The following is a 136,698-nucleotide window of genomic DNA, read 5'->3' as shown; positions in this document are numbered from 1 at the left end:
GTCATTTACTTTTTACGACAAATAATGGCTAATTTTCGAAGCGATTTTAACCAATACAGCATTAATCCTTAACCAATTAAATACCATGGATACATTGTTCATTTAATATAGATCTATATGGCCCTTTACACCGTATGATTTAAGTGAATATTTTCGAAGATATTACAGATTTAAAAATTGCGGGACGTAGCGTTTGCGGCCGCCCGGCTATGTTTTTTATACCCGTGCGATGCCGGAGCGGGCCGCTATATTTTTATATACCTATACATTATACAACGTTCACAATTTTTCTGTAGTGTATTTAGTATCAGCATTGCACCCGTGCGAAGCCGGGGCGGGTCGCTAGTTACAATATAAAATAGAATCAAAATTATTAAGTGAAAATTCAATAAAAACACGGCACCAAAACACTCAACTTAATCCTATATCACAGTTAAACTAATATCACACACTATTTCTTTGGTTAACTACGACTACAATATGCTTACAATATTGTAAGAACGCATCCCTACACTTATCCCCCAGGGCGGAAGGCAGATTCTCACCCGTCATCGCCATGCCCAATTTTTGCTCAATACTTAGCATATCTATTGCTTGCAAAAATTGGGCACTCGAGTAACAGGTGAGGAACCGTCTCCTCTACTCCGGGCTGACATAGACATGACGGATTCTCCTTCAGCTTGAATCTGTTCAAATAGAAGGCGAATCCGCCATGACCAGTCAGTACTTGTGTGGTGTGGTGAATAATATATTATATTAGAAACGCAGAGGACACAATCAAATCGATGTTATTTTTCTTTAATGGAAGGTAACTGTTGCAAATAAATGGTATGCCTGTAATAAAATAAAACGTTAGGTATTCCTCTACAGCTTTTTAAAGCTAACAGCATAGATATCATGAAATGTTCAAAACAATAGATTAGAAAACATTTCAATGGTGTTAGGTCTGAATCGAAAGACAAATCCTAGTTATTATAACAACTTATAACTTTACACTATTGATTGTAATTTGGTAAATAATCGTTACAGTTATCACAATATAGCGTCTTCTCAAAGGTATAGGTTCGTTTCCAGACATTTTGTTTACTTCTTAATTCAGTACCTACAGCCTTCGCAAAGGTATACCAACTATCATATTGGTAAAATGGTTATATAAAAACCTTATTTACCATGCAAAAGGCGCTACATGATTGTTAGATGTTATCTCGACCACGGTCTCATATAACGTTGCAATGTGCAACCACTGGGCTCACTTCCTACACAGCACTGCGATAAAAATGCTAATTACTATTATAATCATGTTTCTATTCTAGTACCTACTTTGTGCACGGATGTTGGATGAATAGATTTAAGTGAAATGATGGTGTCATCTGATCAAGTTATATAAAAAACTGTTGTCCTTAGGTATCTGTGTCTGTGAAAGTCGTCTTTGGTGTTGTTTACACGATTTACCTATAACTCAAGAAAATTTATTTTTCGCCGTTTGGATTAGGATAATATTTAATAAGATAATATTTTGAAAACTTTCAAAAAGACTACTGGAGCCGGTGCAAGCGCTTAGTTGTATATAAAAAAAAGATAAAGCATTCATTCCTTTAATGCACAATGCTGTTTCTATCTACCTTCAATTACGTTTGATATTACTATCTACTACGGTTTCGTTTATTATATCAATTTCCTAAGCAATATCTAAAAAATAAATCTCTAAATCTCTCTAAAATTAAAAATAAGAACTTATTTTATGAAGAATTCGGATAGTTAATGTTGCAAAGCAAAATTTTTAATTGTGTAATTCCCCAATACAATATTAAAATGTTGTTAAACCTTTCTTGACTACCTTTGAAACGAATTCTAAGTTATTATGTGCATTAAACAAACATTATTTTACAAATGTTTAAAATTACGATTTATATTATCATTGCTAGTAGAAATTATTCTTAGAACTTGATGATATAAGAAGAGAGGAATACACAAAGATAGAAGAAATAACTGCGAACCAATATCTCATTTATAAACTTGTGTAATTCTTCATTGAAATACAATTAATCTTACAGTAATTCTACGCTGCTAGATTTATGTGTAGATTTAAGGTAAACATCTCACTGGCGCCATCTATTTGATGGTAAGTGAAACTTAATGTTTCAACCACCCCATAGATGGCACTGTAGCTAGCATTTTTTCTAAAAAACAGTAGATGGCGCTTACATTGATTTTGAGAACTGAAAGTTGAAAAGGGAAGCTCATTTGTACTTCTGGGTGAAGACATTAGGTGGCGCTAGTATCAAATAAGTTTTCAAGCCACTAAAACAATGGCTGAAAATGAGCTTATTAAAAAGGAATATTTTTAAATCAAATTGTAATATTGCTTTATTATTTACTAGCGGTCCGCCCCGATTTCGCCCGTGGTATATATTTACGTTTTCTCTTCATAAGAACCATCCTCATACTTCAAGGAATATAATAAAAAAAGAATTATCGAAATCGGTCCACCCGTTCACGCGTGATGTGATGTGATGTGATAAAAATGAAACCCGTTTTCCTTGGTCACGGCATCACGCGTGAACAGGTGGACCGATTTCGATAATTCTTTTTTTTATACCTATTCCTTGAAGTACGAGGATGGTTCTTATGTAGAGAAAACGTAAATATGTACCTACCACGGGCGAAGCCGGGGCGGACCGCTAGTAAATTATAAATATTTGTATGCCAATTTGTTGGCGATTTGTGCGGACGTGAAATTTATTATAAAAACTTTGTAACCATTTTCATTTTCGTGTTCGTGTTACGAAAACGAACAAATCATTTTCATTTTCATTTAGGATGGTCTCTTTGGTTTGGCAATATTTTATTTTTAAATGAAATCGCTGGTAGCTCTTTAATAGCGCAGGTACCTACTTAAAGGCAGAATATTCTGTCTACTGTTATAGGCACCTATTTTACTAGGCCCAATTATACCCTTTTGTTAAACTAAAGATAACCTATTTGAAGTGTAAGGGACAGAAATATATCAAAATCTGTTAATAATTAATATAATCTCATGTTACTTCCTTTAATCAATGACCCATTAATATGATAAACATTAATAATTGTAGACGTTAGCAATAACATCAAGCATCTCATGCGTTATTTGCTGTTTGCTTTTGCAAAATCAATAAATTTATAAAATCAGAACATTTGAATTGGCTGATAAGCGAGTAGCCAGGCAATCTCTGAATCTACTAAACTGAAATTAACATTCTTTTACCACCAGAAGCTGCATCTTTATTGCTGCATGTACTATTTTTTTTTTATCTGGTCAGCCCGGACAAAACTGGGGCAAGCAGCTAGTCTAAGTTTCTTCCTTTAGTATTTTTCCGTTAAGATAAGATATATTCTATCTGATGGGCTAATGTAGTCATTTGTATACTTAATCAACGGGTAATACAATCATGTAAATAGTTTAATTAATTTGGACCCTGCTGAGAATATTTTACAAATTAGCAGTTAATTTCATTAAAATGTAGGTGTCCAAGGCTTATCTAATAGTATTTTATTAAAAACAGAAGGTCTCGTTTTTTTATTTTATTGACTACCTACTTTTCTCTTCGTGTTGCTGCCGGCTGTGACGTCATAAGCAGCTCTCTACTTGAATCATGGTTTGTTTATATCTTTCATCATCCAATATAATTTGAACATAATTTTCGTTTTATCTCTTGTGATATATTAATTATTATGATAGATACATTAATTATGTAGAGTCTATGCTATAAGTAAAAAAGAATCATTAGGAGGAAAAAGGTCGATTAGGAGAGAAAATAAGTTGTTTTGAATAGATGTAGTGAAAGGCAATGTCTATTAACTATTCAGTATTATATTATGTATTTATATAATTAGTCACCGAAATGGAAAATACATTTTTTACATTACACCTAGTTAAATTGTATTATCCTGCATCCTTATATAATATATTACGATTTACAAATCTTATTTCTTATTAAAATATTAGTTAGCTATATTAAAATTCATCAATAATTATAATAACTGCAGCGACAACATTCATTATTGACCTTAGGTATAATTTTCCCCGAAGGATTTTTAAAGCCGTAGACTGTTACAAAAACAATGGCCTTCAAACATACGTAATGTAAATTCTATTTCGAGTTGTAGATCTAAGTGTGATCTTAATATTGTCACGTAGCACACTCACTCACAATTTGTACTAAGTGTGGACGCTACATGCATTATTCATTCATTCATCTGAACAATCTGTTTCGTAAGTCGGTTAATGAGGATGTGTGTTTGGGGATAGGTTAAAAATTGTCTGGGGCGTTATACATTCTATATTATACGTATCTAAAATAAAGACTTTTTTGGTCTTTTAGCAAAATTCTGCCTGCATAAAACTAAAACTGCTTACGATTCTAATATAACAAAGTATGGAAGCTGTGATTAGTAGATATTATGGTGGTAGAACTGTTATATTAAGGAAGAAAAGTCTGTTTAGCTACCTATGTTGAGTCTATTTTCGATTTCACTTTTTATTTCAATTTGACGTTTCTAGCATACCTATCCTTCGTAACGTGTAATATTCGTCGAACGGTGTAGATTTTGTTTTTAGTTTTAATACTAAAGATCATATTTTTTTTGTTTGTTTCGGTGCATTTTATTCCAGACTTACTTACCCGCTACATCTTTCGCATGTTGTTCAAATAACTTATGTGCATGTATTATAACCCTAAGTATGCTAGAATTAGACTATAAGCTATTAGCTATCTACCTCTGTGAAAATTTCAGTAAAAGCTGTTCAGCTATTCTTGCGATGTACCATTAATGTCAAACATTCCCCATAATAACCCATTGACCACCGAGCGGCCCGATCGGGCCGAGACACAATAGATTTTCTATTGTGTCTGTGATCCGAGGACTGACGGAATAAGCAACATTAGGATTGTTTAGTTGATAGGTTATACGAATTTTGTGTGTAATTTTTTATAGGTATTAACATTTGGTTTAGTTTTTAATTACTGTGTAACGAAGACATAGTTTTGGTCTGGTCTGAATTTTTTTATCTAAATTTAAAAACTAAGAATAAATTGTCGTTACTTTGAAAAGCATTTTGCAAGAACACTACCTACTGCAAGCTTTCGCGATTTCGCATAAGAAAAGCACTACTATGTTGAATAGGTGAATAACTATTATAAAGGCGAAAGTTTGTATGGATGTATGGATGTATGGATGTATGGATGTATGGATGTATGGATGTTTGTTACTCTTTCACGTAAAAACTACTGAACCGATTACAATGAAATTTAGCACACATATAGAGGGTAACTTGGATTAACACATAGGATAGATTTTATCCCGGAAATCCCACGGGAACGGGAACTATGCGGGTTTTCCTTTGAAAACGCGGGCGAAGCCGCGGGCGGAAATCTAGTAGGTGAATAATTAAGTATTTCATACATACTTATTATTAATATCATAAATATATTTCACATCAAAAACAATGAAAGTAGCCTAACAAACTTTTTACTGATTACCAAATTTGTTTGAAAGCTTCGAAAATGCATGCAAATCACATTAATGTCCCGTCTAATTAAAAGCAACCCTTTTGTATTAAATAAGTTAGTATATTTGTATTCAATGTATTTAGAACTTTGAGATACATATTTCGTTTCATAAATACTTTGTTGTAAGTACTTAAAATAATTTTGAAATTAGTTCAATGTGACACTATCGTACGCACATAGATAAGTTTATTAGTGTGAAGTTTTTATAAAATTAATAGTTTTCAAAGTAATGACTTTGTTATTTATATTCATAACTAATGTCATATTTATTATGTAATATAATATATGGTTCTTATAATAATTAACAAACAGAAAACTTGCAAAATGTTTTTACTTTCTTGCAACTTGCAAAACGTATATATATATATATTTCCCAAAAAACGTTTAATAGATTATAAAAGCTAAAGAGGTCTTCAAATTAAATTAATACTAATAATAATTCAATAATATGATGTTAATACGAGAGGTAAGTTGGTGAAAGACCCTCATATCACAGGTATTCCCATGACATAACAAAGCTTTAAATTAATCTGATTTAGTAATTATAATGTTTGAAATGTATTTCTACAAAATTTACATATTATTTGTTTTATAATCTTAAAAATAAGCCTGCCTAATAAATTGTCTTTGATCATAGTTTATTTGTATCGTATTAATTATACCTTAATTCAAAACAATATTATAGAGACAATGAAGAACCTTAGAGCAAGGTAATTCCCGTTCTCACGAGTAAGTATATTACCGACAGTTAATAACAATACAACACTCTAAATAGCATCAGGGGTAACATTTAAAATAAGTAATAATGTAAAAAACGAATAAAAATAATCATTATAACACCCAAATAACAAAATCTAAAATAAAGTGATTATTAATTCAATCAAACAATCAACTGATACTCAACATCAACAACATGTATTAAAAACTACGTCACAAAACAAATGAACAGTGACGTAGAACAAAATATGACATTTGTACAGCTAATAATGTCGTTGATACAAGTAAATCCTCACTGAAAATAGTAAGAATCCCGCGGTCGTGAAAATGAATTACCTCAAACGCTGCGGACGTGATGCCCGGACCCGGGGGACAGGGGTTCTCAAAGTGTAGCTTAATCACCCCCTGAGAATAGAGTATTTTGCATAATACGGTTGTGGATATGTTCAGTGTGGTGCTTTGTAACGATACCTTTTTGGAATAGAATTTAAGTCACTTTTGACGTGACAACGTCTTAAATTAGGTTGCGACTGGGAGTCACTTATGAAAAAGTGTAACGCTCGGTAACGTTACGATGAGTCACCGAACGAGAGAGAGGCCCGCCGAATGCCTTGCGTCTCTCTCCCACTCAACTATGATCGAGAAAAAGACGTTGTCACGTAAAATCTTCGCCCGTAAAACCGACTTTACAGGCAACCATTTTTTAATTATATTGTGCACTTCTAAAATTTAACAGCTACAATAGACATAGAGCCTAGAGATATCTTGCGACTTTAGACGAAGTACCAACTGCAACATAATTTATGTCAATTGAATTGAAAAAGAGTTTCAGTTTACTTTTCTGTTTAGATATTATAGTTTCTTCGATCACTGAAAAATATGAAAAAATACATCTTCAATGAATTATAGGACATTGAATTTATACCAGTTTTGGAACCCTTTCTTTACTATTTAATTTCAATTTCATATAGGTATAAGTGAACCATTACTTTTCGTATAAAAACTACATAAACCTATTAAAAAATCAAATTAGGTATTTAACTATTTATATAGCTTACTATCATAATTTCCGCAATTTTCACATCTTCCATTCCAAATATTTTAAACAGTCGTCGAGTCTTCCAACCACGCAATCCTCACAAAGGGGGATAATTTGCATCTCAACAGTTTGAGAAGCGCTGTATCGCGGACGAAGCGTCCTATATAAGTGTGCTTCAGGCGCAAACACAGCATTCAGTGGCAACAGGTGGCATACAACGGTAAGTTGGATGTGTCGTGGATGTTAGGGATTTAGTGCTGATATTTTCTTAGATTTTATAAAATAATAAATTCGAAGGTTTTGAAATACTAATAGCTAGCCAGGGTGCATTTTAAATGATTATCAAATTTTTAAAGTTACAATTTTTAATATATTTTATAAAATACATACTACTACTAGTACCTCGGATGACGGATCCGCCCGTGTATTTTAATGTTTGTCAAATTTTAAGTCATTATCGTAAGCCTATAAATCTAATAAATCAGAAAGCATTTAAATCTGTTCAACCATTCTTGAGTGGTGTTACGATTTTCTTTTACACATATACATTTTCACTAGAACTTGTACGTCGCGTCTGGAAAAAATATTTTGTGTCAATATTAAACTAAATTGATAATTATTACTCAATAAATACATGGCTACAATTTAAATTTAAAATTAATGATTGTGCATAATTGGATAAAAATATTATTTTTCATTCTAAATATGTAGAATGTAGATACTCATCAGATTTTTTTTTGGAAAATTGGGTTAAATATTGATGACCTTTGCTATGTAGTAGACTAGTAGGTATATGCTCTATGTATAATATTATGTAAATATATGAATATTTTCTTCCATTCAAACTGCAAGTTTGCATTGCGGACATTTTCGTAGATATGACGCGACAGTTTTTTTTTCTATCGACGCGACGCGATATAGCCATTTATTCCAGTTATCCCTACGATTGGGTATATTTTATTTAAATTACTTTATCAATGCACACAATTTACCCCAAGCACTTATTTTTGGTGTCTTAAAGTTTCATAATACTTCTGAAGATCTAACATGTTTAATAATGATTTTCGAAGGACGAAGGTACCTACTTAGTTTAAACATAACTGTGAAAAATAACCAAAGGGTATAAAAGTAAACTCTATCTAGGAGCACGTCCGATAAAACGAAAGGGGAGTCTCAAGGGGTTTGTAAAAACAATGTTGAAAATTTTTAAATATTATTCATTCTATTTATTATAGGTAATATGTGCGAACTTTCTAAAACTTATAGTAACTCTGTACAAAATGTACACGTGATATTGAACTGGGTGAAGTCTAAAATCTCACCAAGTACTAGTTTTCTCAGAGGAATTAGGAGGGTTACAAATTACTAAAACATCTCTTGAGCGTTTTCAAAAAAAAGTGTACCCCTCACTTTCGGCCTGTCCCCTGTGTTTCAAGTCGAATAACAAGTAAAATTTATACTTGGCTAATTATTGTAATGCTTGAAAAGTATTAAATACATCATAATTTGATAAATGCAAACAATTAATTCACGGAAACATTGCGTACTATTTTTGAAATAATCATTTTTAAAACTAAAGTGTCAGTTTTTGGCGTGTCCCCATCCAAGTTCTTCGATGTTAGAGAAGCGATACTAAAAAGTTTTATACCAGGGTACCATAAGTTTTAGTGTCGTTTAAAAGTACATTTATTTGCGAATCGTCGCATGTAGTTCATAATTACGACCTTATAATCGTTTAAAAACAATTTGATTTCCAAAAATATCTTATAAAGTGGTACCGACCGGACATGTCGGGTTTACCATGGCTAATAATGCCACTTAGAAATTTTAGATTACTATTTGAATTTTTTTAATGGCAAAATTATCATTTACTTTCACCGTCCGCCAATTTAAAAAAGCTTATTTTCAAATACAGTTCGAGTAAAACAGATGTGTTTTGTGAGTGCAACGGCCGTTGAAATTTCTACTGTCTGGTTTGAGACATATTATTACTTGATACAGGTAAGTAAACATCGTTTAAATACTTTCAGAAGATGAGCAATATATTCATTAACCGTTATTTACATTTGATAATGAGTGTAGGCACATTTTTTCGTCAGAATATAATTTTGACTAAAAACTGAGAAGAAAACGTCACGTCAGTTTTGCAACATTTTGCTTCGTGACCTATAGGCTGACAAGAAAAGTCGCAAAACTGACAGCATAAAGCTAAGTCTAGATTGTCATTGTAATATTCTACATAATTTTTATAATTTTTTCATATTTTTAGGTTTCACTAATCTCGGGACCAAAAAGGACATGTATAATTTGCAAAAAATGGTATTGCAATGAATGCGTTGGTCAGCAGGTATACCCTGAATACATAATATGTGATGCATGTATGGAAAGTTAAAAGGTGTAGTGTATTTATTTCTTCTGAGTTTTACCCTAAAATTGATATGTACTGTGTCAAACTGTGTGTTGGTGTATTTTTTTATGAGACTAAAATAAAATTTTTGTAAACGTTTTCTCGGTTTTATTTTAACCATGTAAATTGGATTCAATATAAACCTAGCCTTATAAAAAATGGTCTATCGGTTTTGCGACAGTCCCCCGTTTTGCGACAAGAAAAATTGTAGTTTTTACATTTTTTTATTATAAGGGACACAAATAATTTGATTTCAATATTTAAAATGGTTTTGCTGTTCCGAAATAAAATAATCACTTTGCCGATTTTAATCAAAATGTATTAAGTATCGTAAAAGTAACGGCTACTTTGGCATCAGCTGTGGCAAAACAGAACTTAAAGCTAGTTTAATAGGAATTTTATTAATTTGTCGACTTCAATTTTCTATTTTTTAAATAATGTATGTTATAATCTTCGTAACACAATCAAAATATTTTGCGTCTTCCTTCGTAGTTAATAGTTACATGAGCATTGATGACTGTCGCAAAACTGACACTTTTTTTCACAGTCCCAATTTATTTTGATGATTTCTCTTAAAACAAATTAATCTGCAAGCAATTAAATACAATTTCACTTACTATGATGTATATTTAAAATTTTTAAATCAAAATTTCATTAAAAATGCAACATTTAAAATTTATCCATAAATTCAGTCATGGTACACTTTTTTTTGAAAACGCTCTCTTAACAAATGCACGAAGATATAGCAAATCATACGTTTTCTAAGATAGGACCCTAAATATGCCGAAAGCACTTTCATGCCTATAATATAATAAAACTACTATAACAAAGAGTAATTTCAAGTAGTAATAACATTTGGCAGTTCTAAAATTGCATCAAATCAATTGTTGAACAAATCTCAAACTCCCGTCCTAATAAAATTATCAAGTGATCTAGTTTCTATCCATTAGCAATCCCGAAATGTAAATTTCAATTTATTGGATATTTTAAGTGATCCTAATTCTACTAGACACTGTTGAATAGTTAAATTCGTGGGACAGTATTGCCATTAAAAATTTCAGGGTTGCCATATAATATTCTATTAAATTATAGCAATGATTGTATGCTTTTAGGATAGTGTTGTCTATTTTGACTGTCGTATTAACTACCTACTTATAGATAACATTGCTTTTCATTTAAACCATTTATGTAGAGTGCTATTGGCTAAATTTGCTGATTTTTCTTCGCTTCAATATTAAATTACTATTCCTATACAAGACTTATAACAGAAACGACATATACTGTAATCGACATATCCTTACTTAACTCGGGCTTTTGCCACAAATTCAATAACAGATTTATGTATTGCATATACTTAATGGATATAATCTAAGAAAAAATTATGATTTTTCGTTAGTAGTATATTCTTGTTTTTTTTTTTTCAAATAAAGCCATAGTAACAATTCGGTTAAAGGGACATACCGACCATTTTGTCTTCTAATTGTAGCAACCCTGGTCCTTAATTCTGCGATCTCCCCGCGGCAAAAGATTACCATTTCGGCGTCGTTCTAAGTAAGTAATTCATAACGCAAATAAAGCTACTAGCAACGTTTCATTATGTTTCTTTGCTTGTCTCATTCACTATTCCTTTCAAAATAGTTTTTGAAGCATAGAACACAATGCATGTTTTATCCTTAAATCTTAATAAAGTTTAAATTTTTGAAGTGAAATTTCTTAGAATTTCGAAGATTAAAATTTCAACCGTCACGTCATGGAGTAAGGCAACAATGTTGGTATCCATGAATCTTGCCAAAGAAGTTTCACTTCTGACACGTGTGCTCGGCACACACGCTCTTTTTTAAACCAACTGTCTAGTAACATGTCTATAGGTTTTTCAAAAATCTATAGTCGGACACTTGTATTACTTATTTGAACAGAGAGAAATAATCTTCAATAATTGATATCGTCTTCGTATTATTATTTTTGTGCAGAAAATGCAGGCCGCAGCTCGAATCACCCTCTCCATTTTCCTGCTGGTAACAGTCGTGAGTGCAGCTCGTGAGTATGACTCAAACATATATTATGTATAAATTATTTTTTTTCACATACTTGATCTACTTATTTACCTAAGCGTGGTCTGCAAAAACGTTTGAACCAATCATAATTAATCGTAATATTGTTAAAAAAAATGTTATTGCAATTATTATTTTTTCATTAAAACATTTTACACTGTTATTATTACTTAAGAACGAAAAGTGAAGTCACTTAAAACTAAATCAAATCTGTATTTTTTAAAATTAACGTAAAACATCAAAACAGAAAAGAACTTCATAGAAAAACGAACGTAATTGCAAAATGTGGGTGGGTATACGAAAAAATAACAAAATTTTTGGACAACAATAACACAGCTATCCACAATAATGTCCCACGTCATTTAATTAACTTTAAGGGATAATTCTGATTGAATAAAAACAAATGTAACAAGGTGTTGCTAAGTAGGAATTTTATTTTGAGGAAAATCTTTTTTAGATCCGTTTAGAAAAACCTGTTCACGTACCTGTAGTTAAATAATATTTATTTTTTTCACTGACAGATAACTGTTGTTATAAGGAGAAACTTAGGCTATTTTTTATACCGATATTCCCATAGGATCATTAGGATTAAAATGAAAAACTCATTCATGCGTGCAAGTGAATCCGCGTGTCGCAGCTAGTTTACAATACAATGCAAACACTATGTCGATACAGTATTGAGTATATACTTATTTATTTATTTATCATAAGATAGAGTATTTTGGCTCACTTCCCGAATGTCAATCAACCGAGAAATTATCACGAATAGAAAGAAAATAGAAAGAAAAAAATAGAAAGCACGTAGCCCCATAAATAAATTCCATATCTTGTAAGAGATCGATAGAAACAGTAGGAGGTAATAAGATCGGGGAACAGTGTAGCTTCCACGTGGGTTAAACTATTGATAATTAACTAATATCAGCTGAGTGCATCCAACACCTAACAAAGTTATCTACGTCCGCCGGAAATTATTTTATGGCTTCTCACTGTATGTAAGATATTATATGTACCTATGATTTTACCTTAGTCTGATATTATAGTAAGAGTTAAAGATTGTTTTGGTTCAATTCAAAGTTTTTCATTACATTTTCCTATTCTTTCGTCTTTCAATCGACTTTGAAAAAGGAGGACGTTCTCAGTTCACTTGCATTTTTATGGTTTCCTACCTCAGAGCTTTCGACTGGGTGAACCGATTTTGATAAACAAATTTCTATTTGATAGCTGGCGCCTTCTGGTTTTTTTTTTAATAAGTAGACTAAATTGTATCGATTAGTACCTACGCTTATAAATTTAGCCTTTACCTACAATTAACTAAATAGTAATATTAAAATACTAACAAAAGCTCAGTTTTACAAAGCTACATTTCACCTCCATTCATTGATATTCCTTAAACTCCCATGAGCGTATCGACTTACAAAACTTATACAGATAATTCTCAAATGTGTAAAGTTCACAAAACTCGAAACACCTACGTCTTTGAAACCAACCGATTGTTTCAAAAAGTTTGTTCATTAAATAGTTTGAACATTATTACCTTCGTATTTAAAGGAGTTAAGTAGGTTTTTAGAACGCAATTTGGGGCTTGGAATTGTTTTTTATTAAGCTTTGTGCTTGTCGAATGATAAGAGTTTTATATACATCAATAATTATTATTAATTCCATTGGATTTTTTGACAAAAGTTTATTTACAAAAGTCAAATGTAATGGATTTTTACTAAGCGTGAATTAAATAAAGTTTAATTAAATCTACCGCCTTTTAAATACAGGCCTTCTCTTAATTGAAAATAAATACACTTTAACTAAAATAATCAAAAACAGCATAAACACCTACAACATAAAAATGTTTAGAGTGTCGGAATAGAATAATAATAAACAATAATTAAACACTTAGCCTGAAGGCTGTTTGTGGTAATTTCTCAGATCCTTATTTAATTTAAAACGAGCAACGATAGAAATAAAACGTAGCTGTAGCAATAAGGTTGAAATAAACGAATATTTTTTAAAGGAATCCCTTATTCCCTTATCCCCTTATACTGGAACACCGTTGACATTTCATAATATGTTAAATACATTCACATGATTGATTTAGGCGTAATAAAAAAAATATATAAAAAAAAAGACGGGTTGCACTCCGGGAGTGCCGGCAGAAGTGAAAACGTGAAGTTGAAACTTGAGTTGAGCATGTTTGATATTTTGGAATGGTATGCGTCTTACGCTTTTTCGATCAGGTCACGTGTCCTGACGCGAGTTTAAGATTTTATACTCATTACAGAAAAAGTGCTCAACGCCGCTAAAGAAGTTTTCACTTCAATAGTTACCAAGGCTACTAAGTAAAATATTCATTGAATGCGCATTTTATTGTAAATATATTGATTGTAGAGTTAAATATTATCTAACCTCGTAGGTATCTATATTTAATGCAGCTGTGTTGTCAGTTTTGTAGACACGGAGTTTATGTAGACCACGCTTTAGGAGCTTCGAAGTTCAGATGAAAGTTGTGATGAGTAAATATATCATTTATTTTACGAAAAAACCAACGGTATAAAATAGCCGTATCATACAGAATTATATTAGATAGAGCAATTATGGCAAATCGACTTAAAAAGAGTTAAATATCCATAGAACGTAAACAATTTAAAACAAAACATTCAAGCATTTTCCAGGGAGCTTTCGTAATTTGTAATCCACTTTTAAATATCAACAGACAATGGAGAATAAAAAAACAAGTTTTTAAAGAGCATTACGACCGGAGAACGGGAGAAGTTCCCAAATCGAGTTATAGAGTCCATCAGTGGATTCAAACAATGAAAAGGGCTCGTCTATTAGTATCAATGAAGAACTGACGTTTTTGTCTTTTTTATTGATTTTGAATTTTCTAGACGAGACCTAGTGAATTATTTAAAGCAGTCTTTTAAATAATTTGATAAGTGTATATTTCAGAATGGATTATAGTAAGCCGACAAATTGCAAGAGACAGTATTTTTAGTTTTTCGATGTTAATTTTAGTTTCCAAGAATATTTACCTAGTTATAACTTACTGTATTTTTAATCTAAATGAATAACTTTTAGTAACTCAAATAAAATGGTTTATCTCTATATTTCCATTCCCTTGCTCTTGTGCGAGAGTGTATCGAGATTTTATAGTAGGTACTATTTTCTACCGATCAATCTAATCCAGTTTTTTTGCAATAAATAACAACCAAATAAATTATTACTGGTTCGTAATTATTACATCTTTATCTTTTAACAATTATTATCCCCATAATTACTCATCATTTTACAGATACATTTAAATATTAGCTAAAAACTACAAAATATAAGTATTCACAATAAAATAAAAATAAAAATCTTTGTTCATAGACAGCGGGACAAAACTGCGCCGCGATGGGGTCCTCAATCTGTATCCCTTCCCGAGGGTCGGCCGCTCCTCACATCAGACTTGGCAGATACCTATTAATGATCTGCTAGGTAAGATTGGACTTTAACATGCTTAATATTACCCATTTTTTTGTAAATTTGAATATTCAATTATCTAAATTGTATGTTTAATTTCATTAGATATGTATATGATTGCTGATAATAGCGATTGCTCTTTTTTTTAATATTACATAATATAATATCTATCATCATCATCAGCCCATACTATATGTTCCCACTGCTGGGACACGGGCCTCCTATCCTAATATCTATGTTATGATCTAAATCCAAACTATCAGATTTTTTAATTCTAAACTTACAAACTAAGCTCTAAGGTAATACTTATAAATAATAATACTTAAATAGGAGCACCGTAAAAAATTAATAATAAAAACTTTTGATAAATCTCCTACTTGCACTGAACGTCAACGATAAACGTAAGCAAAATACAAAAAGGCTGCTAAATATATTTGACACGTTTTCAAGACGATAATTTTTACATATTATTTTGACTATTGAGTACGCCCAACATATTGTGTCAATCTATTAGCAATTAATTTCCATTCCAGACCAAGAAATCGACAAACGCCAGCTTTACGCGTTCCCGCGCGTCGGCCGTTCCTATCCCATGCAGATGTCTCCAAGATTGGAAGACCTGATTTTTGGAAGGAACCGCTTCGTCAAACGGGAAAGCGAGGGCACGAGTGACAGCACCGGGATGTGGTTCGGACCACGACTCGGACGAGGGTTTAGGAGTGAAGATGATGGTACAATTTAGACTTTATGGAAATTTGTTTAGTGTTTCAATTAGCTTAATTAGCTAGGAACATAGGCTTATTAAACGGGTTTGGCTACTGTTGTTAAAATAATAAAGAAGAAAGGTGTCTTTATGCCAAATAATGCAATGAGGAAAATAAACTTGTATTTCTCTGTAGATAAATAGACACTAGGTTAAACATTAAAACCACTAGTAGGTACCTAATAGCTTTTAGATTTGAACCAGGAACTTAACCGTTTATTCTTTGATATTTTGGTGATACAATATTACTAGATACAATACATAATATGTTACAGAAATGCCAAACCAAGAGGAACGCAGCGAGCCTGAACAAACGGACCCCGAGCAGACCGGTCGAGAGAAACGGCAGATTAAAGAAACGTAATCGTTATCATTGGATGTTTACTAGTTATTTCTTAATTTAGTTAGGAAATTCGCTATTGATTGTGAACAATGAAAAATAACGCTTAAATCTAGTCCATTACGGTTCCAATTATCTTAATTAGGAAGCGTGAAAACTCATCGAATCAAATTCGAATTAAGGGCTCATGTTTCTTTTATCTAATCCTTTTTTTTGACTTTTAAATACGTTCAGTTATTGTCAATTTTACCGCCAATGTATTAAGTCGATCTAGAAGTAAGATTTATGTAATTTTCTTATAAATATTTTATAAGTACTTAAGAGTTAGTTTTGTAACGGAATTGTTTCTCTGGCTGGGTGGATTGTAATTTATTTCTAATCCAAGAAATGATTCTGCTACAATTAATGTTTTAAAATGTTTATAACGCACTATGTTATTGAAATAAAATTATGCAAAATTAATAAGTGTTTTATTTTAAAATGTCACAATTAAAGAGGACTGTTGTTATTTTACAACAAAAAATAATTTATGTTTCCTCATAATATAGTGTCGATGTCAACTATCACACAAATTTGTTTATTGAAACTGGCTGCAAACCAACAAAAAGTACTTAGTTAAATATAAAAATTATTGAAAAAAATATTCACTTTTGGACATAACCTAGTAACATCAATTAAGGAAGTATAGGTACTCACACTATGATAATATATCGAATTTGTTAAAATATACAATGAAATATTTACCTACATAGTTATTTATTCCAAAACACTGAGATTCCTTTAATACTTTAGTAAAACAAAACGTACAAATAACAATATTTTTATAATGTGGTAAAGTAAAAGTCAAAGAAATGGTTTCTAAAATTCGTACTCACCCTCAAAATTATAAAGCCTTACCTGTAATTACTCCTACTTCTACATAATATAATATAGTCAATGATCCGTATCAATTATATGATTTAAAATTCAAACGACTTCAAATAAACTCAACGAAGCAAAGCCTATCTTAGCTTCACTATCATTTCTTTGAAAAGGAATAAGTCAACTATATCATAATTTATTAAATGCAAACTTAATACCTCCTTGAGGGCTAAACGTGGCTAAACTCACAAATTAATTTCTCGGAACTTCACACTGTATTCTAGCAGATAATTTTATTATTATGTAACGGGAGATATTTATAAATCTAATCATCCTTTGCTATTTTAAATGAAAAAGAATAGATACCTAAGTGGGTGAAGATGCGATAACCTTTAACCTTATTTCCGCTAATTTTGTAATGAAATATTATTATAGCAACGCAATGTACTAAGAATTAAATGTCTATGAAAAATAGAGGTACCTACTGTTACTAAGAAATATCATGTTTTTTGCAACGAAAAAAAACAACATATTGCCGACTTTAGCTCTCATTTTGGGGAGAGCCCATAGATTGTTCTAATGGCACTCTTTGACCGAATTTGGTATTCGTTTAATTTTTATTTTTTTGTTTACTTTAAACATAGGTATAATAGGAAGCATATTTTTTTTAGCGTCATTGTCATGATTTTTTTTTATTAGCATACACAAGTTTTCTTGTTCAATATATATTTTGGCGCCTCTTACTCGCCTGTTAATTAATCGTCTCTAACTCTCCTCAACTTCAACTCTCCTCAACACAATGCAATGAATACTAATTGAAAAAGAAAATTATATATTATGTTACAGTCAAAACCCTAAACCAGTCAATAACCTTATTGACCGGTAAAATTAGTCAATAAGGTTATTGACTGGAATTCTCGTTTACGCTAAATTTACCAACAATTTCGAAATCCAAAACGCGTGACACAACAAACAAACAATTCATAAAACGGATTGTAAGATATATCAAACATAGCGCTCGGAGGGTAAACTAAATCTCTTAACCCCAGTGATCCATATTGCATAAAAACAAATACTGGTAGGTATATCCCGGTCAACAGTGCGGTGGGGAAAAGCCCTAACGGTGGTTCGTTCACACGGCGCAGTGTTGACACACCTTTATTTATAGAATTTTCTCGAATTCAAATGAATTGATGTTTCATTTAAAAATCGTGAACGTTAAATATACGTTAAAATGGGTAGTGCCATTTCGAGGAAATAATGCCGTACGTGCAGTTTTTATTATTTCAGTAATTGAACTTTATTCGGGATTATGGACTTATAATTAATAAACATTATCGTGCTTTATATTATATACTCACCGTTTTCTATCTATGGTCAATAAAAAACGAAAGGTATATTTTTATAGGACTTCAAATGGTCCTAATTTCAATTCAAAATTAAAAAGCGCTAAAAATACAGATTGTCATTGCACATGTCATGGACGCACTGACACATAGTCCCGAGGTGGTCAACATTATTATCCTAGAAGCAGTCGAACTAAAGAAAAACCACCACACTTTAAAAATCATTTATTAGCGCCAAAAGTACAAAATGGCAGAAAGACACAAGAACAGAACAGATATGCCAGTAGGGTCAACAGGTTCGCTACTATTGCACATATCATGGAAGCATTGACAGACGGTTCCGAGATGGTCACTATTGTCGTCCTTATAGCAGTCCTTCTCGTGAAGCCTCCAGCCGCAGCTACGGGTCACTCGGACTTCGGAGTCACGGTGGGAATGGAAGACTAAAAAATAAGTCAAATTTTATTAGCAAGAATATGGATTGATGGAAAAGGAATAGAGGTAAACCTCGAAAACATGATGATTTAATAAAATCGATGGGCAAAAACTGTATGGAAATTTCTCAGGATAGGGATTATTTTGAGGAGATAGGAATAAGGAGTCCGTGGAAATAAAAAGAAAAGCAAAACTAACATTACTTACTAAACATAGAATTCAGTTTTACTAACAAAACATTTGCAATGTAAATCAAATAGTGCGTCGAATTTTAGATTGTTATACCTACAATTTGTCTATGTACTTATTTGACATAGACATAGACACACATTTATTTACAATCAATAACACACACAACAACTGACAAAAATAATAACAAAACACAGAACATTACAAATAAAGCAATATTTGGTCTACTTTAAATAAATTGATAAAGACGAAAAATCACATAATAAAATGCCATGATTGTGCTTTAAGACTTAAGACCAATTTATGACTATGACATTAAGAATGGAATAGCAACAATATTGTATATCTACTCAGAATTTCTCCCATAATCCGATCACGTGTCCAAGAGGTTAATTAATGAGGAAAATCTTTAGAACTTTTAGAAAAATAAATTTTATTTTGTTGTTAAATTATTCTGATCTGAGCTGTATCAGAGTGTTTATTAAAAACAATGCAATGTAATATTGTTCAGTAACTATTACCGATTACTACCACGTCAGAGATAAATTAACAGAAGTGAGGTAAATTACAACTGCAACTTACTTAGAATTTCTAACCACCACTTTTTAAGTAGGTAGCACCCAAGAATATAAAGTTACCAAAATGCTTCTGAAACATCCTACTAATATTATAAATACGAAAGTTTATGTTTGTTTGTTTGTTAATCCTCCACTTAAAAACTGATAAATCGTTTTCATTAAATTTGGCAAATTGGCACACACATAGAGAATAGCTTTTATCCCTAAAATCCCACGAGAACGGGAACTATGCCGGTTTTCCTAACTACGCGGGCGAAGTTGCGGGCGAAAATATAAAACAAACTTACTGGTTTGCACAATTTTCCTGCAGAAGAACTGCATCTGGTTGGAATTAGGGATGGACATCTCGCAGTCGATGATTGGCACGATGTAGGGATGTTCCCCGCTTTCATACTTCTTAACGTCGAGACAGGCGGAATTGTTTGCGCTATTGCAGTCGTAACAACGTATGCTTGTGGCTGAAATATACATTTGGAAACTTAAATTAAGTAATTTATGAATTTAAGATGTTTACTATTTGAAAGAGGAAGCAACAAAATGTGATGAGTTACACTCCATGATAATCCTGCATCGAAACACTGGCTCTATTCCTCAATTTAGATAAGTTTATTATAGCAACTACGACTACGAATAAACATAATAGATGCATTTTGTAAATACAACAAAAAATGTAACACATAATTGAACAGCCAGTCGTTAGAAAACACGTTAGGGCGCAGGTATGGCTATACCAAATTTTTTTTCGTCCCTTTGGTAAAGGCTAATAAAAAGTACAATAAATAGTAGTATTTTTACATATTCCTTAACATGACCATACATAACATTGTGTAATAGTTTCGTAGTCTAGCAATAGATAGAGCATTATCACTGAAGCCATAGTTCAAGTAAATTAGATAAGGGGTGAAACAAACTGATACTCACACTCATATACTAAAGAGAGGAACACCAACGCACAGAATGATTCCTTTATCAACGACATCCTAATCTGAAAATAGTTAATAATAATAAATAAATGAAATATCTTTACACCATATAGTTGGAAGTCAGAAACTAAACAGAGAGCGGTGTTTTATCTTTAGTTCGGATTATGCGCGTCCCACCCACGGATAAAACTACGCGCAAAGCTATTTCCTATTCCTACCCTTTAGGGTTGGTTTTTAAAAAAAGTAGCCTATGTTTGTTTCTTGGTGCCAATATAGTTGAAGTTTTTCATTCCAAGTTTCCCAAACCCAAAAAAATGGACAGACTTTTATAATGTTACTGTGGCCTAGCATGGCTTTGCGTGCTCTTCAGATTATCTCGTGGTACCTATTTTCCTCATCTATTACAATCACATATTTTTTTCTGAATAAAAGAAGTTTTCCCTAGAGATAGATCTTTCTCAATTCCAAACTTTATCTAACTCAGTTCAATGGTTTAGTTGGGTACTACAGTAGCGTTTTTTTAGGTACTATTCGCTGTTCCTACGGAAGGTTCCACTGAAATATAATCTATTGACATATATTATACTTTATGGTGTAAATAAATTGAGAAATAATTCACAATTTCAATTCATAATAATATGCCCGGATTCACAGCTTCGATCAATTTTTATAAACTTATTCATTTAACCCGCCAGCACTCGCGCCTCAAGAAATTACATCAGCACTCGCGTGTAGAGCATTTTGCTCACGTTTATGAATGTCAATAAATGCAAGTTTCATCAAAAAATATTAATAAAAAAATATTTTATTCAATAAAATACACATTATTTATTCTACAAAATATATATTCAAAGAGTTAACAATATTAATCTTTTTTATTTTAATTAACAATCATAGACACTAATTTGCCAGTCTTGTAAGGCAGTCTTCCGGAAAAAATTGGACAAAAAAAAACTTTTCAAAAAATAACTTAACTAAATATAAATAACTAATCTTCGTCGTATACGCGAGCTTTACACATATCACATACTGTACGACTATGCTCGGTACATAAAAATTTTTGGCAGTAAATGCAGCTCTTTTTGGTCTTGCGATTTTTGCGTCTTGGGCAAACCGCGCAGATACCAGTTGGTTTTTCGTCTTCTGGTAACTCAGATTCTGCTAAAAAACGTTTCAACACTTGCTGAAGAGGATATGAAATATTTTGGAAGGTGCTTCTTCTTTGGATATGTGGCTGTGTTAGTTGAAAAGCTAGTTGCTTCAAGTAGTCTCTGCGCTTGATGATTATACCCGTATTTTCTTTGTAAATGGTTTGACTGTTGATTCCGATTTCCGGCTATGTTTAGGATCGTGAAAAATAATCTCAGCGACCATCTACATGCCACTCTTGCCACAGAATACTCTTCTTTTGGTCGATTCACAACATCAACACCTCCTTTCGTTTTATTATAAAAGGTGATAATTTCTGGTTTCACGGTAGTTCCAGTTGTTGGATCGATTCTGTCGTCGTTATGAAGTGTACTTATCATAAGAACATTTTTTTTTATTCTTTTTGTTTGGTACGTAAGACACCAGAACCTTGCTCTTATGAAAACCAAAGATACTACTAAGTTTTGGTCTAAAATAAAATAAAATTTGTTCATCCCTTCGATCATGATCCATCTATAATAGAAATACATAATAGATTACATTTCAGTAATATAAAATCATAATATTACATAAAAGTAGCAGTAAAACTGTCCCTAAGATGAAAAAAAAATAAAGTCATGAGTAAAAAAAGTACTTGCGTCGATACCCGCGCGATGAGCAATACGCCGCCTGATGGTACACGGCGCAACAAACCACCTCGTCCAAGTAACTGGCGCACACTGTCGAGAAGTGAACTGCATACAGGGGTAGGAGACGGAACAAAACTCAGCTACCAAATGAACGATGTACGTACGAATAATTTTGACAAAATGGCGCGTGTTTTAAATTTACTGTGAGCAAAATGCTCATAGCGCGAGTGCTCGCGGGTTAAGTTAACTACCTATATCTACCTACTCTTCGTCACACTTTTTCCACGGCACTAAATTTTCAGGCTTTACACAGCTACCGCACCACACATTTTATAGACACATTTAATCGAATATCAAAACAAATTAATTATTTATTTTGTTCATACATAGCAACAAAATAACTCATCTACACTTCTAATGTTTTTATCATCAACAAGATAAAAAAACACATTCCTAAATAGTTACTTGGATACAAGAAACACGCGCATATCATTTATGTGATTAAAAAAAACCTGTTACATATTACCTGAATTAATTATTCACTATTCTAAAAACAATTAACTTCGCAATCGATATAAATAAATAAACCACACTTGTGATAATTACAAGTTGACTATCGCACTGGGAATATTTTATGTTACTGAGTTTATGACCATTCACGATATCTTTTCTATAAGTTAGAGTAGTATAGTGTGACATAATAATGTTGATACTTGAATTAAAAAAAAGCTTGGTTGCATTATTTTTATGTATCCATACAAAACTAGCTGCGATTTCGTTTGTTTACAAGATGTTTACCTACGAGACAAAGCTATTCTAATAAGAATCCAGTCATAATTTTAACTTCTTCAAAGTTTTTTTCCACGGTGAGAAGACTCCTCTGTCTTCATGTCTAATGCACATAGTATTGTTTTACCAACACATTATATATGAAATAAACACAGTAGAGTGAATGTGGAGTATTTTAGTAAAAATTCGATATTATTTTTAATATGGCCTTACTACAAGTTCCTACAGTTGGTCCTTAAAGAAAATTGATCAGTGAAACAGATGTATGAGTAATGCATCTGCTCCATACCCCACTAGGGGACACGGGACTTCACTTTTTTTACTACAAGTTCTCAATCAAGTTCAGTTGGTTAGGTTTTTTTATACAAATACTACCTACATAGATATTAAATTTATTCGTAGATAAATAGTATCAAGTCTCTGTGATCCCTAACTCGCTATCGCATTGACCCATGTCCCGTTTGTAAAATATTCATTGATATTGAAACTTTATATAATTATTAAGTTAATAATGTAAACAATAATTTAGTCTATTGTGATAGGTTTTTAATGAGGTTAATATTAGATATTTTACTATTATAGCTATTCATTTTTACACAATAAGTTTAGTAATAAAATTTATAAAAGTAGTTTTTCTTCTTGAAACAGAGTAAGAACTCTCTGAATTTTCTTCAAAGAACTATTTACTTTACAGTAACTATTTAATGTTAAAAATATTTGTACCTAATTTTAGATATTATGATTATACAGGAAGCCTCGTATGTGGTATATTATGCTCGATAGAACTTATTATTTAGGGAAAAACAGAATAATTAACAAAAAAAACTTTACCGAGGAAGGAATGGTAGAATTTTTTTTTTCATTTTTCCAAAACTTCTGATGGCTACTAGTTAAAAATCTGCTCCACATATGTATAAAAAGTATCTTGCCCATTAGATCGTCCTACAAGGCTCACAACTAAGAGGTTATTTACTCTAACGCATATAACTTCATTCTTGTAAGTTGAAACATGACGCTACTTTGTAAGGCTTCCGAACTATTATGCCTCACATCCGAAGTTTCGAGAATCAACATTTAACTCCAAGTATAATGGAGTTTGAGACTGTTGTAAGTTACTGTATTCATTTCAATTACATATCCATAGGTAGGTATACACACTTTTTTGTTTAAAGTTAATTTTCATCTGCTTCGTTATCCAAACTTGGTGGTTTGTTTGTTTTTCAGTTTACTTTCTAGAATTTAACTGAAAGTCGACTTTAAAAATAATTCTACTAGTACAAATCTATGTATGGTTACCCGTATTAGCTTAGGTTGGTTTTATTTTATATTCTTTCCAGCCCCCCTAGTCAAGTGGCTTTCTGTTAGCGTAGCGTTCAATAGAATATACTACGAATGTATGAAATTGACGTAAGCTGTAGATAAACGTATCTACAGCTTACGTCAATCTCATACATTCGTAGTCTATTCTATTGAACGCTACGCTAACAGAAAGCCAATTGACTAGGGGGGCAGGTCCAACCCAGTATAACAGGCTAGTCATTATATACTGTTATACATACTATAATGGGTAGGTACCTATATCATAATCATCTAAATTCTAAACAAGCATGTAGCCTTCCATCTATTATAAAAATATCAATGAAATAAATTAAAACATGTGCACGTTCATTATTAGATACTTATCTCTATTCTAAATACGCACTTCCGGACATTACGTTTGAGATAAAATGATACTTTTAATATTTCTGATCACATTATTTTGTTTCCATAATAACTACGACAAAAAAATATGATGTGCAAAACTAAACAGCCAACGGCATTTTGAAAGTAGCCGAAGTTGTTTTATACTAGTTACTTATTGAAATTCAGGTGTGTAGAATATATTTCGTAGAACCATCTTATTGGCAAACTTTTCCACTCAAAAATAAATTGCTTTCATATGGAAGTAATAGACGGTATATTGGTATATGATTCTTTTCAAGAAGCACATAAATTATATTTTTTAGGTTTGAGTGCGAAATCTTAAACAAGTCGATATTTTTTTAGAACTATCGAATGATGTCTTGCAATGCAAACTATATTTTGACGGAATTAGAAGTTTACTGAAGGAAGAAGGAAGTTACGGAAGGTTACAAATAACTAAAAATAAGAAATAGATACCACTTCTAAAGTCTAAAGAGACATACTTAAAAATAGACATAGAACACGACATTATATTGAACCTTTTACAGTAATTGCTACAGTTAATGAAATGCATTTGCATTCAAGTAACACCACTTCTAACTCCAAAGCGGACACAGCAGCACCATATTCTAATCACAATGAAAAAGATCCGTAACAAAAACAAAGTGAACATCAAAAAGATACCGACAGACGAAATAATAGACATGCAATACGAGATTTCTATTTAAAGGACTTCAAATATATCAGCCCCCAAGTGACCATTAAAAAGGACGAGCCAAAGAGTTTGAGATTGTTCGCAAAACTGTGGTTTAGGGAAGTGATAAAGGGCCTCAAACAATTCCTTTATGAAGGCTCTTTGCATGGAGTCAAGTGAGTTAAATTGATTAGGAGGAATCGACGCGTAATGAACTTACGCTCTACAGATTTTATCATTCGATTAGATGTGGGCGATTTGGTAGTTCGACTATTTAAATTTGTTATTAGTTTTGAACTGTTGTAATGGGATTGTAGTAAGTTTTGTTTCAAATAATAAGCAGACGGTTAAATGGATCGCGGTATATAAATAAGTGCAGATCTATTTAAACTTTTAGGTGTAATTTAAAAATACTATATCTACTGATTAATAACTATAGGTACTACCTACTATATAATATATAGGTACGACTTGATAGATTCTCGAAGTTTCCAGTTAGACTTACCAGTTACCAGGCAGACTTTTGCCATGAAGAAAACGTTTTAACAAAAAGCACGTGCTGAGAAGCGTATTTATGTTTTAGCTTTAGGTTTTTAATTTCAGATATATTTTCGAGCCGTCCTTCAGCCACAAGGAACGCATAGTCTGGATCATCATAGTCGTGATCAGCATCATCATCTGTGCCATGAACATTATCCAGCTGGTCAGCAAATGGACCTCCACACCGTTTGTTAATGTTATCGACTCTCTACCAACACCAATATGGGCGATACCCTTTCCAACTGTGGTTTTGTGTCCCCATATTCACTTGAAGCTGTCCTATAAAAATGTATCGGAATTGGACGAGTAAGATTTTTCCCTAGAATGCTATTGTTTATTGATAATTCAAGAACCATCTCCATTGTTATACAGGTTTACCCACGGCTAAGTTCTAAGCTCAGATAGAATTGTAACCTGTACATTTGTAATAATTAAAACGTTGTTTTCAGATTAGAGAAGTCTTTCGCTTCATTAGTGTGCCCACACATGGTATCTAATCGTTCTAAAAATCAAAGATTAACAACGGACCAGAACATAAAGCTTCAGGAATTTATTGTGCAGGTTAGTAATGTAAAATTGATTTAATAAAAAGCAAATATTCTCTGTTCCATGTGTGTTTAATGTGAAATCATAGATACTTATTAATTATCCTCATTTTTCCTCTCTTTTTGCTACTTTTAATTATTGTTAATTTAATAATGGTGTCAAGAATAAAATTAATAATGCAACTAATTTATACTTCTAATATTCCATTTAGGGGTCTCCAAAATGTGAAGAAATTGTAAAATTCTGCCATTGGCGCCCAGAAAACAATACAGAGTGGCATTCATCAGATTGCTGTGAAAAATTCTTCAAACCTGTTTTTACAGAATACGGTCTGTGCTATACTTTCAACGATCTTCCTTTAGGCGGAATGTAAGTTACTTGATTCTTGTAAAATTATGACCTGATTAAGCTTAAATAATGCACAAACTTCTTCATAATGTAGCAATCAGACAAAAGACAACGCAAGGTAAACTATTATGAATTCCTACTTACGTGTTAGTAGTAAGGTAGGGTCAGGTATGCCGTGTGATCATTCAAATTACACACATCGAATTATACTTACTGCTATATAAAATCACAAAACAAAATTACAGGACAAACAGCACATTAAAATGGCAGCAAACATTTAACGAAAATGTATCAGCTACTCCTCTAGAGTGGGGTCTAGACATCGGCTATCCCACTATTTTCCCACCTGCAGCCGACATAGTGCCTTATAGGGTGATGGCGTCAGGAGAAGCAAATGGAGTAGATATCGAATTGTACCTAAACATAAGTGAACACCAGTACATTTGTGATGGACATTACAGAGGATTTAATGTAAGTAAAATTAAAGTGCCTTTATTGTATGAAATCTTAGAATTAGGTACATTGATGAAGGTATTTGAATATGAAGGGAATACGATAAGTAACTTATCTTTTAGCCTAGAAGTAGTTAGGAAAAGTAGAAGTTTAGGAAAAGGTAAATTAGGATTTCTAATAAGAGCAAGTGTGAAGAGATTTGAAAATTTACAGGTCTTATTTATTTATTTATTTATTTATTTATTTATTTCTAAAAGGTACCTTACAGCTAAACATAAATTAAATAGAACATTATACAATACTATACGCCAATTACAAGGTACACCAATAACAATACGATACAGTGTGTGAGCAAAAAAGAAAACATAAAAGATACAGTACTAATAATAAACAAATCCTATATTACAATTAAGTATAAAGGTAACATTATGTATGTGTGAGTGAAAGTGAAGTGTATGTGTATGTGTGTGTGTGTGTGTGTGTGTGTGCATGTGTGTGTGTTATTAGTGATTTTCATTACAATTTTGGTCAATAAGCTGTAGTATTACTTTTTTAAACTTCGTGCGAGATAATTGAAAGGGATCAGCCGAGGAGAATTTATTATTATAATTATTCGGAAGTCTCAGAAAGGTTGAATGTTTGAGATAATTAGTAGAGGCTGCTGGCACACTAAAGAGAGGCGTATGACGAGTACGTTGTGATGGCACGCGATACTGTAAGTATTCTAAAGCAACAGGAAAATCAAAGTTATTATTGACAATATCATACAATAGCATAAGGTCGATTACGTCTCTACGATCCTCTAAGGTATTTATTTTATAGTGAGAACAAGCTTGTGAATAGGTCAAGTCATATTGTTTATTTTTATAGTTCATTTTATTTACAAATACCTTTTGAATCTTTTCCAATTTTATTATATGGCATTTATAGCTAGGTCGCCAGATGACGCTAGCGAACTCAAGAATACTGCGTACATAAGCATAGTACAGAACTTTCAAACATGCCAAATCATTAAAGGGTTCAGCTTGTCTCAAAACAAATCCTAAATTTTTATAGGCTTTTTGAGAAATAAATTCAATGTGCATGCGGTAACTAAGTTTGTCGTCGAGGATCACACCTAGGTCCCTTACTGACGTAACGGATGGAATAATTTCGTTGCTAATTTTATAGTCAAAACGTATAATTTTAGTAGCCTTATTTCGAGAAAAAGTTATTTTTTGGCATTTATTTATGTTTACTGATATTTTATTTAATTTATAATAATCGGTAAGCCTATTGAGATCGTCCTGAAGTAAGAGGCAATCCTGAGGGGTCGTGATTTTTCTAAAAATTTTCTTGTCATCAGCATAAAGCAGAAATTTTGAATTTTTAAAACAAGTATCAATATCAAATAAATAAATATTATACAATAAGGGACCGAGGTGCGATCCCTGGGGGACTCCGGAAGTAACATCAACAAAGTCAGATCTATAGCCTCCCAGGATAACAGACTGACTACGATTTCGAATATACGACTCCAACCACCTGAGGAGATTCCCTCTGATGCCAACCGCGTAAAGCTTGCGAATTAATATATTGTAACTGACTCTGTCGAAAGCCTTCTCAAAATCTGTATAAAGCACGTCGACCTGCGCTCTTTCATTCATGCTACTATTCACAAATTGTGTTAATTCTAATAAATTCGTAGTGACATTACGCGACTTAACAAAGCCATGTTGGTTGGAAGGGATGCAATTAATCGTTGAGCTATATAAGTGTTTATGTACAACTTTCTCTAACATTTTCGCGAATATATTAAGTAAAGATATACCTCTATAATTCGTTATTTCATTTTTAGATCCTTTTTTGTGTATGGGTATGATTAAAGCTTCCTTCCAGCACTTAGGGAAGACTCCTTCGTTTAAAGAACGCTGGAAGAGTAATCGTAAGGGTATTACTAAACCAGACTGACAGTTTTTGACAAAGATTGCAGGTAAACCATCGGACCCAGCACCCTTCCGACTATCAAGCTCTCTGAATAATGCTTTTAGATCCTTATCGGTAAGAAAGATTGAACATAAACAGTCGGCTACATTTGACTCCTTAATAGGATTTACAAGATCAGCAGAATCGTCTGATCGAAAAACAGATTGAAAGAAATCGCTAAATGCCGAGCACATATCTTTACCCTTGCTTAACATATGTCCACGATAAGACATACAACATGGATAGCTAGAATTCCTACGTTTATTATTGATATACGTCCAAAATTCCTTAGGAGAAGATTTAATAGAATTTTGACATCGTAAAAGATAATTTGAGTGAACTTCTACTTTTAATTCTTTTATTCTAGCTCTGAGTAGTGAAAAGGTTGAATAATCGCTAGGATTCTTATATTTTTTCCATTTACAGTGAAATTTATATTTTTCTTTTATGATATTAATCAAAGCCGGAGTGTACCATTTTGGATAACGCCGACGCGAAGAAATACGAACAGAAGGCACATATTTATCTATTAATGACCTTATAATACCATAAAAATTATTGGTAGCATCATCAACTGATCCAGAGTTTAAAATTTCATCCCACTTAAATTTACTTAATTCTAAGTTGATAGCATCGTAATCCGCTTTAAAAAACTTTTTTACTTTACCAAACTGTGGTCGTAATGGCTTATTATTAATGTCGTAAATTGTAATTAATAGAGGTGTATGAAATCTATCCATATTGACTAAGAAATTAGAAGTAATGTCCTGACAGTTGATACTTAAATTAGAGAAAACTAGATCCAAAATATTTCCACAAAAGTTTGGTGTATGGTTAAACTGACCCATACCCATTAAATTAGTTATATTTAAAAAACCCAAACTGGCTTCTAAAAGATCCGAATTGCAATAATTGTTAATGCTGTAGTTAAATTTATCCACCCAAGAAATAAAGGGTAAATTAAAATCACCAATGATTAAATAATTATTATTGGGATAATTGTCATGAATCGAAAGCAACGCAGAACTGAAAGACCTTAAGAGATTAGGCAGATCTGAAGAAGGAGGCAGGTAAGCGGCAATAATGTGGAAATCCACCTTATCTTCGAACATATCACCCGACATTGACAGCCAAACACTTTCTACATTACCACATTGAACATTTTGAGTGATGAGAGCATTGTAAATTTTTTTAATGCAGATTAATACGCCACCGCCTTTCCTATTGTGTTTCCTATCGCATCTAAAAACCTCGTAACGCGAATCGCAAATCTCCGAGTCTAAAATTCCATCGCATAACCAACTTTCTGTGATAATAATTAAATCATAATTGTTCGACAAAATGTTTCTATGCAACTCCGGTAATTTCGTACGTAAGCCGCGAGTGTTTTGATAATAAATACTTATATCCTTACTTCTGGAAGCCATTGAAAAAGAATGAAATTAACAAAAGCTATGCAATAAAAAACAAAAAACAATATTAATGAAACTATAAGAATAAGTTGATAAACTATAATTTCCATTACAATAGAAGCATATAACTCGGTAATCCAAAACATATTGTTAACAAACACGGTTTTTAATGTACTAAACGAATAATAACTATTTAAATATTCACGACAAAGAAATACAAGGTCGTTACAAAAAATATCAAAAAACCCGCGGGCAGTTCTAAAAAATGTCGTCAAGTTCAATGTCCATTGCAAACGAACAGTGTAAATCGGGGGAGATAAACCTTTTAAAGATCGGAAGTAAATATGGTTATGCAAAATTATGGAATTATTAGTAATTATTAATAGATCGAACAGCACTTTAATATTAATAACTGGAGTAAAATTAGGACGAAAAAATAAATATGTATGAGATTTATGACTAGTTATTATGTGTAAAAATGAGTGTGGATTTGTATAAAACTGTGAATACGTGTAATATGGGGTAAGTTTTAACGTGTAAATTTCAAACAATAACAAATAAAAAATTTCTATAATTTGGAATATAAAATTATTTTTAAATCTATTAGGTATATAAATATATGCATGATTAATTTTTATGTGTAAATTTGAGTGTAGATTTGTGTTACGCTGTGAATATGTGTTATATAGGATAAGTTTTAAAGAGAAAAATTTAAACATAAACAAACAGAAATTTACTACAATTTGGAATCTAAAAAATTTTTTAAATCATCTTCGGAAGATATAGCTTTGGCTGGAGCCTTCTCGTTTGCGCGTATGTATATGGTACAGTTTTTAATCCATACAAACTTAATATTCATCTCCTTGGCACGTTTCTTACAAGTATTTAATAACATTTTATTTGCCACGGTGAGGTGTTCGTTAATAAAGATCTTCGTTGCGGTACCGGTAAAACCAAGGTCATGCGACATAATGCTCTTAGTTTTATTACACTTCTTGAAATTGCTTATCAAAGTATCTTTAGTGAGTTTATCCCTTAATTTGGCGACAATTTTACGTGGGGAGTCCCTCTTCTCTCTGAATGACTGAACGCGAGTAATGAATTCAATGTCCTCCTTATTAAGATCACAATTAATAGCTGATGCCAAACGAAAAAAGACTTGAAGTAGATTCTCGCTTGATTCTTCCGGTATTCCAACTATTTCCACATTCAAAAATCTACTTTTTTGTTCAGTACGCTTGGATTCACGTTCGAGGGATGTAACAGTCGTTTGAAGGTTTTTTATCATATCATGACTCTTAACTAAATCCACCTCATACTTATGCAACCGTCCCTCGAATCCCTTAACTTGCGATTTCAACCTCTGGATATCTTCGTTCAATCTGTCTACTAAGGATAACTTAATGTCAATATCTTCGATTCTTTTATACATATCCTCAATGACATTGGGATTAATTTTGCTCGTTAAGTCATTAAGATCATTTCTTAATTTTTCGACCTTATCAGGCAACGAAGAAAGAGTCGAGAGCATTTCCTCAATTCGATTTAAAGATAACTGATATGAAGAAGGTTCTTCGCAGGACTTGGCGACTTCACCAGATGCAGCTAAATTTCTACACTCCGGACAACACCACGCACTCTGTCTTTCGTAGCCGAGCCTACGCCAGCCGATTTCTGTTAAACTAGCACAATGAAAGTGATATGTGGAACGGCAGCTCGAACAAAATGCTCCATCAGACACTAAGTCGCTACAACGTTTGCAATTCATGCCGAAGGTTGTAAGCACAGGCGACAATAGAACGTCGTACAGAGCTAAATACGTTCACTTGTTTCGCGCAAAGTCTCTTAGCATAGATAGCTCGAAGTCGCAACCGTCGGGCCTTCGATCCGCGAAACCAGAGTTCAAATCCAAGGCGGGCAAAAAAAAAAAAAAAAAAAAAAAATTTTTAATTTTAAGCACAATCTTAGAAACACAGACGGAATGTCCTGCCACACACAAATCGAAATTCGAACTGAACTTAATCAGATCACCAACAGACCACGTCTACAGTACCACAATTTTACGTCTTCCTATGGATAAGATGACCACCATAGAAGTGACTCCAACAACTTATAAAACGGATACATCCCTTCGAGCTCTGTCTCCAGATTTAAGACAATGTTTCTTCCAAAACGAAAGGAAGTTAGAATACTTTGAATTCTATACAGATAGCAATTGCCAGCAGGATTTATTGATGCGCGAAACAATGAAGAGATGTAAATGCGTTATGTTTAATTGGCCAAGTAAGTTAAAAAAATATTTTCAATTAATAACGTTAAAATATATAGTATAAGGAGATAGGCACGCTTCCGGCTTGTATAGTATTATCACATACTAGAAATAATATACTATATAGGTATTATAATGTTGCAGGAAAATCTATTTTGGAACCGATCTGTTCAACAGTTCAAGATTTTATTTGCATCAAAGAAGTAAAAGGTAAAATCAATCGTTCTTTTCAATCATTGAATTCATTGCTTAATTAATTGGATTTAAAAATTCGATATAAACACATCATTTAAAATTTTAATTACCTAGATAAAATGATTATACAAAACAATTTTTTTTGTTCTCAAATCAGTAGTTTCTGAGCTAATCGCGTTTTTAACCATAGAAACGAACAAACATGATCTTCAGCTTTATGATATTAGTTTGCGTTTGGAGCTTCTCGGAATCGAATACTTAGTTGTGAAGCTTTTGAACTATAATTTACAATTCATAGATCATACTAGTTAGTTTGATTTATACGAATTCTTGAACTGTAATGCTTGATATTACAATGATAATAATTCCAAAGCTGATGTTCAATTTTGAAACGGTTATGGATACTAGATGATTAAATAAACGATGACAACAATTTTAATAAGCTCATTTTAAAGACTTTTACTTATTAAATATCAATAAGCGTAAAACTAACGTCTATCCTTTTAGCCTTAGTGGAACAGCGTCTGATCTACGCCTACTACAAGGACAGCGATGAGCAGAGGGAACATCACGAATACTCCTCATCTTGCTACCCTTCCTGCAACGATGTGCTTTACTCTAGCCAAGTTTATTACTCCGATTTAGGGGAAGAACCGAAGAGGACAACCCCTCACTGGAGTGAACCAAAAAAGTATTATGTTTATTATTTTTAACGATTTTCTTTGATCCAACTATCCTACATACGTCAAAAACGCGAGAGTTAGTAAGAATGTATGAATGTTCATAATATGTTTGTACTTTGTACGGAGCTGATCAGATTTTTAAGAAATATTCTACACAGATAGTATAGTCGGGATTAGCATATACGATAATTTTAAATCAGATAGTTAGCGAATGGTGCCGCAGGTTCCAACTAGTTCTTTCAAATTTTCACTATGGTACTCCAGCCAAATTACGACTCCAACCAGTGGCATTGTGAAGTTATTGCGAAACTTACAGGATACTTCATTATTACAAATAAGTATACATATACGTCTCCTAATACCCTGCAGCTTCACCTACTTAAAATATATGTTACAGAGGTGAAAGAACACGAGTTAACGTACATTTCTACAACGACATGTTTCTGGGTCAGCACCGACACGCTCAGTACGACGATTACTACTTTGCAGGTGGTATTCCCTTTCAGCCATTTAAAATCGTACCTTATGAGTTTATTAAGTCTAGAAGGATAGGTATACATACCTAAATAAAAAATAACGGGTTTTGCTACTAACTAATCGCGAATATGGAAGTGTTTAAATTACATCTTAGGTAAAATAACAATTTTCAAAATTGAATTTATTTCACGCAGTTTTTCTAGCAGGAATTGAGAATCTATATCACTTGCTTTACGTACCCTACTTATTTACGTACCCTACATGGCAGTTTTCAAGTTTTAATACTAATTTTATTTTTAGGTGCAATAGGAGGACTATTCAGCCTCTTCTTGGGATTCAGCATCATCAGTCTAGCTGAAATTGTTTATTTTGTCATGTTAAAACCCATTTATATGGCAGTGAAAAATACTTTCTGGATTCGTTAATATATATTTACGACTTATTATTAAACTCTACTTATGTTATTTTTGTAATTAAACATTTATATTATTATTTATATAATAATTTTTGTACTGTATAGCATTGTGGTGTTTTGGCATGTCTGTAAGCCAAATGTTCTATAATTAAATAAATAAATTTATTGTGAATAAACGATAAAGAAAGAGTATTTTTATTAATATGTGATGGGAAGGATTGAACCTTACTCTTTTCTTTTACCTATTAAAATTGATACATTTTAAACATAACTCCTTTTTTTCCTTAATGTTTATTTATGGATTGTATCCTATGAGTATCTATATTAAATTTGATAGCTCATGTCTCTCAGATCATAAAATTTTTATTTTGAACGTATTGTTTATAATTAATCATTCATTTATAAAATGTTTTGTGAAGACGCGTGCTTAGGCCATTCAAATGGTTTGGATAAAATTAGAAATATAAATGATAGGTTAAACGCAAAAGTAGTAGAACAAATAAATGGTTCTCAAGAATTGGTTATGCTAAGTAACTTTGCAAGAGAATCACACGAATATAATTTTAAAAAGAGCTTACAAGAAAGGTATTTAGCTAACCCTAACTTTAACAACAAAACCTAGAAATACAGAATGTTTCATGTGGGCTTCAATAGTCTAGTTAACAATATTAATACATATCCACATAATATGACTATGTAACTAGCTGATACATAAAAAATGTTTTATATCTTTGACCTTAGATATGAATTGATCTAATCAGAACTAAGACAAGTTAAAACTACTTATGTTCATTCAGATAAAACTAACTTAAAGTCTATTAATAGAATATCAGACGTAACTTCTTGGCGTTGGGTGTTAGACGATCTATCTAAACGTCTAGAAGAAGCTATAGTTTCCTTGAAGTATGAAGACAATGCTCTGAAAGTTGTCATTCAAAGGATCGAGGACGAGATTCGAGAACATTCTACACAAGGCACACGACCAGGAGCCATGAGCCCATTGCGTGATGCTGTAGAAGACGCTATAATACAAGTAATTTCCAAGTCATTAATAATGCGAAGCGACAGTATCTGTATCTTTTCTACAGAAAATGTAACTGGTCAAAATTCTGAGCTGCGTGTTTATTTATATCTAGATAAGTACCTATTAGCATAATTTAGTATCTTCGACACGACGATTTGTTAAAATATTTCATATAATGAGCGGTATCTTCACCTTTTTCTTAGGAATACAATTTTCTTCGTGAGGAGAAAAAGAAATTTGAGAAATTGGTCCCAGAGCTCACAAAACAAATTTTACTTCTAGAAAAAACTAAAAAGAGAATAGAATCTGATATTCTCAATAAGGACCAGGCCATAAGTGTGGATGAAACATGTGTAGACAAAGATTATAGAAATGCTAAGGTGGAAAATTGGAAGGGAAGAAAGAAAAAGTGGGTTATTATTATTTGGAAATATTCAAACTATTGTTCGCCGCCAGTTTAAAATTATGTGATGCTGTGATGTTTATGTAACATAAGCGAAGAAATTAGAAACATTTGACAGAATATTCTACTATAGAAATGCAAACGCATTTCGCGCTGTTATAAGGTTTAGGTACATTGTCTCCTATTTGTTTACCAACATACTTGATAGATTTTTACTTTTTTAGAGGCTTATCCATGAAAAAATGGGAAAAACGATGTGCTTTACTAAAAAGGGCAGGACTACGGGCACTTAGATACACTATAGTTACTCGTCTCCAGGTTTGTGACAAGGAAGGAAGGGCGAATTATCAGTGTTAATAAAGAATTTTCAATACATTTTACTTGAAATATTTATAGGTTCGAGGCGCAAGAGTGCAATTATCTATCGCAGCGCAGGCCATGGCAACCCGAGTCGATACTATCCTCAGAAGACGCTATCATACCAACTCTTTGAAATTGGAAGATTTGAAGTGGCAAAGACAGGAGGTAATAAGGATCTTCTTACCTAAGTGTGGTGCTAGGTTTTATTTATTCTACTTTTAGAGAGTAGGCTATAGGCCGTCTTACCCAAACCTATAACCTGAATACGACTACCTACTAACAATTGACCGACATTATCAACTACTACAAAATTGAATTAAGGTACCGAATAGTATCGAGATTGTGAATCCCAAATAACTACAAAATGTGAAGAACTAAACCACATATTTTCAGGCTATTTTAATGGAGTTTTCAATTGACAGGCAATACGTGACCTTAAATCTCTGGAAGAAGAACAATCACAATCGGAATATAATTTATTGCAAATCATGGATCAGGAACGCAAAGTCGAGGCAAGAATCATTGAACGAGCCAGAAAACCCGGTCGAGAGCTCATCAAAGACGATGCTGATCGGAAATCGAAATATGAATTGATACAGATAAGACTGCTTGCTAAAGAACTAAGGAAGAATATAGAACGAATTGTGTAAGTAGGTACTAAAATATAGCCAAAATGTATATCAAACATGTCCATCGAACTCGCTATACATTCATACCGCTTACCAAGTCACTTTTCATATAGTTACTAGTGGAGTATCCTTATCGAAATGTCGAGTAATTCGTTATTCGTGCGCACATTGACTATCTTGGTGGGGAAAATTCACAATTACATATTTACATTCAACAGACTTAGAACGAGAAGTTAAATAAGAAACGAAGACTACATCAATTAGTTGTTCATATACTAATATAATATTACCACAGGTCCCTTCAAGATGCGGTAGCGAATGCCATTACGAAAATTGATTGCACAGCAGAAGATTTGTCTCAAGTTCTTCTTTTAGACGAAAGTAGAATAAGGTCCAGAACAGGGGAGGTCCCAATTGTATCTTCTGGAAGTACCCAGTCTGCCCAGTCTCATTCTAGAGATAGATCTCCACAACCTTCAGATAAGTTGACTGTCATCCAGGAGGAAAACGAAGATGACTATCCATTTGATTTCTAATCACTAAGTACTGATTGTATAAAGCAGAATGTGCATTTTATATTTGGGTACATCATTGGCGCAAAACGGCTTAATCAATTTGGATGGATAGATTAAACCAGGACATATATTTTGATCTAAAATAAAATATGAAAGACAGGAATATATTTACTGGATAAATATTGCATTTATGTATTCATAATGCACTGACAATGGTCTAATGAATCTTCATGATAAGATCAAACTAGCAATCCCTACTAATAACATTATAAATGCGAAAGTAACTCTGTCTATCTGTCTGTTACACTTTCCTGCTTAAACCTCTCAACCGATTTTGATGAAATTTGGCACAGACATCTTTAGACCCTGAGAAAGAACATAGGCTACCTTTTATTGCGAAATATGTACCACGGGCGAAGCCGGGGCGGACTGCTAGTGATTAATAAAGTCATGGTTATGGAATCAATTGTATAGAAATAGCTTAGCTTAACCTGGTATACAAACAAGAAGATATTAAAACTGTATAATCAAAGTATAACAAGATTTTATGCAGAATACATTCATTTTGTTATACTGTATAAAATAATAAATTCTAATTAATGATAAATGAAGAAACCTGACCGAGATAAATATTTGTGAAAACTTAAATTACATCCTTACAGAAAGAAAAATTTAAGTTCTGATATTTGTTGTTTATTGATTTAAAAAAAAATTAATTGTAATAACATATCTTGTATTTTGAAATTATTAAGCATTCATACAATTACTCTAAATGTATAAAACTATTAAATTATATTTAAAAAAATGTTATAAATCTTATCTTATTCTATATTCATTATAATACATTTCTCTAATATAGGTATACTCATGGTATACTTATATAATTTCAAGAAACAGTCTGTTTGGAACTATTTTTATGGCGTTTACCTTTTATGTGTCGCTCCAGATTATCAACATTGCATGCAACCTGTGTTTTACAGCTATTGCAAGTTGCTTTATCTTCCGTTGCATTTGTCAAATAGTTATCAATTGTTATATTCTGTCCTTCGATGAGTCGCACAATTTTACCCAACTCTTTATAATGATCCGGATTGTCTACATGGTCAAATATATTTTCAATATAATTTCCAAAGTATTTGTGACAGATTTTACACCATAGGTCATTGGTGCTGCCTTCAACAGAGAGGATGCCATTAAACGGCTGCAGTACTATGGATTTTGCTCGCCGATGTTTTTCATTGTTAATATGGGTTAAAATATCATTTATAGTATACAGTACATATTCATCACAAATTGTGCAGTGTGCGTTAGTTTTGTCTGCTCGTAAGACCCATGTTTGTAATATTTTTGATGGTAACTCAATAAAACCACCATCCATCTCGACAAAATCGTGTATCTTTTTCACAACTTCTTTATGTCTAGAACTTTGTATATGGATTTTCAAATCAGTAATATTACTAGCGCATAGGTAACATTTCATAGTTTTACAAATATTGTTAAGAATCAACAGTCTTTCCAAAGATAATCTAGTGTGTTTCTCTCCTTCTATGTGAAATTGAATTACTTGATTGTTGTTTTCTATTGGTGTTTTGCATAATAAACATGCTAAAGAGTTACCTTCGGTTTCTATGATATCCTCATAAAACGCCATTGTGTAGTTAATCTAATACTTTATCATTACTTTATAAACATTCACAGTTTTGATAACAATGTTTTCGATGTATTCACCATCACCATGTATTTAGATTGTCACACAATATTAGAGGAGCGATGTTCTCGTTTATAAGTTAACTTACTGACAGTACTTGAAAAATTAATGATGCGTATAAATATATAATTTTATGAAAAGTATATTAGGCCAGTAGAAATCGACACTAAAAAACCCTAAATTCGCAAAGCACGATGTAGATTTGAATTTTTGGTATGTTGTTTGGATCAGTTAGGGTGATGTAAATCCCAATTTGCAACTTCGAAAAAGTTGTGCTCGCTGCGCACCACGTGATAAACTGCGAAAATTTTGGACTTTTTTCACTTTTTGCTCTAAAAGTCATAAACTATGCGTTTCCGACAAGTATCATTCAGTACATAAATTAAGGTTATTAAATTTGCAACAATTTAAGCCTAATTAAAGCTCTCTAAATCTTATAGCGACTAAACTGTGGCCATTCGAAGATGGTTCATTTTTCCCGAAATATTGAAATTTTTAGTTTTGCTCCCGTTTGAAGCAAAATATTGGCAAAAACCGCTCGTTTTATGAGAAGTTCGTATAATAAAGTTGTAGTGCATTTAATTTTCTTTCATAAGAGCATAGAACAAAGTCTGTGAGACAAATACAGTGAAACTTGGCTAAGTGGGACCTGGATAAGTGAGAAACCTCCATAACTGGAACTCATGCTGAGGTCCCAACACTTTGGCACTGAATTACCTCTGTTAGTGGGACGAGGTAAACCTCTATATCTGGGATTTGTTCTTTCGATTTATCATCATAGTTACCTCTATAACTGAGACAGCAAGTAAATTTTATATGCTTACACCTCTGTAACTGAGATAACATTGCTTGTTTACTCATTCTTATTCTACACACAAATTCCACACGTAATTCCAAGTACGTAAGTACAAATTTTGAGCTTCAATTACCTTCAGTTTTAGTTTCGCTTTACTATCGTACAGATGTTTATTCTAAAAATGTCAAAACGAAAGCTACAATCGTTATCATTACGTGAAAAACTGAAGTTAATTAATGGAACCCTCTGTAAATGAGACAGATATTTATTTATACCTGTATATCTGAGACACTGGGTAAGTGGAATACCTCTATAAGTGAAACGACATTGCAGGTCTCTTGATGTCTCACTTAACCAGGTTTCACTGTAGTTCACTCACAATATCTGAAAAACAAAAAGAAGGTAGAAATAGATTTTTAAAGAATTGAAACTGAGGGCATATAAAATCATAAAAAGGATAATACTTTTTCATTTGCAGGATAGGTAATTAACAAAATTACAAAGATAATTAAATTTGCAACAATTTAAGCCTAACCGCAGCTCTCTAAACCTTATAACAACTAAGCTGTGGCCTTTCAAAGATAGTCAGTTTTTCCCGAAATTTTCAAATTTTTAGTTTTGCTCCCGTTTGAACCAAAATATTGGCAAAACCGCTCGTTCTATGAGAAGGTCATAAAATAAAGTTGTAGAAAATTTAATTTTGTTAATTACCTATACTGCAAATGATAAAGTATTATCCTTTTTATGATTTTATATGCCCTCAGTTTCAATTCTTTAAAAATCTATTTCTACCTTCTTTTTGTTTTTCAGATATTGTGAGTGAACTATTTGTCTCACAGACTTTGTTCTATGCTCTAATGAAAGAAAATTAAATGCACTACAACTTTATTATACGACCTTCTCATAGAACAAGCGGTTTTTGCCAATATTTTGCTTCAAACGGGAGCAAAACTAAAAATTTCAATATTTCGGGAAAAATGAACCATCTTCGAATGGCCACAGTTTAGTCGCTATAAGATTTAGAGAGCTTTAATTAGACTTAAATTGTTGCAAATTTAATAACCTTAATTTATGTACTGAATGATACTTGTCGGAAACGCATAGTTTATGACTTTTAGAGCAAAAAGTGAAAAAAGTCCAAAATTTTCGCAGTTTATTATTTGCGTATAATCTTTTTTCCTACTTTCCCAAATTTTGTAATTTTGTTAATTACCTATCCTGCAAATGAAAAAGTATTATTCTTTTTATGATTTTATATGCTCTCAGTTTCAATTCTTTAAAAATCTATTTCTACCTTCTTTTTGTTTTTCAGATATTGTGTGTGAAATATTTGTCTCACAGACTTTGTTCTATGCTCTTATGAAAGAAAATTAAATGCACTACAACTTTATTATACGAATTTCTCATAGAACGAGCGGTTTTTGCCAATATTTTGCTTCAAACGGGAGCAAAACTAAAAATTTCAATATTTCCGGAAAAATGAACCATCTTCGAATGGCCACAGTTTAGTCGTTATAAGGTTTAGAGAGCTGCGGTTAGGCTTAAATTGTTGCAAATTTAATAACCTTAATTTATGTACTGAATCATACTTATCGGAAACGCATAGTTTATGACTTTTAGAGCAAAAAGTGAAAAAAGTCCAAAATTTTCGCAGTTTATCACGTGGTGCGCAGCGAGCACAACTTTTTCGAAGTTGCAAATTGGGATTTACATCACCCTAACTGATCCAAACAACATACCAAAAAGTCAAATCTACATCGTGCTTTGCGAATTTAATGTTAATTTCCACTGGCCTATATTATCTAAGTAGCTGTGTATAAAAAAATAAAAACTCTTAATTTAAGTTTTAGGGATTTCCCGCGATTTTCAATCCGAATCATTCCACAGAGTGAAAATAATCCATATCCTACCTACCGGCTACCACAGAGTAAAGTAACTACGCAGACATCCATCAAGACGTAATGTTTACATTCCCCGTTTTCCAATTACAGAGCATAATGCGACTCAATGCCGCACAATGCCGAATTATGCTGATGCTTAATTGGAACGTGAAACGCACCAGCAGGTTGCGCTAAGTTCAGTGTTGAAAAAAAAATATTCATAGAGTTAGCAATAACCTCAATAATGTGTAAATAAAGTGGTATACATACATCGAGATATATGTACTACTAGAGAGATTATTCCATATAAAAACATTGCGCGCGGCCGATGTGGTGGGGTACGTGTGGAACGAGCGAGGCGTGGCTTCAAGTTCAAAGATTAAGCAATGCGTGCAGATGCGACACATTGTGCAATCTGTTTACTCGGTACTATCTGGTGGTACTGATACTAGGGAATTAATAAAAAGAGGATTTTATATTAAACTATGTATTTTAATTTCCTTTAAATAATATCAATTTAGTAAGCTTTTGTCGTTTTGTGTAGTAAGCAATAGTTTTATCAGTTTTTGCTTCATGATGTAAGAGTATTGGTTTATAATAGCCCTAACTAAATGGATACGATGATTCAATGTTGATGGCGTTTACGTATAAGAAACTCACATTTTGAAAAATCTCACGTGAGATTCGAGGATGGGGGAGAGGCTTGAATAAAATCTCACGACATCTCACCAGGGGGGGAGGGAGGGGCAGAAAATTTAAAAAAACACCTCACGTAATTTATGGACGCCCCCGGCCCTTACTCGATCACAATTTTTGTAACGAATGTGAAAGACGAAACAATAAATACGTAAAGTGGCTTTTACTATAAACGGAACTACATTTAAAAATATACTTTATTTATTGAGTTATAAGGTTGCTTCCATTCTGTTTATTTACATTCTCAAAAACATCAATCGCCGCAGAGGCGGCTTGCGACAAAGGCGGCTTGTGTCAAAGGCCTCGGCGATATCATTTAAGAACATAATATACTTAAGGCAAACTTGTAATAAGATCTATTTTACTTTCTTATTGACAAGGATATTGGGTAAGATACCTATTGGAATAATTTTATTATTATGTATGTAGTATGTACTAATTAAATCCGCGAATAAAAAAAATTTAGTCGCGAATATAGAAATTGGGTCGCATTTTTTTAATTCGCGAATAGTGAAAACGCGAATAAAGGAAGCGCGATTAAGGAACTTTTACTGTATTAGTTTCTGTGAATGTTGTGTTTATTTGTAATTGTTGTGCATAATAATTTATAAATCCTATTGGAACAACTGTTGATGAACCTTTTTTTAATAAATAAAAATAGGCAAATAAATAAAATAACCTACCGTTTTACTTTGCGTAGTCGGGTAAAAGTATAAATATTTAGGTACTACACCACGGTAATCTTTCCTAGTATATATTGTATATACATAGTTAAAAAATCCAGTTACATTTTTTTAACAGACTCATCGATAGTGTCACGTCTGTGCTGTTGTTAGTCTATGAAAAATGGCGCGAAACGCAGAACGCGTGGTGATTTTTCGCAAAATGATAACAATATTAGTAAAATGCATGACTTACTCATAATAAGGAAACTTACTGGTGAAAAGTCACTCCTCGGGCTTTGTTTGTATTATGGGAACTGTTAAAACAATTTCTTAGCACACACGAAGGCATTTTGAACAGAGCAATAACACGTGTTGACGCGGCAAGCGGGAAACACAGTCCGGCACAGACTAATGAGACTCGTGACTTTTGACTCTAGCTCGTTGTAAAGAGAGTGTAGTAGCGATCGCCTCTCTAGTGTACATATATCTCGATGTATACATAATAATTTGTTGAAAAATATTTACGGTTATTTTAAGTAATTTGGATTGTGATTTTTTCATTAACATTTTTTTCAATGTTTGTACCTTCATCCATACTTATATTTATTTTTTTAACACAATTTGAATTAACTTTGATTATTTCGAAAAAACTACAATGAAACGAAAGCTTTCAATTTTTTTCCAACAATTAATAATTACTAACGATAAATCGGTTGCACGCATCAATTCACGCGCATTACTTTTTCTAGTGCTCGATTGTGCGAAGCGTTGCTGTAGTTGGAACATTCAACGTTAAGCATTATGCCGCATAATGCGCTCTAGTGCTGTAATTGGAAAACGGGGATTCTGTGCACGTAAACAGTAGAGTACCTATATTTAAACGATTGCGAACTAACAATTAATAATGATCAAACAAAGAGTAAAAAAGAATAACCTATTAAAATAGACATAATATTTTAATGCCAACTTTGAAAAAATATTTTATTAGGCTATTGCATAGCTTTTATCTCAGACTTTGAGCGCGACGACCTAATGTAAAAATTCCGTAACGAAAAAACCTAACACCCCCCACTCCAACCGGCAAAGCGATGGGACGGATGCGATGCCATGAAATAGCTTTACTGCGGCAGTTTAAAAAAAATGAAACCACGGTAAAAGTGAAACTGTTCGAACGGTTCCGAACACTGCTCTATACCTACTCGGCAGCCGACCGTCACGCGACATGCGCTACACAGACCAAAAAGTTTGAGACCACAGTTTGAGACGATGTAATAAAAGTTTCACTTTGAAATTAATAAAGATTTGAATTTACTTGAGAGGTGTCAAGCGTGTCAAGGGACAACCGAATGGAACCTGTGAATGGAACAAATTTCTTTTCTCTATGAGAGAGAAAGAGACAGACAGAGAAATACGCGCACGCCACACGCCGCACAACTATAGCAAAAAGTGTTGTTAAAACTTTTCGTCTTATTTTTTTCCGTATTCGCAACGTGCGATAGGGAACTTCGTTCCAATAAAAGTATGGCTCATACTTGTCACTGGCAAATAGTCGAATATCTTCTTGCGCGCTTCTTGCCATTTATAAAGAAAAAAAAATGACATTGACAAAAACAAAATGACATTCGTTATGTGAAATTCCTTGACGCTTGACGAATGACGGCTGCGGGCTGAGCGCTGACAGATTTCTGTTTTTCTGTGTATCTTGGATGTTGGGATAATTTTTGCAAGATACATTCTGATTTAAGCTTTGTATTTAATCAACAACTACAACCAATGTAAAGTTTTTAAACAAGTCTACGGGATTTGATTTTGTGTAAAATTTAAAATACATAGAAGTAATGATGGCTGAAGATACGGCGCATTTAGACAATGCAAATGAATTTATTGAAAATCTATCTGTAAGTATTTAATACTAACAAGTATATGTACTTCTAATAACATTTTTACTAGACCCAATTATATTTTAAGTTTTAAAACTTGTTGCGAATACTTAAACTTAATATTATGTACCTACATAAAAATGTATGCTACTTTAACCTATTTATTAAATATTTTATGATATTATAGCAAGAACTACAAGAGCTAATTACCTATCGTGATATGTTTTTCGAAAACAACCCTATAGAAAAGGCAAAGGATAAACATAAATGTGTTGAAGAGAAAAAGGAAAAGTTGATAGAAAAGTTTGAAAACATTGATGGTAAGTTTGAAGAACCATTTCCCTTACCATTTACTACTTGTTGTATGAATTTCAATAATATAAATAAAAAAATAAAGTATTTATAATTTTTTTTAAACACTAAATAATCATATTTATTATAATACTTCGCTACTTTAACTTTATGATAAATATATTTAAAAAGTCACCACTATTATAATAAAAGTTTACACTAAACTTGATATATTGTTGCAGTGGATACACAAATACCCTTCTCTCTAAGAGCAAAATTCCAGTACCTAAAGGGTAGATGTTATAATGTAAGTCTCAAGTATGACGCCCGAGCTACACAGTGCTTAAGTAAAGCTGTTAAGCTGAATCCACACATGGTAGAGGCTTGGAATGAACTGGGAGAATGCTATTGGAAGAATATTAATGTTAAAGAAGCTAGGGCCTGTTTTGAAGGAGCTTTAAAGCATGTGAGTATCCTACTAATATTATAAATGTGAAAGTTTGTGAGGATGTGTGTGTGTGTGTTTTTACTCTTTCACGCAAATACTACTGAACCGATTACAATGAAATTTAGCATGCGTATAGATGGTAACTTGGATTAACATATAATAGGATAGGTTTTATCCCGGAAATCCCATGGGAACAGGAACTATGCGAGTTTTTCTTTGAAATGCGGGCGAACCCGCGGGCGGAAATCTAGTTTGTTAATATATTTGATACTTTTTGATTGTTGTGTCTATAATTAACTGTATTATTAGCAGTCTTCCATACATTTTTAAAACCCAACTGAATAGAAAACCTAGTTAATTTTCCTTTACTTTTTTTGTTTGCTCTCAAGAAAGCTATTTAAGCAGTACTTTTTTACAGTTCTCTACAACCACTGTTAACTTATATAAAATATTTGTTAATAGAATTATACTTTTGTTTTTATATCAATATATCATATGGAAATGCTTGCAATGTACAATCACAAAATATTAGTTATAACAATTGTTATTAACTTAGTCTTTGTGTATTATATAATATACTAGTGGTCCGCCCTGGCTTCGGCCGTGGTACATATTTAGTATCCTATGTCCTTCTCCTGGTTCTAAACTACCTCCCTGTAAATTTTCAGCTAAATCGGTTCAGCCGTCTTGTTTTTTCTTTTCCGTACTCATAAATATTAAATAGTTGTAAATTATAAGACATACTGCGTGACTCTTTATGGCGTATAGCAGATATACTTGTCTGTCTTAATCTTCATCAATGAAATGTTATTTCAGGAAAGAAATAGAATAACACTTCGGTGTCTCTCTATCATACTCCGCCAAGAAGCCAGTTCAAGGAAAGACAATGAAGCCACACAAATGATACTAAAAAGCGTAGATTACGCCAAGGAAGCAGTATCGCAAGATATAAAGGATGGACAATCATGGATTATACTAGGAAACTCATATCTATGTCAATATTTCACTGTATCACAAGATCCAGCGATATTGAAGCAGTGTATGAGCGCTTATAAACAGGCATATTTGGATCCAATTGCCAGAGGACAGCCGGATTTGTATTATAATAAAGCAATTGTGAGTTGGTTACGGTTTTCAGTCTATCAGCATATTTTGTATGTTGTTTCTTTCACAATATTTTGTGTATTATGTTTAAGAATATTCTGCGAAAGTTTTACATGCGAAATGATTAACTGCCTAGTGAATTGTCCATTATCTCAGCAGTTAGGGAAGCAAAAATAAAGCAGAAAGACTTTCAAAATGTATAATTTTATCTTCGAAGCAAAATAAAATCAGTAGTGTCTTATTTTTTTTTTGTTCTTGTTCATGGTTATATCGTTTACTACAGTCATTTCTAGTGCTACTTCTAGTCCACTATTTTACACGACTTTGCCTGAATAGAATAGTGTGTGCTTATTCAGACAATTAAGATGTAAAAAATATATACATATGTCAATTACAGGCACTTAAATACGAAGAGAACTACAGCGAAGCGCTCGAGACATTCAATCGAGCGTGTGATTTAGATCCACTATGGATGCCACCAGATAGAGAAAGAATAAAGCTCAAACAGTTTCTAGCTAGCGCAGTGGATTTGTTACGAACAAGAGGCAAGATAAAGTGCAAGCGATTGGCTAATATGTTGCAGGTACTTGTGTTAGCGAAATTCATTGTAATAAGTGACATTAATTTTAAATTTTATATTGCTACTCCTTTTCTTGCTGTTGCTGCGAATGTAACTTTAAATTATTCACTAGTAAATTAAATAAAACAAAGCAGTTTTCGTAAATTTTTAAATAAAACACATACATAAAAATTTTAAATGGTTTATTTACAATTTTTATTAACTTAAATGGTTACTAACAGAATTCTATGTTAATCTAGATTCTTCATTTGTGTACTAAATGTCGTACGTTTAATCCAGCTACATATTTAAAAAAACGACACAATCTTAACAATTTATTCTATTAAATATGTTTATTACAATTACATAATCATCATCACCATCATCAGCCCATATATGTTCCCACTGCTGGGATACGGGCCTCTTATAAATATTAAATATCTAAGGGCCGATTTTTCAATGCTTGGATAAAACTTATCTGTCCAATAAAGTATTACACGATAATATTAAAATGTCACGTAAACTGTCAAATACGGGCAATTAGAATACGTTTTTAAAATGGTAGTTTTATACATTATTCGACGAATAAGTTTTAACCAAGGATTGAAAAATCAGCCCTAAATGTAACAATATGAATATATTTTGCAGGCGGTCGATAAAAAGATGCTAGGTGACTATACCCCAGGATCCTTCGTGACCATCGGCTCTCGTCGCGATGTTATTCTTGAGCAAGTGCGAATAGATGCATTACAAGAGGGAGCGAATGAAAACAAAGTTATATTGGGACGAGTGGTCGGATCTATACATAGTGAGAATGCTGTGCCTTTGTAAGTTTGTGTAATTAAATAGTAGGTTGATTTGAGTCATGAGATAGATACTGAGCAACAAATGACTGACCAGTTGGCTTGGTTGGTAGTGGCCCTGCCTTCCAAGCCAGAGGTTGTAGGTTTGGTTCCCACCCGGGGCAAATATTTGTGAGATGAACATAGATGTTTGTTCTGTGTCTGGGTGTTAATTATCTATATAAGTATTTATTTAAAATTATATATATTTATGTTTATAAGCCATCTGGTTCATAACACAAGCAAAAGCTTAGTATGGGATTAGATCATGCCATGTGTGGTAATTCTCCTGAAATATTTATTTATTTAAATAGAATTTATGTCACATAGGTGTTTTTTTTCTTTCATTTATAAATGTTGTATACAGATGCGGCTCGTGAAAATTGTATGGGTGTTCACTTGAAATAAACGAAAAAACAATAGCGTTAGCGGGATAATTTATTACAAAAAAAATGAGCACCACATTATGTCTATATTTCAATTTTCAAGTAAATATATAATTTGCAGTGCATTCGGCATAATAGACGAGAGCATGAAATGTATGGTGGTTACCGCGTACAACTGGGCGGCAGGTAGGGGCACTCTTATCGGGGACTGGGTGGCCATACCGGAGCCCTATGTGAGGACACATAATATTGTTACACCGGAGATGGTGAGTTTATGATAATTGATGATTTTATGTGTATCTTTAATGTGTTTAAAGAAATTTAAGAGCTGGGGATTGTAGATGGCGGGATATGGCCTTGAAATTTTTGGGTTGGAATTTGTATTTTTCTTTGCTTAGCATCATTTTATTATTTTATACTTACTAGTGTAATTTATAATGATTTTAATGTTGTAAATTACAAAGGTGTGTTCGCTACTTTTCTAGGTTACTGATTGATGATTTTTATTACTATTAAATGGTAAAAATAAAAATAACAAGGAAACCCTGTTAATAAATGCATAGTAAGCTATTATTACTCTACTAAATAAGCTATAACATTAGTTTACAATTTTCAAAATACATATTTTTACATATTTGAAAATAAATCTGAGCATATTTCTATCTACTAGAATCTAGATGGATATTTAATTTATAGTCGAGCCAATTTAATAGGCAACATTTGACGTCTATCAATTTTATCTTCGAAGAAAGGTAACCTGCTTAAAAACATCGATTAAAGTGAATTAATCGATACGGATTTGAAACATTTGTAAATCGAATTTATTAATTTATGATGATTTTTGTTCACAAGTAATCAATGCATTCGATTCTAGATGTCAGATCTCGATTTTTAGAGTAACATCTCTGGTATTTAAAAAGAAAAAAGGTTTATTGACACAAAATTGTAGCGACGTCAGTTCTTCAATTCAGAAATTGTTTATTATGTTTAGAATGGTTTATCAGTAAAATGAAATCTTAAAATTACTTGTATCGGTCATTATTATTATAAATATGTAATCGTTATTGAAAAAAGTTAAGCAAATGTGCAGATCTAACAGAAAGAAATATCATGTTATTCTATGTTGTCGTTACTAGGTTACGTTGTTTAATTTTGTTGAACTGTCAAATGTTACCTATTAAAATGGCTCTACTATAATAGTTATATATGGGCCGATCCCGGCGGCACTGCAATGCCGGGCCGACCCGTGGCGGGAGTGGAGCGAGCCCCGAGCATCCCGCCGGTTCACAAAAATCAGTTTAATATACTGGTCCCGCTGTGCGGGAACTTTCAGATATTAAGCTGAAAAGAACAGATACTACACTTTGATCTTAGCCAAAAGGCCGAGAAGCGATGGCGCTGCGGGGCTCCGGCGGGGTGTTACGTGCGAGACACGACACTTCGATAGCGCGATCTAACATGGGGGTAGTGACATCTATCAGTTGTTTTAGGGAACTAAATATAATCTTACTTTTAGATTTAAAAACATTTCATCTGGAATTTAACTTCATTTATAAATGAATAGGATTTCTTTTTAAAACAGCAGTAAATAAATAATAATTGAAATATATAATGAAAATACTTCCTAATACATATTTAAAACAAGTAAAACCCTATGTGGGCTGTGAAAGCGACATCTATCTATATTGTATGGAAACTCAAAGTACTTACTCTTATTTATTTCGTTACGTCCGCGTCAATTCGATAAGTGACCTATAGGTCATTTAAACTTATGCTAAAGACTTCAAATTTTTTATTGCACTTGAATCCACATTAAAAAGTAGAGTAGTGTTAAATTAAATTAACTTACAAATTGAAACCTTTTTTGATATTAGATATACCGTTGAAAAAAAAAAACAATCCATTTTAGCCCGCGGCTTCGCCCGGTTTGTCTAAAACCTAATAAATAATATACAAAAAATTCCTCTATATTAAATCGATTTAAAAAAACTGCATCAAAATCCATTGCGTAGTCTTAAAAATTTAAGCATAATTATACATATAGGGACAAGAAAGCGACTGTGTTTTGTACTAAGTAGTGATTAAGGGTACAGCTTTTTATGAGAAACATGAATCTTACTTATTTTAATATGAATCTAAAAACTGAACATGTATTTCGTAAATATATTTACAACGGTCAACGAGATGCGATTTAAAATGTTAGTATCTAGTATCTACTATATGCTACTATCTATTTATACTAACATTTAATTAAACTTAACGAAATTTGTACAAGTTACAACTTACAAAAATATAGTAAAACGTTATTGAAATAAATTACCTAAATGTTAGGTAATTTTAATGTTGGTAATAAAATGGTAATTTTACAATAGGTGAGATGTGTCGGTATGTATGTGTTGATAGTGGTGAAATTAACTGAAATCATCACCATGACTTTAGTTCCCTAAAAGCACCGATAGATGTCACTACCCCCATGTTACATCGCGCTATCGAAGTGACGTGTCTCGCACGTAACACCCCGCCGGAGCCCCGCACCGCCATCGCTTCTCGGCCTTTTGGCTAAGATCAAAGTGTAGTATCTGTTCTTTTCAGCTTAATATCTGAAAGTTCCCGCACAGCGGGACCAGTATATTAAACTGATTTTTGTGAACCGGCGGGATGTTCGGGGCTCGCTCCACTCCCGTCACGGGTCGGCCCGGCATTGCAGTGCCGCCGGGATCGGCCCATATATAACTATTATTTAATATATAATTATCTAGTAGATAGAAATATCTTCATTATTCATGCATGTTTACATGATATGATAGGATAATATCATTAATACAGTTATGAGTTAAAAACGACTAAAAATACACTAAAACTCATGAATTTATTGTATTGTTCCCGATCCTTAATATGTTTACTAAGTTTGAATTAAATCTGTCCATTTAAAATGGGTCAAAATCGAGTTTAAGCTCTAAAGAGTCGTAGTCGTAGTCGTATACATAGAAACATTTGGTTAGTTGGTTACATACAACATACATTATTTTGCAGGCGTTAACTAAAATGTTATAAAACGAAAGTACTATAGAATATGTTTTTAATTTCCAGAAGTACATGTTCAAATCGATCCGTGTGAACAATCCAATGACGCTATTCGTGAACGGACGTCGAGTAGAACGAGCTCAAGTTGCCGGCACGAGAGTATCCAGTACTTATGAGATGCACTGACGGCGGGTTACTCGCCGATGAGGCGATTTGTCGTGCGTGTCGTGAGGTCGTGTCGTGGTCGTGTCGTGTGGGGTTGGAGGACTTAAAGTAAAATAAATAAATAAATAAATATTATAGGACATTATTACACAAATCGACTTAGTCCCACAGTAAGCTCAATTAAGGCTTGTGTTGTGGGTACTAGGCGACGATAAATATAATATGTATATACATATATAGATAATAACATCCAGTGACCCAGACCCAAGAACAAATAATTGAGTTCATCACACAAATATTTGCTCTGACCGGGGATCGAACCCGGGACCGTCGGCTCAGTAGGCAGTTACTTGACCACTGCGCCAACCGCGTCGTCAGGAAAAGGAACGTAAAGGAAGTGTTGGACGATATGTCGTGGGGTGTGAAGTGTTATGTCGGTATACGATATGTTGAACAATATTGTGTGTAGTGCGCGAGGTACCGATAGTATACCAGGTATACGATATTAACTATGATCTGAAGTGTGAGCAATGTCGGTATACGATATATCGTGAGTGTAGAGTGTCGTGCGATAAACTTATTAGCTGTACGGTGTCGATACTATAAGTCGTACGATGTAAACTGTATGGTGTGTTTATTATCAGTGAAAATGTGAACATCGTGGTTTGAATGACTTCTAACAATATTCGGACAGTGGTCGTTTACGATATTAGATCGCAAAGGTACAAATATGTAAAGTGATTTAATAATGACTGATTTGTGAATGTTTTGTATGTTGTATCGTAGGTATGTCGTAACGACTGGTGCGCGTAGTTGATAAGTCTTGTATGACAAAATATACTTTATATGTAACGATATTAATGTTTATACTACACGATATTGAGACAAATTAATCGTACAATATGTGTTTTTAATTCTACTATCTGTATAGCCCAAACTGTTGTTTAACTCTTGCAATTAATAAGAAATTATAAGTTATAAAATGAATATTACAAACAACAATTTTTAATAGTTTTTCAACCACTACTTATATCCATTATAAAAGTTGGATTTACTAAACTATTTTCTATTTTAAATACATGTTTAGACTATAAATTTTAGATTTAACGATATTTCGATAAAATTATAATTGTACACATATCTCGTATGTTGTATGTTCTTAACTTTTTAGGCCAATAACATCTCTTGGACTATAATTTCTCATCTAATGATTTATTTCTATGAAGGTTTAATACTAAAATTGGCTTGATATTTATACTGTCGGCAACAAAATTGTTGGGCAGAGAATTAAAACGCAATTACTAAATCACATCGTATATTGTTTCACAATCGACAGCCATATTGAATAAGTGAATACAAGAGAAAAAGTAAAGCGCGAGCTATACATTTTACAAGCACAGATAACAAAAATAGATTTAATCTGTAAAAACAATAATCGTTTCACACACGAACGAAAATAATAGTTATTAAATTTTATATGTATTCATAAAAGAAAAACAAACATTAATATTTTATCTGCTTTTTTGTAATCCATAATGTGTATCATAACAACGCTTGATTTATTGTTATTTTTGCATGTCTGTCAGACAGTAGTCAGAATAAGGGCTGATTTTTCAATCCTTGGTTAAAACTTATTCGTCGAATAATGTATAAAACTACCATTTTTTTTCAGTCCGCGTGCGAGCTTAATTCGGACTTTTAACCTCCTAAGGACCAAGCTAAAAAAATCCTATTCTGCATTACCACCCATTGTTCTTACCTGAGTACATAAAAATACAACAGACCTGCCACCCAATGGTATTTTTTTGTTTTTTTTATTGTTAGAGTTAAAATTTACTTGTGGGATTTTTTATCTGTGTAAAATATAGCTTATAGAATACATTTCTGAAAAAAAAAACTCGATTTATTTTGTTCCCATGTGATCACATCAGACCTAAGTGAATCCAAAAATTTTTTTATTAAAATTAGGTTTTACTTGTAGATTTTTTTATTTACTTATGTTATAACATATGAGATCATACCATAACCTCTAAAAAGTATACAAAAGAATTAAAAACAGTTTTTCTTAAATTCTAAATGTGTAAGTTTACTACATATTAGGTAATAAAATATCTAAACTATCTGAACATATGTTAAAAAAAGAAATAAAAACATTGGAAGTACAATATTAGGAACTTGAAATATCAATGAGCTAACTAAAAATCGATTTGGAAACAAATGGTGGGTCTCCTAAGTCTTCATCACTAGGAATAAAATCTCCGTCAGTCGGCTAGGAAATCGATGATAATATTATCGTCACGAATAACTGAAAAAATAAGGAAGATAACTGTTTATTTTCATTGCAATAGTAATTCCTGTTGACAGTTTAAATAAATTATAATCATAAAACAGGACAATTATACTCAAAATTACTGTAAAACAACAAAATAAAATTTTAATTAATTAAATGTTTTATAGTCATTGACTACCAATGTCTTCAACTGAGTACAAAAAAAATGAAAATAATGTTGTAAGTAACGACCAATGTTCTCACATGATCACATAAAAATTATCCGTGAATTTAAAAAATACAATATGAATTGTTTCGTTAAATTTAATTAAAATACGTTCCTGTACTGTTTTTACTATTTATTTTTCAATACCAAATGAAAATCAAGTGAGAGATTAATATGATAATTAACGATTTAACTTACCTCTGTTACGTTGACCAGCCATTTTAAAAACTTTAACTAAAGTATTTTAAAATTCTGTGATTGGATAACCCATTTACCTACCAAACCTAATAGTTCAATTCAGCCAATCGCGTTACACAGTGATCATAGGCAGAAAAGCGCGGTATTTTTTAAGATATTTCGAATTTTCGATTTTGTCATCGGATGAGGACGGTGGTTGGTAATTTAGTTAAAACTTTTTGGTGCTTTGGGTTGTAATGGTGATGGTGTTTATGTACTTATATGAGGCCATTGGTCCTTAGGAGGTTAAGGAGCGGAATTTTAAGGAATGTTGACGTAATAATTTAGAGTTGTGTTAGTATCGATAGCTCAATATCGACTAAATTACAACTCTATATTATATACTATCCCTTATATAATATATTTCTTAGCATATATTCGCTCGACTGCGATATCATATGCGTACTGGCATTCGAGTCTACATACCAGTCTTTGTCACTGTATTTTCCCGTTAGGAACATTGCACTAAATGCATTTACTTGTTTCTCTTTATGCTTTTCTGAGAAACGACATTGATTTTTGTAATGTCCGACTTGTTTGCATTTATAACAACGAATATTTTTTACCGGCTTTCCGTCAAAATGGCTGACTTGCCTATTCGATGTTGACACTTGCGTTCGTTTCCCGCCATTTTGATTTTGGCAAGAATCTTTTGAAAATAATGCTCCTTCGGTTTTAATTTCGGTGCCTGCGCTCATATCTAGCAGCTTAGTCTTTATTGTATCTGCACTTATGTTCATTCCGGAGTGCTCAATGGCCATTATCATGGGCTCGAACTTATCGGGTAAACCGGCTAATAGAAGCGAACCGACCCACTCATCATTTATTTCGAAACCGGTACCTTTAAGCTTTTGAGCAGTATCCACTGCTTGAGTCACATACGCAGTCATCGATTCCGAGTTTTCAAGACGTATAGAAATTAATGTTCTGAGTAAGCTGATACGACGCGTAAATCCGGAATCGTCAAATAGCGCCTTTAACTTTGCCCACAAGTTTAATGCACTTTAGTTTCATTCTTGATGTATACGTAGAGCGATGGGTCGATAGTCATCACCATCTTTGCTTTAGCCACTTAGGTTAGCACTATTCTTAATGTCGATGCCTTCGAGGATTAAGAAGTTCTCTACGGCGAATGCCCAATCGTCATAGTTATCACGTCCCTTCAACTTTGGAACGTTCAACGAATAATTTCCTGCCATTGTAACTGCACTTATTTACTCAAAATGACTATTTTTTAATTTGCTGGGCCCTTAACCTAATAAATGCGCAGACATCTTTAATCACATTGTAAGGAAAGTACACACGTGGTGCCAGTTTGCACAGAGACAATATTTTGTTACCACAGATAAACAATAAATTTTACAAGTTTATTGTTGACTTTGATTTTTAAGATCTGTTAGTATCGATAGCTCAATATCGACTAAATTACATCTTAAAAAGCAAAGTCAACAATAAACTGGGATAGTATTATACGGGTAATGGAGAAACGGTCGGGTGCGGAGACACGCCCCCGATTCCTCGGAGCTCGCATGCGTACAGTAAATACAAAAAGTTTTGTCATAATATTCGAAATAATGTAATATTAACTAATGAGAGCTTAATTTTTCTATTAAATAAATTACGTATATAGTGTATATAAAATTCATGACGTTTTTAAAATGTAATACTATCTAGAAAAGGAAGCGAAGTCACGAAACATAACTAGTTAAATGTACAGACGGCAACAGGGTTAGTAATTTGGAAGGATTGTTCGCCAAAAAAAATATAATTTTTCTTACTTTGACCTTTGTTATTGTAATAAAATATATTAAATTAGTTAAGTAAAACTGATAATAATATTTGCTAAAGGCATGTTCTCGTGAAAATTCTAAATGGTCACTTCATAATAAAATTAATAAATAATGAGACCTAGAAGTGGCAGTAGTTATTATATACTAGCGGTCCACCCCGGCTTCGCCCGTGGTACATGTTTACGTTTTCTCTACATAAGAACCATCCTCGTACTTCAAGGAATATAATAAAAAAAGAATTATCGAAATCGGTTCAGCCGTTCTCGAGTTATGCGCTTACCAACACATTTTGCGATTCATTTTTATATATAAGATTATCAATAATTTTTATATCAAGTTGTAAACTTCAATACAGATAGAATAAATGAAAGTCTATCTATAATTTATTTTATTATTATAAAAATATAAAGTTCGCCTAATATCTTGGCTGCATGTATGTATGATTTTTAAATTATGGATGTATTAATTGAATTGACATTTTACTATTTAAAACTTAGTTTGTAAAAGAATATATTATGGTATTAAATTGTACTAAGATCTCAAATTACTAATAAAGTAACTTATTATGTGTTATTATTAATTATCGTAATTAATTAGAATAAAAATAAATGTTACACAACTAAAAACACTACCATAATTGTCATAGCCTTTTTCGAGATTTCAACACAAAGTGTGTGTGCCAAATAAACTGCACAATTTTTTTTCCTTTTAGCACATATCAATAAACAAACAGGCACAACTACATATTTTTTGTATACTACATATATAATTATAAAATATTAACTTTCGTGAATGGTGATTTAAATAAAAGATTAAAAAAAATATTTATTGTTTTATTTATTCACAATACTGTACAAAGCAACAGAATTAGATAGACCACGTGATCTAACGCGGCGTATGTCAATCCCATACATTTTTGCCTTTTCTAACTTCGTTATCGTTTTTTAATTGTTACTTTGTCTAAGGCCCCTGGTGTACATTATATTTAAAAATATGTTGTAACTAACATTATTTAATAGGTGTTATTCTCACTTTGTGGACTAGCTTAAATTATATAAAGTAAATTATAATTATTTACTGATGAATTGCATATTGCAATAAATGTAATTTTGGAATAAATAATATCCATCATTGAAATACAAGTACTCTTTGGTTGTAAATAAACTGTAAATGTTACATTGTTTTAATAACTAAGCCTATAAGCCTTCCTCGATAAATGGGCTATCTAACACCGAAAGAATTTTTCAAATCGGACCAGTAGTTCCTGAGATTAGCGCGTTCAAACAAACAAACTCTTCAGCTTTATAATATTAGTATAGATATGCCAGATAAATTATATTTACATTATAATTTATAAAAACCTACTTATTATACAATTGTATAACCAAAATATGTAGATATATATGTAACTATACTTATACAACGATATCTAATTTTCAATTATTTAAAATGTGTGCACTTTATTTTTCTGTGTATTACAACTTGTATTGATTCAACACATGATGAAGCTCAGTGATAAACAGACATACAAACGTGTTATAAATATGACACGATTATGATAAGAAAATAAATCGCAACCGTCATACGTGATTGTTCTTACGTTTTGTGAAGTTATCTTATCCTAAAGCGCACTGCGCAAATCTTAAGTAATTAAAGAAAGAGCACTGACTTCATTTCCAAGATTCAAAGATACCAAATTTGTCGCCTTACGCCATGACGTGACTGTATTGCCATGACGGCACCTTTAAATTTTACTCTCAACGCGCCTAAAGAAGCTTCATTTCAAAAATCTTTACGAACAAACCTCTAGATACGAATCGCTCAGTAAAACAAAAAATTGTGAATACAAGACTAAGGCCGCCTTTCCATCTGCAAGAAAACTTCCGCAAGAAATGTCCGGCAGTCTGTCTGACAGCAGCTTGCAAGTCTACTTGCAGGTGGAAACGCGGAATTAGACTTGCAAGCTTCTGTCAGACAGACTGTCGGACATTTCTTGCGGAAGTTTTCTTGTAGATGGAAAGGCGGCCTAATAAACCTACCGCTTTTATATTAGCATTAATTCAAATTATTATTAACTACGTCCTGGTTTGGTCCTAGTCTTAATTTTACACTACTAACAGAATCTATATATTGATTATATTTAAGGATTTCATTGCTACCTAAGTTTACTCAATGGTTAACACAAAAACACGTTCAGAAATAATTAAACTGGAAGACAATTGAGGCTATTTACTATTAATTATTTAGGTACCTATAATATTTCATATCTTTCACGTATTTACTTCCCATAGTCTCATATCGTTTTCTACAATTTCAGTGAATTTTTGAGCTTTATACCGATCTTTAAACAGAGGTTTTAATGTTTTTAAGTTAAGACTTAAGAGGGCTCCATTATCTAACATGTCGTCTAATTGAGACGCTAGAATTGGGTTGTAATGAAGGCGTAATAGGCTGGGTCTGGAAAATAAATACTGGCTATCTTTGAGGTTGTTTCTGGCCCAGGTTTCTACTGTTTTGTTGCCACTCGCTATCTGAAAAATAAAGACAATATATTAGAAGACAAAAATACGTGAATTTTTTTGTTTCTTCTTTCTTTGAACATAGCTTATTCTTTTGGAAATTGTGAGAACCTATATTATATCGAAGAATATTGCACTAAGCATTGCATAGTTTGATATTTATTGATGAGTAAGACAGTACAGGGGATGTAATTATTTTTAAACAAAAATTTCCTTTAAAAAATCAACAATACAAAATGAATACTTACTTTTATATCCCCGACTTGTTTCAAGAAGTATGAGGAAAAGTAAAATCTCAAACTATCAGAGTTGGATTTTCTGCGCTCCCGATACCTTATATACGACTTCAGTAAATTGTAGCCAGTTCTCTTGTACTTGAATACCTGAAATACATATATGTCATTAATAATTATGTACATTAAATTATATTCTGCGCATACATTTTTGTTTTTCACAGGCACTAATATTCTTCAGCGCTGCTTTGCTTCAGAGTAGGTATAGGTATCTGCATGGTAGAGTAAGCGAAAATTCCTAGTAGGTAGGTACAGGTAAATTACATACCTATGCCGATGTATCTTAAAAAAAATCAAAGTTCGCTAGCAATATTTCACAAGAATAGGTTTATGATAGCCCATTCGATTTCCAAATAAAGAGAAAATTGTATCTATGTCCAATTAATTATCTCTACCTCTAGGATAGGTACTGGATATCTGTGATCTTATTTTAACAAATAAATAAATTATACACTGCCAGGTCACTTACTTGGTAAATACAATTGCCAGTAACATAAGAATCAATGTAGTGCGTTCCATAGCTCTTCATAAACCGTCTTATCTCCGTAGAATCGCTTATATTCAAGTGGTCTATCGCTTTCTGAACGTAGCCTTTAACTTTTGCGTCATTGAGGCTATTTATTTTCACGGATGTTTTAACTTTTGATAGTTTAACAAGAACATAACAGCAATTATCTGGTCTCATGTCGTATTCAATGCCCAACGCTCGCATAATTTCGTTTTCCATCCAATCACCGAGGAAGGCTTTAGGTGGCATGTCTGTACTGAAAATATTATTATTAATGATTGATTTGAAAAGTTGAAGATAAAACTGCTACAACATTTAAAGAACTTTTTCATAGTACCTACTAACTAGGCAGGTACTGTTTAGCTCTATGTACGAAGATTTTCACAGATGAAAGTTTTACACTAGACTAGGTAGTAGATAGCTTTTTTATAATTTAAATTCATTCCTAAACATAAAAAAATATTTAAGTACCTTATTATATAAGTACCTCTCCATAAGTAGGTAATCATACGATGTTATAAAGACTACACAACTTAATTGACCCTCAAAACACAGAATACAATATATAATCTACAAATATTAACAATATTGACCATACCCTTCAATAGTAAAGTTCTGGAAGTACGCCTGCAGCAAATCTTCGAGTGTCTCACATAATTGTATATTCATGTCCACCATAGTGTCCCCTGGGGTGACCCCACTGTAGATGTTATCAAAGACTCGTATATTCTTCTCTCTAAATGGCTCCATCGGCTCATAACTCTCTTCCTCATAATCAGCTGATAGTACTTGCATCACTTGGGAGAGATCGCCATAACTGAAATAATAGACAACTTATAAATTTATGGTCTTACTACAAAACAATTTAAACACAGTGTAACTTTAAACCAGGGATCTGTCACTTTAATAATTATGTGAAATACGACAAGAGAACCCGCGCATAAAGTTAAACCCTGTCTAAAGTTTTTTGTGGTAAGACAGATAATTTTTTTGGTAGGTAACTATAAACAAACGGGGAGTGAGGTATACCTACTCTACAACTAGTATTTTCTGGAAACTAAAAGATTTCGTCTATTTTGTTTAATTAATATCTTTTTGAACCTAGCTTGTGAAAACCTTAATTTCTACATCGTACAATTTCTTTATTGTGAAAAAAAAACGTAGTCTACAAAGTGTCACATGGTAACAAGTAAATAAGTACAATATAAATTATAATATGCAAATACATTGCATTGTTAAGCTCTCTGGTATTTAATTTATTCATTCTATGTTTCATGGATGTTTCATAGATTTTTCATCAATCATTAGGTAGGTACTAGAAATATTTTTTTAAAGACTTATCCACCCCTTACAGCCAGCCCTTTACCTACAATGCCACATAATAATAAAATAAAACCTTATTCCAATCTGTTATTTAAAAAAAAAAGAAACAGAAAACTAACCGATTATGTATGTACTGACTTTACAATTCATGAAATTTAAAAATAAACGAAAAAAATACCCAACATGATAACTAATTATTGCATTGTCCTGTATTTCATTTATTTCGCCCAAAATTTGTGTAAAAATACCAAATACCGAATCATTTAGGTAAGTACATTATCGCTTTATATCTGTGACTGCGACCTTAACACTATGTCCGAATAGAAACAATTTGCATCATCAATTGTTTTACAATCTGAACTTGGCTCCTGATAATAGATTTAAATTTTTACATTAATTAGTATATTATTAAACTAAATAACTCATCCATACCTTGAGCGAGATTTAATTCTGAAAATTATTTAACTGTTACATTACATCAATTCGTTGTTCGTTTGTTTTGTTTTCGCATGAATAAATATTTGTATAAATAAAACAGGTTACTTTTTTTTAATACATAATTACTATTACCTTACTACCTACGTCATAAAGTTAAGCCTATGTTATAAATTATAATACATATACGTCGTTACTACTTACTAGGTACGTAAAATTAAAACTTTATTTTGTACGAAAATATTAATTAAGAGCGCACCAAAAATTAGTTAGGAAAAAGATAAAAGACAATCTAGTCACATCGTCTTTAAAATGTATTAGAATGCAGATACATAGGTATTTATTACTGTATAATAAGCAGCAATTCATTAATAATAAAGCCCTTTATTCTGAAATCAGTAAACAATTCAACATAATCTAACACTATACATAAACAAATTTTTGTTTATTTTACAATATGTCTCTAATTTCAGTGTGCCTGTTGGCATAGGCCTCCTCCAAAAACTTCCACTGGCTTCTGTCATTTGCCACCCTTCTCCACTTTGCACCTGCCGTCAGTTTCAGATCGTCTTCCCATTTTACTTTTTGCCTTCCTCTATTTCGTTTTCCATCTCTTGGGTACCACTCAGTTGTAGCCTTGCTCCATTTCTCATTTTTGTCACGCATCATGTGCCCTGCCCATCGCCATTTTTGTTTGTCTATTCTTTTGAGTATATCCGTCAATTTCGTTTTCGATCTTAGAATGGTGTTTCTAATCCGATCCTGTCTTCGTGCGCCTGTCATACTTCGCTCCATTGCCCTTTGGCATATTGCTAGTTTTTCCCTGAGCGATTTGGTCAATGACCAGGTCTCGCAGCCATAAGTCAGACACGGCAGTATGCATGTGTTAAAAGTTTTTGTTTTTATCGCCATACCAAGGTCTTTAGACTTCATTATTTCTTTTAGGGCCCAGTACTTTTTCCACCCTATAGCTATTCTCAGATTTATCTCTTTTATATTTTGTTCCGTGGTAGAAATAATCTGTCCCAGGTATGTGTATTGTTCGACATATTCGAGATGTTTATATCCAATTTTTATGTTCGTTTTTTGGTCATTTGTCATAAGTTTAGTTTTTTCGGCGTTCATTTTTAATCCGACTTTCAGACTTTCATTGTTTAGGCCTTGAATCATGACTTCTAAATTTTTGGGGTTTTCCTCGAGAAGGACTAAGTCGTCCGCAAACCTGAGGTGGTTCAATTTTTTTCCGTTTATATTTAGACCGAAATTTTCCCAGTCTAATTTTCTGAAAATATTCTCAAGAACTGCGGAAAATAGTTTGGGTGAGAGCGGGTCCCCCTGTCTCACCCCTTTCTCTATGTTGAATTCTCTACCTAGAGACTCTAATTGGATTCTGGCTTTACTGTTTGAGTAGATTTTTGTTATGATGTTAATGTATACTGCCGGTACTCCTTGTTGTTTTAATGTCTCCCATATGTACTCGTGTTTTATGCTATCGAAGGCCTTGGCATAATCTATAAAGGCTATATATAAGGTTTTGTTGTATTCATTGTATTTTTCCAACACCTGCTTGACTGTGTGGATATGATCTAAAGTTGAAAAACCTTTTCTGAAGCCCGCCTGTTCAATCGGTTGCTGTTCGTCAAGCATTGGGGTGATTCTATTTAGTATAAGTTTTGCAAAAACCTTGTATACATTTGACATTAGGCTTATGGGCCTATAATTACCAATGTCTTCCTTATCTCCTTTTTTATATAATAATATTATATGGGATTTGGTCCATTGTTCTGGAATATAGCCACTTGTCAAGATCTCGTTGAATATTTTGGTCAGAACTGGTACTAACTCTTCCATTGTTCCTTTTATTAGTTCGTTAGTTATTTTATCTGGTCCTGGTGCTTTGCCCATCTTTTGGCTTGTAATGGCCTGCTCCACTTCTTTCTGTAAGATGCTAGGAATGGTTTCTTCGTCATCTGTATTGCAACATTTACTAATTTTGGATGGTTCTTGTTCTGCGTATAACTGTTGGTAGAAATCTGTTGCTGCATCCTTAATAGTTTTTCGCTTCGAGGTGGTCTTCGATCTCTTTCTCAGTCTTGGTATCCACTCTTTCCCAGTCTCTTTTAATTCACTTAATGCTTTTTTAACGCCTCCTGTTCTTGATATGTGGAATTCTAAGGTTTGTAATCTTTTCATCTTTCGGTCTTTCCTTATGTTCTCTCTTATTTTCTTGCTTAGTTCTGTTATAAATTTTATATTTTCTTTCCCTATTTGGTTGGATATTAGTTCTTTTTTTTCATTGATTAGTTCTAGAGTTTTGTCACTAAGTTGGTATTTGTTGTGGTTTTGGTTTCTGTTTGTGGTCACATATTTCTGTAGCTGTTTCTCAAGGAGACTATATTTTTCTCTCACGTTATTTGCACCACTCATTATAACGTTCACCATGTCTTCTAGGTAATTTGTGTTAAAGCTGCTGTAGTCAGCTTTGAGTAGTCAGCAATTCATTAATAATTGAATTTACAGATACTATCGTCATTCATTATCTGCTATTAGAACTACTTACAAAGATTTAAATGGTCAGCCGATAATTACAATATTAAATTACACTCAATAGTTCACTCATTTCAATTAAACTATGATGAAATGTACTTACTATTTAAGTTAACATTATTCACATTGCGAAACTACCCAAAATATAGACGTAGAGATTGTTTTATGCACCCCATTCATAGGTAATATAGAGCCTGCGTATGTCTGTGGAGCCTGCGATCCTGTCTGTTACTTTCTATGTAGGTACCTACCTCGTATCATTATATGGAGACTCTACTATGAGTTAAAAATGTATTAAAAAAGCCGGAATAACTCAACTTACTTAGCGAAAACATCAATTGCATTCCCAATATTCAAACTATATCCAAGATCACCTTCTTCACTATCACACAAGCCACAACAGAAAAACACGGTCAATATTAAAAATAACATATTTAAAAAAACTGAATTAAAGCTGAAAATGGAACCAAAAAAATAATTTAAAACACACCGCGTGACGGCGGTATTGAAACTGAGATTTTTTTACATTTTGCTAATGTTACGCGTAAACATTGTGTGAACTTGACCCAAGAGATTAGGTCTGTATCATTGTGAACTATGCTTTAAACGCGTATCTTCTTATTATATTTATGTATCAGAACCGTTTGTTTAAGCAAGAAAACATTTAACATTGTTTTCTGCATGACTTGGTTTTAGCTATATGCGAAAATCGGCTGCAGAAAGCGAATCAATATTTTTACAGTTATATAATATAAGACCACAATATTATTAATGTAGGTACTCTACTATCTGAAAATGTTCCTGATTCAAAACTAAGTGTGATTATGTTCAATTATTCTCTAATTTATGATTTGATGAATGATGATGAAGGTCATGCATAAATGTTGGTCGATTTTGTGATTTGCGTTTGTGTCCAAAGTAAATTAGTGCAAATGTTTAATAGATTTACCTGTACTTTGGACTTGCTATTTGACCTTATAAAAAATATTTTTTTTCCTGTGAAAAAACAAAGTCTGTAGGTACTTAGTTTGTTGTGGAAAAAATTTCACAATAGGTAGTAAAATTGGAAGAGTTTGGAAGAAACTTGGAAGAGTAAAAATTTAAGTAACTTTCATTCTCAGTTATCTTCAAAATATAATAAATTTACTTATACCATTCCATATAAAATTTTAGATTAAATATCTGCCCTTCTGAAATACTTCCAAATATGTTGCCATGGAAAATGTAAACCCGGAAAATTAACGTGTTCTTTTTTTTCACCACAAATTTGCAGATAGCAGCTAGGTTAAACAGAAAAATAATTGTAGAGCAAAGTTCGCATTTTTAAATAGCATGTTTTATTTTATAAATTACGAACAAACTGACAAAGAAACATTCATATAGGTAAGCATTTACAGATCTCATCTGATCTCACTTCCCAGTGCAGACTGATTGCATTTACAATTATTATGATAATGTAGGTATATTGTTACTTCACAATAAATGTGACATTAAGACAACAAGCTACATCCTCTGGGTTCTCACGTTCCTTATTTATATTTAATGTGAAGGATGTTATAGGTATATTATAGGATCATAGTTGTTTCTAGAAATATGCTTTACTGTCATGAGTTTTTGATTTAGGTACTTCGCATTATAATTGTTTTAGGCGTAATGGCTAAGAATTCAGTGGTACTGGATTCTATTGCCTTAGGTGACAGTGTGACACAGAAGATCTAAGTATTTGCCCGTAAACAAAATTAATCGAACGATAAAGAATCCAATGAAAAATGTTGCAAGAATTTTCTTGAAATATATTATTATTTTAAAAATCTATCTTCAATTTCTCAAGTTATATCAAATTAAATCCGATCAGTCACAGATATGTTATCCCAATATGTGTTGCTAATAATTATTTAAAAGATTGATGTTATTAAATCTAATGATCTTTGGCTACATTCCGTCAAGCCGGCATTAGTAGGTATCTAGATTTACACTATGTATGTAACTAAGCAGGTCTAACTTTTTGATTCTTGGACATGCCAGTTTCCTTACAATTTTTTATTTGCTGCTCTGACCGATGAACTAATAAATGCCCTAATTGAGATATAAAAGTGACAAAATTCAAGGCCTTAGCTCAGTAATTCATGGCACGTTTTTAGATAACCCTTTGAACCGTGCGAACCAACCCTTATCATTTACATTGACTCTTAAATTAGTTGGTTTTAAATTTACAGATATATATAAAGATTTTAAAATACATCCTACAATATATTATCGTTAAATTAGCTTGATCAAACTATTATATTGACATTATCTTAAATATTTAACAATCAAGTGTTTATTACTGTATTTTTTATTTTTACTCTATCAAAGTTTGGTATACATTTTAATAATTGTTTATTTTTCAGTCACATGACTCTGCTATCTACGAACGGTTTAAACTTTATATCTGCAAATAGCAGATACTTTTTTAAAAATAATTACTGATTAGTTCAAATGTATTTTAAGTAATTTGTACCTACGACGTAGGTATAAGATATCCAGACCATTTTCTATATAATATGTACTACTACTAACTTACTACTTACCTAGTAGTAGTAGTACCTACCTATGTATGCAGACGAAACATTAGCTACAAATAAAAGAAATATTATTTTCTGAAGCGTCAAACGAGGGATAACTATTATCAAGGAGTAAAGTCAGGTGCAATATCATATTACTAGTATGTTGTATGACGTGTACTTACTGCACTATGCACACGTCATCTTAATAAATATAATTAATTCTATTAACCCACTTATCGTGGAATTAATACGTGGAACAATTAGACATATTTATATATACCTATATGCATTCAGAGATTATCCATGATATCTAGGACTAAGTATTGCATGTTAAAGAAAAAATAAATTAAATCATCACGCATAGTTTAGTACAGATAATTTGGTCTTTAACTATGAATAATTTGTACCTAGTTAATCTACGGATTTTATAAGTTGCAGGTTAAAAAACGTTAAGAGCAGTTGATGGGTTTTGATTTGTGTTTTCGCTAGTGAAAGCATAGGTAATTTGTAATCTAAGCATAAGAGGTTTGCCACATACAATTATTACATACATAAAAAAGTAATTTTTCTACTTTCTAGGAGAAAAGGTGGTTCTCATCTGTTTTTCACTGGTTTGGTTGTAATCGAATGCTGAAAAATATCTAAATCATAACAGCTGCTCCGATAGCAATGTCTGTCGAGCCCTTCTGATATTTGATATCTTTTTATTTTTATTGTCTCCATTTTTTATAATAATTTTGTGCACAATTTTTTTATTTTATATGAATAGGTACTAAAGAGTAAAGAGTGAAAGTAAAGGAGTACCTATAACGCGTAAGCTCAAGCTTGTTTCTATACCAAGATATGCAACAATTTCCTAAGATACTTCCCAAGGAATGTTTAGAAAAAATATTTGCATGTGTTTAAAAAATTCAAAAGTTGAACGACACATTATCAGCAGCGGGTTAGCTTTGTGATAAATTGCCTTGTCTATGATTCAGGCAATGGCCTCAATTCTAATGATAAGCCATAAATCACAGAGACCGGATGTTTGTATTAAAAATACAATGTAATTATATCCATTAATTAGTGGTGTGAGTTTTATTTTGGAATGTATTGTAGGTCTATATAACTTAAAAGGGAAGTTCCAAATGTTTTGGACCACACCGCCATGCTATCAAATAAATAAATTGTTTAAATTGTAGAAACTTACGAAAAAAAGTAGGTACATATATGTGGGATGATGAGGTGAGATGTATGATTAATTGATGTTTCTGAACGTGTAAGATTACTTTCTGAACGATGATTAGAATGGAAGAACTATGAGCGAATCAATGAGTGAATGTGAATGTGAAGTAGAGAGCGAATGAGGAATGATCTTTCTCTTTTCATTGGGATCGTGGGTGAAGACGGCTGTTTCTCTGTAAGATGTTTTCTAAAAATTAAGATTGTGGTCCGAAAATAAATCTCAAGAAGTTCAAAGTGTTTTTCATTTGGCCCCGATCCTACAATCTTGGGGGCTCGTCCAATTGAAAGAGGAAAATCAAAGATTACGACGGAAAGACGATCAGCGGGAAAGTTAGGTTATCTCACCGGGCGAGGCGGCGCGGCGTGGTACAACTTTTCATGCTAACAAGACGACGACGACTAATAAGACGTATTCCAATAAGACGACAACTATAAGAAAGACGCAAAGATGGGAAAAAAGGACAAGAGAAACAGCAGCAGTTTTAATATTGAAGACGAAGGAAGGAAAGAATTTAAACAAAATGGCGGCGACACACAGCAGCAACAGAACACACTATTCATGACGGCGGACCTTATACCGAAATTTACCGGACAAGACTCTAATTACCCTGTACACAAGTGGATTCAAGATATCGAAGATAATGGATTAATATTTCAATGGACACCATTACAGCAACTTCTTGTTGCCAGGCGATCACTAAGCGGGACGGCGCTTCTTTGGCTTAAATCGGAACGACCATTCAAGACATGGCAGGAGCTGGCGGAAGAAATAGTAAAGGAATTTCCATCTACGTGGGATACGAAAACGGTACATGAATTAATGAGTGCGAGAACGAAAAAGCCGAACGAAAGTTGCATTGATTATCTACTTATCATGAAGGAGATGGGTAAGCGCGGCAAATTAGCTGATTACGTGACTATAAAGTACATAGTTGACGGTATTATTGATGATGAATCCAGTAAGATTATGCTATATGGAATTAAGACGTATGCGGAATTAAAAGAAAAGCTGAAAATTTATGAGTTAGTAAAGTCAAAAACGAATAAAATTAGTCCCAGTCAAGACCGTCAAGATAAGCCTACAAGTGTATATTCGAATTCATCTCATGTAAGAAACACATTTCGTTGTTATAATTGTGGTGATCACGGGCATGCCTCATCAAGCTGCCCTAACAAAGAAAAAGGAGCTAAATGTTTTCGTTGTAACTCATACGGACATATAGCATCAGCATGTGATCTGAAAAAAACAGGCGCATCAAGATTTGAAAATAGAAGCATTCATAAACAAGATGGCGTCAGCGCAAGCGGCGGCGATAAGAACGAAATTCAATCGCAACAAATCAGAAGTATGAAAAGAACGATGTTCGGATCTGTCGGCGAATCAAGTTTCGATCTGAAGTTTGTCGGTCAAGATGGCGGCATAAGAAATAATGAACGAATGATTGACTATGATTGCAATGAAGTTTCTATTAATCAGTTGACAGATGACAAGTCTCAACAGGTTATGAAGATTGTAAACAATGACGAATTAATAAAGAAAAGTTTAAGTGAAGAAAGTCGTTTGAAAAAAATAATTTTGAATAATACTGAAACCACAGCGCTCATGGACAGTGGTAGCGACGTGAATTTGGTCAACGAGGACGTTTATTTATCGATGTGTACCCCAAAATACGACGACAACGTTGTACTCACCGGTCTCGGCAGTGCAAAAGTTAAAACACTTGGACATTGTGTTGTGAAGTTACGAATAGACGGGCGTGATTTCGAACAAGAGACATTTTATATTGTACCTAATGACTGTATGCCTTACTGTGCTATTGTAGGTCGTGCGTTCTTGAGCAATGTTTTTATGGTAATGGATGAAGGAACAGTGTTTGTATTTCCGAAAGATGAAAGTTGGATGACGAAAATTAATTGTTTTTTCTCTACTGTTGATCTTGTAGGTACAGTAAGTAATGAAAGTGTGAAAGATGAAGTAGTGAGGTTAGTTGACAGCTACATGCCACAGCAAACAAAGGAAGCTCCAGTGGAACTGAAAATTACTTTGATGGATGAGACACCTGTTGCACAGCGGCCACGCAGACTGTCACCTAAGGAGCAGCACGAGGTTGACAAGCAGATTCAAGAATGGTTAAAAGACGGCATTATAAGGGTAAGTTATTCAGATTTTGCTAGTCCTCTGGTATTGGTAAAAAAGAAAGACGGTTCAATTAGGATTTGTATTGATTACAGACTGTTAAACAAAAAGATTTTAAAAGATGAATATCCTCTTCCAATAGTAGACGATCTTATAGATAAATTAGCAAGCGCTAAAGTGTATTCAGCCTTAGATTTAAAGAATGGATATTTTCATTTGAAAATAAATGAAGAGTCATGCAAATATACAGCTTTTGTCACCCCGACAGGACAATATGAATTTTTGAGAGCACCTTTTGGGTTAGCTACTTGTCCTAAAGTGTTTATGAGATTAATAACAACAATTTTCAGAGATATGATTGCATCGGGAATTATCATAATATTCATCGATGATTTGTTGATTCCAGCTCGAGATGAACAGCAAGCTGTTATGAGACTGAAACAAGTTTTACAAAGAGCATCAGAATACTGTTTTATTTTGCCTTAACATTTTTATCTGTTTCAGGTTATTCTGAAGACTTATATATTTTTCTATAATAATGTGTATGAAAGACTATGCTTGAAAGAAAGGTGGAAGATTTGTTTATTTTATAAGATTTATTGCTCAAATTATTATCTTGTGATACATGTTAAAGTTGTATGTGTTAACTACACTACTAAGAAGGAAAGGTCATGGGTTAAATAAAACAATAAGGTTTATTGTTTAAAGTCTTTATTTATATTTTGTGTAACAAGATGTAAGAAAAAGTTTTTCTTTAAGTTTATTTAAACTTAGTAATTAACTATAGAAAGGTTTTGTAAGTTTTGATTTTATTTGAAAATGTAATGTTTTCTTAAAGGTTTATTTTGTTATGAGTATTTAAAGTAGAACGGTACTATTGTTTTTGTTTAAGTTGAAAGTTTTAAAGTGTAAAGAAACTTGTAAGATTTTGTTTTTGTTTAATAAGTATGAACTCTAAACATTTAAAGATATTTGTAAGTTTTTGTTTATGCGGAAAGTTTAAAAAATTTAAAGATACTTGTAAGATTGTTTGTATAACTCTATAATTGTTTGTGTTAATACGGTGTTATGATGACTGATGATGGAAGATGATGATGATGATGAATGACTGATGACTGTGTGTGCATGTCTGAGGGCAGACATGGTGCAGGAATGGCCGAGTGTGGGATGATGAGGTGAGATGTATGATTAATTGATGTTTCTGAACGTGTAAGATTACTTTCTGAACGATGATTAGAATGGAAGAACTATGAGCGAATCAATGAGTGAATGTGAATGTGAAGTAGAGAGCGAATGAGGAATGATCTTTCTCTTTTCATTGGGATCGTGGGTGAAGACGGCTGTTTCTCTGTAAGATGTTTTCTAAAAATTAAGATTGTGGTCCGAAAATAAATCTCAAGAAGTTCAAAGTGTTTTTCATTTGGCCCCGATCCTACATATATAGGTATATAGCTGGTTCTGTAATCTATGCCTTCCATGTTAGTTCAAAAGTATTCATAACTTAAATTCTAAGTAAAATTATAGTCCCTTATGTTTAAATCCTTAATGTGTATCAAATAGCTATGAATGTAATATGTAATTAGCATTATCCTATCCTGCTTTCTACTAATATTATAAATCCAAAAGTTTGTGAGAAACATCCATTCTCAGTGAGAATGGATGTATATAGTATGTGGTACTCTTTCACGAAAAAACTACTCGACGGATTGTGATACTATTTGGCAGTAATTTAGCTTATGTACCCGGAATAACACTTAAGTTATAAAGTACCTACTTGCTTTTGTCCGCTGGTTTTTCTGCGGGTGAAACCACGTGGCACAGATAGTCATATTATAGTGTTGGAAGATAAAATGAAAAAATTTATTAGTCTTTAAGTGTAACTAATGATATAAATTATATGTAGGTGTAAATTATAAAATCTTATTTCAGAATTATATAAGGTGATAATAAAACAAAAGCGAAGTCATAAAATATTTTATTCTCCTTACAAACTACATATTTACATCACAATCATTTTTAACAGCTAGAACATTAAATGCACTATCAAGTTTGATCCCGTGTTGTGCTTGTAGAATATTATTTATAATAAATAAGTAGAAAGGTAGCTATTGGCATATTTTTTATTAACTAAAAGATTAATACCTACACATTGTATACTATTTAGTTATTTAAAATGTTTAAGTTTCAAATAATTTTGCTCATGGAAGAAAGACTTTCGTTGAACATGACGTTTATTTTTCAGGATAAAGTTCAGGATAAAAAAGAGTATTCGATAGAAAAGTATATCAACCCCATTTATATGCGGGAACTGTCATTTTGACAGTCATTAATTGTCAAAGTTAGAACGAAATGTAATTGAACCACTTTATAATGATATTTTTTTAGGGATGTCTTCGGTATTAATTAAAATTAGTATATTATTCTGTAGTATACAATGTGCAGGCTCATTTGTGTTCATTTAAAATCTTAATAATCAGAATTTATCAATTTAATCAAACTAATAAGTAGGTCTCTGACATAAATCTATTTAAAACAAACAGCTGGCTTTAATATTGGTTGAAAGAAATCCAATGATAGGTAATTTTACAGACAATTTTAACAAAAAATACAATTTATCTGGGTCCCAGAATTGATGTACAAATATTTCGTATTTAAAATGTATTCAGGATTTCTTTCATTACATAGACTGTAATCATCTTTATGATCATAATAATACTTTACATATTGCACTTACATAAAAGAGTTCTATAGAATGCAACTAGATGGCGCTTTAATAAATAAATATAGAAATTAAAAGCATGAAATACTTGGCAGTTAGGCATCTTGCCATAAATGTATATAAAAATATTATTTATTATATTCTCTCATATCACATTTATACTATGGAATTAAATATATTTTTTATATAAAAATTGGACGAATATTCAAAATTGACTTTTGTACTTACACTGGTGAATCTAAAACAATCAAATTCAAATCAATCACAGAATCAAAAATAATAATCTTGTAGAATCAATAATTTTTTAACTAAAATGTCTTTTCCACAACACAATTTAAGCACCGTCACATGTTACTTTCCCATAATTTCAAATAATTGTCTATGACTTCTTCGAACCACTGTTTCTTTTTATCGTCCTTGAACGCAGGCGATAATGTCTTTAATTCTAATTGTAATAAGGCTTCATTTCCTAACAACGTGTCTAGATTTCTCAATAGGGCTGGCTCTCCGTGCAATTTAAGTAGACTCGGGTACGAAAATATATAGTAATGTACCCGCAATCGTTTCATAGCCCAACTTTCCACTGTTTTGTTACCACTCGCCACCTGTAAATGTAAAGTAAGCTTCATATAATCTTCCATAGTAAAAACTAAAGTTAATACATTATTTTGGTAAAGAAAATCTTAGATTTTTTTTCATTACATTTATAGGATTTAAAAGAAAATTATTTGGAAGGCATTATTAAAAAATGATCTAAATAATTAAAAAAGGTATCAAAGAAAAAATAATCTCTTTAAGAGAAGAACATCAAGATTGGGAAATATTAAAAACGTTCAAATTTCAAACTAAAAAATGTGATCATGCACATGCCATGAATAGACGGACAAAACATTATGGCAGGAATACACACAAAATTGTAATAATTATAATTAATCCTGATATGACACAAAATCACAATTCGTGGATATTCCCGCCATATAAAAAATAGAACGATTCGAAAATGGAATGCATTTGAAATCTATGGTCTGACAATGTCATTGATGCCAGTGAAAATTGGTCTTTCAGGTTATCGTCACAAGGATAGTTTTACCTTAATCTGGCCGATATGTTTAGCCTGCCACGGCGAGAAGTAACCCTCCAGCTCTTTGGCGGTTATATCGGCAACGCCTTTGCTTTTAAGTCTCTCTTTGATCATAGAGTATGCGGTTCTAGAGAACACAAACACCTGGAGTGAGAGCATAGACAAGATTCACGATTTTATTTTTACTTTTTTTTTTCTACGGGCGTGGACTCGAGGACTGATAAGCTTCTTTTCTTATTTCGTTTATCTTGTCTATTTTTGTGGAATGAAAGTGCAATGTCATGCCAATGGTATAGAATAGAAAAGAAGTTTATGGTGTTGACGTGATAGTGAAGCGGTCATGATGCAATGTTATATTCGGGATTGATTCTATGGTTTTCTATAAGGTAATTTTATACATGAATGCAGAAGTACGATGTCTTTAAATCTTTTATCATCTGTAGGGTGAAGGAAATTCGAAGTTCTGAAATTGTCCATGATGTCTTAAAGCAGTATTACTTCCAGTATGGAAAAGTGATGGCACTATAATACGACCTATATAGTTTTGTCCTTTTTCCACCCTGGAATTAATACTGCTTTAACATCGTAATCTGAAATGAAATGACGAAGAAAAGCGTAGGACCAATCCGAAACATCAAACCTTGACAGCGCCAACATGTTCCGCGTAAAGGGGGGAGAAGAAATTGTTCATTTCCGCGGGAGGAATGTCGGTCACACCCCGGGACTTTACCCGCTCTTTTATCCGGGAGTACACGCCCCGGGAAAACACGAATACCTGGGAAGAGCTTCGGTTAGACTTATGTAATAGTTTTGGATTGTTGAGACCTGCTTCATAAAAACTAGTTTTTAATGCTATGGAAATATAGTTGGCTTGATTCATTTAACCTTCCGTCTTTACTCTTTACAGAGGTTTAATTGTCTTTAAGCCTGTTTATTTTAAGCATTTTCAGAGGAATTCAGAGTTATATTTGATGAATAGATTCCATAGTTTTGTTTCTAATAAGGATCATATTAGCCAATTGCAGGACCGTCTTCTTGGTACAGTGGTTAAAAGTTAAAACTTGGTTCGATTCCTGACGTAACTGACCAAATTTATAGGTCATATTCCTAATTTACTAAAGGTAATGAAACTGTCTAATAAGGCTTGATTCTAATATTCTTTGTGTTGACTTCTCTACATGAAGAAACTGGACATTGTGATATATTTGAAATCACGTTATATCGTGACTCGTGACAAAGAGCATGGTGTTGAACGTGAGGCGTGTTTAGAAAACAAACTCGGATACTTTATACATTGATAATTTTGCTATGTAAAATTGTGTGACACATAACTTCGACATTTATAGGCAACTTTTCAATAAATAGGTCAGAAGTATGAGGACTGAATTTAAATCTTTGTGCTTATCTAAGTGTCAAGGAGATTTTAAATGTATAAAAAATCCAAATCAATTGCTCAACCTACTAGTAATATGTTGAAGAATAGTAAATATTTTAATTACTTAGATACATAGATCCAAAATCAAAAATTCCATCTTAAAGTTATAGGTATGTAAAATAATTTCGTATATTTAATAGTTCTTTCTCACCTGATACAATGAATTCCCCGTTATATAAGACGCTATATAATGTGATCCATATTTCCTAATAAAGTCAGCTATAGACACCGTGTCTCCAATAGTCGTGTCTTGAATGGCTTCGAATACCACATCCTCTACTGGTATGTTTGGTGGCAAGTCGCTTAGCTTGGCTGTTTCGCGAAATCTGGAATTGGTATTTGTTTTTGGTATTAGTATTATTGTTCGATATTAGTTTTTAAAATGAAGTAGAAATTGGATAACGGTAAGTGTCTATAACAATAATTTCTATTTATTTCTGGTAAAATTTTAATAGCGTGAATGTTTATCGATCTTTTATGCAAATCTAGAAACATCATAAATCGTTTAATCTATTTAAATTTGCTTTATATACCATCAAAATATTTGCTATAGGTAGCTAATGATTGAACTAACGAATATTTACCCAAAGAGGAAAATACGCAAAGAAGTAGAAAAGATGTAATATAAGAATGAATGTATCTTGTTCTGTATTTTTTGTAAGTAACAATTTTTTTTTCGGACCATATTCTATATTGTTGGTATCCACAACAATACTTACCTAGACACCCTAACCAGCACATAACAATGATCCCCATTGATAAACGACGAGTTGATCCCCAAGTTCCGCGCCATGATGTCCGTGGGCCAGCCCGCGGTGAAGGCGCGCCAGGGTCGTTCTAACCTGCATTTAGTTAAGGGGGTGTTAGTTTTAATTTAAATCTATACTAATACTGGCGGTCCGCCCCGGCTTCGCCCGTGGTATCTACATGTTTAAACTATCCTACCTCTCAAGTTGGATCGAACTGCACATGGTGTGCGAATTTTATTATAATCGGTTAAGTGGTTTAGGAGTCCATTGAGGACAAACATTGTGACACGAGATTTATATATATTAAGATTATAAGGTTGTTTGTGTTTGTTTGTTTGAACGCTAGTCTCAGGAACTACTGGTCCGATTTGAAAAAATCTTTCGGTGTTAGATAGCCCATTTATGGAGGAAGGCTATAATTATATCATCACGCTGAGACAACAGGAGCGGATCACTGAGGGTATAACCGCGGAGCACAGCTAGTATTAGATAAAATTAATAACATTGAAGTTGCTACTTATAGGCTTAAATGGAAAATGGCTGTAGCCTTCGTTAACTAGTAAATATGGTATTGATTCTGGATTGAATATTAATTTTTTTATAGAATCGTTCGTTCGTTCGTTCGTTTCAGCCGTGGGACGTCCACTGCTGGACAAAGGCCTCCCTCAGGGTTTTCCACCACGACCGGTCACCGGCGGCCTGCATCCAGCGGCTCCCTGCCACTCGGACCAGGTCGTCTGTCCATCTTGTGGGTGGTCGTCCCACGCTTCGTCGCCCAGTACGTGGTCTCCATTCGAGAACCTTTCTGCCCCAACGGCCATCGGATCGGCCTCCTACGGATCTCCTCATTTCTGATTCGATCTCGTAGGGAAACTCCGAGCATAGCCCTTTCCATAGCACGTTGAGCGACGCTGAGCTTGTGCACAAGGCCCAGGGTTAGAGACCACGTTTCTGTACCGTATGTCATCACTGGCAACACACACTGCTCGAAGACTTTTGTCTTCAGGCACTGAGGGATTTTGGATGAAAAGATGTTATGTAACTTCCCGAACGCTGCCCATCCGAGTCGGATTCGACGATTGACCTCTTTCCCGAAGTTGGACCTGCCTAATTGGACCGTTTGTCCGAGGTAGACATATTCGTCAACAACTTCGAGAGTAGAGTTTCCAACAGAGACTGGAGTGGGCACAACATGGACATTCGACATGATTTTCGTCTTGTCCATGTTCATGCTAAGGCCCACTTGTTGTGAAACTCTGTAGAGGTCATCGAGCATTGCATTAAGGTCTTCCATGGATTCTGCCATGACTACGATATCATCGGCAAAACGAAGATGAGAGATGTACTCGCCGTTAATATTGATGCCAAGTCCTTTCCATTCCAACAGTTTGAAAGCATCTTCCAAAGCAGCGGTAAAAAGTTTGGGCGAGATCACGTCGCCTTGTCTAACACCGCGCTGCAATGGGATTGCCTTTGTGCACTGATCTTGTACTCGGACTGACATTGTGGCGCGTTCGTACAAGCTTCTCAATACTTCGATGTACCGATAGTCAATACGGCACCGCTGGAGAGACCTTAATACGGCCCAGGTCTCGATCGAATCGAAGGCTTTTTCATAGTCCACGAACGCTAAGCATAGTGGCAAATTATACTCCTCGGTTTTCTGTATAATTTGCCGCAGCGTGTGGATGTGGTCTATGGTGCTAAAGCCTTTACGGAAACCGGCTTGTTCGGGAGGCTGGAAGTCATCTAACCTGCGTTCGAGACGATTCGTGACAACCCTTGAAAACAGCTTATAAACATGACTCAAGAGTGATATCGGTCTGTAGTTCTTCAATAGGGTCTTATCTCCCTTTTTGAAGAACAGAACAACCACACTCCTGCTCCATGCTTCAGGCGTTGTGCCCTCGAGCAAGGCGGAACTGAATAGCCTCTGGAGCATTCTGAGGATTGGTTTTCCACCCGCTCTCAGTAGCTCAGAGGTAATTCCGTCCTCACCCGGCGCCTTGTTGTTCTTAAGCTGTTTCAGAGCTATCCTAATCTCGTACAGGCTGATGTCCGGGATATCTTCGGTGAAATGTCGGGTTAGTCGGGCTCTTGGGTCTTTCGCCGGACTATTAACAGGCTTGGCAACTGAGGTGTAAAGCTGCCGGTAGAACCTCTCGACCTCTCCTAATACCTCTGACTTGGCCGACACTACTACGCCACGGTCTGTCTTCAGCTTCGTCAGCCGGCTCTGCCCAATAGACATATCTCTTGCAAACACTTTCGAGCCTTGGTTTCGCTTAATCGCTTCCTCAATGCTTGAAGCATTAAAGGAGCGAATATCGTGTCGCAGAGATTTAGATATCCGTCTATTGAGCTGCCTATATGACTTAGCATCTTCAGATGTGCGCAGTGGCATAGAGCGCCGGTCTGCCATAAGTTTCAGAGTATGGTCAGAGAGTTTTTGCGGGTTTACGGGTTTTTTTTATAGAATAGTACATACATATTGCATTCCTTTTATTTTTTGATAGTATAAGAAGGTCCCATTTTAAATTATACAATGTTTATTGTTAAAATATTGACTAAAGCAGTGTGAAGAATGAAGTTGAGGAATCTGACCAATGATATAAATTGTGGAACTAAGAAGAATCGGTGCTTAAAAATATTTCGTGTTTATCATTATTATTACATTCATTATTCATCACATAAAAACCATAACATTAAATACCAACCTCTCAAAGCTAAAATCCCTAAAGTACGCTTGCAACAACTGCTTCAAGTTATCGCAGAATTCCATATGAAAGTCGCCGTCGAACAGCGTCTTGGCCTGCCGCGGTTTCGGCGCAAGCGCGTACTTCTCGACGTCTCTGAAGACGGATACCGTGGGCTCCCGGAACACCCAGCCTTCTGTGTCGTTACGAGGCACCACTCGCATGCATATGCTGAGGTAGCCATATCTGTAAAGGTTTGGATAGAAGAATTATGTTGCGTATTTATGAGATCTTTGGAGAGCGCCTTGAGTATTTCTGTGTTTTCTGGATAGCGCCATATAATTCTAAACCAATTAATCTAAACGGGTTCTTGAAGGTATGGAATGTTTTGGACATAATATATTATGGCAACGATATGTGTTTTCACTCGAAATGTGAAACCTACATCTTTTCTACTTTCTACCTTTTCGCGTGAAAACATAAATAATTTGGAAAATCCAAAAGTGCACGCCTCATAATTTTTTTTTAATAAATATTTATTAATTATTATTTTTGTTTATTTAATAACAATTAAACCACATCGAATCAGACCCTGAAAAATGAAAGGGTTCTATTCCTGAGCATACTCAAACGTAAGAGAAAAAAAAAGACTCGATTAGTAAAGTATTTCGGTCGCTATCGTGTTAACAAGAAAAAGGATCCGCACATACAGACACACGGACGTCCAAGACAGAACTTTTTTAAACTGTTTTTTAACTAGTTTAAATAACAAAAATGACATCAAAAATATCATGAACGTTAAAAATAGTGTTTTTTCTTAATATGTGTGTGTATGTATTATCTTACAAGTGCAATGTATGATACATAAAGACATTTTAAGTTTGAAAAATCAGATGTTTTGCGCGAAGTGACAGTAGTACCCACCTCAACGCTTCGCTTATGAGGCGTGCAATTCGAAAGCGCATAGGCACAGAGCAAAAATATGAATGACATCTGACTATAATTTTTAGAAAATTTTGTGGTGACAAATTATTAACCTACGAATAACATTTCAAAGATACGATTATAAAAACACTGAACCTTTATTCCAATAATGAAATAAACACTATAATTGTTGGCATGTGATTAGATAACAATATTAAATATCAGCAGTCTGTTATTCTATAAATGAGCTTTTTATACAAATAAGGTAATAATTGTTAGCAACGCATTGTTTGAATTATACAAAATTATATATTGCAGAATGCGGTAGGCGTTCGAAATGAATTATTTTTTAATTGTTTTGTTTGTGTTATATAAACATATTTTGTTTGTTCTCCTATACATGTTAGATATTTTTAAATATAAATTAAGTCAGTGTCTGAAACAATGTTGCTTGATAAAAAATAAAAAATAAATTATACCTAATTTGTTTTCAATTACCATACCTTTTCCTATTAACGATATATAACATAGCAATTAATTCATTGAGAGATTTCTGAGTTCTGGCATATTGCATAAAAACTAGGCCTATATCTATTCAAATCAGACCTGTTTGTAACAGATATTATACTAAACCCTTGTTGGTAAACTATTTAATCTATTATGGTATTTTATTGACCAATTACCACATTATGATACATATTTTTAAATATTTTAATTAAACATTAGCATATTCTCATGCCTTGTCACTCAATAGATATGTGTGATGTATGCACTTGTCATCTGTATGCCAATAATAATTGATTATGCAATATGATTTAATATGATTCTACCTACGTTGTGAATAATTATTTGTTGCAAAAACACGTGTACATGACGTATTTTTAATCCAGTAGTAATTTGAAGTTTACATTGTAAAGCTAATTCCTTTCTGGTATCAATTTAAATAAATGACGTTTTTTTCAGAATTTCCTAAGACTATTTCATGACTAGTGGTCTTTAATTTAGGAGCTTAGTTAAGATAAAAAAGAAATCGTATCGATATAAAAGAATAATGTTAATTGTTTATTTAGCCGTCAAAAAACAAAATAGGAATAGGAAAGGAGGAATAGGAATAGGAATTCCTATAGGAATAGGAATGATGTGTATTTGTTTTTTGCTTTAGGAATAGGAATATGCCTAGCTCCTATCATGATGTGCATTCCGTATCCATAGCGTATCATTTTCATCATACAAATATGTGATCCGATTATTTACTCGACTAAGTATATCGAATGTTCCAGAAGCATCTAGTATATATAGTCGTTCTTATTATATATAGGTAACTGGTATGATATGAGCAGAGTATGTATAATTGTTGTAATATTCCTATGGCATTATGATGTACATGATGCATTATTTGCACATAATAATAATATGCATCTGCAATGATAAACAAATGATGGTATAATAAGGAATTGGACAAAGGGCCATAACTGCATTCTCAGGTGTTATAGACGGTGGGAATGGAATTATTATTGGTGCCATTTTAGTTATTATTTGATACTATAGACCGATAGACCAAGAGCCATAATTTGTTAGGAGTTATGAGTTACTTAGATCATAAATACTTGATATAAAATGTTATGACAATGCTAGATTTATAGGTCATATGCTAAGATACTTTTTATGCGAATATGATTTTTAGTATTAGAGTGTTAATTAATTGGAATTTATGATTTTATTTATAGCAAGCTTGAGGTAAATAATAGATACTGTGAAAAATCCAAAGAGTTATTTAACAATAATTATTACCTACACATATTTTCTTAATTTGAAACTTATAACTTATTAGACTACAGGCCCGTGTTGAAAAAATTATGGGTCATTTGACCCACCAGGTGACCTATCTAGAACGATATAAGAGCATAAAATAATAAGATTCAGCACTATAACGTCACTTGTAAGCTGTCCACCGGAGTGCAGATGAGAATTTGAAGGTTCAGGTAGAGATTTTCTCCCCTTGTCTCCATGATTTTTGTACGGCGTTGCGGAATAATTGATTAAAAGTAGTATAGAAATAGTATGACACAGATGCCGTACAAAATCAAATGACCTTTACCCCGGCAACTGTCGAAAAATAAAAATAAATTCCGACTTTGTGGACAACCATTTTTGGCATCTTTGGCATTTTTTTTCATCGGCATTTTTTTTTTTTTATATATAACTTATAGTCAAACATTGTGTGATGACGTCTTTAAAATTAGTATACCTAATACTCTTCTAATTATAAAAATGGGCATCCATAAAGAAATATTTCAAGTATTTAAAATAGAAAATTCAAGTATGTACTTATTAAAGTACCTACATAATTATTATATATTTATTTTCTCCCTGTTTACTAGTCATAATTTTCTTAATATTTTATCTTAGCCAATATATTTAAATTGTATAGGTATAATTACCTCATAAATATATTAATAGATTTCCCAACACCTAGCTCGGAGTCGAGCGAGCCCGCGCGGCAGAGTGCTACCGCGAGCAGCAGCACTGTAGCGCGCATCACACACGCACTGCACCTGGAATCATTAATTAATTATTAATTAATAAGCATAATATTTTGAAACAACATCTATATTCTAAAGCTAAATTATACACGCACGCGATATGAATACTACTTACAATAAAAAATATTCCCACACGGAAACAACAGTCTTATAAGTTATACAAATATTATTTGATTGATATTCTGTTCGTTTATGGTTATTATTATATTGAAGCAATTTTACACGCTAGCGTGAAATAACTAAATCACAGTTATAAAAAAAACTTACTTCAATTTTCCGCTAATGTTCATTTGAATAGAAAAATTTGTAAAAAAATATATTTCATGGTAAAAATATCGTAATATTTTTCCATGTTGTTTTCTACAGTAATTTTCTAATTTTAAGCATTAAAAAAATACAAAAAAGTTTTGTCAGAAGTGGGATTCGAACCCACGCCCTCAGAGAGGACCAGAACAGCTCAGTACCTGTTTGACAGGCAAGGTTTCCCTTGAGTCTGGCGCCTTAGACCGCTCGGCCATCCTGACAGATACGTGGTGTGTCGAAATAGGCGAACAGTTTGTATGTTACTTTAGTTTCATTATGAGATACTAGATGGCGCTATGGGAATGTCTTTGAGATTAGTAGTGATATTTTGTTAGTTCACTGTTTAATAAATCAATGTCGAAAGTTTTTCAATTGCTAGAGCATGTTTTTTTTTAAAGTGAAACTTTTATTACATCGTCTCAAACTTTTTGGTCTGTGTAGCGCATGTCGCGTGTATCGCAGCTGCCGAGTAGGTATACCTACTCGGCAGCCGACCGTCACGCGACATGCGCTACACAAAGCAGTGTTCGGAACCGTTCGAACAGTTTCACTTTTACCGTGGTTTCATAAAACCACACAACATTTTTAATATTTTAATATTTTATGGATGATATTCGCAACACAAACTTAAAAAATAAAACACTCCTAATTTAATTTTGCCCTCATCAATCAACCACAAGAAAAATAAGACAAAATGCCACACGGCGCAAATAACTTCACGTGATTCCAATCAAGAATAATTATGTTAATATTAGAACAGATAAAAATCACGATTCACAACAAAGTAAGGGACACTTAAAATTATTATTTTTATAGTCCTTGACCAAGATTGGCCATCAATTGTAAGAAACGAATCGCATTAGGACGCACGAATGATTTTAATTTACAATAAGTCACCCGTAAAATTTATTGTTTCAGCATCTTCGTATCGTTTTAAAATTACTTTATGCTATTAAATTTTGTTATATCTAGTTGCTGACTTCTGTAGTGGCACAAGTTACAAAATAGGTAGTTATCTAGGTAGGTACGTGGTAATAGAATTAATAGCATCGTCACAATTAATCTTCAAAATCCATTTTATAATACCTAATATTCTACCATACTGACGTAAAATATTTTAATAAGAATAGATTCATAAGTCATGACATGCATAGGTACGTCAGCTGTTTATGGTGGTTAAAGAGGATACTGGTTTAAAAAATATGATAATAATTATAATTGTTATAATAATTAAAAAAAAAACATCCTTTCGGTAAATGTATTGGTATATATCAACACACTTGAAGTAATTTCGATCATTGATAGCTAGCATCGATATTGCATCACTAATTGAGAGCTCTCGAGATATTCCAATTGTAATAATGCATTTAATTCTCAATTGCTCATAATGCAATTCTGAGTACGCTAATAACAGGCTCGTCCGGTAGTAAATAATTTACAAACATTACATATTATTACGTACCTATTATAATCTAATATCTAATATTCTAATATTTCTAATATTTCTAATATATTTTCTAATATATATTATAAAGGCGAAAGTTTGTAAGGATGTATGGATGTATGGATGTATGGATGTATGGATGTATGGATGTATGGATGTTTGTTACTCTTTCACGTAAAAACTACTGAACCGATTACAATGAAATTTAGCACACATATAGAGGGTAACTTGGATTAACACATAGGATAGTTTTTATCCCGGAAATCCCACGGGAACGGGAACTATGCGGGTTTTCCTTTGCAAACGCAGGCGAAGCCGCGGGCGAAAATCTAGTTTTTAATAAAAGAAAATGATGCGTAGATAATAATATATCAGTCTCACCTTACGCTACACGAACTTTATGCTATTTTTGATGTTTTAAAAAGAAAAATATTGTTTAGACAAGTATGACTAAAAGTTTAGCTACTTGCCACTAGATGTCGCTGTATCAATTTTCCTAACAATGTATGACTTCTAAACTTTTATTCGTAACCTAAGAATCTTGTGGTTTCAATCACGAAACCACATATTAGTGATATTACTCTATTATTTCGGAGCCCATAGTAAATACCTATTTACCGAATTAATACCTATATCTCCTATGGAAGATATTTGTTTTGCAAATTAGTGTACCAAACATTAAATTTTATGTACCTAAGGAATACCTATGTAAATACCTATACTTAGTTTATTTTTATCACATGTCTATATTAAAACATAAATAAACGGTGATACATCAAGAGTCTTTCAATCTTTGTTCATCAATATTAATATCCCAGAAACTAATAAAAAGCCAGACAACATAACAAAATATTGATTTTACATACGCATAATAATGAACAACAAACAAATAGTTATATTTTCGTCGATATTGACGGAACGGTAAATTCTCAAATAACTTATTTATAACTAATTAACTTGCAACCTCTCAAAAACGATAAGGCAAGTAAATGTTTGTGTTTGAAGCATGCAAAGGGGGAATATATTTAGCCCACAAACTTTAAACAGTACGGTACGGTCAGCAAACAAATAATATTGTTGTAATTTGAGCGGAATAAATTAGTATTGTATTGGGTTAATTATTGTTGGTGTTTATAAGCGATCTCTTACAATGTAGCAGTGCTTTCTACTCATAGTGCTAATTTTATTTTCCTTTAAAAAATAGAGGAAATATTTATAATAAAAAAGCAAAGCAAGCGTAGCGCGTATGTACCTACTGTACATTATCTATTTTCAGTTTAAATAAATACAAATAGTTTTTTGAACCCTCAATTTGAACAAACTAATGACATTGTTTTTATTTAGTGTAAGAATGTGCATACAAAGTAAATCTATATTCATCTTATAACATAGACGACACGATACGAAATCCTTCAAAGACAAATCCATACTAATATTATAAATTCGAAAGTAACTCTGTCTGTCTGTCTGTTACTCAATCACGCCTAAACTACTGAACCAATTTGCATGAAATTTGGTAAGAAGATATTTCGATACCCGAGAAAGGACATAGGCTACCTTTTATTGCGAAATAATATGTACCACGGGCGAAGCCGGGGCGGACCTCTAGTTTAATATAATATCGATTCAAGACAATATCTAGTGAGTACTAATTGATAACCTCATACATAATCAAGACTGGTAATACATAATTAATTACTCTGGACAAATCGCATTCGAGCGCGGCTATCAGTAATAACTGCACTCGTAATGATAAAACTAATCAGGCTAGTAGCTGAACTTGGTTTAGTGTACCTAAATGTTTATAGTGTGCTGATTAATGTATTCAGAATATAGGGTTTTAATTAGATAATATATTTTATGTGTGTAAGTATATCTTATAATAAGACTAGCTTACCGCCCGCGGCTTCGCCCGCTTTGTCTAAAACCTAATAAATTATATACTAAAACCTCCCTCTTGGATCACTGTATCTATTTAAAAAACCGCATTAAAATCCGTTGCGTAGTTTTAAAGATTTAAGCATACAAAGGGACATAGGGACAGAGAAAGCGACTTTGTTTTAAACTATGTAGTTAGTGATTTACGGGTATAATAAAGTTTATTTTATTTGCATGAATAAATATCACTCATTTATTATCATAGGTGTTATTATTTAGTTTAGTTTGGTCTGTATAATATATGTTTATTTATCAAAATGGGTTAATTCCATAGAAATTAAAAACACATAATAATGATCAACACTTTATGTTATCACAATTCAGTATCACCTACATAAATTCTAATCTTTTTATTGATGTAATTTAGCAGTATATCTACAGTTCACGCAATAACCTAACCTAACTTTTCTCTTCTTTAAAAATTTGCACTGAAATAATGTACTGAAGAACAAACCAGCCCTGACTCATAAAATTACAGTAATCATTTTGAAATGCATACTAAATCTGTATTAGAAACGCCTGTCTAGAACCAACTACGAAACTGTCTTAAGAAATAATGACAGTATTTAGCAAAACTTTGCAAAGCAGTTAAATTAGTGTTGCATTGAAATAATTCAACACTTAAATTAATACAAGTTACGCTGCATGGTCATCGTTACCTTTTTAATTGTAAAGTCTATTGTATGAATAATATGTAATACAATAATCGTCACGGTACTTAACTAAGGAATTTAGACTATTTAACAGTAACTGTAAATGAGATATTATGTTTAAATTAGGAAGAGTTTGAATTATTTTATACAATACAACATGGACATGATAACATAAACAATTAAACAATAACAACACCAAAAATACAAAATGAAAATATATTCTAGAAATGATAAACTGTAGATGGACTAAATTTACAAAATATGTGTTTTTTCTATATTTATTAGACATAGTGTACGTATTAGCGTATTAGATGCATAATGCATATACCATAAGCAGGAGTACGTGTATGAACACGATTTCAGGAATTCAATGAAAAATGCGCACTAAATATTTTACACTATTAAAACTTAGATGTTCCTTATGGCCATGTAGAAATAGGAAGCAGGTACTGACTACTGACATATCATAAATCTTACAATAAAACCTTCTTCAATCTATTTATTTACTCATACTAGTTTACCTCGTACAATCAATGTTACAAATTAATACATAATAAATATTCAAATATTAATTGGCTTGTTTTGCTGTCGGTACGGGAACTAGGATTACCGGATTTGAATGAGTTCACGTTGATCTGTTAATTGAAGATAAGAGATGTTTGCTCAGCTTTGTTGCCATAAAGCAGAGTACAATACAATTAAAGTATGATTGTTGCATTTGTTACTAATTTGGACACACGGTTTCACTTGCAGAAAGTTTATATTAAAGTTCCAAAGAAAACATCCTTAAATAGTTTCTATTTACTTATATTAGTGATTAAATGCAGAAATAAAATGCTTATTTGACTCATGGTGCCAAAGTTTTAAAGTTTAGAACTCAACATGTTTTTTGAGATCAAGTTTTAGTAATAGATCAATTGAAATTGATTATCCAATCACCCTTTTGGCATAAATTTTAGTTAAGTGTTAGCGAAATTACTTTTTAAATCTGGCTTCTGATGGACTTGAGCTTTATTACGACGGCCGCTGCGCCTGCGCGTCGCCGATTGCAAAACGGTTTGCCTTCAAAATGATCGTATGAAATTTATGCGAAGATTCACACCGATATATTACAATTATTGCCGTATAAGGCCTTTATAAAGAACGCTTTAAAATATGGCTGCGTTCTTATAATATGTTTTTTATTAAATATTGTGTATGTTTTTACTGAGTACATATTATAATTCAAAGCACGGATAGTGCTTTGATAAGGGGTTTTGTGTTAATAGAGTGCGTGTATACTTTTATAAAATCTGCATTATTATGTAGCAAAATATCCTACTAATATTATAAAGGCGAAAGTTTGTATGGATGTTTGTTACTCTTTCACGTAAAAACTACTGAATGGATTTGAATGAAACTTTACCACAATATAGCTTATACATCAGAATAACACATAGGATAGGTTTTATCCCGGAAATCCCACGGGAACGGGAACTATGCGGGTTTTCCTTTGAAAACGCGGGCGAAGCCGCGGGCGGAAATCTAGTGTTACATATGTTTGGAATTTTATTAAGAATCGATTAACAGAAAACAACTAAAAATAGTTAACTTCCATTAATAATTAGATCCAAGAACAACAAATATATTATGGCGATATAAACACATAATATAACAACTTTATATAAGCAATTATTCTGTACATAATCAGCGAGTCTAATTGTATCTTGTTATTTGCTTCGACATGCAGGTCCACGTGAACTATTTGTACCTATTTAAAATGAATTCATAACAATAATAAGTATTATGTAAATATTCTAACACAACTATAGCTGTTTGACCTGGCTTTGCTAAAGTCGACTCACTATAAATAATGTAGGCTATATTATTCGGTAGTACTATATTAATTACTAATCAATGGAAGTACATAGTTCTAATTTAGTTATTGGGCAGGTTCCATATCTGCTTCTTGTTTGGCTTGTCTTAAAAATGGTCAATTCGTTCTGACTTATGTTGATAAATTGAAGTAGGAGGTTCATTGAATCTAGACGACAAAATCAAGGACATTCATCTAATTTCATGTCAGCTTTGTGAGGGAGCAATAATATATTAGATTCTTAGATGAGTCATAGTTTCCTGTCATACAGGTGAATGGCTTCGTAAATACAACCTGAGCCGAGAATTAATGTATGAAATAATAGTCATTAGTAGACTTGACATACTTGGCGCAATAATAAATGGAGTTGCAATTTGTTTGTTTACATTTTCAAGTTGTGTGTGAATTCCTGAATCCATATGGTAAGTAATATAGGTACTATGGTAATATTGAAAGGTACCTATTGATAAAACTTGTCTGTTAAGGATTGAATCTTTTCTGCTAGTATGTGCATTATGAATCACGCGGTATCTGGTGGTATCTGTGTCAATTGATATCTGATTGACCAAATTAAACTAGAATTCAAGAGGTTACAAATTATTACACTGATTCGACTACTAACTGCACTTATACCGATGAGGTAGGTAATTAGAAAAACGGGAATATTTTTGTTTTATAATATTTTTTTCTTTTTGTCTATTATCAGATTGGGACTGGCATATAATTCAATCATTCAGGCAATCGTATGTAAGTGATGTTTACCAAAGTCATGAGTTACTAAGTGCATAGAAGCGTTGGCCTCTTTAACAATCTATTCTATGAACTCGCAAGTGAAGTGTGAACTAATATTTGAAGTTCAGAGCAATTACAGCCGGAAACTGTAATCAAAACAAAGACGGTCAAATGTTATCGCGCTCAACTTTCGCATTTGCGTTATCTAAGCTAATGTTTATAAACTATTGGCTCGTGGGAATTTACCCGATAATCATTTAATGATGTGAAATTCTCAATTAATTTTCTCGCATTGGCTTGATTCACACAGAGCGAGCAGCCTCGCGAGGCAATTTCTGCGCGATGCAGATCGGTCAGTGTGAACGTGGCTTGTCCGAAAAAAAACGACAAAATATAACAAGCGCGTTTTTCCTCAGCTTTTGCTGCTGCTTCATAGCAAAGAGAGCCGTCAAAAGTCTCAAGGCCGGCGAAATAAGCGCAATGTTTTATGTTCCCTTACTTTTCGATTGCTTATAGGCGGCGGTGATCACCAAACATCAAGTGCATTTTACTGCTCCTATGTTTGTCGAATATCAAAAAAAGTAATTGCCTCGTGATACTGCTCGCTCTGTGTAGACCCGCCTATTCTTTATTTGTTTGGATAACGAGGGTGAAACCTGACGGGTATGACATACCCCCGAAACATAAAATTACAGAGAACATGTATAGCTTATTCGACTTTTAAAAGGAAGCAAATAGTGTAAACGGGTTCAAATCTGAACAAAGGAACATTACGAGTCACCATATAAAGTCTCTACGTCTAGCCTTTACCTATAGTGGTAACAGGCATGAACAACTGTACTTGGGTGCAACGCCCTGTATCGATATCCTGTTGTATTATAGTCTGGATTTGTTATTTAGATTTCTATGGTCTGGATAGATTTAGAATGGAATAATAATGAGAATAAGTACTTTAAGACATTGGAAGTACCTATATATGCCGGAATTAGGTACTTTACCCGAGGCCATTATAACAAATTAAATGCTTCTTGCAATAATTGCGAGCTTGAAATTTTTGTAGGCAATAAAATTAATACAACAAGGACAATAAAAATACAAAATTAGTGTTATGAAGGGGAACCCAATTTAAAATAAATTACAAACAAATTGTAAAAGTTAATCTATTTTATATAAGTAATATTATTCTTCATTATAAATAACAAAGTATCTAAAAACTTTACAATCAAAATTCCATTACAGTCAATAAAGGCTTGGAGTAAATGTAAAGAGTACGTCTTTACAAAATAATGGAGAGACAAATTCATTAAATACATTGTAATACATATTACCTATTTACTAGCTATTACGTATTGCAAGTTAAATAACAAATTTTGAAAGTCGGTCGCTGCACTAAATAGCTCGAATTGAAATAAATTAGCTATCGTTATCTATTTAGTTTACAAGTCAAGTGTCATAGTGTAGATTTAATTGACGGTAGTTGAATCATACTCGTGCAATAGGTACGAACGCAAGAAGGTATTTGTTTTGCTGTATTTGCAAGTTGAAATCGAATTCACGTCGATTTAAAAAGTGAGTACCGCAAATCGTGACGTATTTTTTTATTAAAATAATTATTAAGGTACCTATAATTTCATTTCAAGTTTGAACAAAGCTAGATATATTTAGTATTTACCCCTTAAATATAGGTAACCTATACCTAGTATAGTGTTACTTATCTTACAAAGAAATATTCTCTGAAGAAAGACGCAGACATAACCTTCTAAGAAGTCAGCATCGTAATATCCAATAAAAAGCAAGCTATGATAAAGCCATACCATACACAGCACAATAAGACATTTTTCTCAATACACGTGAACAAAACTGGTTATTGAATTAATTCACTGCACATAAACATTGTGAATAAATGTTTTTATTTAGAAATATCTTTAGTAGAGCCAAGGTCGGCCATCTGTGTCAAGAACATCACCTATTTCCATAATTTGTGTAAAAACAAGTGTTACTTTAACTTATAATTATGAATAAAAAATGTATCAATAATATTTTATCTATTAATAACGCAAATTATGTGTAGCAATGTATATAAAGGACAAAGACAGAAGAATATAACTATGTTTAAGGTTTTTCTTCCTTGACCTTTTTGCTACTTCTACTAACTATAAATCCGTGTATTTATAAGTAGAAAACACTGTTATAGGATCTTACAGTATCGATTTACTTGTGTAAGTGAACACCGTTGGAATGAAACTATAACTATGGGAATCGGGTTACGTTTTTGCAAGCAAGGCATGTGGATGAAAATAGTATGTGACGGATGTGAACTCAAACAGTTATTTAATCGACTTCTCTTAGAAACGATTATAAATGTTTACTTTTATAAGAATAAGGTAATTACCATCTATTCAGAAAAATGTATACATTGAAATCTGCTGAATGAGCTGCAGTGCCCCGCGGTTTTACCGCCATTGCTCCGCACCTATTGGTCTTTGATAATTGTCAATCCATAACATCGCCGATTATCGATTTTTCACGGTATGGTATAACTCGGTATAAGCCAAAATGGCACCGTATAAAATCCTTCAAGAAAATAAGAGTTGATTTCTTAAACTTTTGTTTCTTAATGTGACAAAGCGAGTACCTTGGGACTTGGGAGTCAGTGCCCTTAATAACGTCCGCAATAACCAATACCATAAAATACTTTAAAAGAAAAACCCCGTCTGATTCATTCTTACGGTGCATTTACATCAAACGAGCGAATGCTCATACTAACCCCACTATGTCAAATTCTTTTAGTGTAAACACGCGTAGAACATTCATTCGTTGTTCTTAGTGCGTTCGAAAAGATTCTATGCAATGTTTGAAATTTGAATGTTCTAATATTGACCAACACTGAATAGGAGTTTTCGTTTACACTTATAGATCACGAAAGAATGCTCTTGCTCTAGCTCTATGTTCGTTTGATGTAAATGCACCGTTAAACGATTATCTTCAAAGTTAAATCTGTCACATATAATTTAATCGTATAACCATGTATAACTTTAATCGTAATATGCTAGCTGCGCGCGAACAAAGATGACATTTTACTTGCGCGTGCGCAAGAACGCTTAAATTACAAGTTCTGACATTTGAAGTTCAAACGATGATACAGGGGATCTATGAGATAATGTACAGGATGTTTTAATAATTTGTTTTTGAAGGAATTATTTTCATGGAAACTGTCAGTTATAAGTCAAAATTAGAAGGAAATAAATTGGTTGCATTTTTTATTTTATGAGCATAATATAAGTAATATTAGTATTTTTATTTTTAATTATACGAAGAATATATTTTATTTGTTTATAAATGTATGAGTTGAGTTTTATATAGAAGATGTTAATGGTAATTTTATAATAATATAAGCAAATATTGCTAATATATTTTAATTTTAAGCGACCTGTAATTTTTACAATAACACAAAATGATTACAAGGGCATTGTTAAAACTCAGTTATTTATTCCTTTTTAAAGTCTAATTAAGAGTTAGACATAACAAATTAAGAGTTAGGATGAGGTAGGTAGATATCGTTAATCACTACATAGTATAAAACAAAGTCGCTTTCTCTGTCCCTATGTCCCTATGTATGCTTAAATCTTTAAAACTACGCAACGGATTTTGATGTGGTTTTTTTTCATTCAAGAGGAAGGTTTTAGTATATAATTTATTATGATTTAGACAAAGCGGGCGAAGCCGCGGGCGGAAAGCTAGTGTAACATAAACAAACTTATAGAGAAGTTTTTTACATAAACAATGATCTAAGTTTTTTTTTCTGTTATGGCAAGAAGATATAAATGATCTAAGTTTAATTGCAATAAAGTCTTTTGTTACTATTTTATTTATTAATGTCTTTAATAAACTAGTCCAGGATAATCTGTGGGTATCCTACAGTCTGTACTATTAACAATTCTGTGCTACAGTCTACAGACTACAGTGCATGCGTGCTAACTTACGGTATCTGTGCAGGACTGTGCTCAATATGTCAAATGGGTTCTCACGAACACAGTTATTTATTATTAGTTAAAGCAAAAATAATTATGAAACACTGCCTAATTGTAAAATATGATCCTTACAATGTGTTTGTAATTACAATAAATAAAAATTATTTCATTTTAATTAAGTTGTTGTATAAGTTTAATCATAGTTTAATGTTGCTCTAGACTCTATTATAGAGTTGGTATTATTTGGTTAGTTGTAGTTGGTATTACCAACTACACATTTACTCTACAGTATATGTGTAGTTGGTATTTGTTGGTATTCATATATAGAGCTTCACTGAGTGAAATTTAAGTAATGATGATAAACATCTACATTAATGAGACGTTTAATTTCTTTGAGAACACCCTATTTAATTTTTTTACCAAGATTTAATTGGGTGGTAGTTAATATATCATTATAAACAAAATGTGTAACCGTCTAAGCAAATGTGAGACATTGCGGTAAATCACGATACCCCCATATTTTAGATTGTTCTCATAGGCCTCCTAAAGATTTCCATAACAACCTCTTATATTTAAATATATCTAAAGGATAAAATCATGATACTTACATCACGTCGATACTTCAATTACAATTACCCCAACAAAACGACAAAAAAATACACATACAGCATTTAAATCCACAGAGGTTTACAAAAACAAAGGACAATATCATAGCACGTATTTCCTCGGTTCCTCTGACCTTCGGAAATATAGAGGAAGTCACGTATGACCTTGCAGCTCACGGTTATGTCAGTTATATAAGATTTATTCTGAATTAAGAAGAATTATCAGAGCGAAATTAATAGTTAGAAGAAAGGTTAAGGTTGTGTTTAGGTAAAAAAAATATCGTTTTCTAATACTTGAGGTAAATATATTTGTTTGTTTTTGGAAAAACATTAAAAAATATAAGTAGTTAAAAACACACGCTTATAAAGTCGATCCTTGATAAGTACCAATACAAAGTATGACTTAAATCAGTCCGTTTAAAATGGATAAAATTCGAATCTAAAGGTTTCGGTTACATATCCAAACGTATATTTTGGCATTTTAAATAATATATTTTTCGGTAGTTAAAAATACATTTTTCAAAGGTATTTAACATGGACATACAAATGCTACTTTAAGAATAAATTAAAAACATCATTCTATTATAATATTGACATTGAGGAATAGTAATACAATATTTCTCAATCTGCAGTGACCTTGTGATCTCTAATCCCGAATCCGATTCTAATAAGAATTTTAAAGTACCATTTTTATATTTTGCTTATTATTTTATATTTATGGATCTTTAACAATATCAATAATCATTTAAAACCAATTTATCAAGTTTCGTTTAAGGAAGTCGAATTACGAGTAGCAATAAACTTAAATACATTCCGGTTTTTTGTTGCAGTTTTTAACATTTATTAGTTTAATATTTTTGATAGGCGTATTAAGTTCTATATAATGCCAATAGTTGTATTGCTTTAATTTATTTATACTAATATCGGTATTTGTTTGACCTTCTAAATGCACTAGCCTACGTCACAACATGTATTGTGATGAAAAATACATTCGACATGTCTGCATTGTAATACGAAAACGACCATATATGTAATAGGTATCACATTGGTAAATGGTGACAATACTATTATGCTATAAAATGATTTTTGGCACCTTTACCACAGATTACATTACTAAAAAGTTATTACCTTTTACTAAAAAAAAATGAAAAAAGTGTGATGAGATCTGGATCATATTTGGTACAGAGAATTAAGTACCTAGTAAATATAGGTTTCTATTAAACTATTATTAATTTATTAGCTTCAGCTGTATGTTGCATTTAAGTTGTAACCAACTCTTTTAGATTAGATAGATTTAATTCAAGCCTAGTACACTTAGGTATCAAGCCTAAGTGACAATACAATATTATATACAGTATTATTATTATTATATACAGTGCGGTATAAATTTTTCAGTATCGTCAGCTCAAACGGACTTAATTCACATTTTGCAACACTTTTTAAGGCTACAAAAAGTAGTGTTAATTATTCAGAAGATCCGAAACAAAGCTCGAAACTTACAATGTTAGTAATAGTAAACAATATTGCGATATATAGCGCAGTTAGATGTCCTTGATATCTCGTTGGGCAATGAGAGTGAAAGGTCTAATGATCGATTATTATGTGTTGAGTGACTTAAAAAGTTAGGATAATTTAGAATATTTTGAAAGTTGTGCATGAAACGAATAATTCAAATAACCATGTTTTTAAGATATCTTCATGGATATGTTTAGTAGATAAGTAAACAGAGTGATAAATTTAAAAAGTTATTCCTTCTAACGGTGAGGCGAGGTAGGCATAAAAAGGCAATTTTTAAAAATCTTACATTCATCGATTAGGTACTCTATAATAACTCAACTTTGTGTTAATCCTAGATTGAGTTATTAATACGTTATTTCGAAACATCTTTCCATTTTAGTAAAATATTAATTACTCTATCATGATTTAATTATACATTTTATCTATTGTTTACAAAACATTTATTTCTGTGTGTTTTAACAGTAAGATTTATTGTGTGTTTATGTTAAAAAAAATATATTAATTAAAGCATCACTAACCCATAATAGCATTGTTTATAAAACAATACGATACAATCAGTTAATTTCAATTGAAGAGCATGCAATGTGCAATCCGCCGTGTAAACTAACCGTTATCATTATATTGGTGCGGTGTGATAAGTTATGTTGCAGGTCAAGTGGGGATATGGGGCAAATCGTAAATTAACCATGTAATTAATTTGAAAGAAAATCAATTAAATACAATTAGTTGAGTTGCGATTAGCGCAATGTGCAATTGAAATGTTCTAATTAATTTGAAAATTATTTGAAAAATCGGTGAATTTGTTACTGGTGACTATGACTCTAATGTACATGGAATTGGTACCTAGATTGTGCTCAAATTATATGAATACTAAATATTTATCAGTAAGAAGTTAACTTACCTAACCTAACATAAAAATATTATTTCTTTCAATTTAAATAATAAGTAGATATCTTATTTTGAACCTACTTAGATTCTAGTTTCGACATAGAAAGTGGTGAACATATTCAAGTCAGTTAAAGAAAGAGCGTACCTACAATATTTTGGAATATGCGTGCGAAAATGGCATTACATATTTAAATTTTGCTCTAAAAATCCCAACCTTGAACTGTAATATTTAGTTTGAGAAAAATACATTGAAATCGTGATAATTGATTAAGATACAGATAAAAGTGAACAAACTTTACCCGCAACATTATAACAATGGATATTAAATGGGTTTAGTAGTCTGAGAAACAAACATATGAACAGTTGCAGTTCATGGCACCCTGGTACTGAGATTTATCCATTGTTTACACTTTTATGTAACTAGGAACTATTTTTCTATGTATGGTTTTGTAAAAAGCTTACTTGCGTTGTATAAACATGGTATTTGCTTATCAATTAGAATTTTAGAAATAACGTGAGCTGCTATAGGATTCCAATTCTTCAATTATGAAATTTAATTTATATGAATGGATTGATGTCTATTGCTTTATTGTTTACTAGCTTTTCGCCCCCACTTCGCCCACATAGTCAAAGGAAAATCCTTTCTGGGATTTCCGGAAATAAACCTAACATATGTCTTTTCTAAGGTCTCCCACAGTCTCTGCACCAAATTTAATTCAAATCGGTTCATTTGTTTAGGCCTGAAGAAAAGACAGACAGACATAAGTAATCATTTATTTAAATTGCATGATTTTTTTTAATATAATATTATGTATTATTTTTAATAAAGTACCATAATAGATATACTTCGATCACTAGATATTTTATAATCATTATTTCAACGACGTACCTCAGGAGGAAAGCTCTCTCAAATAAAAACTTATTGATAAATGTTCAAAGTAGGTATAGTGCGATTCACGAAAGATGACCACAAATGGCGGCCGTCTGCGCACGTATGAAAAGACTTAAGACAAAATAATATTTTGATGTTGGTTAAATAATTTGTGTAATGTTGTAAACGCTGGTTATGCAAAACCAAAAAGTCATTCATGTACGTGGGCAGACGGCCGCCATTTGTGGTCATCTTTCGTGAATCGTACTGTAAACGGTACCTATTTCCGTATACTTTAACATTCGGTACCTCAATGTCAAGCGTAAATAAGGACAAAGAGAACTAGGAAAATATCGTGATGTCATTCGCAATAAACACCTTGGTATGTAGCGTGTTATGATTTTGTGTACCTACTTCATTTTTTGTGCTATTTTTAGATCATAATATGATAACTTCAATACATTTTTGTTAGAACTTTTCGTACCTACTACGCATATCACTATAGATATTAGATAGTATAAAATGTCGGTTTCTCTGTCATGTCCCTCTATGTATGTTTAAATCTTTAAAACTATGGATTTTGATTTATTAATTACATAATAGATTTTATACACTTGATGGAAGCCGCGGGCGGAAAGCTAGTTAGCTGTTAGAATATAAAAAGAAAGGGAGGCTAGAGAGGCTGCAATCTAAAGTCTAAACGTACCTACTAATTTAATTAAAACATCTAGTTTTGTTTGTCCTTCCATCATGTCTAAACACAGCGATTAACGCGATTTTTCGATGGGCTAAGAGTAACATAGACTAACATTTTAACGCGGGAATATCTTACTCCCACGGAAAAACATGTAACACAATACATTATTATCATAATATTTTGTAATTCTCAGTAAAATCTGCTCAGTAGCTAAAGTAGATTACAAAATATGTTGAAAAGTATAAGAATTTAATTTTACTTGTGAACGGCAGAGGCTACTTCAGCCGTCGCCACATATGTCGAAGGCAGTCATCGACTCAGTCAGTCTTCGGCGGCAGCAGTCAATACGTCGACGGCTGCCGTCAACGCAAACTGCAAGCGTTTGACGTTTGACGATAACCGTTTTTGCCTGTTAACGGCAGCCGTCGATCACCCTTTAAAACTTGCCGTTCATCTGTTAGAACTCTAAGCTTTAATAAGCAATTGCAAAAGAAAACTTCAGCTATTACTTAAATATTATTAAATTGGATAAAGATTTATGCAACATAAAAAAACAATGACCTATTTCTCAAATAAATTCAATGAATTTAGATTAACGAAAACACAAAACGTGGTCTTATTATTTAGTCTTGAAAAGATCCATAGCGAATTGCGCAACATTTTATATTTCCAAAGAAAAAATCGTGACAATATCGCGGTCTATTTGTTATAAGAGAAATAGGGAATTGTGTCGAAACTGTTACAACAATAGATCACGTACTATGATGATTATTTAATTAAAACTAGTTGATTTATTTGCTATTTGGTTGACTTGGATGCTGTTTGAATTTATATTTTTGGTTTTATGGCATTCAAATGCTTTATAAATATAAATTTATAAAGAATAGAAATAAATTTATATTGGATGCTGTTTTTCAAATAACGTAAATAGAACCCAATTAATTACAATATAGTTCGTATTTTAATGTAAGTTATACATAATTATGACACAGATTATTATTAATTATTATTTGACATTATATTATTAATTAATTAAATAATAAAATTGGAATAACATTGAAGTGATATTATTGCGTATCTATAATCATTGTCATGATTATTGCACGCCTCATAAGCGAAGCGTTGAGGTGGGTACTACTGTCACTTCGCGCAAAACATCTGATTTTTCAAACTTAAAATGTCTTTATGTATCATACATTGCACTTGTAAGATAATACATACACACACATATTAAGAAAAAACACTATTTTTAACGTTCATGATATTTTTGATGTCATTTTTGTTATTTAAACTAGTTAAAAAACAGTTTAAAAAAGTTCTGTCTTGGACGTCCGTGTGTCTGTATGTGCGGATCCTTTTTCTTGTTAACACGATAGCGACCGAAATACTTTACTAATCGAGTCTTTTTTTTTCTCTTACGCTTGAGTATGCTCAGGAATAGAACCCTTTCATTTTTCAGGGTCTGATTCGATGTGGTTTAATTGTTATTAAATAAACAAAAATAATTATTAAAAAAAAATTATGAGGCGTGCACTTTTGGATTTTCCAAATTATTTTCTATTATTTTCAAATTTACGGAGCATTTTAAAAATAGTCATAGTAGGTATTTACGGGAGTGTTTTAAAGTATAGGTAAGTAGTAGGTAGGTAAGTGTAGGTAACAATACCACAAAAATGTAGGTATTGTATTTTAAACGTTTTTCTTTGTTATACATTCCTATAATACAATAAGTATTAAGTACATACTACATAGTATTACATAACACACATTCCTTGCTATTATTATATCTCTAATTACTTATAAATATGCGATGTTATGGAATTAAGGAAAATATTAAGTGTTTAAAGATATTTATTTAATTGTTTAATGGAAATGGGTCAGATAACATAAACCTTTATCGGGATAAGATTAAGTACGAACAAACAAACAAAACACAGGTATAGAACATGTTATGTATACTTGATTGCATTTTTGTTGCACGTGACTTGTAAGAAATAAAGATAAAAATCTGTAAAATTAGTTTTATTTGCATAGACATCATTTTATTATTTAAAACGTTATTGGAGTAATCAGTAAGATGTAATCTACATTTACATCTATTCGATTTGTTTTTTGGAGGAACATTGCTATGTGCGAAGCTAACTACGTGTTAGCCTTTTGAATTTGAATTACACGAACCTCCAAAGTAAGGTAAGTAAAATAAGTCAAACACCTCCAAATCTCGAAAAAATGTTTTGTTCCCTTCCCTTCAAACACCAAAACCTCCATTACTTGAAATCTTGACCCTCTGTTAGTCGAAATAATCACCGAGTCCCTCCAAGCCATTTTGGTACATATTTTCACTCTCTATTGTTCGAACAAAAATAAGTTACCGACTTTAAGAACTTTTCTTAGAAATAGTTTTAGGAGTATACGATAATAAATTTATGACTCACGTAAACACGTGCTTGCATTATCGATTCAGTAGCTCAGAAAACCGAAGATGACATAGAAGACGTGCTTACATGCGCTCCATGGGTTTCCATCAAAGTGCGAACCGCATTGAATACCTTACGTAATTTTATAGAGCAAACCAGTAACTCTGAAGAAGAAGAATTTTCTGCTCTTTATAGATTAGACAATGTTCAATATAGAGAACAACCAAATTATCTAAAGCAAAACAAAAATACCGACTTTTTTTAATGCCATATTTTTAAATAATGTTGATTTACATATAATAAATAAGAATATGTTTGTCACCTCTGCAAGTTGAATTTTTATTTATTTTACCTCTCTAACTCAAAATTTATAAGAATAAACCTCAAACTCTTTATGTCGAATCAAAATCCGCCTAAGTCGAAATCCTCCATAAGTTGAAAACTCTATTACTCGAATTTTTTGGCGTCTCCCTTGATATTCGACTTATAGAGGTTCTACTTATGATAAGTTCTAAGATATTGAAAAATTTTTAGTTATGATATCAATTCAATGGTTTCTTAGAGCTATATTAAATTTGATTGGTATCAATGTTATACATATATATGTCGCAGGCAAATTGTATTATTTCGCCGTTCACAAACGCTCGGCATTTTGTAAAATGTCGAAATTCGTAATCAGAAATTTTTGGTTTGGATAAGGGGTGGGTTAGGTTAGGTTCTAGTTTTTAAAACTACCTATTTCTGTGTAGTTTTAAAGTGACAGACGCCGTTTGTAAACAGAGGAAATTGTACAATTTGCCTGCAGCGACATATACATATCTAGTTACATGCAGTAACAACAAATGGGATCGACACTGACCTTCGTCAACTGCAGTATTAAGGTACCTACTAGGCTACTAAGATTATATATCGTTATATTGTTGTATAGTTATATATAAATCAGTATAATTTAGTACGACAACTTATCAATAAGTTAACACTAAAACCATATAAGAACCATGTGATTAAAACTAAGTAAAACTAGACTTTGAAATTGTATGATAACAATTTCTAGCAGTACGAAAGGTTTTAAGACATTGAAAACAAAACAGGTCAGGAAAATGACGTCAATATACAGAACGACCTCTCGAATTGGGAACTTCCATATCGTAAATATCCTTATAAGAAAATAATATATGTAATAGATATTCTTATTAATAAAAACACAATATGAGATGGAATCAAATTTATGACTTCTACGTGTTTCCCGCAACCCACGTGGACATAACTTTATATAAATTTATGTCCACGTCCAACTTTATATAATTTTTTATATATAAATTTTATTTATGACATGCTTGAAATAAAAACAAAATATATTTAAACCTTAAATAAATTAGTCAATACTTTTCAATCCACTAGTCACATCCAAGTTTATGTGTACAAACAGGTAAAACTTCTAATAATAATTGTTTTGGTATATTCCTAAAATTATGATATCGATGTTTTTCTCATACATCTTTCATATTCGCTTAGGTACAAAACTATATCGACGTACCAATAGAAATAGGGACATTTGTACTGTAGCTATGCCACAGAGCAAGACAGGTAATTGCAAAACCATTACAGGACATAGTATACGAGTAACATTGACCGAGTTACCGTTATATAACCTGTTGTAGCAACCAGAGGCGGCTCGTGACAAAATTTTATGGGTGTTCACTTGAAATAAAACACTGAAAATACATGGTGTAAAGCAGTACATTTATCAAAAAAAATTACTTATAAAGGAAATACATACGTCTTTCTTTTTGGTGTGCAAAAATATCCTTAACTTAAAGCGACAAGACATTCGTAAATTGTCTGTTGTTGCTTTCATCACAACCACACAACCACGGTGACCGGTGTTTTCACATATTGTTCAGATTTAAACACACGCGTATATGTTTTCGTTTTTGTCGTACATTTTTGCGTAAGATCAAGTTCAACTTTACATTCAAGCCGAATTGTAACGTTTTAGCACACTTTTTAATGAACGCCACATTATAATTATTGTTCATTTTAACACTCACAAGTAATACTGATAACTACTGGCTATTTCAACACGTATTTTATAATTTTAATTAGAAAATTGCATTAATCGCGCGCGTGCATTGAAGTTGACTCGAGTGTTTGTTTATATGTATTATAGAAGTGGCAACTGGCAAAGTCGCGCGCAATAGCTGTCCTGCCGGGCGGTAAAAACGAACCGGCAACGTTTGCGGGTGCGGCGCTCCGAATTTTGCTACTTTTCCATAGAAAATCTTTTGTTTCACGCGCAGGGCTCTGGCAAAACCCTCTCTTTCGCTCCTATTGGATTTCGTATTAGGAAATGTACTAAATCTTTTTTCATTGGAGCGCAATCGTGAGCGCTCCGCTTCGCGCGTTACATAATACAGTAGGTATTATACAGGTGTATGGGATGATGGAATGATGGATATATTCATGGGTATTAACAGTAGTTGTAAAGATTACGATTGATTTTAAATAGTAATAATAAATGTTAATAATTAAATTAAGGAGTATGATTTTATTATAATTATTTATGGGAGTTCACTGCACCAGCGCTCCTTAGGGCGAGCCGCCTCTGGTAGCAACATCTATTGCTTATTTAGACGATTGTCTTATTTAGTTTATGTTTCATCAGAGATCATTGTAATTTGCCACTTATATTGAGATATATAAGATCGATGTTAAGATTGCTAATAGTAAATACTTTTATGTTGTTGTTTTTAAGATTGTAAATAAGTTTGGTTGTTAAATTTGGTGGTTTTGTTTACTTTTTATTGTATCTTAATATAGTTTATTGAGGCTATAAGGAAGTAAAAGGCCGAATATGGTTTATAAATAGAAATGTATTTTGGGTGGACATGAGTTAATTTGTAAAAAAAAAACTAGCTTTATGACTGCGGTTCCTCTTGCCAGTTACCAGAGCATTTATTTTGGCATGATAGCCGAATGTAAGCTTTCAATCCCGAATTCAACATTTTTCAAAAAAAGATATTAGATACCTATAGCTTTGTCATTCTTCAAGATGTACCTTAGATGTACAAACTAGTTATGTGTTCTAATTTAATATTAATTAAAAGATACTTGACGGTTTCCAGTTCCTACTTTCCTATTTTAGATTGGATTCTAATGCCTGTTAACTTGTAGGCTAGTTGCCATAAACAGTTTGCACAATTCACGTGGCCACAGATACAATATAAAGTTTTCGAAACCTAGCTTTATGTATTTGACTAGGTATATCAAATAGTGATTTGAAAACCAGTGCATATTATTATACCTATTCATTCTGTTCTTTGATTTCCTTCACTGATTTAAAACACCAAATATGTTTTACAAATAACCGTATAAAAACAAACATGTGGAATTAGATAAACCCACTTTTTCTAACAAAACGTGATCACAAGCCATATCAACCCGGAATCTTTGAAAAATAAGAAAAAACATAATATCGTCGTAACTAAAAATTGGATGGGCTGCGTCATTGAGCGATGTTTTTTTAGTTTTATAACGAACCTTAAATCTTAAAATTATTGTATTTTTACACCTAATTATAATTACATATTGTGTCGAAGTTTTTTGTAAATGCTAATTGAGATCGTAAAAAAGCCATTGGTTTGTAATTAATGAAGATTTTGATTTATAGACTACACAATGTTTAATAATTTTAATAACATATTCACGATGCGATGGTATAAAATGTGTTATTATTTCGTAGATTTCCACTTTGCTATCGTTTGCTCTATTGTAATTTGTTAATTTATTTTTTTAGGTAAGTTAATATTTCCTTGCTTTTGTATCACGAACTTATCGATACCAGATGGACATTATCTTATATATAAAAATGAATCGCAAAATGTGTTGGTAAGCGCATAACTCGAGAACGGCTGAACCGATTTCGATAATTCTTTTTTTTATTATATTCCTTGAAGTACGAGGATGGTTTTTATGTAGAGAAAACGTAAATATGTACCACGGGCGAAGCCGGGGCGGACCGCTAGTAATTTATAATTTAATGTTCCAAACTGTGCGCTATTTTTTTCTTTTTTCACCTTTCGAATCGAGTACAAAAAAAAAAGATTTAAAACACCAATTTTAAGATTGACACAATCGTGTTTTTGTTTTTTAAATAATTTTGTTTGTAATTGCTCACAAACAGACTGCCAAAACAACCGTGTCCTTGGTAGTTATTTGGCAATTATCTTCCTCAAAATCAGAGCAAAAGGTGTTGCTATATTCACAGATCATCTCGTAATTCACAACAATACAAAGTGCGAACCAAATCAACAAGGCCGTTGGCCTTTCAGATGTGAAATGTGCTTTTGCTCTATTACAAGGTCACAATGCTAAAGTAATGCAAAGTTGATATACGGCATAAATACCTACTTTGTCTATAATTCATTCTATATCTCAATTCTCATTGGTTTAAAATTAAATAAGTATTGAAAAGCTCATCAAACTAATAGCATCACGCCAGCCATGACGGTATAATAGCGGAGAATCCATCGAAAATATTGCAAATTATAATAATATGTAAATTGTGGAAACACTAGTAAAGTATAGTAGACTAGTTGACGCCACACTACGTCAGATTTAAATTATATTTTTTGAGAAACCTTAATAATTATTCTGATATTAAAGTTTGCCTTATCGCCAAAAAGCTCCATCAAGTCAAGGTTGAGTGGTTTCGGAGAACCGGAGTAACCGCATAAAAAATAGTTTAAATTTTATTTTGCATCGTATTTACTTTCATATAAAATAATAACAAGCTGCTAGTAAGTAAGTATAAACCAAAAACACTTTTTATGTACCTATGTACTTATGTAGGTACACGTAATTGATGTGTTGGTCAATCTTTATTCAATTTATTAATGTATGATGTACCTCATGATTTAAACGATACTAAAACCTAATGAGAACAATTGTTTACAGTTATTATTGTTTATTTTATTAACGAGGTCGCTCACCTTTCCCCAGTTACATAGTTGATATAAATATCTAGATCTAACAGGTGTTTGGCGTACTGTTAGATGACTAATACTAGGTACCTATTGAAGGTGAATCTTGGACCTTAGTAGGTTAGATATTATGTTGCTTTAAATTAACTAGATTCTTGAAGATTAGGTTATGGAATTTATTTTAGTGTGAGGTTAAGATAAAATGCTAAGTTGAATTTTTGGATAACTCGTGAATCGTGATGTTTTCGTATTTCGTATGTTTTGCAGGATAAATGCGTGAATTTTCGTCTTGATATTGCAGAACATTTGTCAGACATAACCTCAAGCATAAACAATTATCTTTTAACCATTTACTTAGCGTAAACTTTGTGTTTCTAAAACTATGGTGATAAACAGATTTTTATCCAAATAAGTTGTGTGCTAAATATTTTATGTTATTTTGGTATGGCTTAAGAATCTGACTATATTTAGTCAATATTACGTTAAAAGATTGGAATCTTGTCTAATTAAATACATGAAGTACCGTACTACTTCATAATTTATATTCGACGATTTTCCCTAGGATTAAATTAAAGCTATACCTTTTTTTTTTTTTTATAGTGGGGAAATCTTCCAAAGATACCCACGGCCCCCGGGGAAGGAGCCGTGGGTTATGTCGGATTCTTACCGACTAAAACCCCACTGTGTTCCGTCGAGCCGCTTTAATGATGGGGCCGCGGGTATTTGTTAGAATTCTTCCGCGACCCCCTCGGCGGCAGCCCATCTCCAGGCCAGGCGCAAGCCAAGAACAGGAAAGGTGGTTTGCCTGCTCTTCCCTCCCGTTGGCGGCATGAGCGGAACACGTCTCAAGTCGCCTCACCGCACCGGACGATGGATTACATTCCCGCCCGTTCCACCGCCCGGCGAAATTAAAGCTATACCTATACATATTATAGACTACAGGCCCATGTTGAAAAATTTATGGTACAAATTGCGTAATAAATATTTGAGAACCATCAAATCAAGATATTTTATCCTTGTTACCTCTGTAAGCTACCACTATCGAGAGTTTCGTACAGGAAGTTATTGGGCGTCTCATCAAAATAAAGCTACTCACGGAAAATTAGCTTGATAGTAATCAAGTGCAAAAATGGGCGATGGATCCTGAACTAATATGATTAAATATACCATAGAATATAAAAACACTCTAAAACGACTACGGTCTCAACATCCTTCTATAAAAGTAGATCAAAAGGCTTAACGGGATGGCAAAATGCGTTAAATACAGCTTCAGAAAGTCTATGTAAAGAAGCACTACTTGACACTACAAATTATGGAAATATCAACTCATGGTACTGCGCAATAAAGTGCAATTTGGCTGCACAAGCGCTCAGTTAGTAACTGTTTAGTAGGTGAACTGTGGCGCACTGTCAAACGATATTCAGCTAAACATCGTAACGGGGTAAGCAAAGCTGTTTAGTATTCAACCCGTGCTACCTTTGCTGACAGGTAGCCTGGCAATGTGACAGAAAGGAAGAATGGACAAAAAATGCGATACGAATGAGCACAGCTATTGTTTTTGGGTCGGTAAAAAATGGTAGTTATTGAAAGTAAAGCATGAGTGTGTGAAATATTTAAAAATTAATATCGTTGTAGGCAATGATGTTAGATATAAATAAAAAGGTGCAGCCACATTACGACGTCTCACCACCGGAGCGCTAATAACCTATCCACATCGTTTTACTTATGATATCATTGGTTACAGGCATTTTTTTCTTTTGATTGATGTAGTGTCACTTATAATTAAGAATTTAAGATGTTGTTAAGATGAGTCTAAACTCTAAAAACACCTGTCGAGCAAATCATCAAAGCATATACGTCAGCATGCAAAGAATTTTATTACCTACCTACACTCATTATATTAATTGTTATCTGTGCTTCTTGCGCAATTGGAAAAATGAAACGATAAATTAGTTGTATTGTATTTTTAAACTTTTATACATCTACAAGGATTTAAAATATGTACCTATTATGGTAACTCGTTTGTTTATTATGTTTATCTGTTAACCAAATTTCCCGCCTCCGCGTCCGGTCTAATATTTTATTCATTTACAAACTAAAATTTATTAAAAGTAAACTTTGCAAAATTTTATCATTAATCCTTTGAATAATTATTTCTCGATTTACAAACACACATTATTGATTGGATTATAACCATAGTAGATAGATAACAAAACTGCATTATATCAGCTGTTAGTATGCAGCATACAACTTCACAGCATAGGGGCTTTTAGATCTTAGATAACAGATGTTTTGTTGATAATACTGTTTACGTGATGTCTGAATACGACCTAATTATATATACGGTACCTACATCTACATAATAATAGTAGGTATTCAAAACAAAATAATACTATATTATAGGTACTATGTACTACCTAGAGTAATGACTATAAAAATATTGATTTTTAACCGACGTTCCTAAAACTAAGCTCGGAAGCTTTCAATTCGTGGCGTATGCTTTTTGTTTCTGATATTTTTAATCGCCATAAGTAATCCGATAAGGTGAAGAAACCGTATGCTTTCCTATAAACAAAGAAATTCTAATCATTGCAATTATTTCTAAGCATTTTACCAACCGCATCTAAGCCTCTACAATATCAATACGCAGGCAGGTCATGGCTACGTCATTAATAATATATTATAATATTTTAATGAATCCGCTTCTCCGAATACCGAGATGGTCAGTTTCGCAAGATGACCTTTAAGTCGCCAATACCATATTTCCATTCAAATCGAGTCTACATTATACACAATTCATATCGTTTTGGGCTTAAGAAATTTTTAACGGTTATGACATGCCGTGACAAATTGTTTGAATATTTTTGTTAGTTTGAACGTTAGTATTGAGATAAAATAATACATTATGCTGTAGTATTACAATTTTATATTGTTATCCAAGTGCGTAAAGACGGGGTTAAAGCTTGTGCTAGATAATTTATATGCTTCGAAGTTCGAACGTGGAAGTTCCAAAAACTGTAACCTCAAACTAAAAAATCCGTCAGTCAAATTGCACTGTATATTTTATTTCTCATATTTCAGACAATACTACCTGATATATTTTTTTTGTTTTGATTTTGTAACTTTAAACTTATTTCTGGTATACGGTTGCCAAGCTAATTGAAAACCTTGCGAGTTATCACAAATAAGATTTTCACACTTTCGAATTGAAAATAACCAATGTAATATATTGTTAAAATATTAAGAATTGTTCTAATTGCTTCTTATAAGATAAGCCGGTTGAACTACCGTCATTATAATTACACAATTACCTACTAGAGTAAAAATTTACTGGCCGAGAAGAAAAGCTTTATATTCTATCGCTTTTGCCCTGTCATCATAATCTTTGCTTTCCATAATAGTTAGGAACTCGTTATATTCCAGTAAGCATAGGTGTATTATAGTATCTAGTACCACAGATATTATAATACCCTTTAGTTTCTGTGATCTGTGTATAATACTATACTAGTACAGTAAAAGTTCCTTATTCGCGGGGTATATATTCCATAAATATACCGCGAATACAGAAACCGGTAATTTATATGGGATTATAGGGGATACGTTCCTAGGTGACGATTGAGATTTTTTTCATGACGAAAGTTTCGACGAGTTTCGACTCGAAACTCATTTTTTTTAGTTGACAATATAAACTAGGAAGAGTGCAGTAGACGTTACTCGAACACAATTTTTGTAACGAATGTGAAAGACGAAACAATAAAACACGCAAAGCGGCTTTTACTATAGTTAAACGGAACTACATTTTTAGTCGCGAATATAGAAATTGGGTCGCATTTTTTTAATCCGCGAATAGTGAAAACGCGAATAAAGGAAGCGCGAATAAGGAACTTTTACTGTATTAGTACGTAGGTACTGAATCCTTTCAAAGACTTACTTCACGACCCTTGAAAAGACGTTAGAGTTATACAATGCCTTATTTACACCAAATCCAAATCAACTTAACCGTCAAGTGAACATCAAATCATGTGTGAATAGCAATTGACCTCGCGTGATCTCATCACAATTGGTGCTTCCCGTCTGCAGTGATCCTATAACCTATATACGTCTTGGACGGATATACGCAATCACTGTATGTATTGGCAGTTTAATGGGGGATGTTTCACAGCCCCCTTATGTGTGGATGGCGTCTTCATCATTAAAAGACATAAAATGTACTCAGCCGCGACTGTCTGTTCTCAATAAGTTCAAAAACCACTGCACCAATTTGCATTCTGTTTTCACCAATAGATAGAGTTTATCCATCTTGAAAATACTATAAAGTTGTACCTTTCCCTAGTGGAGCTGGAGATGCTTGCTGCAGAAACGAGTAAGTAAGAACTAAGAAAACAAGATGATTGAGAGGCAAGATTTAAAACATTGCGACTACCTTTTGTTAAATCCGAATTATTTTACTGTAGCAGCGAATAAAAAGAACCTCAATCGTTTTTGGGAACGGTTTAAGAGGATACATAAATTCTCAGAATAAAATTTGTGATATAAGATAATGCCTATCAAGTTTTAAACTGCCTTCTTACATCAGTTTAAACCCAGAGCTTTTCATGTGTAAAATTTTAAAATAAAATTTAAAACTAGTTATAGTCCTAATAATATTAGGTCCTATAATTGTAATATTTGCAGAATACTAAACTATATTAGGCTAATATAGTTTAGTTTTAGTTACCACAGGACAGATCTTTGGCATATTATGTTAATATAATTATTATGATGTTACATATGTAATTTGTAAAATTGTAAAACTGACATGATTAAAAAGAGCAACTATGGAGTTTCTTGCCGATTCTTCTCCGTAGATACTGCTTTCCGAATCGGTGTAAAAGTTAAAAATATGTACCTAATGACGTTTCAAAAGTGCTTCTAGAAGAAGTCTAATTGAATAAATAAATGTTTGAGTTTGAGTTTGACTTTGAGTTTAGTATTCTGCAAATATTACAATTAATCAATATTTTAATTTTTATAGAATTCACTCCATATTATCAAACATCTCACAACCCTATATACATAGTACATTATACACATACATCTACCCGCAAAAATAATTGCAACGTACTTGAATATTGACAACAAAATTGCATACAAAATTCCATCCATTGCAAAATGACGATGACACGTGTTCTTTACAAACATGTTTGTTGCATCACGAGAATCCTTTTGGATGTTATTTTGCTTGTATTTAAGATAGGGTTGTCACTTTCGTCATAATTTCGTAAGTTTCCGTATTAAATATAGAGTTGATGAGCCAGTGAAATAGTATATTATGTACATTATAATATATTGATATTTGATAGCCAACGAGGGAGTTTGAAAAAATATTTCGAGGTTAATTTCAATAAGAAATATGAGTTGAATGAACCAGTAAATACAACACTGTTAAGCGTATTCAATTAAATTAGTAACGAAAAAATTATATTTATAGTAACGTTTGTCATTTATTATAATTAACTGATATGTAGACACTTTGAATGTAGATAAATTAAATAAATAAAATAATGTTCATCGACAGCCCTAACTTCGCCAAATGCCATCGAAGTAATGGAAGGACGAATTATTTATTTCAAGGAAAATATCGATAAATACGTCATAATATTATTGAAATTATTATGTTTATATTCTGAGTGCTTAATATAAACAAGTTGCACATGTGTTTACATCAGGTTGGGATTGGAGGGGTTGATTTCACGAAAATTGTTTCACGGATAGTTACACAATTTTACTACAAGAGATATCAATATATATTTTTATATAGGTACCTACGGATTATCTTTGTACGAATTTAGATAAATATTATATGCACAAATAAAGATCTATAAAGAGAGAATATTTTAGGATAATAATGGCTATAGACTCATTTTTAAAACAAAACTAGAAGAGGGCGAAATACTCGATTTAAATGAATAAAATTTAATTGATACCCTTCGTGCTATAGTACTTTTAATAGTTTAAAATAACGCTATTATTAACTAATTGTATTTTTAAATAAATATTACACGCAACGATTTCCTAATCAGCTTTTCTACCGAATAACTTAAATTCGCATTATTATAATTAAATTGTATTTATTTTGCATCGTGATTTCAATTCACGATTCCCCTTTATATATTCAGATTCAAAAAAAACATCACGACATCTTCGTAATCAGAGAAACTGAATAATGATTTTAAGTGCCCACGTTCGCGTTGATATAGCAATGATGGTGAAATTAAAGTTTAATATAGTTAAAAAGGTTTCAAATTTGTGGTGTTTGGTTGATATATCTCTAAAGATATATGGAAGAGGTGACTGACTGACTGACTGACATAGTGATCTATCAACGCTGCAAACCACTGGACGGATCGGGCTGAAATTTGGCATGCAGGTAGACTCGTACTCGATTTTGAAATTTTAGTGCCTGAAGAACATAGATGCTTCTTTCAATACAGGAATTTTTACGAAAATCGATGCATTTATTATTGAACATTATATTAGGATCCAATAACCATATCGCACATAAAGATATAAACGTAATATCACATCTGATTTAAATTTTAAATAGCGTGACATTTGTCCAAGGACTTAAAACCTGTAAGTTTTATCGATAATATAATATGATATGTTACGGAAATGATTTCAATTTCAATAAATCACTATTTAAAATAGAACACACCTACGCTTTGTTTATCACGTGGCTTTAAGCACAGAATGCTTAATAGTATAACGCTAAAAGAACGGTAAATGGAAATGAATAAATGAAGTTTTAATTAATAATATTGGTTTATTAATGTTTATGTCATTTGTGGCCAATTAAAAGAATAATATGTTTTGATGATGGTTTTGTGAGAAAGATGTGGACTATATCATCTGACAGTTGTGCATTGTAGTTAGTGGTAAACCGTAAAAGCACATTTTTTTTGAGGTCTAAGATTTGATAACTGATAATTATACATCTAATAATTTGTATTATTAATTAATAAATTATAAGTAATTCCTTTCGATATTACCTAATTTTAACAATTATTTTAAATTAGTTTCGAACTTAAATAAATAAAAAATAACACATCAAAATAACACACAAACCCAGGAAACATAATATTGAATAACAGATATGTATCTACATACAAAGTTTGCAAATGCATTGAATATCCTACACGCTAAAAAAATATCCATTATAGTGCGAGAGTCAACGCTAAATTGAAATAATATTATCGACGTCAATAGTTAAAAATAGCATTAATTAGGAACTACAATATTCTAACATTCTGTGATAATAATTAGAACGATGCTCATTTAGATTCAGAAATACAAAAAGTGCATTCTAGAGAGCTTATCGTAAAATAAGAATCATATTAAAATTTAACGCTGCCTCCCGTACTATAATGATTTGTATTTGTTTATCCACTGTAATAAATGCTAAAAGTTGTACTATTATCACATAAGTGCGAGTGAATATATTTGTTAAAGGGTATTATTAATAATAATATCATACACAAATAAACAAATTAAGTATTACGTAATATAGTGTAATGCTAGGCGTCTATTAGAGGCGGATCGGGCCGGGCCGCATCGCAACGGGCCGTCTCTAATGGACGCGCTGTTTGCTCCTGCGTCCACCTGTACGGGGCGCGGCGGACCGCCTAGGCGGATTTTATCTAACAGACGCTCGCCGCTTACATCCGCCTGCCTGCGTCCACTAGACGGGTCGGGGCGGGCCGGGCCGCAGCGCACCGCCGGCAGAAATCCGCCTGCGAAGCGATATCCGCCAATGCGTTGCGGCCCGCCCCGACCCGATCCGTCGCTAATGGACGATGTTTCATAAAAAACATAGACCGGCGTATTTTTGCGTTGCGATGCGGCCCGGCCCGATCCGCCTAGTGGACGCCTAGCATAATGCCGCTCCGTGGTTCTTCTCACATGCTCTTCTTGATTATTGCCATTCAAATTATAAAAGCATCTGCTCACGGCTTGACTCGTTATCCAGATAAAAATTAAACAGACAATTACATTTTATTCATTACATTATAATTTATATGCTATCTTCCTTGTAACAAAAACGCATCCAATTCCAATCAGCCGTTTTGCCTCCAAGAGACATACAAACATGCATCCATATTCAGTTTCGCGTGTATGTATGTAAGATAAAATCCATTATCTACCGTAAATAGGTGAACAATGCGAGATGTCGAGATTTTCTGAGCTAAGCGACATACACGTGTAGGTATTGTGATGTGTAATACTAGATTTTCCACGCTATAGTAATGGCACGTGACTTCGGCTATGTTAAATCACTGTTTATTCTAAGGTTGAAGTTATTTAGGTTCGATGTCTGTCTCATAAAAGTCAAGAACTGAATAAGAAGCTGATCACCTTATTGTTTGTAATAAAATATATCAATGAAACTGAAGTTAAATAAATATTATAAATTGTATTTTGCTTAACTTGATATACCTACGCGGAAATTTGGGGACAATGATGCGTAACTACCTACGTCATAGGTAGGTACTAGGTACAATGAAACTAAAAACTTCCAACTTCCAAAAAAGTTGTTTTTTTTTATTTTATTTTAAGTTGAGTGGCCTTTACTTACAAGAGGTTTTTTGTTTGTGTTGTCCAAGGTGATATTTAAGTGGTTACATATTATTTTATGCTAATGTTTTCAATATGTTCTTTAAAAATTAACTGCATCATAGGTAGGAGATATAGTAAATACTAATTATTAATTAATAATATATACAGTTTACAAAAAATGATATAAAATTAAGCAGTTGATAGTCTATTTATTCATTAACCTTTTACAGTTTACTATCAGTATAAGATATTGAAGTAATTATTTATTTTATTTTATTAACCGCAAATATGTACCTAAATAAGAGGATTGCGTTTCTGTCCTTCAACTAAACACCAACCAGAGCATTTCGTGAAATATTAGGTATGTAGGTATCTATATCGAAGGGTCTCAAAGGCTTCGATCGAAAAATCGATCAGTGAAAAACATATTAATTAATTTATATAAGGACACAGACAATATAATAATAGATTGCCTTCAAAGTACACAGACGAATAAGTTAAATAAGAAGTAGGTACCTATGAGACCAAAAATACCTACTTAATCGAAACTTGTCGGTGCGTCTTTGTAGAAACTTAAAAAGGGAGTGCAAAAAATAGAATGAACTGTAGGTACTTATTCCTTGGGGGTTCACGAAACAGATTTGAAATTATATTTATTTATATTTATATAGGTATAATATCAGAATTTCATAGAATTTCATTGAATTCATGTATTTCTCTGAAATACATGAATTCAATAACTTAAATGAATGCTTTAATACTTTTTATGAATTATTCCAACTGTTTTACAATCTCTGTTTCCCATTTATTAGGATTAAGAGAAACACAGGAAAACCTTACATTAATTGGATAACCAAAGGATTGAAGAAATGTTGTGTACGAAAGCGACTACTATATTTAAAAAGTATATATTACAGGAAAACATTTATAAATAGTTGGGGTTATTATATAAAATACAAAAATATTCTAAAAAGGTGCATTCTTAAGTCAAAGCAAATTCAATGTGAAAAAATTATTAAATTATCAAAAAATAAAAATAAGGCTTTATGGCACATGATATCTAATAATATTAATGACGAAAACAATATTAAAGAAATAGAAGAGATTGTAGTCAATAATAATGTATACAACTCAATGAATGATATATGTGAACAATTTAATAACTTTTTTATTAACATAACAAATCAAACGAATTTTAAATATGATGCAACTCAAATAAAAACGACATTGACTACGGAAAAATGTAATACTATATTCTTGACACCAACAAGCAGTGACGAAATTCTAAAAGTAATAAAATCCCTAAATAACACGAATTCCGTAGGAACAGACGGTATCAGTACAAAAATATTAAAGGCTTCCAGTGTACATATTTGCAAACCGTTATCCTTTCTTGTCAATTTATCTATGGAGCAAGGAACTTTTCCTAATGTTCTAAAAACATCAGTTATAAAACCGTTATATAAAAAAGATGATCCAAAAGATATTAAAAACTACAGACCGATAGCACTAATTCCAGTTTTATCTAAGATATTTGAAAAGGTAATTTTAGAAAGATTTCAAAATTATGTTGATAAAAACAAGATATTATGTCGGGAACAGTTTGGATTTAGAAAAAATAGTTCTACTTCTTTAGCATGCTTCGACATGATGAAAGAAATTATTCAAGCCTTTATTGAAAAAAAACCAGCAGCCACCATATTCTTAGATATGAGCAAAGCATTTGATTTTGTGGACCATCAATTACTCTTGTTTAAGTTGGAGAAATATGGGATAAGAGGAATTGCTAAAGAATGGGTAGCAAGTTACTTAAATGATAGATATCAGTATGTGGAGATTCATAAAATGATAAATCAAACACGAAATTCATATAGGTCAGAGAAAAAAGTTAATAAGTCAGGTGTACCACAAGGAAGTGTGCTCGGCCCATTTTTATTCCTCTTATATATTAACGATTTACCGAGATCAGTGAAACACAAAACAGTTTTATTCGCAGACGACACTACCCTTATTGTTAAATGCACGGATAAAAATACATATGAGAGAGATATAAATACAGCATTACATAATATAGTAAAATGGTTACAAAATAATAATCTGAAAATAAACTTAGTAAAAACAAAAATAATTCAATATTATACAAAGAATTGCACCAAAATTAATCTAGATATAAAATGTAATGATCAAGTAATCGAACAGGTAAAACACCATAAATTCTTAGGTGTTCTGGTAGACGAAGGTCTAAAATGGGACAGTCATATTGAATATATTTGTGATAGGATAAATCGTTTCGTTTATGTATTACGTCGCCTAAGAGATACTGTATCTATGAATGCTGCAATAAATGCCTACCATGCATATATATCGTCGATACTATCTTACGGAATAATTCTTTGGGGACAGTCTTGCGAGGTGCGGAAAGTATATTTTGTGGCACAAAAGAAATGTATCCGAGCCCTGTGCGGATTACATCAAAGGGACAGTTGCAAACCAATGTTCGGTAAATTACGTATCCTTACACTGACCTGCATATATATAAGAGAAGTATGTTTATTTGTTAAATACCACCCAGAATATTTTAAAAAGAAAGGAGAAGTAAATTCGCATATGTTAACGAGGTATCAAAATAAACTGCACTTTCCAACATGTAGAATAAATCAAGCAAAAAATAGTGTGATATTTATGACTATTACAATATATAATAAAATACCGGATAACTTTAAGGATCTCCCAGTAAATATATTTAAGAAGAAACTGACGAAATGGTTAATGGAGAAACAATTTTATGATATTCAAGAACTTATTACATTGCGGAATCTGTGACAAGGAAGAATTAGTGACGTTTAACAATAGTGATTAGTGACGCGAAGAATTTGTGTAGTGTTGGTGTAGTGTAATTTAACTTATTTCCATTTAAATATTTGCACACCCAGAAAATGGGTAGAATGTATTAGCGCGTTAACATTGTAATAACACCTTTTTTGTAACTACATTCTTGTAAATAAATGAAATTTGAATTTGAATTTGAATTTTATCCTTCTTGCATTGTCTAATCATAATTTAATGTTAATTAATAGTTAATGAACATTAATTAATATTTGTTTATGTATGGAGATCCTTATCAATTAAGTATTTAAGTATTACATTATATTTATTGCTTATTTAAATAAACATGGATTTACGACTAATGTACGCTAGTGTTAACAATTTTAAATCCATTTACCTTCGATATCTAGACTACATAGGTACCTAGGTAGTACCTATTTGACTATCTACCTCCCGATGTCAAAAGTTGTAAAATAAACATAAATAATAATTGTTAACCATTTGTTAACTGCTTTTTAAATTAACGTTGGTTTGAAATCTGAAGATAGCATAAATCAAAATAAATTTTCTCAAGGTCTTAAGTTTAAAAAATCAGACCTAAATATCGTTTAAGGTTATCCACTCGTAAATATAAGGAGCAAAGTAAAAGTTAACTTACCAACAACAAAATCCCATTAAATAGAGTAAAGTCAAGGATGTTTAGAATTTAATCGTCAATAACATCCTTCCATAGCTAAAGCACTGTTTGACCCATTCACAAACAATATGACACAGGACGCGGTAACGCAAAATCACAGCAAAATAAACTTTTACGAATCAAACTGCATTATTATTGTCACCAGACACAGTATACGTCCCGTCTCCTTTGATTTTTACATTAACTTCATACTGTTTGTCACAAAAAATGTGAGTTTGTAGTTTCCTTGAAAAGACGCGGCCGCTTTGATTATTTTTAGCGCGGGAACGCTCCTCTCACGATTCACTTCGGTCACTGACTGTGACTGACTGAACTGTAATCTACATAAACTAAGCTAACTTGCTTGACTTGATTTAAAAGTTCTATTTTTATTTGTTTAAGAAAAATTCACGATAAAGAACATTTAATAGAAGTAAAAAATATTATTATTTCAATAAAAAATAATTACTTATAACTTTATCAAAAATTAAAAAGTGATGAAAGTTTCTTCCGTCCAAAATATTATTGATATTTTTTATACAACTGCCATCTAGAATTAACTGTGAGGATTTTTATAATTTCGCTTTGTTATAGAGGTATTTAAACTGAACGAGAGATGGCGCTTACATAAATAAAAAAGCGACATCTATGAGCACAACGTTATACCGCTACATTCGTTCTCGAAACCAAATGTAGTATTTAGTTTTACAATCTTTTCACAGATGGCGTTTATGTCGAACTCACTTTGTGCACTTTCACAGTGCAGTTCTATTTTATTAAGTATGTACATTGTACATAACATAATAAATAATAATATAATTACAAGTAAACAATTTAATGTTATAATAATAATAGTATATTTTTATTTTAAGATAAATTTTTCTAAAAATGACATGGCTGAATATGACTATAAAAAAATTAAGATTTCAGAATTTAAGTTTGATTCGAATTTCGAATATTTTATTTTTGCGTTTCCTACGGTGAATTTTTTTGATTTAAAAGCATTTTTAAAAGCATTATTGTAAGCACTTGTAAGTTTGGTGGTTTGAGATTCAACTTGTTCAACATTATGAATATTTTGGTGAGTTTAAAATAATTAATATACAATATACATAGGTACCTATTTTAAAACATATGACGCAGATGCCTTAGATTAAGGATTGGTCTCCGCGCGCGCGCACCAATCCATAATCTAAGCGCATCGGCCATCGCATTACAAATCGCAATCTAGTTAAAACTTGTAAGTATAATAGGTATCTTTTATTTAATTAATCAACTACTGACTAGCTAATCGATAGTAGCTCAATGATTTATTTTATGTATTACATATTTATTTTAATGTTAGTACTTAGTAACTAAATGTGATTGAAAGAAAGAAAAGATTATTTTTATATAATTCTAATGATAAAACTAAAATATGTAGTACTAAATGCCATCAATTCAAGTACTCTATGCATCATGTTCAAATTACCTATTCATATGGATGCTTAGTATGGATGCATTGAGCTATTATTACCTACAGAAATGTAAATGTATGGATGTTAGATTTTTTTTGTATTTCTGAAAACAGGTAGGTACTTAACTATACGTAAATAGTTTTGTTCTTTAATTCGAACTTTTAAATGCTTAATTGCAATTTCAGGAGTGAAATTAAAATAAATAAAAAAAAACAAGTGTACCATTGCAGCTCTGTAATCTTTATTAATAACTAAATTTAATCAAGTCCGTAAACAAGCCGTGGTCATTCAAAAGAACGATAACCTTAAAATCTTTATTCTTCCGCTGTTACTTCAGGAATGCCAGACCTCCCTTTACTACTGACTGGCGTACCGCTGCTAGTAGCTGGTCCACCTCCCACAATCCTTATACCTGGTACTTCATCACTGTCTTCCACATAAACGGGATTACCTTGTTTAGCAACCACACCAGGTATTACCCCATTGGCAGGTGCACTCCTTTGCAGATAAACAACGTTGTTATAACCAGATCTGCCGCGATATGTATCGTCATCAGGGAACCTACCCTGACGAAGTTTAAAAGTTATTGGTATTGGGTGTATAATTCCATCATTTTGATCTCTTTCGATGATGTATAAACCATTGTTATTGTTAAACAGCCCATTGTCTAATAAAGGACATGGCTGATTCTTCTTGCACTTATGATAAAGTGAACCACTACGCTCATCTATTGATCTAGGTGAAATTCGTATTGTTTTTCTTGGTTGGATTGTGATATCTGAATTGCCCGTATTCTGACACTTTATTTCCTCACCTTTAAGGTTTTTACACTTTTTCACTTTAATACATTTACCCCCTTCACAGGTAACTGTTGTCTCTATAATTTCTACGACCGTGGACACTTCAACCTGTCTACTGCCAACAAAAATTTCACCAATCGGAATTAAGCCGAGGACCTTGGATTGCCGTCCAGATATCAGTAAAACTTCTATAAATACTATATTCATTGGTATTTTGAATAACCCATTATTAATAACATTGTCTATTAAAACAGATTCACCTATTAATATCGGACGTAATACTATATTCGCCCAATTAATAATATTTCCAGCGGTATCGAGGAGAAAGCCATTTTGGGATATAGTGAATCCAATCTTGTTAAGTATTTTTAATACAAGGGTTTTTAGTGCAGTACTATCAATTGCTTTCGAAGCAAATTGTAGCTGGCTATTCAAATAACCGATAAATATGTTTAACCATTTATCGTAGGAAACATCAGTGGTAATTACAGGATAATTCAGACTAACATCGATGTTTGGAGGTCTATAAACAATTATTTCGTTTACCTGTTTACCAATCAACCCTAGAATTAGATTTATATCATATGGGAAGTTTATTAAACGTCCTGGTTTATATTTTTTCACTTGGCCACTAATTAGCCACTTTGGGTAGAATTTTGTTATTTTTGCAATCAATCCTTTGTATATATTTGGATATAATTTCTTCAGTTGTATGAGTTTTTCTATGATAGTTGAACCTGTCAATGAACTAAGTACTTGCCTTGCTTCCTTATATCTTTTCAAGTACAGAAAGATTGCATGTAGTTTCTTTTTATTTAGATTTCCTACGATCTCTAAATTAAGTTCTGGTTTGTGCGGTCTATTCGCGTGAGATAACCAAGAATTGATTGTGACACCGAAATGTTTAGTTATAATTTCGATGACATTTTCATTCAATGTGTTAAGTACATCACCCCTGTCGTAGATAATATCTGGGAAAACAATTTGTCTCGCTGCATTTGGAACGTAGATTTTAACCTCGTTTGTTGCGGTATTTTTGTAGAAGTATACGACTAATCTTTCATACTTTGTACCAGGGCTTGGAAGAAGGTAGTGTGAAATTGGTTTACCATTAGGGTTTCCTGGGAAGCATGGGCACTTCTTTCTTGGTAAAAGATGGAAGAATCTTCTGTTTGGTGAGGTTTCTTCTGTATCGTCCTCTTGTGTGACGCCCTCCCTACTAGCTGCCTCTTTTGTGGAATCCTCTGCAGCAACCCTCTCTTCAGAGACGGCGTCTTCAGCTTTACGTTCACGGGTCACATCTTCGTTGGTAACGTCATCTGCAGCGCGTTCGTTAGTGAGATTATCTTCGTCATTGTCACCTGCAGCAGCTCGACCTTCTTTTGAAGCATCCTCGTTGCTAATATCAACTAGTTCGCTATCATGTCCTATGACATCATCTGCTGCTTTACTAAAACAACATTAGTAAAATAATTACTAAATGTAGTTTCTTTAGTTACAAGTTTCCTTATTTTAAATCATATTTGAAAATTTAAATCTTACAAATGTAAAAATATATTTAAAATGATGTAAAAGAGATATTAAAACGGAAAACGAAAATATATCTGTAGGATGTAACTATTGTTCATTTAGGACTTATTTAAGTGGTACAAATAATTTTTCATATTCTTCAGTTTTTCCAATTTTAAAAAATGCCATAAAAATAAATATATATTTAAAAGAAATTGACTTACTTATCACACTGTGCCAAAGCGATTAAGGTAAGGAATAATGATATCTGAAAAGAGGGATTTTAATTAAATTTTATCGAATGTAAGTTGCCACTATGTTCATTTAATCATTCACTCAACCACTTTTAAATGTTTTCTTTGCGACAAAAATCCATAATCCATACTAATATTATAAATGCGAAAGTAACTCTGTCTGTCTGTCTGTAAATTCTGTTACTCAATCACGCCTTAACTACTGAACCAATTTGCATGAAATTTGGTATAGAGATATTTTGATACCCGAGAAAGGACATAGGATAGGTTTTATCCCGGAAATCCAACGGGAACGTGTTTTTCTTTGAAAACGCGGGCGAAGTCGCGGGCGGAAAGCTAGTCTATACAAATATTATAAAGAGGAAAGGTTTGATTTTTTGTTTGTTTGTTTGTTTGTATGAATTGAATAGGCTCCGAAACTACTTGGCAGATTTGAAAAATTCTTTCACTGTTGGAAAGCTACATCATTTCTGAGTGACATAGGCTAGGTTTTATCCCGGAAATCCCACGGGAACGGGAACTATGCGGGTTTTTTGAAAACGCGGGCGAAGCCGCAGGCGGAAAGCTAGTGTTATATATTTCTAAAACATCACACACATCTTCATAGTCTATGTTAAATACTAAACGAAACGGTCTCGTGCCCCGTTTTTAAGATGCTGCGTTTTCCTATTTTATTTATTTTGAAATCGACTTTAATTGTATTAGAAGTACTATCTAAGTTCATGAAAATTGAAAAGTAATGAAAATGAAACGTCTATAAAAATTAAAAACTAACATTATTAAACAAACCTATGTAAGGGAAAATTTTAGGCACTGATTTATTTTATGCGAATATGAACACTAGGTATCTTTATAGGAAAGAATACTCACTGTTTTGAGATCCATCTTACAAAGACGGAATCATTACCCACGTAAAAACGATTTTAGTGCCGGTATATATACGCAAAATATAGTATAGTAATAATTAGCGTAAATATTTTAATTATTATGTTAATTAAATTAGCGCTTCAAATTAAGTTTCATCCATGAAAGAGCAATTAAGACGAAAATAATTATTTTTCACACAATTAAAATAAATATTGAATTGAATAAGTCACGTTCAATGTTCATCCATACTAATATTATAAATGCGAAAGTAACTCTGTCTGTCTGTCTGTTTCTCAATCACGCCTAAACTACTGAACCAATTTGCATGAAATTTGGTATGGAGATATTTTGATACCCGAGAAAGGACATAGGCTACTTTTTATTGCGAAATATGTACCACGGGCGTAGCCGGGGCAGACCGCTAGTATTAAATACGATATAGATTATTATAATTTATAAGCATAGTATAAAGATGTTATAAGTGTCCAAGAGAAGACAAATTGAATTGTAAAAATAAGTACCTAAGTGCATTTTAGTTAAGTTAGCTAATGCACAGGGTTAATCTATACTTACTATAATATTATAAAGCTGAAGAGTTTGTTTGAACTCGCTAATCTCGGGAACTACTGGTCCGATTTGAATAATTCTTTCGGTGCTAGATAGCCCATTTATCGAAGAAGGTTATAGGCTATATATCATCACGCTACCACCAACAGGAGTGGAGCCACGGGGGTGAAACCGCGCGGAGCAGCTAGTGTATAATATGAGTCATAAGTTTACATAATTTATTGTCCGCCATTTACAAAAAAGTTAAACAGATCCATCAATATTATGTATGTTTGTATACGAAGTCGGTTAGTATTGATGTATAAGATTTGTAAATAAAATTCGAATCGATCGATTTTTGGTGGCTTTATTATAATTTATAATAGTACTTATATGCTTATATGAATTATCTCCAAAAATCGTAGCAGTAAATGTTTATAAACTCTTTACAAAAAAAATCAATAAATACGAGCATATAGATTTCTTTAAAAATCTGACAAACTCAAAAATAACACAACACAAACGTCAAAGTCAATATACCTAATCATAAATTATAATAATTAGAAAAACACAAAAATATTTCACGTGATGTTTTCCCGTTTTGTCCATAGAGTAAAGGTACAAAATGGGAAATTTTATATGTCACACGTAAATTTCTGTAGTCCCAGTGGTTCCCCTGGGAGAGGGGCTGGTAAGGGGGGTGGTGCGGGGGGATCTGTGAGGGAATCCGGAGGAGGTCTCGGGGAGTACGGAGCTGCGCAAGAGGAATTGTACTTTTTCAATAAACAGAAGGAACAAATCGAGAAGATGAAAAAGAAGTTGAAAGATAAGGGCGAGTTGAATAAGACTGGGAACTGAGATGATTTTTATTGCATTGATTGATTCTTTAAAATTATGATGAAATAAATAAATGCACTGTAACTTAGATTGTTTTAATTTCTTGATTACATACATTTTAAATGTGTCTTTATACCATAGTAAAAAGATAGGTACGTCCAGTTAAATAACCAGCTCATATATTTATTTGTTTTACCTGAACGCACGATTGTAGTAAGTAATTGAAATCATAAAACGTATATATTTATGGCTATATATTAAGGTGTTTAGTTATGTGGTATTCTTCACACTATATTACATTTAATTAAACATAACATTACCCCCTTTTTGGACAGTTGTACAAACTATTACACACACAATAAACAACCCATTTTTATAGATTCTAAGATGCATTAAACGTAAGACATTTCAATCAGATATTTATATAGTTAAGTTAACAGGCAACGTTGATAACGTTTGTTTTTCGTTGCAGCGACAGACAGCCAGATGATCCCAACAGATTGGCGTCACGCTGCGCGCGGCAAGCTCCTGTTCCCATGCGTGTGCGCATGTACCGTCAGCAGAACAAGCCATGAGTTTATTTTGTTAAGTATTAAGAATATAGAATATGATGAAGGTCCCGGAGGTGTTTATGTTTAAGTAACTTGCTATCGAACTGATTTCTTGCCTAGATCTGAATGTAATACGAAAGGTTGTTAACTGAAAAACTAATCAAAATAAATTTGCCTTTACGTACGCAATGCACTCAGAGGTAAATACCCAAATATTCTTTTATTTTAATACGTGTGCAGGTGGTGTAAATTGTAATGCCGAAAAATAAATTAATAATTATGCATCTCAATTTATTTTAAATAAATAAACGCTATAATATAATTGTATTACCTATATTACAAAGTAATTTTCTTGTACATTAGTTTTGAAATTCAAGAAGATTTTTGTAGAAGTGTAGTTAAATTAATTTTAAATTGCGCTTTCGTTAAATTAAAACTCCTAAAAGTTTCCCAACCATATACAGTATAAATAAAGCAAAAGTAAATATAAACTAAATTGATTTGAAATTGTTTTGCCATCAGTACTGGTGATGCAGTGACAGTGAGGTCTGAGGTTCAACTCCCGCTGTCAGGAGCACCGCTCCAATCTACGTACGGTCTTGACGAATCCCAGGAATGTTGAATAAATCACTATAGGTATGTGTAATTACGATTTCCGAATAAATTATAGTGATTCGGATATACCTACCCATGTTTTACCTGAAAGAAAAGCTTTTTCGTTCACTTCATTCACTTAGTTTTAGCTTTCATTTTCCTGTTTTTTATCACAATTACCTATTATTATATTTAATAACTGAGTTTCCTTAAATTGCTATACTGAACAATATAGAACGTAGAACCTAGTCATTTTTATAATTTCACAGTCCATAATTAATTCACGTAGCACCTTACGCGCAAACCTGTCGCTTCTATTTGAAAACATCCAAACATATCTCCAGCCATATTTACTTCATCTTTACCGTTGTCATTGTTCAATGCAAAATATACGAAACCCTGATTGCTTTTCATTTAACACCTCAAATCCCTCAATTGAATTGGCAATACTTAAAAGAAACCGTTTACATTGACCGCTGCGGTTCCGTATCAAACGGGCCGACGCTTTGAAGACCAGCTTTGTGCTACCGAGGATCCACACTTGAATCATTACGAGATTTTCAATTGATAATTAAGCTCGTGTTACACGAATACTTTCTAGTGGCGATCAAAGAAATTCGTAAGAAGAGCGAATGGACGCTTTATTTGAGAAGTAATGATGTAGCGTTCGCGTGTGGCATTATTAAAGTTGATTTTATTGTTGTTCATTTGAAATTTGAAATAGACGTGATGTATGTGAATGTAGTTGTTGTACAAATCATAATTAATATCTACTATTCGCTAGGATCTTTAGAAAATGATTTATTAATTAAATGACCACTCTTAACTTTTGGCTTTTGGGCACAAGCTTCTCACCATTAGTGCCATTGCATTAGTATCACGTGTTAATGAGATAATGGCTATTCCATTAACATAGGCATAAGCATAACTTATATCAATAAATTGTTACGTTACCTTTTCATTTTCTCATTTTTAATTGTTTACTTCTGTTACGACCATATACACAATACAGAAAACCTCTATTAAAAATACAAAGTTAATTTACTGACCTTCGCAAAGTACTCTGAAGTATTTTTATAGTAAACAATTTATGCAGGTCGTTTACTGACCACGTTAAAAATATTCCTCAGAACCGTAATGAACATTGTTTATCGCACTGAAATAAGTGGTTAATCAGGCAAAAAAGAATTGCATGTATTGTAAGGCGAGACGTAGACTTGTACGAGCGATACTGTCTACAAAGTTATTGAATGCAGGGATAATCCGACAAAGTGCCGAAACCTCCCAAGACGAGTGGCGGATAGTTATGTTCAAAGGTATTGTTGTGGAGCGGGGGACATATTAAAATGCCTGGTTTTTAGAGCAAAATCGTTACCTGGTTGTTAGGTATGGTCCACGTGTCTTGAATAATTTTCGGATATATCAAGAGATTCCCTTTATGATAGACTTTGAGGACACATTAGGTGCCTTCTCTTGATAATGCAGATAACGGAACAGATTTGTTGAGAGAGAACCTTATTTGTTGAGGTAGAGTATTTAAAATATACAAGTGCTCGGGGATGACATTGACCTTAAAAGAAAGGAAAGTTTTTCCGGTGTACAGAAAGAGTAGGTTAATTTGGGATTTGAAAGGTTTCATATTCGCTGTTATCGTACTTCCTACTCCCTGCTTTTTCCAGATTTTTATCTGAAATTTTTCCTCTGATATTCGCTATGATTGTTTTGCGTTAATTATGAGAATAATGCCACCTACATAAAATTGTAATTTGCTCCGTAGTTAAGTGTTTATTTTCCTTCATTGCTATTAAGGGTTTAAAGATTGAAATCGCACTGACGCAGAGAACTGTCCCATTGGTCATTACAAGAGTACTATAAATACTATAATTAAATGTAATCCGAAACAATGTTTACCGTCAGCCATCTTGTCGTACAAAGGGTTGATCTGTGGTTAAGTACGCCCACATCGTTATATAATACAATAGCGATTGAAATCTTGCAAGTGCGTGTGTTGGCCATTTTTGTCATTATAAATAAATGGGCGATGAAGTCACATATATGACGTGTTTTTGTAGTGTTGCATTTTACACGAGTAGGATTTACCTTAAGGTAGTGAAGTCCCATGTCCCCTTGTGGGGTAAGGGGTAGATGCATTATATACATCCGTGTCACTGATCGCTTTTCTTTAGGGACAAGTAAGTGATCAGCCTTCTGTGTCCTACCAGACCAAGACATTTTTTTTTCTTCGTCTCCACCGGTAATCGAACCCAGGACCCCTCGGTGTTACGCTCACGCTTTAACCACTGTACCGAGGAGGCGATTTACCTTAAGGTAAGTAGGTATTAGTAATTTGGATCTTGATTATTTTTGCTTCTTATGCATTCGGAGTTTAAATGCTTGATAGTTCGTTGTCACGCTTGCTATGATGTTTATGCCTGTTAGCTCGTAGCCACGCTTGCTATGAAGACTGCAATCAATGGTAATTGTATGATAAGTTATTAACCATAAAATGAACACAAAAAAATATCATTATGTATTTATGTAGGTAGGTGTACATTGTCCAGTGACAATAATGGTGTGATAAACATTTGATATGTTTTGCCTACACAGTTTTACAAAAATATCCCCTAAATTTACGAAATTTGATCCTTATTTGAATGAAATCGAAATGAATAGAATTGTGGAACGCTTCAAGAAATTTAAATAAAATAATTACCCATACAATCTTCACCCACACTTTAGACTTTAGAGACCAGAGAAAATTGATCAAGGATGTGTAATTCAATGCATAACACTTTGAACAACAACAATGATACAAAATAAAGTTTCAAATATACTAAGGTAGGTACAATGTGATCGTTTTTAATAAAACCGTGTTATCCTACAACCGATCAATGCTTACGTGAAAGTAAATTATTTTATACCAATGTTGTACTTATTAAAATATTTATTAATACTTACACAATTTAGTACTATGTACTATGTCTTTGATATTGAAGCTCTATCTCATACTTTACATTAGTAGAGTAAACTTAACTTATTTATTTTTAACGAAAATTCAGTGTTTTTTCTAGTGTATTTTTGTATCCAATTTTTATTTCATATGAAATTATCATGAACATAACCTATCTACATAACTTAATATCTGCTTCATTCTTATCCATACCCTTATTCTTCGTGTCTGATTCGTGAAAATCTCTGGTCAAATTAATTTAATGTTTTATTAAGTTTTCTGGTCGATATCAAGTATTCATAATTCATATATACCTATGTATTTCTTTGACAAATAACTGCGGCTTTCAGAAGCAGCGAAGCACTATTATAAGGCACCGATTTTTTCACCAACGCTGGACACAGATTTCGGCGTCTAAGTTGTTTGTACAGAAGTATTAGCCGGGATTTAGATATTCAATTGTTGCATGTAATGGATATGCACTAGAGCATAAATGGATGTTTGTTTGTTTGCGAGCCGACGCGCCTTTGTAATCTTACTGACCACCGACTTACTTCTTACGTACTTCAAACGTTAAGAATTCTTTCGGCTACTTTCAACAATAGGTGTAGGTGTTTTTAATTTTGCTCCAGCATTTAAAAAAAGATTAAAAACATTGATATGTTTAAAAACATAATTATAAATTCAATTTTACTTAGAAACTGTTTATATTATAAATGAAATTTTTATATTTTTTATAAGCTCAGTTCTCGAGAATGGTTGGATATGATTACTTCTTTCGGGTCACTAGACAAAGCAAAGATCAGAGTATCGCTACTGTTTGAATGATAAATCGTTTTTTGTTGTTTTTAATCAAGAGTCATTCATAGAATGATGATTATTAGAATTCAGTAATATAATAGGTAGTATGAAAAATATATTTATTAATATGATAATAATATAAATAGCTGTTATTAGTTATCTCTAAGATTTTGTAGTCACTGCCAGAGCAGTGATCCTTTTACCGTTTTACCTTTTACCCGTTCACCCTGCCTTAAGCTGTATAAGCCATTCATGCTAATAAGTTAACTAACCACAAAACAGGACTTCTAAGTTCTATCTCATATAGGGACGCGATTAGGGTTTAGAATAAAATCATCACTGGCTCTGGCAGAAAACGGAAATTTATATGAGCAACACTTTTTAACCCACTCTTGCGAACCTATTGTTTATAACTATGGTTATAACTTATAACACAGTCGTGTTTGAACATTTTCATTTTTTTTCTAAATTTCAATTTCAAATTTCTCCAATTATCAATATTATACAAATTACAATGTCTTCTTAGAAATTGTTCAATCATCACATTACGAGCATTCTGCATAATTACTAACCGTATGATATGTTTTTGCTTATAATCTTACATCAGGTTTTTCTTCCAGGAAAACAAAATCAAGTCCATCACTATATTTTGTTCTTCGTAAGAAATTAACTGTTTACAGTACAGAAAAACATCGGTCAACAACCGAACAATCATGCAGATGTACCTACGGCAAGTATAATAATTACAAGTCATTCATATATCATGTTGTACTAGAAATAATTAAATTACAATTTGACCTCTGCTACCGAGCGGGAGGCTGAGATGGCTCTCGATTTTGTGTGGTCAGCTCCGTCTAGGGATACAACGTTTTGATACTTGAGTTATGTTTCTAGATATTCATATAAATGATCAATTAAAGAATCGATATAGGGGCTCCTTTTGAAGGTTAAGTTGTAGAGAATTTTTTTACAAAAATATTTTATTATGTTGATATGTTGGACAGGAATAGGGAATGAAGCGAATCTTTTGTACCCGATATATTTTATTCTGTATTTATTGGCCTGAAAATATACATATTTAAGGAAGGAAGGAAAAAGGTTTTCATTTTAATTAATTATACTTCCTGATAGAACCTTCATTTATTTGATTTTGGTTAGCTTCGATGAACGAACTTTTTCTTGAAAATACAAATGATCGGTAAAAAGTTATAAATCATATTCGTTTTGTTATTTGTTGGTAACAAAAATAATAATTATTATTTCATAATAATTTTATTATTAATCAATGTAAACGTTTTAAAGTATCAAAAATGTATAGTCGTTGTTATGTGGATAGCAAAATCGAGAAGCTCTATATCGACACCTATTCGATAGAGCTTTCAGAAATAAGACAAGACTGGTATTATATGGTTATTTTTTTCTTTATTATAAAATCAGATTAATATTTTTAAGGGCCGATTTTTCAATGCTTGGATAAAACTTATCCGTCCAATAAAGTATTAAACGATAATATTAAAATGTCACGTAAACTGTCAAATACGGGCAACTAGAATACGTTTTAAAAATAGTAGTTTTATTCATTATTCGACGAATAAGTTTTAACCAAGGATTGAAAAATCAGCCCTAAATGGCATTGCACGTTGTTTTTTTTAGTTGCGATGGAAAATAATTAATGTAAACACCAGTAGGTACCTATTTAAGAATATTCTAAGAATGTGATCGCATTGTATTTATAAATTATACATACCTACTTACATATACTGCAACAATATAGGAAGGTCGATTATTCTTGATACTTCGAATGAAACAGAAATTGTGAATTTAATTAAAATATCATGTACCTACTTAACATTAGTAGTGTAATAGAAGACAAACATAAGAATGCAGAATTAATATTGTTTATACAAGAGGTATTATGAATCTTCATCCTCTTCATCTTCTTGTATAAGAAATAGATTAACAGTACATGTAGTATTTTAAATTTAGCTAAGCAGCTTTTTACCTACTGTATACTTTAAGTGTGGAATTTTTTTTGTCAGCTCTCGACGCACGCACCGGCGACAAGATTAAAAAATATTCTCAAATATTCTAAGAAATATAAAATACAAACTAAACAACCAAGTCAATTATATTTTTTGGAGAGGATTATGCTGACGACAAGTAATTGTTATCTAGTATTCATAAACTAAAGAGTTAACACATAATCTATGCACCATTTCTTCTCTTATTGTCATTTTGTAATTTAGAAATGGTATTAAATCTCTTGTTTTTAGACAATTGTCTGTAACACTTACAACAATGTTAAAAAGCAGTGAAGAGGTGGTACAATAGGATTAGCGGTAAATTAAAATTAATAAGCACTTATTAGGGTTTGTCAATAATAATAAAAAAAAACATTTTGTATGTTTATGTAAATTTTTATTAGGTACCTTCAGTCTTAATGTAAATACTAGATACTAAACTTCTAGTTCATTCGTTCCTTTTCGTCTTGAAGTCAAAATACTTTTAAATATATAGAGTCCTCACAACTCGTCTATTTCAAGGCATATCACATTATACGGAACCTATTTCCTGTAACAAACAACCCATTAAAAAGGATTGAATCTTAGAAGTATGAAGTATCCGAAACCGAAATTCTATTGAAGGCAAAAGTTTAGAAAGTTAAAAATTAACTTTCGCTCAATAACTTTGTATAAAGGAAGTTAATATGGCATGGTACAAGCTACTGGGCGGTCGTACAAAAATAAGAAGTAGCTGGAATTGTAAAGTTATTTAAATGTAGGTAATCGGCTTCCTTAAATTATAACCAGATGAAAGAACTTCAAGGTACTTGCGGTAAAAATTGGAATATATCTAATTCTAAACATAAACATAAAGATTTAAAGCGAAAACAGAAAATACACTGCAGATGTAGATGAATGAATAAAGAATTAATCAACAGAAAATACCCATTTTATACTTGTACTAAGTAGATGCTATCAGAACTAAAACGTCTAATAATACATCTTATATATAAAATTCTCGTGTCACAATGTTAGTCTGCATACTCCTCCGAAACGGGTGCACCGATTCTCATGAAATTTTCTGTGCATATCGGGTAGGTCTGAGAATCGGCCAACATTATTTTTCATATGTACCACGGGCGAAGCCGGGGCGGACCGCTAGTATACCTATATAATTGCTATGCACGGCTCCGGTATCCAGAAAAGGTCCCAAAAAGTCAAGTGTTACGGTCTACGGACACTTTCTTTATAACCGATAAACCATGCCTGTAATGACACTTTTGACAAAATATAGGTACTCATATGACGCTCCAACCACAACTTTGTGAAAGTGTGACGTCTAAAGTGTCAGGAATCTTCGCCGCAGGTGTTCTTGTAAATATGTAGCCACTTATGGAAAAATAATATTAAGTGCCACATACACCCTATTACATATTATAATATACAAAACCTATAAGTATTTACTCAGATGCCAACTCATAGTTTAACCAACACTTAACCTTCAGATCTCGGTACCAAGGATATATGTATTTCCAAATCGGCATTCGCAACAAGCTGGATGAGATACGTCGTTCAGATAAAACCATGGTTATCTAGTAAATCATCGGTTAAACCATAAAATCTCTTGACGGCGAGGCGTTAGGGTGCACTCACACACATCAGTCACCGTCAAGTCACCGATGACTGATCGGTGACGGTTTGTGTACGTATCCACAAACACCAGTCACCGTCATGTTGTCCGTCAGTCACGTCGCCGGTTTGACTGAATCATTGAACACATACATCAGGTTAGTCAGTGATTAGACGTGTGTCACGCTAGAGAACATGTAGCAATTGACGGTAGCACGACGCTGACTGAACTGAGACGTGACGGCACCGGGTGAGTGGGGATAAAGGTATGATACATGTATGGAAAGATTATTTGACGTGCCTGACCGGTGACGTCACTGATAGATTTCGTGCCGGCGACTGTCGTGTGGGAACAGAGTCATACTAGAACTATTGATACATATTTTTTTTAATCCCGTCCGGTGACGTGCCGTGACGGTGACTGATGTGTGTGAGTGCACCCTTAGCCGTATCGCTGGGCAAGTAGGTTGGCACGGCGCCGGTGTGACAATGTCTTTATATGCGGTATTGTTCTAAAACTTAATTATTTAGAGGATTTAGGGATTATATATTTTAGGAAGAGAAAAAAGTCTGGAAAAGAAAAGAAATGTCTCATAAACAATTATGTATTAGGATTGCAACTAATAATAATTTTTCGATGCGGAATTGATTCAGTAGTAGTAGAGCATATTATTTTACAATTCACTTTACCTATCTAATGCAAGAAGCAAGAGCAATTATCAGTTGAGATCATATTTTTCCTGCTCGAATTTACTATAGATACTAATGTAATTGTTTTCTCCGCAAATTGGATATTTCTAATCTGTGATATAGAGACATTACTGTGATTTCAAATAACGCTATCTTCAGCGCTACATTTACATCGTCGGCATGATCTATTCAATTAGTTATAATGATGAAGTAAATAGCCAATATAATAACAAATGACAAATTTACAGACAGATTAAAAGAATTCGCATGCCTAATTGACGGGCCCTTGTTAAGCGATGTTAACTCGATTCCGACACGGGTTATGTCGCTGGTGATTCATTAATTTCAAAGTCCCGAAACGATTCCGAGTCGATAACGATTATTATTCGATTAAAGAAACGTCCGCGTCTCGGTCCGACACCTCATCGCGGGATCGATCCATCATATTCACAAATAGATGGCGATGCTCAAAGTAATAAGAATGAGTTAAAGCAAATAACACTGTTGCGTGTATTTTTTATTATTTTAATCTGTTACATTTAGAAAAACTACGTAGATCTATCTACACTCTACACTCAGAATGGATCATAGATGCATCTAATGCTTTAGTCGGCATTTGGCAGTAGAGACTGCAGTTATTAAAAAGGGAATTATAAATTCAATAATATTTTTATGTGTATATTTTCTATGAATCCATAATAAAATAATCATAGTTTTAGCTAATAGGTAAGTAGGCTAATATTCCATAAATTATTCAATTAAGTTACACTCTTTTGGTAGATATAATTTTGAACGTACACAGAGTACTTGATACGTAGCTCTTTTATCTGCTTATAGTTTATTTATGCCTATTGTAGGTACATAGTTTACATGTTTAATTTTACGCTCTATTACTTCTACACTGCTACGTTTCAACCACTTTATTTTATTAATCTCTACATACAATAATTAGGTACTTAATCTAAATTTGACTGTCCGGTTGGCTTGGTTGGTAATGGCCCTGCCTTCCAAGCCAGGGTTCGATTTGGGAATCGTTTATTAATTTATTTAATCATCAAAAGATTGAGAAGCGCTGTGTCGGTGGGCGGTCGCGCGACATCGTCACCGCTAATTATCGATAGACCGATACACGACGATTATTCCGAATAATTAGTCTGACCCCACTCGAGTAGATTGATCGCCGCTATTTTACAGAATCGTGGTGCAGAAAAACGTTCGTGATTTTGTTTAAGTTTTATACAATTTGTAACATTTATTAGGCAGATAACAATGGAGAAATGGTGTGAAATTTGTATAATATGGATAAATTAAAGGGGTTATTTTAATACTGTCATAATAAGAAGCACATTTATTTTTAAGGAGATTTATAATAAAAAGTACAAATATTATTACACATAGCAATAAAATACCTACGTGTCAAAATTATATATACAAATGTATTATTAGAGTCTGAATAATTGTATGTAAGTAGTCTGAGATTTTGGATTTATTTGAAATAGAGACCTTTAATTAAAAATTTAAAACATTTGAAGATTTTGACACTATGTAATTAATATGATATAATTTGATATAAAATATACAGAGGACAAAAATTTATTTAAGCCGTACTCGTAATTTGATTAGTTTTTTCATTAATATATTTGATTATTATTTTATAAGTAACATCAAAGTAAAATAATAATTATTTAATAATACATAAATAATATTCTACATGTTATTCCTCACCTGCATTTATTTTAGTTCAATTTCACCGACCAGATCCATAGCCTGTTCCTATATTTTATATCAGGCCCTATCTCATGATCTTGATGTTTTTGTCGTCCATATTTTAATTGCCGCCAAAATAATCCTACTATGGAAAAATCGTCTTTATCACAAAGTAATAAGGTGATTAATTACATGGATGTTGTATTTAATATGTTTGTAATGTTGTCATGATCGGACGCACAGACAATTTAGTTAAAGAAAGTGTCAGCTCTTTTTGAAGACCACCGAGCGACGTTTTCGAAGATAAGAGCTTTGATATGGATAGTTTAAGTTACAATTAGTGAGAAGTATTTTATTTATCATCAATACTTTGAGTTAAGGATAGATTGATTGTTATTGGTAATGAAATGGGGCTAAATTATTAATTAGGATGTTTAAATTAGTGTGATATGGATCATTAGCAAGTATGTAGGGGATATGGAGAATGCAGATCAAATGGCTGTTTTACCAATATCAATGAATCAATGTAACAGCACATCAATGATCTGAAGTGTTTAACTTTAAGCACTTAATATGAAAACGCACTTAAAAGTATATTAGGATGATATTTACCTACCTATAAAGAAATTGTAAAAGTATACGATTTGCACAAACCCTTGTGAGATAGAAGTAACTTCGGTAAGTACGACAAAATCACGCCAAACTCGACGGCCTAATTGAGCAAGCGTAATAAGTAATAACACAACAAGGCAGATAATTTAAGATACCTAGGTATGTAATTAGTAGTTAACATGTGTAGAAGTAAATCATTACGAAAGTGACTCACTAACTATCTTCCTAAATTCTGTATGTTAATATGGTCATGTAATTTAAGTAAATATTTAGTGTGCAACAGACGATAGAGCTAATTAGGTAAGTTTAAGCAAAAGTATATAAATTTACTCGTATACGAGTAAAATTATTTCGGTTCAAAGCACATGGTATAAACAAGTCCAGTGCCTGTGTATCACGCCAAAGAAACGTATAATCTTATCCTGAATATTATCAGATAGCACCTAAGCCCATATTGAATGGAAACCAACAAGACATCAAAGATGCCGACGGTAAAGAGTTGAAAAAAAGGTTTTAATCCGCCCCAAGTATCAAATAATAAACTTGGTAGCAAGTGAATTTAGGAGATCGGGTTGCGTTGCGTCCCAGTGCGCGGTAAAAAATGAATACATTTTTTTTTAATTCAAACTTGATGGCAAACGTCAGCGGGCCAAAGAGGTCAGATATTGTTTTGGTTTTATTCATTCGGTTATAATTTTAAATTGTAGAATGTTTTTAAGTATTGTTGCTACGAGGAACAAAATATAGACCGGGAGATACTGACACAAAATTTCGAGTCATTTGTAACAGGATGGCGGTTCTACAGGGCGGTTCTATACCGCCTACTCCTTTTTTATGGGCTATCGGTAAATTCTAAAATTTTTGTGTTACAAATCGTTTGACTTTCGCTATTTTCCGACGAGTTCGACTAACGCCCACGCGACTAAGCCGCCGGTACCAGCGTTCACGCCATCGTTTTTCTTTTTGTCATTGCGTACTAAGACCCCTGTAGAACCGCCATCCTTGTTACAAATGACTCGAAATTTTGTGTCAGTATCTCCCGGTCTAATACTTACGAAAATATATTTAAAGGATTTTCTGTAGATATTGCTCCAGATTCTGTTACAGATTACTTGAAATGAATATTCTGATATAGATGAACTTTACTTAATATCATTCTCTTTATGTGGTTGTTTGTTATCTACATTCCATATTTGTATTTTTTAATTTGTTACTGCGTAAACATTTGAGGTTTATAAAAATACTAAGACAAAAATTATGTAAACAATCATTTATTTTTTTCGCTATAAAATTCGTAATCAAAGCTCAGTCATAAGCATAACTAAACAAAATGTGCGTACATAGTATATTTATTTCTCACTAGAGGTCCGCCCCGGCTTCGCCCGTGGTACATATTTCGCAATAAAAGGTAGCCTATGTAAGGACATAGACGAGAAAGGTCTC

The 136,698-nt window shown here is 32.6% G+C and overlaps 11 protein-coding genes, 1 long non-coding RNA gene and 3 other non-coding genes across 20 annotated transcripts; 8 read left to right on the top strand and 7 right to left on the bottom strand.

Moving 5' to 3' along the window:
- The first annotated feature begins 299 nt into the window (after positions 1–299).
- Positions 300–57,619, top strand: LOC149476936 (uncharacterized). Its single transcript, XR_016317775.1, has 2 exons — positions 300–338; positions 57,332–57,619. It is a non-coding gene; the product is annotated as an uncharacterized LOC149476936 (long non-coding RNA).
- Positions 7,513–16,763, top strand: Capa (cardio acceleratory peptide capability). The gene is made up of 5 exons (XM_089711524.1): positions 7,513–7,525; positions 11,683–11,749; positions 15,124–15,231; positions 15,750–15,947; positions 16,255–16,763. The coding sequence occupies exons 2-5, from the start codon at positions 11,686–11,688 to the stop codon at positions 16,341–16,343; spliced, it is 459 nt and encodes a 152-aa protein (XP_089567650.1). The 5' UTR covers positions 7,513–7,525; positions 11,683–11,685; the 3' UTR covers positions 16,344–16,763.
- On the bottom strand, positions 18,737–39,577 carry LOC149476939 (uncharacterized). Of its 2 annotated transcripts, none has more exons than XM_089711420.1 (4): positions 39,447–39,577; positions 20,650–20,713; positions 20,016–20,186; positions 18,737–18,969 (listed from the first exon to the last, which is right to left on the bottom strand). In XM_089711420.1, exons 2-4 carry the CDS (start codon positions 20,705–20,707, stop codon positions 18,755–18,757), a joined length of 444 nt encoding a protein of 147 aa, XP_089567546.1. In that variant the 5' UTR covers positions 20,708–20,713; positions 39,447–39,577; the 3' UTR covers positions 18,737–18,754. The 2 variants fall into 2 exon arrangements, with proteins under 2 accessions (XP_089567546.1, XP_089567545.1); XM_089711419.1 differs by lacking the exon at positions 39,447–39,577 and adding an exon at positions 22,956–23,109.
- LOC149476943 (uncharacterized) lies at positions 24,179–27,833 on the top strand. Its single transcript, XM_089711590.1, has 6 exons — positions 24,179–24,325; positions 26,199–26,441; positions 26,585–26,696; positions 26,893–27,050; positions 27,275–27,669; positions 27,802–27,833. The coding sequence occupies exons 2-6, from the start codon at positions 26,281–26,283 to the stop codon at positions 27,831–27,833; spliced, it is 858 nt and encodes a 285-aa protein (XP_089567716.1). The 5' UTR covers positions 24,179–24,325; positions 26,199–26,280.
- Positions 32,883–34,949, top strand: LOC149476942 (pickpocket protein 28-like). Its single transcript, XM_089711418.1, has 5 exons — positions 32,883–33,142; positions 33,273–33,338; positions 33,831–34,014; positions 34,404–34,495; positions 34,784–34,949. Exons 1-5 carry the CDS (start codon positions 32,932–32,934, stop codon positions 34,906–34,908), a joined length of 678 nt encoding a protein of 225 aa, XP_089567544.1. The 5' UTR covers positions 32,883–32,931; the 3' UTR covers positions 34,909–34,949.
- On the top strand, positions 35,174–38,015 carry LOC149476941 (tektin-2-like). Its single transcript, XM_089711421.1, has 7 exons — positions 35,174–35,483; positions 35,724–35,931; positions 36,126–36,331; positions 36,550–36,643; positions 36,722–36,850; positions 37,108–37,331; positions 37,610–38,015. The coding sequence occupies exons 1-7, from the start codon at positions 35,305–35,307 to the stop codon at positions 37,848–37,850; spliced, it is 1,281 nt and encodes a 426-aa protein (XP_089567547.1). The 5' UTR covers positions 35,174–35,304; the 3' UTR covers positions 37,851–38,015.
- LOC149476940 (uncharacterized) lies at positions 38,657–39,480 on the bottom strand. The gene has a single exon (XM_089711417.1). The coding sequence runs from the start codon at positions 39,478–39,480 to the stop codon at positions 38,716–38,718; it is 765 nt and encodes a 254-aa protein (XP_089567543.1). The 3' UTR covers positions 38,657–38,715.
- Positions 45,187–57,619, top strand: LOC149476935 (tetratricopeptide repeat protein 5-like). 2 transcript variants are annotated; one of them, XR_016317774.1, is made up of 9 exons: positions 45,187–45,472; positions 45,642–45,774; positions 45,988–46,211; positions 47,010–47,309; positions 47,695–47,880; positions 48,505–48,683; positions 49,206–49,350; positions 52,175–52,643; positions 56,406–57,619. XR_016317774.1 is itself a non-coding variant. In XM_089711511.1 (8 exons), exons 1-8 carry the CDS (start codon positions 45,413–45,415, stop codon positions 52,292–52,294), a joined length of 1,347 nt encoding a protein of 448 aa, XP_089567637.1. In that variant the 5' UTR covers positions 45,187–45,412; the 3' UTR covers positions 52,295–53,932. The 2 variants fall into 2 exon arrangements, 1 of the variants encoding a protein (XP_089567637.1); XM_089711511.1 differs by lacking the exon at positions 56,406–57,619 and having other exon boundaries at positions 52,175–53,932.
- On the bottom strand, positions 50,286–50,478 carry LOC149476938 (U2 spliceosomal RNA). The gene has a single exon (XR_016317788.1). It is a non-coding gene; the product is annotated as a U2 spliceosomal RNA (small nuclear RNA).
- LOC149476937 (U2 spliceosomal RNA) lies at positions 51,624–51,816 on the top strand. The gene has a single exon (XR_016317789.1). It is a non-coding gene; the product is annotated as a U2 spliceosomal RNA (small nuclear RNA).
- Positions 57,620–58,941: 1,322 nt separating the features above from the next.
- Positions 58,942–64,890, bottom strand: LOC149476934 (torso-like protein). Its single transcript, XM_089711429.1, has 5 exons — positions 64,743–64,890; positions 60,714–60,932; positions 60,077–60,371; positions 59,563–59,697; positions 58,942–59,326 (listed from the first exon to the last, which is right to left on the bottom strand). The coding sequence occupies exons 1-5, from the start codon at positions 64,850–64,852 to the stop codon at positions 59,066–59,068; spliced, it is 1,020 nt and encodes a 339-aa protein (XP_089567555.1). The 5' UTR covers positions 64,853–64,890; the 3' UTR covers positions 58,942–59,065.
- Positions 64,891–68,176: 3,286 nt separating this feature from the next.
- Positions 68,177–70,802, top strand: LOC149476933 (uncharacterized). The gene is made up of 2 exons (XM_089711538.1): positions 68,177–70,345; positions 70,737–70,802. Exons 1-2 carry the CDS (start codon positions 68,642–68,644, stop codon positions 70,761–70,763), a joined length of 1,731 nt encoding a protein of 576 aa, XP_089567664.1. The 5' UTR covers positions 68,177–68,641; the 3' UTR covers positions 70,764–70,802.
- Positions 70,803–72,290: 1,488 nt separating this feature from the next.
- On the bottom strand, positions 72,291–117,773 carry tsl (membrane-attack complex domain containing protein torso-like). 4 transcript variants are annotated; one of them, XM_089711522.1, is made up of 8 exons: positions 117,431–117,773; positions 82,376–82,489; positions 79,032–79,256; positions 76,285–76,407; positions 75,717–75,891; positions 74,771–74,905; positions 74,140–74,274; positions 72,291–73,654 (listed from the first exon to the last, which is right to left on the bottom strand). In XM_089711522.1, exons 1-8 carry the CDS (start codon positions 117,445–117,447, stop codon positions 73,394–73,396), a joined length of 1,185 nt encoding a protein of 394 aa, XP_089567648.1. In that variant the 5' UTR covers positions 117,448–117,773; the 3' UTR covers positions 72,291–73,393. The 4 variants fall into 4 exon arrangements, with proteins under 4 accessions (XP_089567648.1, XP_089567646.1, XP_089567645.1 ...); XM_089711520.1 differs by lacking the exon at positions 74,140–74,274; XM_089711519.1 differs by lacking the exon at positions 74,771–74,905.
- On the bottom strand, positions 82,886–83,001 carry TRNAL-CAA (transfer RNA leucine (anticodon CAA)). The gene is made up of 2 exons: positions 82,964–83,001; positions 82,886–82,930 (listed from the first exon to the last, which is right to left on the bottom strand). It is a non-coding gene; the product is annotated as a tRNA-Leu (tRNA).
- A 1,376-nt stretch (positions 117,774–119,149) lies between the features above and the next one.
- LOC149476930 (uncharacterized) lies at positions 119,150–122,353 on the bottom strand. The gene is made up of 3 exons (XM_089711605.1): positions 122,339–122,353; positions 121,439–121,482; positions 119,150–121,155 (listed from the first exon to the last, which is right to left on the bottom strand). Exons 1-3 carry the CDS (start codon positions 122,351–122,353, stop codon positions 119,220–119,222), a joined length of 1,995 nt encoding a protein of 664 aa, XP_089567731.1. The 3' UTR covers positions 119,150–119,219.
- Positions 122,354–136,698: the final 14,345 nt, after the last annotated feature.

Source organism: Colias philodice, chromosome 26, assembly GCF_061535455.1.
Source record: "Colias philodice isolate Cphi_HAF_F1 chromosome 26, ilColPhil1 Martin Lab GWU primary, whole genome shotgun sequence".
NCBI classification, from domain to species: Eukaryota; Metazoa; Arthropoda; class Insecta; order Lepidoptera; family Pieridae; genus Colias; species Colias philodice.
This window is presented reverse-complemented; position numbering and strand designations above follow the sequence as displayed.

Bases quoted from the DNA above. Each gene is read 5' to 3' on its own strand.
- LOC149476934 (XM_089711429.1), bottom strand. From the start codon at position 64,852: ATGTTATTTTTAATATTGACCGTGTTTTTCTGTTGTGGCTTGTGTGAT. The intron at 60,372-60,713 runs GTATGGTCAATA...TAATATTTTCAG, and splicing joins CAGAACTTTACTATTGAAGG to TACAGACATGCCACCTAAAG. The intron at 59,327-59,562 runs GTAAGTATTCAT...TTTATTTTTCAG, and splicing joins AACAAGTCGGGGATATAAAA to ATAGCGAGTGGCAACAAAAC.
- LOC149476939 (XM_089711420.1), bottom strand. From the start codon at position 20,707: ATGTCGTTGATAAAGGAATCATTCTGTGCGTTGGTGTTCCTCTCTTTA. The intron at 20,187-20,649 runs GTGAGTATCAGT...TGTATATTTCAG, and splicing joins CCTCTCTTTAGTATATGAGT to CCACAAGCATACGTTGTTAC. The intron at 18,970-20,015 runs GTAAGTTTGTTT...CTTATTTTTTAG, and splicing joins CAGGAAAATTGTGCAAACCA to TCTTCCATTCCCACCGTGAC.
- LOC149476930 (XM_089711605.1), bottom strand. The intron at 121,156-121,438 runs GTAAGTCAATTT...ATGTTGTTTTAG, and splicing joins GCTTTGGCACAGTGTGATAA to TAAAGCAGCAGATGATGTCA.
- LOC149476933 (XM_089711538.1), top strand. From the start codon at position 68,642: ATGGGAAAAAAGGACAAGAGAAACAGCAGCAGTTTTAATATTGAAGAC. The intron at 70,346-70,736 runs GTAAGTTATTCA...TGTTGATTCCAG, and splicing joins TAAAAGACGGCATTATAAGG to CTCGAGATGAACAGCAAGCT.
- LOC149476935 (XM_089711511.1), top strand. From the start codon at position 45,413: ATGATGGCTGAAGATACGGCGCATTTAGACAATGCAAATGAATTTATT. The intron at 47,310-47,694 runs GTGAGTTGGTTA...TGTCAATTACAG, and splicing joins TGTATTATAATAAAGCAATT to GCACTTAAATACGAAGAGAA. The intron at 48,684-49,205 runs GTAAGTTTGTGT...TATAATTTGCAG, and splicing joins AGTGAGAATGCTGTGCCTTT to TGCATTCGGCATAATAGACG.
- LOC149476942 (XM_089711418.1), top strand. From the start codon at position 32,932: ATGGATAAGATGACCACCATAGAAGTGACTCCAACAACTTATAAAACG. The intron at 33,143-33,272 runs GTAAGTTAAAAA...ATAATGTTGCAG, and splicing joins CGTTATGTTTAATTGGCCAA to GAAAATCTATTTTGGAACCG. The intron at 34,015-34,403 runs GTATTATGTTTA...TATATGTTACAG, and splicing joins CACTGGAGTGAACCAAAAAA to AGGTGAAAGAACACGAGTTA.
- LOC149476943 (XM_089711590.1), top strand. From the start codon at position 26,281: ATGAACATTATCCAGCTGGTCAGCAAATGGACCTCCACACCGTTTGTT. The intron at 26,442-26,584 runs GTAAGATTTTTC...CGTTGTTTTCAG, and splicing joins AATGTATCGGAATTGGACGA to ATTAGAGAAGTCTTTCGCTT. The intron at 27,670-27,801 runs GTGTGAAGAGAT...GCCAATTACAAG, and splicing joins AGGATTTCTAATAAGAGCAA to GTACACCAATAACAATACGA.
- LOC149476941 (XM_089711421.1), top strand. From the start codon at position 35,305: ATGTTTTGTGAAGACGCGTGCTTAGGCCATTCAAATGGTTTGGATAAA. The intron at 35,484-35,723 runs GTATTTAGCTAA...GTCTATTAATAG, and splicing joins AAAAAGAGCTTACAAGAAAG to AATATCAGACGTAACTTCTT. The intron at 36,851-37,107 runs GTAATAAGGATC...TTCAATTGACAG, and splicing joins TGAAGTGGCAAAGACAGGAG to GCAATACGTGACCTTAAATC.
- LOC149476940 (XM_089711417.1), bottom strand. From the start codon at position 39,480: ATGGCGTTTTATGAGGATATCATAGAAACCGAAGGTAACTCTTTAGCA.
- Capa (XM_089711524.1), top strand. From the start codon at position 11,686: ATGCAGGCCGCAGCTCGAATCACCCTCTCCATTTTCCTGCTGGTAACA. The intron at 11,750-15,123 runs GTGAGTATGACT...CTTTGTTCATAG, and splicing joins AACAGTCGTGAGTGCAGCTC to ACAGCGGGACAAAACTGCGC. The intron at 15,232-15,749 runs GTAAGATTGGAC...TTTCCATTCCAG, and splicing joins ACCTATTAATGATCTGCTAG to ACCAAGAAATCGACAAACGC.
- tsl (XM_089711522.1), bottom strand. The intron at 74,906-75,716 runs GTGAGAAAGAAC...AGCTCTTCCCAG, and splicing joins CGGGGAATTCATTGTATCAG to GTATTCGTGTTTTCCCGGGG. The intron at 74,275-74,770 runs GTTTGATGTTTC...CTCTCACTCCAG, and splicing joins AACATGTTGGCGCTGTCAAG to GTGTTTGTGTTCTCTAGAAC.